The 135,376-nt window shown below is 53.1% G+C and overlaps 42 protein-coding genes across 42 annotated transcripts; 24 read left to right on the forward strand and 18 right to left on the reverse strand.

Annotated features, from left to right (window-relative positions):
* Positions 1-9,677: 9,677 nt before the first annotated feature.
* Positions 9,678-10,497, reverse strand: KRP23_11891 (Foldase protein PrsA; the record flags this gene model as incomplete). Its single annotated transcript, XM_067882470.1, has 4 exons — positions 9,678-9,791; positions 9,876-9,909; positions 9,995-10,086; positions 10,153-10,497. 4 exons carry the CDS (start codon positions 10,495-10,497, stop codon positions 9,678-9,680), a joined length of 585 nt encoding a protein of 194 aa, XP_067740062.1.
* A 186-nt stretch (positions 10,498-10,683) lies between these two features.
* Positions 10,684-11,528, forward strand: KRP23_11892 (uncharacterized protein; the record flags this gene model as incomplete). Its single annotated transcript, XM_067882471.1, has 2 exons — positions 10,684-11,435; positions 11,516-11,528. 2 exons carry the CDS (start codon positions 10,684-10,686, stop codon positions 11,526-11,528), a joined length of 765 nt encoding a protein of 254 aa, XP_067740063.1.
* A 3,542-nt stretch (positions 11,529-15,070) lies between these two features.
* Positions 15,071-15,700, reverse strand: KRP23_11893 (uncharacterized protein; the record flags this gene model as incomplete). Its single annotated transcript, XM_067882472.1, has 1 exon — positions 15,071-15,700. One exon carries the CDS (start codon positions 15,698-15,700, stop codon positions 15,071-15,073), a length of 630 nt encoding a protein of 209 aa, XP_067740064.1.
* Positions 15,701-17,166: 1,466 nt separating this feature from the next.
* KRP23_11894 (Expansin-YoaJ) lies at positions 17,167-17,523 on the reverse strand (the record flags this gene model as incomplete). Its single annotated transcript, XM_067882473.1, has 1 exon — positions 17,167-17,523. One exon carries the CDS (start codon positions 17,521-17,523, stop codon positions 17,167-17,169), a length of 357 nt encoding a protein of 118 aa, XP_067740065.1.
* Positions 17,524-18,669: 1,146 nt separating this feature from the next.
* KRP23_11895 (uncharacterized protein) lies at positions 18,670-19,662 on the reverse strand (the record flags this gene model as incomplete). The annotated part of the gene is made up of 2 exons (XM_067882474.1): positions 18,670-19,173; positions 19,387-19,662. 2 exons carry the CDS (start codon positions 19,660-19,662, stop codon positions 18,670-18,672), a joined length of 780 nt encoding a protein of 259 aa, XP_067740066.1.
* A 1,564-nt stretch (positions 19,663-21,226) lies between these two features.
* On the reverse strand, positions 21,227-22,489 carry KRP23_11896 (uncharacterized protein; the record flags this gene model as incomplete). Its single annotated transcript, XM_067882475.1, has 1 exon — positions 21,227-22,489. One exon carries the CDS (start codon positions 22,487-22,489, stop codon positions 21,227-21,229), a length of 1,263 nt encoding a protein of 420 aa, XP_067740067.1.
* A 5,526-nt stretch (positions 22,490-28,015) lies between these two features.
* Positions 28,016-29,595, forward strand: KRP23_11897 (uncharacterized protein; the record flags this gene model as incomplete). The annotated part of the gene is made up of 3 exons (XM_067882477.1): positions 28,016-28,183; positions 28,246-29,188; positions 29,273-29,595. 3 exons carry the CDS (start codon positions 28,016-28,018, stop codon positions 29,593-29,595), a joined length of 1,434 nt encoding a protein of 477 aa, XP_067740068.1.
* Positions 29,596-30,831: 1,236 nt separating this feature from the next.
* KRP23_11898 (uncharacterized protein) lies at positions 30,832-31,881 on the forward strand (the record flags this gene model as incomplete). The annotated part of the gene is made up of 1 exon (XM_067882478.1): positions 30,832-31,881. The coding sequence occupies one exon, from the start codon at positions 30,832-30,834 to the stop codon at positions 31,879-31,881; it is 1,050 nt and encodes a 349-aa protein (XP_067740069.1).
* Positions 31,882-32,399: 518 nt separating this feature from the next.
* On the forward strand, positions 32,400-33,648 carry KRP23_11899 (uncharacterized protein; the record flags this gene model as incomplete). Its single annotated transcript, XM_067882479.1, has 2 exons — positions 32,400-32,543; positions 32,614-33,648. 2 exons carry the CDS (start codon positions 32,400-32,402, stop codon positions 33,646-33,648), a joined length of 1,179 nt encoding a protein of 392 aa, XP_067740070.1.
* Positions 33,649-34,339: 691 nt separating this feature from the next.
* KRP23_11900 (uncharacterized protein) lies at positions 34,340-35,338 on the forward strand (the record flags this gene model as incomplete). The annotated part of the gene is made up of 2 exons (XM_067882480.1): positions 34,340-34,985; positions 35,055-35,338. The coding sequence occupies 2 exons, from the start codon at positions 34,340-34,342 to the stop codon at positions 35,336-35,338; spliced, it is 930 nt and encodes a 309-aa protein (XP_067740071.1).
* A 330-nt stretch (positions 35,339-35,668) lies between these two features.
* KRP23_11901 (uncharacterized protein) lies at positions 35,669-36,627 on the forward strand (the record flags this gene model as incomplete). Its single annotated transcript, XM_067882481.1, has 2 exons — positions 35,669-36,308; positions 36,380-36,627. The coding sequence occupies 2 exons, from the start codon at positions 35,669-35,671 to the stop codon at positions 36,625-36,627; spliced, it is 888 nt and encodes a 295-aa protein (XP_067740072.1).
* Positions 36,628-37,066: 439 nt separating this feature from the next.
* KRP23_11902 (uncharacterized protein) lies at positions 37,067-37,996 on the forward strand (the record flags this gene model as incomplete). Its single annotated transcript, XM_067882482.1, has 2 exons — positions 37,067-37,670; positions 37,740-37,996. 2 exons carry the CDS (start codon positions 37,067-37,069, stop codon positions 37,994-37,996), a joined length of 861 nt encoding a protein of 286 aa, XP_067740073.1.
* Positions 37,997-38,213: 217 nt separating this feature from the next.
* KRP23_11903 (uncharacterized protein) lies at positions 38,214-39,118 on the forward strand (the record flags this gene model as incomplete). The annotated part of the gene is made up of 2 exons (XM_067882483.1): positions 38,214-38,757; positions 38,829-39,118. 2 exons carry the CDS (start codon positions 38,214-38,216, stop codon positions 39,116-39,118), a joined length of 834 nt encoding a protein of 277 aa, XP_067740074.1.
* Positions 39,119-40,872: 1,754 nt separating this feature from the next.
* Positions 40,873-44,238, forward strand: KRP23_11904 (Serine/threonine-protein kinase TNNI3K; the record flags this gene model as incomplete). The annotated part of the gene is made up of 1 exon (XM_067882484.1): positions 40,873-44,238. One exon carries the CDS (start codon positions 40,873-40,875, stop codon positions 44,236-44,238), a length of 3,366 nt encoding a protein of 1,121 aa, XP_067740075.1.
* A 2,214-nt stretch (positions 44,239-46,452) lies between these two features.
* On the forward strand, positions 46,453-47,403 carry KRP23_11905 (uncharacterized protein; the record flags this gene model as incomplete). Its single annotated transcript, XM_067882485.1, has 2 exons — positions 46,453-46,662; positions 46,753-47,403. The coding sequence occupies 2 exons, from the start codon at positions 46,453-46,455 to the stop codon at positions 47,401-47,403; spliced, it is 861 nt and encodes a 286-aa protein (XP_067740076.1).
* A 145-nt stretch (positions 47,404-47,548) lies between these two features.
* KRP23_11906 (uncharacterized protein) lies at positions 47,549-48,571 on the reverse strand (the record flags this gene model as incomplete). Its single annotated transcript, XM_067882486.1, has 1 exon — positions 47,549-48,571. One exon carries the CDS (start codon positions 48,569-48,571, stop codon positions 47,549-47,551), a length of 1,023 nt encoding a protein of 340 aa, XP_067740077.1.
* A 774-nt stretch (positions 48,572-49,345) lies between these two features.
* On the forward strand, positions 49,346-50,611 carry KRP23_11907 (uncharacterized protein; the record flags this gene model as incomplete). The annotated part of the gene is made up of 1 exon (XM_067882488.1): positions 49,346-50,611. One exon carries the CDS (start codon positions 49,346-49,348, stop codon positions 50,609-50,611), a length of 1,266 nt encoding a protein of 421 aa, XP_067740078.1.
* Positions 50,612-50,774: 163 nt separating this feature from the next.
* Positions 50,775-52,770, reverse strand: KRP23_11908 (Cobalt/magnesium transport protein CorA; the record flags this gene model as incomplete). Its single annotated transcript, XM_067882489.1, has 2 exons — positions 50,775-52,114; positions 52,182-52,770. 2 exons carry the CDS (start codon positions 52,768-52,770, stop codon positions 50,775-50,777), a joined length of 1,929 nt encoding a protein of 642 aa, XP_067740079.1.
* A 1,235-nt stretch (positions 52,771-54,005) lies between these two features.
* Positions 54,006-55,370, forward strand: KRP23_11909 (uncharacterized protein; the record flags this gene model as incomplete). The annotated part of the gene is made up of 1 exon (XM_067882490.1): positions 54,006-55,370. One exon carries the CDS (start codon positions 54,006-54,008, stop codon positions 55,368-55,370), a length of 1,365 nt encoding a protein of 454 aa, XP_067740080.1.
* Positions 55,371-55,790: 420 nt separating this feature from the next.
* Positions 55,791-57,749, forward strand: KRP23_11910 (Folate-biopterin transporter 1, chloroplastic; the record flags this gene model as incomplete). The annotated part of the gene is made up of 1 exon (XM_067882491.1): positions 55,791-57,749. The coding sequence occupies one exon, from the start codon at positions 55,791-55,793 to the stop codon at positions 57,747-57,749; it is 1,959 nt and encodes a 652-aa protein (XP_067740081.1).
* Positions 57,750-57,836: 87 nt separating this feature from the next.
* KRP23_11911 (uncharacterized protein) lies at positions 57,837-59,849 on the reverse strand (the record flags this gene model as incomplete). The annotated part of the gene is made up of 1 exon (XM_067882492.1): positions 57,837-59,849. One exon carries the CDS (start codon positions 59,847-59,849, stop codon positions 57,837-57,839), a length of 2,013 nt encoding a protein of 670 aa, XP_067740082.1.
* A 971-nt stretch (positions 59,850-60,820) lies between these two features.
* KRP23_11912 (putative serine/threonine-protein kinase) lies at positions 60,821-62,314 on the reverse strand (the record flags this gene model as incomplete). Its single annotated transcript, XM_067882493.1, has 1 exon — positions 60,821-62,314. The coding sequence occupies one exon, from the start codon at positions 62,312-62,314 to the stop codon at positions 60,821-60,823; it is 1,494 nt and encodes a 497-aa protein (XP_067740083.1).
* A 1,950-nt stretch (positions 62,315-64,264) lies between these two features.
* Positions 64,265-66,226, forward strand: KRP23_11913 (Cobalt/magnesium transport protein CorA; the record flags this gene model as incomplete). Its single annotated transcript, XM_067882494.1, has 2 exons — positions 64,265-64,829; positions 64,890-66,226. 2 exons carry the CDS (start codon positions 64,265-64,267, stop codon positions 66,224-66,226), a joined length of 1,902 nt encoding a protein of 633 aa, XP_067740084.1.
* A 176-nt stretch (positions 66,227-66,402) lies between these two features.
* Positions 66,403-66,615, reverse strand: KRP23_11914 (Crinkler effector protein 8; the record flags this gene model as incomplete). The annotated part of the gene is made up of 1 exon (XM_067895800.1): positions 66,403-66,615. One exon carries the CDS (start codon positions 66,613-66,615, stop codon positions 66,403-66,405), a length of 213 nt encoding a protein of 70 aa, XP_067740085.1.
* Positions 66,616-67,159: 544 nt separating this feature from the next.
* On the reverse strand, positions 67,160-67,600 carry KRP23_11915 (uncharacterized protein; the record flags this gene model as incomplete). The annotated part of the gene is made up of 1 exon (XM_067882495.1): positions 67,160-67,600. One exon carries the CDS (start codon positions 67,598-67,600, stop codon positions 67,160-67,162), a length of 441 nt encoding a protein of 146 aa, XP_067740086.1.
* Positions 67,601-68,035: 435 nt separating this feature from the next.
* On the reverse strand, positions 68,036-68,638 carry KRP23_11916 (uncharacterized protein; the record flags this gene model as incomplete). Its single annotated transcript, XM_067882496.1, has 1 exon — positions 68,036-68,638. The coding sequence occupies one exon, from the start codon at positions 68,636-68,638 to the stop codon at positions 68,036-68,038; it is 603 nt and encodes a 200-aa protein (XP_067740087.1).
* Positions 68,639-73,943: 5,305 nt separating this feature from the next.
* KRP23_11917 (Secreted RxLR effector protein) lies at positions 73,944-75,230 on the forward strand (the record flags this gene model as incomplete). The annotated part of the gene is made up of 1 exon (XM_067882497.1): positions 73,944-75,230. One exon carries the CDS (start codon positions 73,944-73,946, stop codon positions 75,228-75,230), a length of 1,287 nt encoding a protein of 428 aa, XP_067740088.1.
* A 3,515-nt stretch (positions 75,231-78,745) lies between these two features.
* KRP23_11918 (uncharacterized protein) lies at positions 78,746-79,120 on the reverse strand (the record flags this gene model as incomplete). The annotated part of the gene is made up of 1 exon (XM_067882499.1): positions 78,746-79,120. One exon carries the CDS (start codon positions 79,118-79,120, stop codon positions 78,746-78,748), a length of 375 nt encoding a protein of 124 aa, XP_067740089.1.
* A 1,149-nt stretch (positions 79,121-80,269) lies between these two features.
* KRP23_11919 (uncharacterized protein) lies at positions 80,270-80,926 on the reverse strand (the record flags this gene model as incomplete). The annotated part of the gene is made up of 1 exon (XM_067895943.1): positions 80,270-80,926. The coding sequence occupies one exon, from the start codon at positions 80,924-80,926 to the stop codon at positions 80,270-80,272; it is 657 nt and encodes a 218-aa protein (XP_067740090.1).
* Positions 80,927-82,810: 1,884 nt separating this feature from the next.
* KRP23_11920 (uncharacterized protein) lies at positions 82,811-83,112 on the reverse strand (the record flags this gene model as incomplete). The annotated part of the gene is made up of 2 exons (XM_067882500.1): positions 82,811-82,977; positions 83,046-83,112. 2 exons carry the CDS (start codon positions 83,110-83,112, stop codon positions 82,811-82,813), a joined length of 234 nt encoding a protein of 77 aa, XP_067740091.1.
* Positions 83,113-88,746: 5,634 nt separating this feature from the next.
* Positions 88,747-89,112, reverse strand: KRP23_11921 (uncharacterized protein; the record flags this gene model as incomplete). The annotated part of the gene is made up of 1 exon (XM_067882501.1): positions 88,747-89,112. One exon carries the CDS (start codon positions 89,110-89,112, stop codon positions 88,747-88,749), a length of 366 nt encoding a protein of 121 aa, XP_067740092.1.
* Positions 89,113-101,349: 12,237 nt separating this feature from the next.
* KRP23_11922 (uncharacterized protein) lies at positions 101,350-101,792 on the forward strand (the record flags this gene model as incomplete). Its single annotated transcript, XM_067882502.1, has 2 exons — positions 101,350-101,475; positions 101,550-101,792. 2 exons carry the CDS (start codon positions 101,350-101,352, stop codon positions 101,790-101,792), a joined length of 369 nt encoding a protein of 122 aa, XP_067740093.1.
* A 2,006-nt stretch (positions 101,793-103,798) lies between these two features.
* Positions 103,799-104,838, forward strand: KRP23_11923 (uncharacterized protein; the record flags this gene model as incomplete). Its single annotated transcript, XM_067882503.1, has 2 exons — positions 103,799-104,485; positions 104,548-104,838. The coding sequence occupies 2 exons, from the start codon at positions 103,799-103,801 to the stop codon at positions 104,836-104,838; spliced, it is 978 nt and encodes a 325-aa protein (XP_067740094.1).
* A 98-nt stretch (positions 104,839-104,936) lies between these two features.
* Positions 104,937-106,722, forward strand: KRP23_11924 (uncharacterized protein; the record flags this gene model as incomplete). The annotated part of the gene is made up of 2 exons (XM_067882504.1): positions 104,937-106,312; positions 106,371-106,722. The coding sequence occupies 2 exons, from the start codon at positions 104,937-104,939 to the stop codon at positions 106,720-106,722; spliced, it is 1,728 nt and encodes a 575-aa protein (XP_067740095.1).
* A 711-nt stretch (positions 106,723-107,433) lies between these two features.
* KRP23_11925 (Retrovirus-related Pol polyprotein from transposon opus) lies at positions 107,434-110,412 on the reverse strand (the record flags this gene model as incomplete). The annotated part of the gene is made up of 1 exon (XM_067882505.1): positions 107,434-110,412. One exon carries the CDS (start codon positions 110,410-110,412, stop codon positions 107,434-107,436), a length of 2,979 nt encoding a protein of 992 aa, XP_067740096.1.
* A 428-nt stretch (positions 110,413-110,840) lies between these two features.
* KRP23_11926 (uncharacterized protein) lies at positions 110,841-112,484 on the reverse strand (the record flags this gene model as incomplete). The annotated part of the gene is made up of 1 exon (XM_067882506.1): positions 110,841-112,484. The coding sequence occupies one exon, from the start codon at positions 112,482-112,484 to the stop codon at positions 110,841-110,843; it is 1,644 nt and encodes a 547-aa protein (XP_067740097.1).
* An 11,566-nt stretch (positions 112,485-124,050) lies between these two features.
* KRP23_11927 (uncharacterized protein) lies at positions 124,051-124,323 on the forward strand (the record flags this gene model as incomplete). Its single annotated transcript, XM_067882507.1, has 1 exon — positions 124,051-124,323. The coding sequence occupies one exon, from the start codon at positions 124,051-124,053 to the stop codon at positions 124,321-124,323; it is 273 nt and encodes a 90-aa protein (XP_067740098.1).
* Positions 124,324-126,244: 1,921 nt separating this feature from the next.
* KRP23_11928 (uncharacterized protein) lies at positions 126,245-126,517 on the forward strand (the record flags this gene model as incomplete). Its single annotated transcript, XM_067882508.1, has 1 exon — positions 126,245-126,517. One exon carries the CDS (start codon positions 126,245-126,247, stop codon positions 126,515-126,517), a length of 273 nt encoding a protein of 90 aa, XP_067740099.1.
* Positions 126,518-128,439: 1,922 nt separating this feature from the next.
* KRP23_11929 (uncharacterized protein) lies at positions 128,440-128,712 on the forward strand (the record flags this gene model as incomplete). The annotated part of the gene is made up of 1 exon (XM_067882510.1): positions 128,440-128,712. The coding sequence occupies one exon, from the start codon at positions 128,440-128,442 to the stop codon at positions 128,710-128,712; it is 273 nt and encodes a 90-aa protein (XP_067740100.1).
* Positions 128,713-130,633: 1,921 nt separating this feature from the next.
* KRP23_11930 (uncharacterized protein) lies at positions 130,634-130,906 on the forward strand (the record flags this gene model as incomplete). Its single annotated transcript, XM_067882511.1, has 1 exon — positions 130,634-130,906. One exon carries the CDS (start codon positions 130,634-130,636, stop codon positions 130,904-130,906), a length of 273 nt encoding a protein of 90 aa, XP_067740101.1.
* A 1,921-nt stretch (positions 130,907-132,827) lies between these two features.
* Positions 132,828-133,100, forward strand: KRP23_11931 (uncharacterized protein; the record flags this gene model as incomplete). Its single annotated transcript, XM_067882512.1, has 1 exon — positions 132,828-133,100. One exon carries the CDS (start codon positions 132,828-132,830, stop codon positions 133,098-133,100), a length of 273 nt encoding a protein of 90 aa, XP_067740102.1.
* A 1,921-nt stretch (positions 133,101-135,021) lies between these two features.
* Positions 135,022-135,294, forward strand: KRP23_11932 (uncharacterized protein; the record flags this gene model as incomplete). Its single annotated transcript, XM_067882513.1, has 1 exon — positions 135,022-135,294. One exon carries the CDS (start codon positions 135,022-135,024, stop codon positions 135,292-135,294), a length of 273 nt encoding a protein of 90 aa, XP_067740103.1.
* Positions 135,295-135,376: the final 82 nt, after the last annotated feature.

The following is a 135,376-nucleotide window of genomic DNA, read 5'->3' on the forward strand; positions in this document are numbered from 1 at the left end:
AGGGTCTGGCCGCAAATCGATCTGAACGGAGGAATACACGGAGGGAGATACGACAGCCTCGAGCTGCCCGTCCCTGCGCGACGGGCTCCAAGAGCTGCTGGCATCGCCTCCGAGCATGAAAGGGGCAGACGCGTTTTTGGACTCGCTGCATCCGCTGTCTTCCCGCTCATTTTTAGTCACTCGGCGTCTAGGCTCGGCGGGGTTACAGCCGCCGATGAAGGGACTAGCCAAAGGCGCGACCCGTGCCGCACCTCCGCCGATGCAGACCTCCTTTGATGTAGGAGCTGTCGCCAAGAGCCACGATGAGATCGAGGCAACTAAATATCCAAAGCTGCAAAACTACTCGAATCGTCTCGGAGGCACCGACTTGGTAACCTTCCGCGACTCCAGCAGCGCCAAACGTGCGAGAGACGAAGACAAGGACCTGAAAGAGGCCAGCTTCGCCAAGGTCAAACTTGTTCGCGCAATGCAGACGACCACCGCGCTTAAGTCGAAGCTGGATGGACTTGACAACTCTGCGATCAGCAAGCAGAGACGTATTCTCGAAACCATCTTGCTGTTGCGTTAAGAAAATGAGCGTAAAGCTGAAGTGCGTCGTGATGAGGAAAGCCAATGTCGACGCAAAGAGGCTGCTACTCAAGAGGCTCGCCGCGTCGCCGATAAGGCCGAGGCCGAAGAATGTCGTCGCACCGAGAAGCTGGAAATGGAAGACCGCTTGCGACGTGAACTGAGAAGAAGCTCGTGCTCAAACCCAGAAGCTGGTCATGCTGATTGGCGCGCTCACCAAGAAGGCATAAGCGGGAAAGACGAAGGACGAGGGACAGACGTCGGATGCACACGAAAAAGTGGGTCGCTTTCGTATTACAGTAGTTGTAGTATCTCTATTGACATCAACACGGCTCCGAAAGTGTTCAATGGTTATTACCATCTATCGTATTCACCCCTTGTCGTACGCTGCAAAATATTCACTCAAAAACGCATGGTTTTGCCAACTAAGTGCTGTATGTGTATTAGGCAAGGAGTGTTCGTGTTGGCAAGAACTACTGCTACGAGATTGTCAAGGGTATCTCAATTTCGCCTCCAAACGTTGTACGGATTTGAGATATGCCTACCGTGCGTACAAGATAGTTAGTCATGCGAAAAATATTGTTGAGCCGTAGGCCGCGGAGCTCGGGGTTGTTCGGCAACGGAAGACTCAGTCTGCTATAGACCTGCTGCATGCTCCCCATGCCCCCACGCAGCCGTCTGCCGCACGGAGGTGATTGCGTTGTGGAGCGTGTGCACAGAACTACGGAGAGAGCGTAGGATTCGCTCCAAATCGCCGATCTTGAGCGGCGTGAGGATACGGCCAGCCATGGCAGCCAAACACGGGAATGCGGAATCCGAGACGACGTTGATCCGGGTATCTGGACAACACACATCGTCCAGCAACTTGTTGCGGAAGCCGAGCGAGGTGTCCGAGCCGTTCCACGACCCGGGGCAGTTGTGGCGGCACCAAATAAGTCGGCTGGAAAGCAGATCATTCATGTCACGAAGACGGTGTGAAGCCAGTCGTTGTACGTAGCGTTAGACAGCTGCTGCACCTACAATGCATTGCTGGATTAACACATACATCGTCAGCGTTGCACATCATATCATTAGCAGAGTCGCACATCGTTAGAGTTGCACAGCATATGATTCGGAAGGTACGGCTTACCCTCAGGTTCTTTCAGTCGATAAAGCCGAAGGTGTCCTTGAGCAGCGGCTCACGAGATTCAACCAACTTTGCCAAGCTGGCCTGCCGAGCAGGCGATGGCCACGAGATCCTCGCCGATGCGAAGCCCTTCAAGTCGTTGGACAGGGTCTCTTGCGCTTGGCGAAGATACCTCGACAGCGTGCTTGGAGGAAAGCCGAGCACCAAGCAGAGCGTGCTCTACTCCATCGAGCCGACGTAGAAGCACAGTACCAGGCTCAGGACCTGGTGGTGGTAGCGTAGTTTGGGCGGTCGACCACGTGCGTCGTGGCGCGGAATGTAGTAGTACCGGCTGAACCGGCGCAGAGGCTGGTGGAACGCAGGTCTGCATACATGTACAAGTTAGCGTACGTCAGCGACAGCGAATAGAAGGGTACATGATACAGTTAACGGACGCGCACCTAGTCAAACTAGTCGTGTTCAGAAAGCTCACGTCCTTGCCGAACTTGTAGAGCATCATCGAGGCCACGTTGCACGGCGTATCGAGGCACTCCGTGGTCAAGTAGTGTCGGCTATCTTCCACGAGTCTTCCACCAGGAGGTGATAGACATCCCGACGCACCTCCCTCAGCGCTTCGTCGCGATCTACCGCAGCCTCAGCCAGCACGAGCACTGCATCGAAGTCTTCTTCTCTCATCGCAGCGAGCGCTTGAGCCCAACGCGCGCGAAATCGAAAGTGAGGAAAATTCGAACGGGTGCTGTGCTGCAAGGCGCCAAACGGTGTCCGGGGTAAAGTGACGGGTACATTCGTAGTTAGTACCACAGTCTTGTTTGGACAACCTGATTCAGGGCAGTACCAGAAGAACACAGAGTGTAGATATAAGGTATTTGCGGCGTAGCTTCCGAGCGGTAAGTTGTCATACATCTTCTTAAAGGGTGACTTAGTTGCTGCAACTAACCTGGGGACGAGGCAGTGTTTGGCTCGCTGTAAAGCTCGGCGTTTGGCACTTCACCGAGCTTCTGACGTTGAAGTTGTACCGAGTGTACGTTCACTTCAGGATGCACTCTCAACGACAGAAAGGCAGAGTGTAGTCTGGATTTCACACCCAGAGTATCGAAAATCCAGGATGCACCTTTACCCAGGATGCACCCCAAATGTCAATAGCCAACAAATACAGAGTTATATACAATACAAATAGCCGCCACTTATTCTTATCGACCCTTGGACGGTGGGTCACTGGCTAGGCTCACTCGAGTCTTACAATTCAGACACCTAGTCAGTCTGAATACTCGTACAAACGTGCGTCACTATCAATTAAGAGAGAAATTATCAATTGATATACACACAGCAGTTAAACTATCAATTCGGGGGGACAACTGTTAATCAGGCACCCAGAATACCAGGGGAATATGAAATAGGCAAACACCAGCATACTAGCGACCCAACTGGAATATGAAATAGGTCTTCGCGTATCAAAATTTTCACCCGATGGCTGGGTCAACCCAGGACGCTGGAGCGTCTCTGGTCATCACTAACTGGACTTGCTGTTATGGAAATGCCACAGACGACCCGTCCTTAATGGTTCCAACGCCCTTTGTTGTGTCGCGGTCGTAGTCTCGTGTGGTGTAGGGAAAATCATATTTTGGATGGGCCACCTTGTCTGGCTCAGTTGGATACATCGCACCTAATCGGAGTGCGCACTTAAGCAAAGAATTCAGCGACTCAGCGAGCGCCAAGATTCAGCGAGCGGCAGAACTCAGCGAGCGTATATCATTTGCGAGTTATTCCAAGTGGGGGAGGATAAATCGGGGATCTGAGCGAAGGGTCGGCGGAGATCCACCACGGCCCAGATTAATTAGGGTGCTGAGCGAAACGTCGCAGGGAGATCTATAACGACTCCATTTCACTAGGTATTTATATAGGATCGACAGGAGACCAAAGGGGCTCCCCGAAGACACAGAAATAACAAAGCAGAGCAGAATCTTCTAAGTTCAAGAACAGCGTACACTTTTCCGGCAAGTCCCTGTGTGGGCTGGATTATATCTGCCGTCGTTCCCCGAGAGGCATAATTTGTAGAAGGATCTACTGGTAGCGCCAAGAGATCAACGTCGGCCCGGAGTGGGCACTTCTCGCTACCAGCGAAGACAAACCTTGTCGAATCGACGAGCCGGTGGGTCTGCACAACCCAGGACACCGCAAGCTTTTAGCTGAGCGTACTCTGCGCTCGGTGACCTGTAAAAGCGCTCGCGCGCCGACGTCCATCCATTAGTGGAGGTCACAGGGTTTGAGGAACGGAAGCTGCCCCGCTCAGGCGAGCTTCTGGGACTGTTTGGAGTTTGGTACTCAGTGGGAGCGGAGGCTCAACTGGACCCGGCTGGGCCGAACCGCAAAGGGAACCAACAGAACCCTGCGCAAGCTCAACAACGCCGATCTGGCTGGGCAAATTGTTGTGTCATTGCGTGTAAGCCGCATCAACGACGATTCCTGTGAATTACAACACTACAATGAGTCCTAATATGTTGTCCTTAATTTCTAGGTTGTTGGGGATAAGAGTACCTATTTCGACGTAGACCTCTTTCTCGATACTACAATGGGTACGGTACTTCGGCAATCGACGTGGATGAACAAAACCAGCTTTAAGAGTGTCCCGATGAGATTCAAAAACATTCTGTATTCTTCAACGAGTATCCCCTTGCTTAAACTCCTGTGTTGATGCGGCCCTAGATCGGTCAGGAAATTGCAGCACTGACGCAATTGCCAAATCACTCAAAGCCCCTGTGGGAGATTGGAAATGGGACGATGGATGCCTACACCGATCATGTCGTCATTGCGCTGGTGGGCCTGTCCTCTACATATGTTTGCTGGTCTATAATAGAAAAGAGAAGTCGTGCTTTTCGTCGGATGGAATCGATTGGAGTTCGAAGGTGCGTTGGCTATATTGGCGGCACCACCATTCTCGCTCTCAGAAGACAAGCGAGGTTGGAGAGTGTTATATTTTTTTATCGAAAGTAGTGGTACAGCCTTTAAGCTCAAGTGGTTTGCGATGATTCTCGACGAATTTATTCCTCATTTGAGGATGGGTGAAGTTGCTAGATTAGACGAGGCAAGTTCTACAGTGTAGGAAGGCATAACGTTTGCTCTCTACCAGAAGAGCGACTTTATGCGGTAGAGCTCAGAGCACATGCGCTCGAGCTTCTCCAGAATCGACATTTTTTCTGCAGCTCACGTTTCGTTAATCGAAGCCCAGCCTCACATTCGCTTGCTGTTAGTATTGACTTAAACTTATGCATATGGGTCACTCAACTTTGCTTCATTTGGTGCTCATTCAGGTCGCACGGAGCCTCGTTTTTTTGTTCTCTCTTGAGATGTTCCGACATCATTTCGAAGACAGTTTTCTTCCTTATCTTTTCTCCATCGATGATGTTACCAGATTCAACATGGACCACGTCAAAGTGTTCCTCCACTTCGATCCACCCAACCAGAATAGGGTAATCGTCCCAGAAAGGTTCATCTTCACGGGTGTTGCTTTTTTCTTGTGGTGGCCACCGTTGGTATCATATTTCTCCCCCTCTATGACAGAAACGAGAGCTCTAAAGTAGACAGTGATCAGCATAAGTTTCTGAGTGGTAAAGGAAGAGCTACTTCTTACAGGAAATGCATTGGGAATGCAAGGAATCAAATCTCGATGCAAGCATAGAGACCTGCGGCTACAGATTACGACGAATTGGTGTGACGCGTAAGGTTTGTTGCTTGTATGGCAAGCGCAAATGACTCAAAGATGTGACACTGACGATTAAACAGCCAATCGGAAGTCACAGCAAAATTGATTGGATAAAACTAGCAGAAGAGAGCTCTGTCATTAATCGTTATAGTGACTATCCACCTGTCTTCTCCCAAGCTCGGCTAATGCAATGGTCGCTGACACTCTCCCAGGCCTTCACGACTTTCACAACGATGATTTTGCGCTTCTCCGCAGCAGGAACCTTCATGAGAGCAAGCAAACGATCTCGGAGAGGCAAAAGACCATGGGCCTTGATGAAGGACAGTTCGTACGACAGCGCTAGCGCTCGCAAATGTTTCTTGAAGGGCCCCATGATGCCAACATCAAGAGGCTGCAACACGGCCGTAGTGTTATTAAGCAACGCAACCAGCTCTGTGCCCCAGCCTGCCATCGTCTCCGCTGAAGCACTGGAACCATGACACTTGAAGTTGTCTACGTACACGCAAGGGGCTCCGCTTGTGTCATAGACACATACTCTGCCCAGACTCCATCAATAAAATGGTCATGCCAAATGCGGATATCCATCCACGCATTTGAATGTACCGCATCGTATATATCATTAATACCCACGGCACTCTTGCTCAACTGTCCCACCAAGTTGTCCCTTGAAGATGATAATGTGTCGAAGCTTTTTCTCTGCCGCTGAGACGATCAGTAAAATGCTAGCACGTGATGAACGTGCTCGTCCGCGCACCTTCGCTGAATTCTTCGAGCCTCGTTCCGCAATAATATGGTCCTGGTTCCTCATCATAGTACACAGCCGTTTCATCGGCGTTAAACACGCACTCACGCGCAAATGCCCGGGCAACTGAAGCCCCAACCCCGCTAGAACATTTCTCTTGCGCTAGTTGTAGATCCTCTGACGATAGGACAGTTCTTGTAGGATGTCGAAAGGAGTAGCCGTGTCGATGAACGAAGCGTTGCAATAGCCGATACAGACTCATCAACCTGCTCGAAGCAAGATATTTTTGTACCCATTCATCGTACTCTTCTCTAACGAACGCAACAACATGGTTCATCTTTAGAGGAAAGTCGTCACGGCGTATAGATTGAATCCGTTGTACCAGCTCATCAGTATGCACAAACGCACACGGCCGACCCTGCCCCCCCACACCTTGGACGCCACCTTGTTGTAACACGCCGCGCAATGCCGTCTCTTTCTTCTCCCAGGCGTAGATCGCCCCCCTCCCCTTACTCTTGATGCTATACCGCTCGGCCGGTGCCGTGATCGTCCAGCCCTGCTTCAACTCAGTAAGGACTTGAGCTTTGAAAGCATTGCTGACCATCATCCGACAAGAGCCAGAGCATTAGCTTCTGTCGGACCTTTCAACAACACCACAGCCGCCACCCCCTGCGCCGATGCTGACCTCTTCCTCCTTGCTGCCGTCTTCATCATCCCCTCTCAGTATAGTTCGTGGAAGACCATCTTTTATAATGCCCCACGAGCGCAAGCGCGCTTCAGCGTCATCGGTTGTGGCCATGAATTCTGGACTGCTCGACGCGCGCAAACCTTCACCAGTCAAATCTGTCATTATGATTGGCCAAAATATTTGTATAGGAAATTAAACCTACCCGTAAAAAACAAAACGTAAGTGTTGTCACATAAATACGTCCGCCACATCAATTCGTCGTAAGCTGTACTACTCCGTTCCATTACAAGAGCACCAAGCTTGAAATATGATGCGTTTAACTTTATTTTGTAACAAAAGATGCTATAGTCTGAATCAAAACACGCGACTCGTTGCCGCCAGTAGTTTGGTATACTCAGTTGTCTGTAGAGCTCAGTATTTGTTACACAACGGTTGGTTGAGTAGCGCTGGCATGCCATCGCTGGCCGGAACATAGATTCTCAAATGTAATTTCGCCCGTCCTCGCCTAAAGATCACCAATTACCATGGAAAAGTCAGTCCCCGCTCGCAAGACCAACCTAACTGATGCCGAGCGCAACCAAGCCCTCGCCGATCTGTACAACAAGATGTTCGACACCGTCCCCGTAGACGAAAAACTATTTTACATCACTCAGCCGACCCGACGCTTCCTGCTCCTGCCTGACGAAGAGGCGCCTGTTCGACGACTTCGCAACAAGCGCTACATCACTAAGGTGATGTTCTTGGCTGCGGTTGGCCGCCCGCGCTTCGACCCCGTAACATAACAGGTCTTCGACAGAAAGCTGAGCATTTGGCCCTTCGTTGAGCGCGTGCCAGCCCAGCGATTCTCAGTGCGTCGTCCAGCGGGGACGATCATCACGAAGGACATGTTCGTGACCAAAAAGGGCTATGGGGCCATGCTGATCGCTAATTTGCTGCCTGTTTTGTGTGAGCGTTGGCCTGCAGACATTGATGATAAGCCAATTATCGTCCAGCAAGACAATGCGCCTGCTCACATTGCTTCAGGTGATCAAGCGTTTGTTGATGCAGGTGCTGCATGTGGTCGTCGTGTGGTGCTGCGCACCCAACCGCCGAACAGCCCAGATCTCAATTGCAATAATCTTGGGCTTTTTGCAGCAATTCAAGCGCGACAGCGGAAAAAGAACGCCCGCACGATCGATGAGTTGGTTACTGCAGTCACCGAGTCGTACTGGGAACTGCCAATACGATCAATCAATGCAACGTGTTTGAGTTTGCAGGGGTCAATGGACGATTGTATTAACCAGGGCGGTGATAACAACTACAAGCCGTGCCACATGAAGAAGGTGAAGCTAGAGCGGGAGAAACGATTCCCCCTATCAATCCGCTGTTGCTCCCGCGCCGAGGAGATACTGACGGAATCAACTGTTTTGTAGTCAGCAGTCCGATAGTTTAATCTAGTTTAATTTCCGTGTTCTTTTGATGAAACAACGATCAAGGTGGCTTCGTGCTCTTGTAATGGAACGGAGTGGTAGTTCAATTGACTATCGGTGCCCATAACCTGGCCATGTTTTCGATATGTAGTACTTAAACGGATCGATCAGGTATGTGATTGGTCAGAAAGTGACTTGAATTTGTAGAGATTTCGTCCAAGGAATTGACAATTTAAAATCCAGAGAACAAGACGTGGAGTGGAATGCTCTCAAGGATTTACTTGGAAATGACGGGAAGGTGTCGGGAAGGTGACGGCCAGCTATGAATGTGTTGATCGATTATTGAATACATGGATGGTGATATTGTAGCAAGAGCGATCATACAGTCTCTCCAGTACTGTAATGGATCGTCCACCAAGCACCCAGTGAGGCTTTGTCTGTTGCGATCGGAGCCAAGAGAATTTGTGCAGAAGCAGACGTGATTATTGTGCCCCCCCCCCCCCCCCCCATTCCCCGATGTCAGAGGGTAGGACAAGTCAAGTCCAGAGGCAATACGTCGGCATGTGATGAGCCTTCGTGTTTCACCAGGTGTACACCACTACATGCAGTGAGGGGAACTTTGCTCCTGAGGATTTCGAGCCGTCGTGTATTGATCAAAATCAAAAGCGAGAGCTGTTGCCCAGGTCAGAAATGGGAAGATATGTCCGTGCAGCTCTCAAGTCTAACCATTGCTGGCTGCACGCATTGTCCTGCTGCATGAACGCACTTCAACATTGTTCTCGAAGGTGTTGTTGTTGGGTACGCCCCGAGGCTTCGCTGACAGCGCTTCACTGCTCCAGCAAACTCTCACTTTTCATTTCAAGCGCACTCGTCCAGTCTCCAAGTTCCAGCGCGCAAGCGCCGTCCTCCGCGGGAGGCGAGGATGCGGAGGAGGAAGAGGAAGATCGCTGAAGGAATCCCGACAGCCCGTTGTTCGCTGCTGAGGAGCTACCCGCCACATCCAAAAATACTATTTTGGCGGACCTCCGAGCGCGGACGTATGGCTGGAGGAGAATGCTGCGTCAACTCGAGAGCTGCTCAACGGATATCACGTCACGCGACCTGCATGACGAGACTGAGCACCGTCCACGTTTGCTTCAAGACAAAACGTAAGCAGAAACGTTTACTAGTGTCGCCGTGTGCCTATCTGGAGGTGGGGAAGGTTGTATGGAGATAGCCGGCTCAGGTATTAGCCCTTTCGGACTCTGTTGGCTACGCACCTATAGGAAGCCCTTCGGGAAATAATGGGGTAGTGGAGATACTATACTCTCGCGAACGAATTGAAGGCGAATGTGTTGGGGGAAGCAGAAATTAATGCGCCGTGAAGCAAGCAGATGAATACAGGCAGCAGTTCGGCATCAACCACATTATTGTGGAGGCCAGTCTGGATAATGTCAAGTGTAGCGTCATCGAATGCGCCAAGAAGTCGTGGAAGTGCTACCAGTCTCGTCACTCAAGCGAGAAGGGCTGGCGACAACCAAAATGATCGATAACAACCCGCTCAAGCAGAGGTTCACGGTCTGTATTGCGGTGGATACACAGTTGATGCTTTACTTAAACGTGTCTTTTGTCATCCACCCTCAGAACAAACTACAGCAACAAACCGTTTTGATTTCCGTCCGAATCTCAATGTAGGCTCTGATCATCCCCGTCAAACCGTAGCAGCCTCCATTCTCAGTACCCGTTGAGCTGCACCAACAACGTCCGTTCCTTTTCGTCTCACAGATCGCGGTCCTGTTCGTCCTGTTCGTCCAAGTTGTTCAGCACGTCACCCATCCCCGATCGATCTGTAATCAGCACCAAGTGCCAGCCAAACTGCAACACAAATGTCATTCAGTCATCAACTCCAACGTTGCCCTCTAGCAGTATATCTCCCATTACCTGCGTCTGCACCTTGTGGACTTCCCCCACGGGGCTCTCAAAGGCAACCTTGTCGAACTCGGGCACCATTTGGCCGCGACCAAACGACCCCAGATCGCCCCCCTTTCTACTCGATGGGCACTTGCTGCGCTCCTTGGCGAGCCGAGCGAAATCCGCCTCGAGGTCGTCCGACTGCTCCAACTCCTTCAGGATCTCGTCGCACTCCTCCTCGGTCGGGACCAAGATGTGGCTCGCCCGAGCCATGGGCTTCTCCGCCGCCATCACAGCCTTCGGACCGACATCCAGGACGTTAATGACGGCAATCGCCAGGAACAAGGCCAACAGCGTCGTGAACACACGCTTCATGATCACCCCCAAAGTTACGATCTTTCGAAATGACCTTTTGCATTTTTTATTCTTCCCAAGATAATACTTAGTGTGCGCCACACTATGTCGTACTTACAACGGTCCTCCCTGTAGTCCATACAAACGCCAAGTGAAACGTTGTCATGCATTTTGAGGGCGGGCTACTAATCGGTTTTTTCTGCGCTAATGTTGATGAAGGCGCCGTCGGCAGAAGAGGTGCTGGCCCTAGTGAATGCAGCCACGGGACCCGATGGGAACTTGGATCCGGCCATGCACCAGCTTCTTTTGCAGCTCCAGGAACAGCATGTACTCAATCAAGCCCAGGCCCAAAGCGGTGCACATGCTGGTACAGGTCCCACGCTCAATAGTGGCCCCTCCGATAGTGGACTGGTAAGTGCAGCTGAAGTTGCCGGCCCCGAAGACGTGGGACCGGCAACCACGGCCATGAAGCGGAAAAGTATCCCCTTGAGCATGAAAAAAGAGGCAATTCAGTGGATAATGGGTCCTGGCCGAGGAGTCCCGTCTCGGGCTGAAAAGCACTTTGGTGCGTTGAATTGGGACGTGAGCGCGTCTTCGTTCCGCAAGTGGTGGAAAAATCGCGACAAGATTTTGGGCGACTCCGCAAGCAAGAAACGGATCAGTGGAGGGGGGAGGAAACCTTTCCTGGAAGACTCGGAGGAGAAGTTACTGGTGGTGGTGATCCAAGAACGAGCCAAGAAGGACCGCGTCACGAGGAAATGGATCGCCAAGACGGCACGGCACATGTTCCATAGGTCGGACTCAACGTTTAAGGCCTCGGAGAACTGGGTCACCAAGTTCATCCGACGCAACGGACTCACGCTCAAACGCAGCTACGTCACGTCCGATCCTCCTGCAAAATTAGAGCAGCGGCGACAACAGATCCTGGCTAGCGGGGCGGCAACCGAGCCAGGCAACAAGTACGTTGCAGACAACGTCAAGGTAGAATTTGTCGACCTGTAGGTATTGATGCCAGCCTTTTGCTGTTTTGATGTTACAGTGTGGTTGTGTAGCAGAGCGTGGAAGGTGTGCTCTTTTTTATGAACGGGTTGGCTTTTGAGGTCACGACTGTGAAGAGAAAATTAACGTGCGGGGCATCTATCCATGCCTAATACTTTAATCTATGTTGCTGAGTTTACTGTTTCTATTTTGTGCACTAGCGGCTTTCACAGCAGCGGTGACTTAATTAATTATTTGCGCTGCTATGGTAACGTTATTCCTATGGACTCTTGCCTGGTGGAAATTCCCGAGATGGAAATCCATCCAGTCAACTAATTGCGGTTGCGACGAATGCTACACTTTGACGACTTGGTGGTGAATTGACGATACGTATTGGTGCATTGCCCGGCCGTGAGCGAGTACGTGCCTTCGATGACCTCGGAGTTAACGGAGGTGAGCGTGACGCGTACTTCACTAAGATTTTCTCCATTCGGCTTGGAGCTGCTGACAACGTAATAGTACGCCCCATCCAGCATATTCGCAGCTTGGCCGTTGATACTGACGCTGCGGACCCCTACAAGCGTGTTCGTGGGCTGCACCGCAACCCAGAAGCCATTGCTGCCTTGCTTGAGGCAGATCTGGATGGTTTCTGGGTTGGGGCAGTCCACAAACTGCCAGCGAATTTTCAGACGACTTGGGTCAAATCCCGTGACGGCCTTGAAGACAGTCGGTGAGAGGTCCAAGTCTCCGTACTTGCATTCCGGACACCGATCCACGATCTGGACGATGGCAGATGCGGTCTGATCGGCACACTGAGAGTCGACGCAGGAGACTTGAGCGCAGCGCCCACAATTGCCCAAGTTGTTCCACTGCACCTCGTTCAGCGCGGCGTAGTTTGTGGGTGCAAGGCTGTTGTACGACATGAAGTTGCAATTGCCGCTGCTAACTTGCCCAAGCGTGTAGGCGGTGCCATCGCCTTGGAAGTACTCGGCTGAAGTGAATCCGGTGGCAGTGACACACAAGACAAGGAGGACACGGAAGAAGGACGTGTTGACCATGGTGCTTGGAGTGTTCAGGCTGGATGTTAAAGTCGAATTGAAGACTGGCTAATTGAAGCAGTCTCCGCTACCACGCGGAAGGTGCTGTTCACGGATGACAGCCACAACGAAGAGATCAGTTCGGGAACGTTGATTCCGCTAAACGGTGGCCGAGCGACACCTAAGATCAGAGCCGTACGCTTATAATACTTTATCTTGTCTGTATTATCCCATTTCTGTTTCCCTCGTTCATCGCAGGCGTACCAATAATCACTAGGAACGAGAGAGCACGCTACTCGACGCATTCCTGGAAACCATTTCGGGGTTGCAAAGTCTACATGTACAAGTATAGTTGTATCCATCTTGGTGGGCAAGCCGCGTGGGATGCTGGTGCAGAAGCTAATTCCAGAGAACTTTGGCTTGATTCTACCGAACATTCACGCGTCGATCTGCATTTGGTAAATGGGACGTTGCTTCCAAGCAGTCTTCGAATACTGCTGCTGAAGCTGGCAGAGTCCTTTCTGAAATGGTCATTGGAGATGAAGATTGTGCTGCGCTCCCTTCTCCTTCGTCTCACGTGAACACAGCGGACTAAAGAACTGAGAAAATAGTGCAACGATTTACTCATATAACGGTTCTACTACGTTGACAGACTTCCACTACGAGCAGCTCCGGTTTGAACTATCCTGTCGCTGTCGCTCGTGCATTCAAATACAATTAGTCGCGACGGCTTCTCACACGGCACTTGGGCGAACTCGTAGTAGGAGTCGCTGTCGTGGGAGTGGATGTGGGCGTGGCCGTAGTAGCAGTAGGCGTAGCAGTGGTGGACACTGGGGCCGAAGTGGCCACAGGGGCCGAAGTGGCCACAGGGGCCGAAGTGGACACTGGGGCCGAAGTTGTAGACGTAGGGGTGGCAGTAGTGCTAGTCGGGGCCGTGGTGGTCTCCTCCGTAAAAGAGCTATTGGCTTCCTCCGCGGCACTGCTTCCCTGTGTCTGAGTAGAGGAGGTTGACGTCGGTGTCGCCGTTGTAGACGCTGGTGTAGTAGAGGTGGATGTCGGGGTTGCCGTGGTTGATGTCGGGGTCGTCGTGGTTGATGTCGGGGTCGCCGTGGTAGACGTCGGTGTTGCAGTGGTAGACGTCGGAGCAGTCGTAGTGGTGGAGGTTGTAGTCGAGGTGCTACCGGTAGTCTGGCTGCTCGTCTGGCTGGTGCTGCTCGCTGTAAACTGCTTGTTCGTGTCCACGCACGCTCCGGCCGTCAGCGAGTAAGTTCCTTCGACCGTCTCGCCCTCAATGGACGTGATCGACACGCTCACCGCCGTCAGATCCACTTCGCTTGTGCTTTCGATCAGGTAGTAGTAGGCGCTGTCCACCATCGTGGTCGACTCACCGTTGATCGTCACGGTCTCGACGCCGACCAACGTGTTGGTGGGCTGCACGGCCACGTAGTATCCGTTGCTGCCGGTCTTGAGGCACACCTCGATGGTGCCCGGATTGGGGCAGTCGACGAACCGCCAGCGGATCGTCAGACGACTGGGGTCCGAGCCCGTGATGTTCGAGAACACGGTCGGGGACAGATCCAAGTCGCCAGAACTGCACTCCGGACACCGGTCCAAAATCTGCACGATAGCGGTAGTGGTCTGGTCCGCGCACTGGTCGTCGATGCACGACACCTCGGCGCAGCGGCCGCAGTTGGCCAATCCGTCCCATTGGTCGTTGTTCAGCGCCGCGTAGTTGGCGGAGGCGGTCGGGATGGCCGACATGAAGTTACAGTTGCCGCTGCTGACGTCGCCCAGCGTGTAGCTGGTGCCATCGCCTTCGTAGTACTCGGCCGAGACGACAGCGACAGCGGCGACGCCCAAAGCGGCAAGTGTGCGGAGGTGCAGAGTGCTGAGCATTGTCGGACGGACGGACAAATGGGAAATGAGAGACCGTCGTGGCCTCCAGGCTACAGAAGAGGAGATCACAGTGGACTGAGGCCAGGATAGCCAACGGCTGGCTAGGTGTCCTGCCACGCATTCGGCATGCTTGATCTTCATCTATCCGAGACCAAGGTGCCGAGCACCTCGCGCGCCCTGTTCTTGGATGCCAGCTGGAGGCGCTCGACGCTCGTCCACGAAACCTTCGTAACGACGTCGTGTTGAGCGATGATTCGGATGTCGAGTGTCGAGTGCAGCGAAACTGAAGGCGACGCATGAGATCGGTGCAAAGCTGGTCGAGTCTCGGTGCGTTTCCGCTTAGCTTGGTGTCGAGCTGATGCGCGCTGCATCGGATCAAAGGCGTACACGCCGCAGACGGAGATGCCAAGGGCACTGACGTCGCCCGCCAGCTGGGGTCGTCGCCAGTCTCCGCTGTCTGGTCAGTCAGGTGCGGTGGTATCAGATCTAGGCATGTGGCGAAGCGATCCGAAGACAGTTGGAACATTGGGGGAGGCCGGAGCAAGGCTGGACGTTTGAGTAGCAATAACGTGGACAAGAGTCTATTAGATAGAGCCCCTTCGAATATACGAGGACTACGAACACACGAAGACGCAACGCTCGACTTGAACGGATACTTTGGACGGACAGACGAATGGGGGCGGCTAGTTGCGGTGGCGACGGCCGCCACGCACGCGGCACTTGGATGTATCACCAGATTGAGTGGGCGCGTCCGTAGACGCCGTTGTGGCCTCGGGAGTGGCAGTTGTAGCCTCCGGGGTGGCCGTCGTGGCTTCAGGAGGAGCGGTTGCTGCGGTCGGAGCGATGGTTGCATCGGGTGAAGCCTCGTTCTGCGTGGTGTCGTCCGACTGCGAGCTTTGGTCGACCTGCGAGTTACTGTCCTCGGACTGAGAGCTCTGGTCCTTCTGCGAGCTGCCATTCTCCTGGCCGTACGAGCCCGCGTCGGAAGCGCTGCTGTCCGTTGGAGTCGGAGCTGTGGTCGAAGGCGTGCTTGTCGTAGCAGTAGGAGTAGCTGTAGTAGCCGTCGGTGCGGCAGTCGTAGCGGCCGGCGTAGCAGTAGTTGCCTTGGGAGTGGATGCCGGAGCCGAAGTCGTCTGCGAAGTCTGCGAGGAAGAGCCGCCACCGAACTGCTCGTTCGTGTCCGTGCACTTGCCCGCCGTGAGCGAGTACGTGCCCGAGATCTCATCGCCGTTGATCGACGTGATAGCCACCTTCACGGCTGACAAGTCGGCCCCCGACGCGGTCGAGACGTAGTAGTACGCTCCGTCCAGCATGGTCGTGGCCGCGCCGTTGACTGTGACGCTCTTGACGCCCACCGCGCCGTTCGTGGGCTGCACCGCGATCCAGTTGCTGTTGCTGCCTTCCTTCAGACACACCTGGACGGTGCCCGGGTCGGGGCAGTCCACGAAGCGCCAACGCACCGTGAGGCGGTTGGGGTCCAGGCCCGTGATTTCCTTGTACACGGTCGGCGACAGGTCCAGCGCGCCGTGCGCGCACTCCGGGCAGCGGTCGAGCACCTGCACGACGGCCGTCTTGTTCTGCGCGGTGCACTGCTCGTCGATGCAGGACACCTCGATGCAGCGTCCACAGCCGCCGAGGTTGTCCCACTGGGCTTGGTTCAGGGCCACGTAGTTGGTAGACGCCGACGGGATAGCAGACATGAAGTTGCAGTTCCCGCTGCTGACCTGGCCGAGCGTGTAGCTCGTGCCATCTCCTTCAAAGTACTCGTCGGCCGCGGATGCGAACGCCGCGGTGACGCCCAACAGAGTGACTGCGAAGCTGAAAGCCTGGACCATTATGCTAACTTGCTTGCTGGTGCTGTCGGACTTGCTCGGCGGAATGGAAAATGAGCTGCTCACCGAGCACTGCCAGTGCTCAGGACGCGAGGCAACACTGCCTCGCGTATGTTGCTGCCGTCCAGAGGGGTTTTGTGGCGGCTGGGGCACGATCTGCGTGATGTGCATCAGACGCCACACGGACAGCGAGCACCTGGTTTACGGGCAGCACAATCGATCGATCCGTCATCGTTTTTTTGGTTTCACGAGGCCAGCTCAACGTTGCTGGACTTGCGTGGGTCTCACCAACCTACCGCAGACGTTGACAGTCAACGCCTTTCCTGTGGCAAGCGGACGCACAGCCCCCTGCGCGTTTAACGCGCGCCATCTTCGTGGGAACCACCTGCCTCCAGCGTCTGCTCCGGTCGATCAGTACGACGGAGATCAAGTTGATGCGAGCGAAAGCTGCAGCTGATCGACCAACCACCTGGACGGACACGACGGACCGAGCCAATGCAGGCGAGATCGGCTCGAGGGAAGGCTTTGATCACGGGCACTCTGACTGTAACAATGGTGGCAAGTCCGGACACGCCCAGCCGGTTTCGCACAACGAGGCGACCGAGTCAAGCAGTGGGACGCCGACGCCCAAGTTCAGTTTGTCGAGCGTCTAGCGCCAACGTGCCCGGCCAGAGCAATGCGCCGATGGCAAACGACCGTCGACGAAGAGGATGGCAAGTCATGGCATCGTTTGCGGCAAAGACGCCTGCCGCAGCTGGCGGATGACGGTCTCACCATTTGCTGTCAAGTTGGTTCCCCGCTTCAGTGACTTCGAGCGTTGCACCAAGTTCCAGTCTGCGATGCCAATCAGTTCGCTTCAACTTGGTCATCGAACAGTAAAAACGAAACAGTGATATTCAGGTCTCTACGGGTCACTGCACTTCCGGCTAGCACGGCGCTCGCCCCATTTAGAACTGCTTCTTGGTGTCGACGCACTGGCCGATCGTCATCGAGTACGTTCCCGACACCACGGTGCCGTCGACCGAGGTGACGTCCACCGTGAGCTTGTCGAACGGCACCTTGTCTTTGCTCTGGATGTAGAAGTAGTAGCCGCTGTCCAGCATCGTGCCGGCCTTGCCGTTGATCGACACGCTCTTCACGGCGGTGCGCGCGTTCGTGGGCTGGATGGCGACCCACCACGGGTTGCTGCCCTGCTTGAGGCACACCTTGATGGTGCCCGGACTGGGGCAGTCCACGTACTTCCAGCCGATTTTGATGCGGCCCGGGTTGTGGCCCACGATCTTGGTCAGAGCGCTGGGCGACATGTCAAGGTCGCCGTACTTGCACTCGGGGCAGCGGTCCACGACCTGCAGGGTGACGGACGTGTCCTTGTTCTTGCACTTGCTGTCGATGCACGTGGCCTCGATGCACTGGCCGCAGTGGGTCTGGCTGTCCCATTGCGCCTGGTTCACGGCGACGTAATTCGTCGACGCTTGGCTCCACGACGACATGAAGGCGCAGTTCCCCATGCCGACGGCGCTCAGGTCGTACGGGGTGCCGTCTCCCTCGAAGTAGGTCTGGCCAGCGGAAGCGGTGACGCCCAGAGCCAAAAGCGCGGAGTACTGCAGAACGCCCACCATCGTTGTCCTTGTCGTTTGAAGTCGAGTTGGAAAGTGAGGATTGAGGACCTCGAGCTCAGCGAGACGAACGCGTGAAGCGGAAAGGAGAGGGGGGGGGGGGGGGTCGGCAAGCGGCACAGACCAGCTCAAGGAACGACCAGGGATGTGCCTCCGCGATGTTACGCTACACGGGCGAAGAAGGCACGACGTCAACTCCGACACCCTGGATGGTGAGTCAACAGCAGCTCCATCGAGCGTCGCGACTGCAATTGGCCCCAATTACCCTACAGTTTACCTGTGTTGCCTCTTTCGAGCGCGCTACAGGACAAATCGCGTGCTTGGTGGTCGAATTGCATTAGCGCTAGCAAAAGGCCAAGCGGGGGTGGGCTGTGCGGAAGCTGCAGATTGGGCTGGGCAGGCAGTGCAACCCACAACCTGCGAGCCACAGCACGACCTCCGTACAGCAACAAAGTTGCTACGTCGAGGTTGCTTCTCGACAAGGTTAATATACATCGATGCACTCGCAATCGTTTGATGTATGCCTAGATGCAACTTCCGTACGAGAACCGAGGACGACTACACAAAGGGTGAAGTTGCATGTTATTGAACCGTGGTGCAGCCTCCGCTGGGCTCTCGCTCCAGTACGAGAGGCTAGTCGTTAGGCAACGCTAGCAAGGCCCCATTGCTGTCCACTTCGTTCACTTGAACGCTCGGAGGGATCGGCACAATATGGTTTTGATTCTAGTTCTCCTATTACGACACAACACTAAAGAAATTTGCACAGGAATAACAAGCGGGTGGAAGTCATAGGTCCTTCGCACCACGCAAGGGGACGGACGTCGATCGATTGCTCTACAGGAGCCCAAAAGCCTGTCTCCGGTCGGGGGTGTTCTGCACGTCGAAAGACTGCACACTCATCATGGACGGCGCCTCCATGTCGCGAGCCTTTTCCTCCTGGATGCTCTTCTTCTTGGAAATCACCACCACGACGATGAGCGCAACCACACCCACGCCTCCCAGCGTCGTGAGGGCGATGAGCCAGCCGTCAGTTCCGGCTGAGCCCTCTTTAGACTTGGTGTTGGCCTTCTGGGCATCGTCGCCGGCAGCTTCGCTCGCCGCAGTCTGCTCAGCGTTGGTCGACGAAGTGGCCGTGATAGCCGCCGGTGACTCTTGCTGCGTCTGCTGTTCAGTTTGCTGCTGCTGAGTCGAGTCGTCGGTGGTCGTAGTGCTGCTGCTGCTGCTGCTAGAGGTTTCCTTGGACGGCTTCTTCGTGGTTGCAGGGATCAACGTGGCAGTCACGTTGAAAAGCTGCTGGGTCGTCTGGCTCGCATCATCTTCGCTACCGGATTGCGACTCCTGTGTGTATGAAGATTCAGGAGCAGTCGTCACAGGAGAGGTCGTCACAGGGGAGGTAGTTGACGGGGTAGTGGTTAACGGGGCAGTAGTTGAAGGCGCAGTCGTCGAAGGAGGCATCGTGGTCGGCGTCGCAGTCGTAGACACAGGAAGAGGGGTGGGTAAGCTCTCTTGTTCAGATGATGGGGCAGTAGTAGCAGGAGTAGCAGGACGCACCGTGGTGGGTGAAGGCGTCTGCGTAGTAGGAGCCGGGGTCTCAGTCGGCGTTGGTGAAGGCGTAGGAGACGGGGTCGGAGATGGTGTCGGGGCCTGGGTAGGCGGAGACGTCGTGGGAGCTGCCGTGGTCGGAGTCGGGCTGGTGTACGTGGGTGTCGTCTGCTGCGAAGTCTGCGATGATCCGCCGGCGTTCGGGAACTGGTTGGCGCCTTCCGTGCACGAGTCGGCCGTGAGCGAGACCGTGTCTTCGATCGAGTTGCCGTTCACGTCCGTCATGGAGATGGTCACGCTTGTCAGGTCCGTCTGGGTCTGACTGGCTCCGTCCAGGAGGTAGTAGTAGGCCGAGTCGAGCATGGTCGTGTCCTGGCCGTTGATCTGCAGACTCTTGACTCCGGTGGCCACGTTCGTGGGCTGCACCGCCGTCCAGAAGTTGTTGCTGCCGCCCTTGAGGCAGTAGTTGACGTTGCCCGACACGGGGCAGTCCACGAACTTCCACTTGATCGTGTACCGGGACGGCGTTGAACCCGTCAGGGCCGTGAAGACCGTCGGCGACAGGTCCAAATCACCGTGCGCGCACTCCGGACACCGGTCCAGGATCTGCACCACAATGGAAGTGGACTGGTCCGCACACCGGTCATCGGCACACGAGACCTCGGCACAGCGACCGCAGTTCTGGAGACCGTCCCACTGCTTGTCGTTCAGAGCGGCGTAGTCCGACGTAGCAATGTCCAGAGCCGACATCATGTTGCAATTGCCCGCACTCGACTGGCCCAAGGTGTAGGCGGTGCCGTCCCCCGTGAAATACTCGTCGGCATTGACCACCGCCAAAGTGGCCGTAGCGAGAACCGAGAACGTCTTCATCCTATGTACTGTAGTAAAGCACTGCCAGTGGGTGGACTGACAAGGTGTCGGACTGTCGCCGCGAATGGAAATCCCAAAGTGTCGATTGCGCGACGGACGGCAAAAGCGGGAATGAGAGGTGAAAGCCTCGACAGCGTGTAGAGGCAGAGGGTTCAGTTGTCTGAAGTGCGAGGAAGGTATCATAAGGATCGTTGGTCGCCGCCTGGACAGGCTGACCCCAGCTGGAGGCGCGGACCCATACTGTCGGAACAGAAAGCGGTCTTTCAGATGGCGCCGTTCCGTACCGAAAGCGATTGAACAGGACGTGGTGTCTGTCATGATTGGAGTTCGCTAGAAGGAGCCTGTCGAGCGCGAAACAGCGCTTTCATCCACTGGAAACCGACATTCAGGGAACGATCCCTGGAAATCACTTTCGGCGCACTACGAACATGGTTTGTCGGCGGAGCGATCGCTTCATGGTCCTGCGCCCGAGCTACAATTGAGGTTAACCCACGCGATGCCAAGTCCATACGCAGTCACGACTGTCCATGTGGTGTTCGCACCAAAGGCACATCCAAGCGGGCATTAGGCGCTGGCTTGGATACTCGACTCCCAGTTGGACTGACTTCTTGCTGAAAGCAGTGGCAAGATGTGGGGAAGAGACGATAACAAGACAAGTCCGCCCCACAGACGGACATCTGATGGTCACTATCCGTCACTGCGATTGCTACAGTGGGGAACGAGCAGATGGATAAGACGCACCAGGTGGACGGCCCAGAGCAGCCACACGAGTCACGCCGTCCTCCAGCAGCTGCTACTGCTGACACGCACCCCAGTGTACACCGCAAATCCAAGTCGCGGACGAGTCTGTGGTCGCCAGCTCGACACGTTGTCTGCTCGTTCGGACGCAAAGAAACTGAGGATGAACATTTGACAAGCATGTTGAAGACATTATCGGGTGCTACGCATGGCGTTTTCTACCTGCACGTTGCAGGTTTGCTTACATGGGGCAGTTGACAGTTCCGGCGCTGCCAGTGGTCTCAGTTTTCGCGGTCTTAGGGGTTGACGGCTCTTGCTGGGTAGTCTCGATGTCATCGCTCGACTGCTGCTGAAAAGGCTCCGTCTCGGCGTCGGCACCCACAGCGCTCGAGGTTTGCTCGGCCGTCTCGGTCTCACCGTCTTCAGTTGTGGGGCTCGAAGAAGACGTAGCAGGAGCCGACGTCTTGGACTCAGTGTTCTTGCCCACGTCTTGGTTCGTGTTGTCACTGCTGGAGAAGCTCGAGCCCTGCCCGTACGTCTCGTTCGCGTTGCCTTCACCCGCGGGGCTGGAAACTTCAGAAGCAGACGCACTCGCGCTACTTGACTGCGTAGACGTGCTAGGGGCAATCGTCGAAGGAGCATCCGTTTCCGTAGGCGACACCGTCGAGGCCGGAACCTCGCCTTCGTTGCTAGTCCAGCCCGACTGCTGCTGAACAGTCTGGGCGTCGTCGCTCTCACTCGTAGAGCTTGACTGTTGCGCGTCCGAGGAAGAAGTGTCCATTGTGGGGACAACCGTGGCAGGAGAATCCGGCGACATCGTTGAATTCTGAGTCTCTCCATCCTCACTCGCCGTGGTCGGCTGCTGTTGAACAGTCTGGGCGTCGTCGCTCTCACTCGTAGAGCCTGACTGTTGCGCCTCCGAGGAAGAAGTGTCCATTGTGGGGACAACCGTGGCAGGAGAATCCGGCGACATCGTTGAATTCTGAGTCTCTCCATCCTCACTCGCCGTGGTCGGCTGCTGTTGAACAGTCTGGGCGTCGTCGCTCTCACTCGTAGAGCCTGACTGTTGCGCCTCCGAGGAAGAAGTGTCCATTGTGGGGACAACCGTGGCAGGAGAATCCGGCGACATCGTTGAATTCTGAGTCTCTCCATCCTCACTCGCCGTGGTCGGCTGCTGTTGAGCAGTCTGGGTTTCTTCCGCCTCAGTAGAGGCACTCGCTTGCTGGGTGCTGGGAGTGGTGGTCGTCAAGGGGGCAGTCGTCTCGGTCTCTTCGTCGTCATTCTGCGAGCTTGAGTTCTGTTCGGCCGAGTTTTGCTCGGGATCGTGGGTCATATCGTCTCCACTTGCAGAGCGAGAGTGTGACTCAGTAGGCTGAGTCTGGCCAACGTAGCTCGCAGAACCAAAGTCCACCTGGGTAGTTTGAGAGGCGTCGTCGTCACTCGATGAGCCCGACTGCTTCTTGGTCAAAGTAGGGGAAGTGGTAGTCGGGGCATCCGTCGCCATGGTAGTTGACACAGGCGTCGGAGTGGTCGCCACAGGGGCAGAAGTCTGCTGCTGGGGTGCAGTAGTGACAGTCGGTGTCAAGGTGGCCACGGACGGAACATGGGTCTGTGCGATTGTAGGAGTCGCTGTCGTCGGCTTTGGTGTCTGTGTCGGGACGACAGTTGCAGGCGCCGACGTGTTGGTCACAGGCGTCGATGTCGCCGGACTCGACGTTGAGGGCGTCGGTGACAAGCCTCCAGAAGACGAAGGGAACTGGCTGCTACCCTGCGTGCACGATCCGGCAGACAGTGACACAGTGTCTTTCATGGACACACCGTTCAAGTCGGTCATCGACACCGTCACACTCGAAAGGTCCGCCACGACCGAGCCCGAACCGTCCAACAGATAGTAGTAGGCTCCGTCCAGCATCTTGGTAGCCTTGCCGTTGATCTGCAGACTGGTGATTCCCGTGGCCACGTTGGTGGGCTGCACCGCCGTCCAGTAGTTGTTACTTCCCCCCTTGAGGCAGTAGTTGACGTTGCCCGGCACGGGACAATCCACGAACTTCCACTTGACCGTGTATCTCGACGGGTCGGAGCCCGTGAGCGTCTTGAACACCGATGGCGACAGATCCAGGTCGCCGTGCTTGCACTCGGGACAACGGTCCAGCAGCTGCACCACGACGGACTTGCTCTGGTCGGAGCAGCGCGAGTCGGCACACGACACCTCGGCGCAGCGGCCGCAGTTCTGGAGTCCGTCCCACTGCTCGTTGTTGAGGGCGGCGTAGTCGGTGGTGGCGAAGCTGAGTGCCGACATCATGTTGCAGTTGCCGGAGCTGGTGTCGCCGAGGCTGTACGCGGTACCGTCACCAGTGAAGTACTCGTCGGCATTGGTGTGAGCCAGCGTGGATGCCGCGGCGAGTATAGCGATTATTGATGGTAGCTTCATGGTTTCGATCTGGTTGGTGGTTGGTTGAAGGTAAAACCCAGAATGAACGTGAAAGCGCCGTTGATAGGTTTGGTAGCAATTTCCTTCGTGTGCTGGACAAGGTAGGCACGAGGACTAACCTCAAGTTCTTGGTTGCCTTCTGGGGTCGAGAATGGTAACATCGCAATTGTCGATGCCGCGTTTGGGCGAGTCTCTGCTTTAATCCTCGAGCCGGTTACTTGCTTGCTTGGACAAAGTCGGCGGTGCATCTATTTCATTGGCGGTCAGACTGGTCTCTACCGATACCGGGAAACACTCCTTGCATACGTGATCGACTCACGCTTTGTGTGTGAGAATCGCCGTACGCGAGAGATTGCGAGCAGTACGGTAGTTGATGAGAACGCTGTCGCGTGGTCCCAAACGTTGCCGTCGTGCGATCCAATTGCGTATCATAAATCGTAATGGGCTCGTGGTTTTGGGGGAAGTTTACCTCGAGCTCAGCGCGAACACAAAGTGCTCAGGTATGTCATGTACTCTCGTCATGGTGAGTCGCCGTGGAATGCACTTGTACGATCCGACGACGTGCGGTTTCCTTCACGCAACCTGAGCAGCAACAAGCAATTCAAGAGAAAGCAATTGTGGCGTTGGTCTTGCGTCAAGACTCTTGCTCCGATGGCGTGGTATCGAGATCAGCCTCAAGAAAGAGACTCGGGTAGTCTTCCGAGCCGGGGCTCAATATCCCTAGACCTTGTGCCTGAGGTCGGATCGCAGCGCGAGGGGTACACGTAGACGGGGTTCGAGCGAGACGGAAACGTAGCAGGCAATCCCGGACGAGGTTTACCAACTTGCAACTAGTATCTACTGTCCCTGACGAATTTGTTGTACACAGTTGTGCGTGTATCGGATAGGGGCGTGTATGAACTATCCGCTACAGTTATTGATAATACTTGGCGTAAAAGTATTCTCGTCGATTGAGAAGTCTCTTTCGAGGCAAAGCGACACCCGTGGCGATGATCAATACCTGCTCGTTCGATGCAACGACGTAGAGTTGTGCAGCCACAAGCAACGCGAACAGCGGCAAAGCACTTCAAGTAAAATAACCATTGAATCAACTACAGTACATGTATTTAGTGTAGCTAGGGGAGTCTATCGCCGTGGTCAAAGCACGTGCCCGACGGCTTTACTTCGTAGATCCTTGGATCTGCTGATGAGGATATATCAAAAGAGTCGATGCCAGATACTAAGCCTCAGTTTCCACGAAGCTCCTTGCCCACCAGTTTGTAGGGCTCTTTTATAAAATACTTCAAGTAAGCCAGCGTATACATCATCATTGAGTTCCAATTGTCAATGCCGCGATTGAGCGAGTCCACGAGCCGGTGTACAGGTACAGACGTGAACTTGCTTGGATAAAGTCGGTGGATGCATTCATTTCGTTGATGGGTGGGCTGGTCTTGGGAAATCGTCACAGCACGAACCCATGTGTTGAACACATTGTGTTCTCTTTCCTGGGGTTAATCTCGATACCACGACATCGGAGCAAGAGTCTTGACGCAAGACCAACGCCACAATTGTTTTTTCTTGACTTGCTTGTTGCTGCTCAGGTTGCGTGAAGGAAACCGTGCGTTGTCGGATCGTACTATCGCTCATCATGACGACATGTAGCATAGCGTTGTTGTAGTTATGTCGCCTGGACCGAAGTCAACTCAAAGGTGTGCAGATTTTATCGGGCATGGGTCCGTGACGTATGCCGATGGTAGCTGAACTGAGTGAATAAGCACATTGGAAGACATCTATGGCACCAATCGGGAAGTGTGAAGATCTACAGCTAGACCTACAGTTCCTGTCGGAAGCTCGACACTAACGCACGGTTCTGGATGACAGTTCCATTGCTGTCTCGGAAGGTGAGTATTAATACTGATGAGCATTCTGTGTCGGATCGTCACCCTCCGGCTGCTGCCTGGTCGGAGCAGAGGTCACCTGTTGCTGCCCTGGCGTGGGGGTAGTGATAGAAGGCGCCTGCGTTTCAGGGATCGGCGGCTGCGTTGGAGACACCGTAGGAGTCGCTGTCGTCGGCTTTGGTGTCTGTGTCGGGACGACAGTTGCAGGCGCCGACGTGTTGGTCACAGGCGTCGATGTCGCCGGACTCGACGTTGAGGGCGTCGGTGACAAGCCTCCAGAAGACGAAGGGAACTGGCTGCTACCCTGCGTGCACGATCCGGCAGACAGTGACACAGTGTCTTTCATGGACACACCGTTCAAGTCGGTCATCGACACCGTCACACTCGAAAGGTCCGCCACGACCGAGCCCGAACCGTCCAACAGATAGTAGTAGGCTCCGTCCAGCATCTTGGTAGCCTTGCCGTTGATCTGCAGACTGGTGATTCCCGTGGCCACGTTGGTGGGCTGCACCGCCGTCCAGTAGTTGTTACTTCCCCCCTTGAGGCAGTAGTTGACGTTGCCCGGCACGGGACAATCCACGAACTTCCACTTGACCGTGTATCTCGACGGGTCGGAGCCCGTGAGCGTCTTGAACACCGATGGCGACAGATCCAGGTCGCCATGCTTGCACTCGGGACAACGGTCCAGCAGCTGCACCACGACGGACTTGCTCTGGTCGGAGCAGCGCGAGTCGGCACACGACACCTCGGCGCAGCGGCCGCAGTTCTGGAGTCCGTCCCACTGCTCGTTGTTGAGGGCGGCGTAGTCGGTGGTGGCGAAGCTGAGTGCCGACATCATGTTGCAGTTGCCGGAGCTGGTGTCGCCGAGGCTGTACGTGGTACCGTCACCAGTGAAGTACTCGTCGGCATTGGTGTGAGCCAGCGTGGATGCCGCGGCGAGTATAGCGATTATTGATGGTAGCTTCATGGTTTCGATCTGGTTGGTGGTTGGTTGAAGGTAAAACTCCAAATGGTCCTCTCGTCCTCAGTTGACTTTCGTTGCGGCAGCACGGACACAAGCACCTTGTGCCCCTCTATCTAGTATGCGTGGTGGTGCGATCGCAGTGCGAGAAGTCGATGGGGTTTTGAACGAGCCGGAGGCTTGTGCATGTAGCGGGCAATCCCAGCAAGATCAATAAATTTGCTTGACGAGTGGGTAAAGGCTATCCGCTGTCTCCCGATAAAGCCTCTTGTTATTGTCATGTCACTGCCGCTTATCTGCAGCGCGCCGTGGTCTCAATACGGTAGTAATCTGCTAGTTCATGTCAAACAGCTTGCTTTGTACGTACCGCTTTGTAGTATTGCACCTGTAGTACACAGTTTATCCGTATCGGGCGGGGGCGTGCACGAAGTTTTCTGATACATGTACAGCTACTGATAATACATGTACATGTAAGATAAGTGTCGTAGCTTATGACACTTATCATAAGTACCTCGTCGATTGAGCGATCTGCAACACCCGTGGTGATACTCGATACGTACTGTAGCTGCTCGTTCAATGCAACGACGTGGAGCTCTGCACGTTGTGTGCAGCCATAAACCACGCGAGCAGCAGCAGAGCACTTCAAATAACCGTTGAATCAGCAGTGTAGATCGTTCATAGCTAGGGGAGTCTACATGTACAAACGATCGCCGTGATCAAAGCACGTGCCTGACAGCCTCCTGGGATGCGCGAAATGTCAAAAGATACTCATCCTCAATTGCAACGAAGTTCCATGCCAACTTGTTCGTAGAGCTCGTATATAAAACGGGGTGCATATACCAGTGACGGCAATGTCTAATAGAATACCCACGGCGGCCCATACGTGAAATCCTCTGTCGTGTTTCCTTAGCTGGTGCGGTTGTACTTGAAACAGAATCGGCTGAGCAAGACTTGCTTTCCACGATCTTGCAACAGTGCAATGAAATCAAGGAAGTCCAACTTTGTATTATAACGATCGATTTTTCCCCAGGTAAAAGTCTCGTCCGACAAGCAAGTTCCTTACATTGTATAGAACGATGCACAGGAAAAGCGTTGTTCCGTGTCGCCGAACACCAAAGATTGATGAACGAGTTGTTCGAGGAATTCAGCATACCACAGCGATGAACTGTCCAGCAATAGAGTGGTGATCTGTTTAGCACCACGGTAGGGGATAACAAAGCTATTCACCGTGAAATTTAGGCCCCACACGCTCAAGTGGAGCTAGTAACACTCAGGCTCGAAGTGAAAGATTTTCATGGTTAAGTGGCCTTCTATTTGATGTTTATGTTATTTTAATACTACTAATGCTCAAAGTGAAAGATCAAAGCTCCTTCCAAAATATGAAATGAGCTTGAGCCGAAAACCCACCTAGATAATGAATGGCACCGGTACATGTATAGCGCGATTTGCGAGTGCGCGATACTCAGAACCGACGGGAGCTCTACTGCTTATCGGCTTGATCAAACCAATCGAAGCAATGCACATACCTGCCAACCTTAAGATTGATACTAGTACTCGCCGCCGCATGGAACCGGGCATCTCACGTTGCCCTCAACCCTCTCATTATTGGTATCCTCCATCATTTAAAATGCCATTAATCCATCTAGTATTACAGGTCACCATTATAAGAGTTAAACTGCGAATCACTCCATAGTGGTCAGAGAGCACCGGTCTTCGTGCCAACACCTTCGAGTCTCATTAATCGCCTGTTAACCCCGCTGAATGTCGCGCTCCTCCTCCTTATCAGGCTCCACAACGGCCGAAATAGGCGCCGGCAGCCTCGTGGCCGCCTCAGAATGCGCCTGGGAACAAGTGACCAACGGCAACAAGTGCTACGTCGAGCCGCGCTCGTGCTACGACTGCCTCAACACGGCGCTGAGTTCTGGAGAAGTATGTTTCTTATATTTTCTGAAGATGGCAATCTTTAATATAATAAATGGCGGTATTTGTAGGAATGCGTCTTGACGCCGTATGGACTGTGCGAGGACATCTCGGCCTATGACTACACGGAGGACTATCGCCGCGCACAGTCTGCATTTACGTACCCGATCCATTACAATTACTTTCCTGAGGTGAACACGACGTACTGCGAACCCGATGACTCGGTGTGCAATTCCTGCCAAGAAACCACTTTCACCGTAGGGAACAAGAACCCGTCGGTGTATTGTACGGGCACGGACGACTGTGTCTGCATTGCAATTTGCGAGTCCGAGTCGTGGTGGAATGACACGTTGGCGAGACTTGCAGCGCTGCTGAAAGAGGAAAACGAGACCACGACGTGTCCATTGGCGGCCAATTCGTCGTCAACCTCTGCTGAGGCGGATGCCTCGGCTTCCAGTAGTCTGACGATACCAGTTATCAAAGATGCGTACGCTGCGGATGACGAGTGCATGTGGTATCAGAACTCGACGTACTGCGAGACTCCACGGACGTGCTATGATTGTCTCAATACGGCGCTCTACAGCGGACAAAAGTGTACTATCACTCCGGGAGGATATTGCACGACGATGGATGAGTACAACTACACGCTGGATTATCGGAAGGTATATTCGGACAGCGCGGCGCACTATTTCCCATCGACGAATACGACGTACTGTGAATATGACGACGCTACCTGTACAAAGTGCCGCATCGAGAATTTTGTAGGCGCTTACCCTGGCAAAACGAATTTGTCCGAGTTCTGTGCGGGCGAGAACGACTGCGTTTGTGTGGCCTTTTGCGAGTCGCCGAGCTGGGAATCGATCGTGGTCGAGGAAGCGTGTGAAGCCACACCAACGACGCACGATAGTAACAGTTCAAGCATTCCAACTATTGGTATCGCATCCATCATTGTGGGCGGCGTGTTGCTCGCCCTGTCAGCACTTTTGCAGCTTTTTTACTTGTTCCGCGCTCGCCGTAAGGATTTCGTTCTGTTGTCGTTGCAAGTTGAGAATGCGCTTACTAACCCTGACTGTTTTTGTTGTTGTCGATTCACGTTAGGAAGAGACGCTCGCTGGCACAATTTGTTGGCACAAAGCATCGGAGTGCGTCGGCAGCCCACCGCAGGGCTCACTCTGGAACTGTCTGCGTGGAAGGATATGCGTGCTGGCATTATCGCCGACGAGCAAGACGTCGGGAACGGGGACTTTATTCGCCATCATTTTGCTGATGCCCCCGAAGACGCTCCGATGGTTACTATAGAGGAAGGAGACGGCTACCGCCCCATGTCTCCAAGTGTGCCGGTGCTTCCAGCACCGCCTCCTTCACCAGCTCGACCGTCGTCGGTGACAATACCACCGCGGACCGAGCGGGCATCAATTTAACTTGCTTGCTGTTGTGTCAACAAATGAACAAATTCTGCAGTCCATTCTTCACAACTGAGCATACCGCGCCACTTGAGTAGCAAGTGATTTCAAGGCGCAATTGCATGCTGCATGCAATGCACATTTGTATCCAGACCAAATGAGGTAAAGTGAAACACCAGTAAAATCCAGAATCATAGATAGCGAAACATGCAACTTTTAGCCATCAGCTCTGCTCCGCATCATTTCACGACGGCTCAGCGCTCACAATGGTTCAAGGCATTTGAACGCGTACAACTGAGCACAACGCGTGACACCAATATCAACGATGACTGGGATTGAGTATAATATCTTGTGCATCTACATTTGCTCCTGACCATTGGGGTTCCCACTACCACTATTTTCACTAAATCTGGAACAGTAATTTCAGCGTCCGACAAGGGCTGTAGCTGCATTGTTGGATTGCTGGAAGTACAGCACTGCGAGAAAAAGCGTGATCCACTCCAACCTTCTGAAGGGTTTGCACTGCAAGGATATTTTTCCTCCAGTTTCACCGCAGATTCTTTCTCGACAAATATTCTCAACGGCTCGATTGCATCTGCAGTTGAACAGGATCAAAATTCGTCACACATACTATTACCAGCTCCGCATATCGGTCATTTCGCCAGACTGAGAGGATTGTTCAACTTCAGGTCACCGTGTATCACGCTTTTCTTGTGAATGGCGGTCAAGTCCAAGAGCTGCTTGACAGCCCTTTCCATATATTCGCAAACAGTGAACGGTGGCGAGCTGTTGTGGGTGCCATCGATGACTCAGCTGATAACAAATGTTGCTCTCCTTCTCGACTTTTTGCTGTGTGCTCTCGACGAGAAAACACTGCACCTCACACACCACAACTTGCACCGACATGAAGGATCCACTGTGGTAGCGGTTGTTTGGTGGTCTTGGTGACGAGAAGTACATCATTGAGTTCACGCCTCGGGTTGTCTTCTCGTTGTGCATGCGATGCTCGTTGCTTTACGTACTTCAAAAACGGAGCGTCATCAGCGCTTTCTTCCTTTAGCACCAAAACTTTGCAGCTCCTGAAGAGCGACGGCATTTCTTTCGCCGTGGCTGTCAGCACTTCCTCCTGGTGTAACCACACCATCGAAAGGATGATGGGGCGGTTCAAGTGCACCTGCTAGACCGAAGCCTTCACCCAATCAGCTGTCGCTCTGAATCTGAGTCCATCAAAGTCTCCTTCATCATTTTTCCAACATGGCCTCGGCTTCCAGGAGCTCCTCAAGCAGTGGGGTGGATGTCGCCATCGAGACGCCGGCCCCCTCCCCCGCGGTGTACACCAAAGCCAGCGAGAACGTTTGCATGTGGTCGCAGCAGAGCTCGGACGCCTGCGACTCGCCGCGGTCCTGCTACGACTGCCTCAATTCGTCCCCGGGCGACGGCGTCCAGTGCGTCATCACTAGCGCGGGTCTGTGCTCTACCATGAGCGACTACGTGTGGCAAGAGGACTTCCGCCTCAACACCAGCGATTACGCGCCCCACTACTTCCCGTCTACCAACGCAACCTACTGCGAGAGCAGCGACCCCGTGTGCGTCGCGTGTGACGCGAGCCAGTTCACGAAATCGGCGTCGGGAGCCTCGCAGCCTTCGCAGTTCTGCGTCGGCTCGGACGGCTGCGTCTGTGTGGGCTTCTGCGAGTCACCCGTGTACTCGAACTTGGTGTCGAACAAGTACTGCGCGACGCTCAGCTCCACGACCACCGCGAACGTCATGGGCATCTCTGTCGGCGACATCGTCACCATCGTGATCCTGTGCTTCACGATTCCTGTGATCGTTTATTTGTGGTGGGTCAGGTGCCTGCACAAGCGCCGCTTTGCAAGGGAAGAAGCGTTTCGCCATCGTCCGTTGGCCCACGGACCGTTGCTGCCGCTTGTGGGCTGGAAGAAGTACTGCGCAGACACCTTGGCCAACCAGACGCCCATTATGGGGGCGGTGGGGGATGGGAGTGTGGCGGCGACCTCCACTGCTGCAGAGGTGCAGCCAGAGACTGATAGGAGGGAGGCTGCAGGGAACGCCCAGCTCACGAACCTGCAGGTTGCGGCGCTGACGATCGAGTTGGAGGACCCACAGCACCCGCTTACGGCCGTGACGAGCACAGGCCGGCGTCGCTCGAGTATTGACAATACCAACGTGGTAAGACCGCGGCCAAGCCAGCCGCTTACCAGCGGTAACGAGGACGATGGAGGGGACGACGAGATTGACGCGCGCGCGACGCCGTATGCCCAGTTAGAGGACCGCACAGCCTAGGTGCAGTAAAGTCAAGTCAATATGAGTGAGGAAATGTGCGGTCGAGAATGGCCGCCGGTCTGCTGGAAAGCTTTCGGATGCGAGTCAGCGGATGCCGCGTCTTTGACCTTGAAGTCCGCTTCAACGTGGTCCCTCGGTTTCCCGACGGCCACCTTCGGCCCTCAACCCCGACGTGATCCGACTTTGAGTCGAGGCGCCATTCTGCTTGTTGCTAGTGACTGCAAGGCGAACTAACCAAGTGACGTCATCGCGAGAGAGGGTCGTCGTCCCCACCTTCGCGGCAATGCAGTAATGAAGAGTCGAGTGGTTGAAGCAATGCGATCGCGGTTTACGGCTGTGGCGCCGGGCATCATCGTGGTCCGGTGTGCGGTTCAATGCGCTTGCAGCTGCAACGTTTAGTCAGAGAATCGCTGTGGTGATCTTCCGTCTGAGTGAGACCTTGACTGCCGCAACGAGTGGTGGCTACACTTTCATTGCTAGAAAGTCTCCGAAGGTGGCAGGTCTGAGCGCGAGCGAGCATGTCGGCCTCTGGATCGGCGGAAAGCGAGGAGACGATCAGCGCCTCGAGTTGCAGCTGGAAGACGACGACCCAAAGCGGCGAGTGCTTCCTGGAGCCTCGAACGTGCAGTGAGTGCCTGGACGAGACCCCCACCACCGGAGAGGTAGCACCCATGACAGGCCCGGACCCTCTGGACAGCGATGGGTTAATCGACTTGTGTTGCTGTTTGACAGACGTGTGTGCTCACGGACACCGGCATCTGCTTGAGTGTGGAGGAGTACCAAGAAACGCTGGCCAGTGACGGGGACACATTCTACTTGGCGGAGAACGCGACGTATTGTGCAGATAAGCTTAGCAATTCCTCATCAGAGTCGACCGAGGAGAGATGCGTGGTTGTGGAGAGCTGTGAATCCTCGACATGGTTGAGTTACGCGCGGCAGCGACTGCCACTGGTCGTCCTTGCGGTCGGAGGGAGCACACCGGAAGGCTGCAGTTTTGTGGCGGCTACAGCTAATGCTGGGTCTGAATCGACAACCGACGCGTCTTCTCCATCGTCTTCGTCAATGTGGGTATCCTCGAGCAGCAAGGACACTCTTGCCAGCCAAGACAAGTGCACATGGTACCAGAACACGACGCTCTGCAGCACGCCGCGGACTTGCTACGATTGCCTGAACACTCTGTCAGACAATGGCGACGCATGTACCATCACGCCTGGCGGATACTGCGCCACACTGTCGACGACCTACAAGTACACACTGGACTTCCGGAACCCAGGCAGCACCTCCGACGGATACTACTACCCGTCGACCAACGCAACTTACTGCGAAGTCGACGACCAAGCCTGCACTGACTGCAACATCGCTGGCTCGTCCAGCAACTCAGCATCCTATTGCATTGGAAGTGGTGGCTGTGTGTGTGTAGCGTTCTGCCAGTCCACCGAGTGGCAAGCGACTGTCGTGTCGGAGAAGTGCGAGGTCGCGTCGGCCTCGACGCTGAATCGCTACAGCACCGAGTTCCCGTGGAAAACCTTCTGCATCTTCCTCAGTCTGGCGGTGGCGGTGATTCTGGCTGTGCTGCTGGGTATTTGGCGAGTGCGGCAGGTGATCCGAGCCAGGAGACGAGAGTCAATACGGAGCCGACCGACGGAGACGCGGCGGTCGACGCTGTCGCTGGAGCTGCCAGCTTGGAAAGCTCTGCGCGAGGAGCTCATCGATAATAAGGTAGATCCGGTAGGCGAAGGACGAGGTCGTCTGCGGCCGATGCTGTAGCTGCAAATGCAAAAGGCAACTTGAAGCTACAGTTACATCAGGGGTACACTTTGGAGTTCAGCTCGAAAGGTCGTTTGCGTTTCTGTACTTTCAACTTGATTTGAGTATGTGTGGTGGCTCAAAATCTGAGCGTAATCTGGGGTACATTAGTCCGCGAGGGAAGGTACAGTCTTTTCTATGGCATGATCGTAATCACTTGGGATTCCCCTTCACGGTCCCCTCTCAATAAACGCACCTCGTTGTTTAGATACCCCCTATATATCTGATGACAGTCATAAAACAAATATGGGTTTCTCTGCTTCTATCCGTTTGCACTATATATAATACCCATGAAATCGATTCCACCACCCTCGATCGCTTATTGAGAGAGCGACGTCTGTACATCAGTCAAGGCTCAGGTCTGGGGTTGCCTGTAGTCCGCGAGGATGTCGACCAAAGAAAGCCCCGGCTCTGGCCGAATCTCTCCCAGTTTGTATGCCGCACCCATAGCCATCAGCTGATGGCCGCCTGGCCAGTTCGAGATCAAGTGACACATCAAAGCGATTCGGAGCACGCAAGGAAGGTCCTCGGCCAAGTGTAAGACACACGCCGCCAGCCATCGTCTCCATCGCTTTCATCGCAGTCGTCTCAGTTGTCAAAATCTCTCTCGACCGTTACGAAGCTCTTCTTATCCGTGTCGACTAGAGCAACAATGAGCAGCTCCGCCTCGTCCTCCAACGACACTGTCGACGTCATTCTCCACAGCTCGACCAGTGACGACGTCAACGCCGGAGACGCCAGCAAGTCCGTGAGCTCCAACGCCGGCGACTCGTGCACGTGGTACGACGCCGGCTCGTGCTCTCGCCCGCGCACCTGCTCCGACTGCTTGAACGTGCTGCTGAGCTCGGACTCGTGCGCCGTGGCTCCGAGCGGCGCGTGCGTGAGCATGAGCCAGTACGAGAGCTACCTGGCCAACCGCTACTACTACACGCCGCTGCAGCGGTACTTCCCGTCCAGCGAGTACTCGTACTGCGCCGCCAACGACTCGGTGTGCGCCGCGTGCAGCGAGCAGTGGACCGCCAATTTCGCCAGCACAGGCAGCGCCGGTCTGTCCACCTACTGCACGGGCGCGAGCGGCTGTCTGTGCATCGCGGACTGCGAGGTGCCCGACTGGCAGGACGCGGTGATCAACGACTTGTGCTCGGCCAGCGGCAACGGCTCGGGCGGCGACTCGGGCACGTCCATGGCCACGAGAGTCACTGTCTCCATCTTCGTGGGGGTGGCGGTGGCTGTACTCCTGGCTTTTGTGACGTGGGGAGTGCGGCGCTACGTCAGTCGCCGCAACTACGAGCCTTCAGGTAGGAGAGAATTGGTGGGTGGGTGGGTGGTGGATGCAAGGGAAACTCATTTTGTGTCTGATGCTGCAGGTACGCGGCGTGAACCGAGACCGAGACCGGAGCCGACAGGGCCGCAGCTCTCGTTGACTGGGTGGAAGTCGCTGCGGCAGAATCTCATTGATACAGAGCACGGCTTCGTGAACGGCAGCGATGAGGTGACGTTGCAGACGGCCGACGCGTCGTTCACCCCAGCGACGACGGAACACGCCCCGGAGATCAGAGTGGAGCAGGGCGACGGGTACCGACCTGCGTCGCCGGGAGAGCTCGAGCGACACACACAGGAACCTGCGCAAAATGATAGAACCGCTCTCTAGGACGACAGTCCCAAGGAAGGCAGCCCACGTCGGCCAGTGAGTATCGACGGCGGGCTGTTAGGAACAACTATTAGCGGAGAGGACCTGGCCTTCTCCGTCTTAACCGGTAATGTAATTATGATCACTTGTTGTGCTGTTGAGGATGTCTGCTATTAACCTCGCGATGGCACTCACTGAACCCTACAGACGCTGGGCATGTTGCGCAAAGGCGGCTGGGTTCTTGTCCAAAGTTTGATTGGCATCTGCTGGCTGGCTGCTGGTCTATCGAGGTATGGACGGCGTGGCGACTGCATCGACGCCAGTGGCAGAATCTCCCCACCATTCAGCGATATGAACGCGTCGTACTCTTCCTCCGGCTCGTCCCCATCCATTGGCGACGACGTGGGTGAAGACTCTACTGCCGTGAGCAAGACTGTTGGCACCAACACTGCAGACTCGTGCACTTGGTATGCCAATGCGAGCTGCAAGCGGCCGCGGACGTGCTACGACTGTCTGAACGTCCAGATCTCGAGCGAGTGTGCCATCATGCCCAACGGCATGTGCGTGAGCCTGGCCGAGTACTCGCACTTCTTGACCAAGCAGCAGGAGTTCGGCATCTACTACAAGTACTACCCGACCAACAAGTACACGTACTGCAGCGCCGACGACACTGCATGCACAGCCTGCACGTCGACGTGGCTGTCCGACTACAAGAGAACAGGATCCATCGACAAACCAGCGCTTTGCACAGGAACGGACGGCTGCATTTGTCTCGCCCGTTGCGCTCTGCCCGACTGGTCCGCGTCGATCTTGGCAGACCAGTGCAGCTCAAGTGGCAGCATCGACTCGAAAAGCGGGACGTCGACAGCGTCCCGGATCGGCTTTGCATTGGCAGTAGGCGTTGCATTCGGTGCCTTGCTTGGGCTTTGGTGCATCAAGTTGCTGGTCCGACAGCGAGGAGTTGGTCGTGGTCGCGGATCTTCCGTCCCTGGTACGCTGTGTTTGGGTCGTTTGATGCTGCTTGGTAGTAGGGATCTCACTGTTTTGTTGTTGCTATCGCAGCTGCTCGAGAGACTTGGACTGTGTCGCGCCGGCCTCGAACAGGACCCCAACTAGCGTTGACCGGCTGGAAGGAGCTTCGAGAGAAACTCATTGCGTTCGAGCAGGAGGCTTTCGGAGGAGGCGAATCGGCCGTGTTGGGGTCTCAAGAACACTCAGGAGCTACCACCGACGCGCAGGATGAAGCGCTGGAGGGAGGAGGCGACTACCAACCATTGTCGCCGAATAGCGACGTAGCTCCATTGCACTAAGAGCTTTAGAAATGGATCATCATGCTACAGTGATGAGGTGTACGAGTGCTCGCTCCTCGTAAAGTAGTTCATGCGTGTGCCGTTTTTGTAAAGTGTTGGCAGTGTTAGGGTGAACAGGTTGGTCTTCCTGCTCCGTGATGAGATGAACCGTTCGCGCGCCACTAGAAGATGAATGTGCCTGCCAAACTCTTGCGCTCAAGCTCAAAACGCAAACCCGAAGCTCGCATTGCGTGTTTTATGCAGTCTGAAGATGCGAGACAAGCGAGGCCCATCACAAGGTCATTCACTTGATTTACGTATGACTCGTATATCGGAGCCAGTGGATGCAGGCACCACAAAGCAAGCGCCACAACAAGCAGGACCTCGGTGCAATAGGCCACGCATTGGGATTCCGCTGGCAATGCCGCGCTCAGAGTAGAATTTGCAGCACGACCCGCAAATGGCGTCGCAATCCAACAGCTCGACGTCGGAGGACGCCGGCGACTCGACGGTGGCCAAGACGACGAGCTCCAATGCTGGCGATTCCTGCACGTGGTACGCCGGAGAGAACTGCTCGCAGCCCCGATCGGGCTTCGACTGTCTCAATGTGCTGCTGGAGACGGACGAGTGCGCCATCGACCCCAACGGCGCGTGCGTGAGCATGAGCGTCTACGCCCAGTACCTGTCCGACCGAGAGTACTACGAGCCCTTGTCCAAGTACTTCCCGGCGTCCGACTATTCCTACTGCAGCACCAACGACTCGGTGTGCGCCACTTGCATTTCGGAGTGGACGACCAACTACGAGGCGACGGGAACGGCAGGTTCCACGACGTACTGCACGGGCTCGAGCGGCTGCGTGTGCGTCGCGGCCGTGGAAGTGCCCGAGTGGCAGCAGACGGTGGTTGCGTACCAATGCGGCAGTGCGAGCGACAGCGAGAGCTCCAGCGAGTTCTCGTCGGGGACGCGGACCTGCATCATACTGGCCATGTGTGTGTGCGGCTGCTTGGTATTGGCGGTCTTTGTAGTGCGGAGGTACATGCGGGTAGCTGGGCCACGGAACTTCGGTGAGTTTTTGAGTGAGTGGACGAATGCTGCGAATGGAGAGCTCATTATCGTGTGTTCGATGATTGCAGGACCTGGTTCGATCCCGCACCCGCCACCGTCGGGACCGCAGCTCAGTTTGGCCGGCTGGAAGTCGCTGCGCGAGAAACTCATCGAGACGGAGCATGGGTTCGTCAGGGGCGACACGGCAAGACTCGATGCAACAGTCCGCAGCGCCGAGTCCATGACAGACGCGTCTACAGTCACCGTGCAGGTAGCACCCGCTCCCTCCCGGCAAACACCTTCGCCTGCATCATTCGAGCCTCGGTACATGATGGCCCCGATGTAGAAGCGACCGATAGGTCAGCCAAGCGGACGGCGCAAATATTATTGTATTGCTATGAACACCTCGGCGTAGCGTCTCTTTCCAAAGCACAACGTTGAAGTGCTCACACGTCACACATCGTCGTACAGTGCCGCCTCTCTAAGATGCGTATGTTGAAGCTCCTCATCGAAAGGCCAACTATGATGTGCGGTGCCGCAGTCTGGAAGAAGCTGGGCGACCCATGGCGTCGAATTCCAACGGCAGCGCCGGCCTCGACGCAGCGGTGGCGGCCCCCAGCAACGTGTCGGCCACCGGAGACTCGTGCACCTGGTACGCGGACAAGAGCTGCGAGAAATCGCGGACCTGCTTCGACTGCCTCAATGTCGGAATCGTCGGAGATACGTGTGTGGTTGGTGACATTGGCCAATGTTTGAGCTCGTCGAAGCGGGTGGGAGGCCAGACGTACTATGCGGCGAGCAGTTTGAGCTACTGTGAGGCTTCGGAGGCCGTTTGCAGTGCGTGTCGCTCTCGATGGCTGCAGGAATATGCTGCGAGTGGGGAGGTCAAGTCCGCTACTGTGTGTGTCGGGGAGACCGGCTGCATCTGCTTGGCGGTTTGCGAACGGGAGGCGAGAGATTCGCTCGTAATTCAGAAAGAGTGTCCGGCATATGAGACGGCGCAAGTGGGGAGTATCATGCTGGTGATCGCCATGGGGGTGGCCTCGTTCATCGTGTTCTCCATGCTCAGCTTCTGCTTCAAGAGGTGGTTGAGATGTGCCATGCCATGTACGTGCTACTAGGACGAATGAGCTTTTAGGTTGTGAGAGTTGCTGAACTGTAGAGGTTTGTTGTTGCAGGGTTGGGCAGTTCGCCGGACCAGGCGATGCGACGCCCGCCAAGGTCGCCTCGTGGTCCTCAATTGACTCTTTCGGGGTGGAAATCCATGCGTGAGAGGCTGATCGAGACGGAGCATGGAAATGGTACACCGAGCGCTGGACCGGCAGGCGTTATGCGAATTCAGCTGTCGACTGCGGAAGGGACGTCGGCAATTGTCGAGGAAGGCGCAGGATTTCGGCCTGCCTCGCCAAGTCAGCAGCATCGCACTCATCTGGAAGACTTGGCACCGGCGCTGGCCATGCTGCGCTAGTGTACGAGATGCAGCGAAGGGAAGTGTTTATTGAAATTGTCAATCAAAACTTTTGTGATGCTTGTTTACTAAAGTCTGTAAAAGACGATTTTTATGCTGTACGAAGAAACAATTCACAGACCCAACAGGTACTTCATCCTTCGACTACATGTAGCTAACTCACATGCCGACACTCGCTTTTCCTTGTTCTCGTTTTAATTTCTACAGCAAAAGCCGAATCATAGCCACGTTCTGTTGCTTCGCAGCAGTCGTTAACGTCGTGCAGCCATCCGTGTCGGCTCCATTATCCAAAAGCATTTTCGCAATATCCACTGCATTCTTCTCCGCAGCAATGTGTAACACCGTTCTCTGATCGAATCCACCCGCATCGATACTGGCACTACGTTGCAAAAGAGTCTCGACAATATCTTTGTTGCCTTTGCCTATTGCCACCACAAGAGGTGGGCGTCCTAGAGCATCTTTCACTTCGATTCGTGCTTCGCAGTCCGAAAGCGAATGCAACACACCCATAGTCTCAGTAAAATGGAGTGCAGTTCTTCCACCTGGCTCCTTGAAATCCACACCCGCATTGGTTCGGAGAAGAAAGTTTAAAACGTTTTGTTACCTAGCGGTGGTTGCTGCCATTAATCTCAAGCGCGGTCTTTCTTTCATTGGTTTACGAGAAGCATTAGCCACTTTCCGTACTCAGTGGTAACAGTCAAAGTCAGCGCAGTAAATTCGTTTGATAATCCTGCTTGAGTGTCTGCACCGTTGCTTACAAAAAGCTCAATAAAGGCCGCATATACCTAAACTTCGCAGCCAGTACTAAGGGCCTAAGTCCATTCGCATACTCCACGCTCACTTAGATATCAGGGGCGAATTTTAACAGAACGCATAGCACTTCCACTTGACCGTACGAGGCTACTACAAGCAGGCGATCGCTGGCGCACTGGGCCAAATGACATGTACCAAGTGTTGCATCTGTCGATTGGGTTTGAGTCAAGATGAGTTAAGCAGTTACAAGGCCGCCAGTTTTCGCTGCCAGCTCCACCGAGCTCCAGCCATGCGCGTTCTTGACAAAGGGATCCGCTCCGCTCTTTAGCGCCCTCTTCGTTTCTCAAACATTGCCCTTTTCCACGGCACTCAGCAGAGCAATGCTTGCTGACGCACTCATATCCATTATGACGTAAAGAGGAACTGTTTGAGTTGGCCGTCAGATTTATCTACCATATCGGCCGAGTTTTCCATTTTATTCAGCAGGAACGGTAGATAACACCAGAAGGAGTCGGAGTTTTAATGAGATACAAAAATGCACTTACCAAATGCAACTTCGTTTTGTTTGTTTTTCAGTGGTGTAGCGCTTAATGCTTCCAGAAATCGCTGCGGTGGGTCGCTGCTTCACTTGAAGGCGGAAATGGCCGGCATACTTTCTCACTTACACGATTTGAAGGCGGGTGTGAACCCAGGTGTACTCTCTGGCCTGGACGAGGCGATGGTTTCCACAGCACGAGATGAATCGAGAAGGCCACTCAGTTCCCGTTTCGACAGCTACAAAGTAGATGTGGGATCTATTCCGGACGAGCAAGAAGGAGCGTTATGGACACGTCTGGGTTGCTGCTACCGCCATTGGACTTCATTCCGAACCATGCAAGGCAGGTGCTAACGGTGGACGCACAGAACCGATGGGGGTAGCTGCTTTTGGACTTGGCCAAGGTCTTGCTCAAGCGAGCGCCACAAGTGTAGCCACCACTAACACCAGTGGAGACTCCCCGCTAATGGAGGCCGCTGCATTTGGGTTGGCTGAGCGTGTTCAATATCTCGCAAAAAGAGGTGCTTCGTACGTGAATGCCACGAACAAGGACGGAGATACGGCGCTGATGAGGGCCTCAAAACACGGTGAAATGACTATCATCAAGTATCTTGTTCAGCTTTGTGCCGTAGATGTGAATGCCAAGAACAGTAGGGGATACACCGCGCTGCTGGTGGCCGCCGAATTCGGCAAAATTGAGGTCGTCCGGTACCTCGCTGGCGAATGTGGCGCAGACGCCAATGCTCAGAATGCAATCGGGGACACAGCACTGATGATGGCCGTTGTACACGGAAACGTGAACCTCGTGCGATATCTGGCATGTGAATGTGGCGCGGACGTCAATCTCAAGAACAAACACGGAAACACAGCGGTTCGACTTGCAGCCGATCGTGGATACCAAGAAATTCGTCGGATCCTCACGCCATTTCTGCTACCAGCTTCTCAGTTGCAAACTAGCGATGCAACAGCAACAGCTGGGAGTGGTGTTGCGCCTTCCAAAGAGTTATCAAGCTGCTCCATTCCTCCTTCCGAAATTGAGCTAGCCGTCTTCTCTCAGACTGGAAACATTGGGGGCGACTACCGCGCCAAGTGGCTCGATGCCGACGTGGTTATAAAAGTATTCATCCCGGACGCATCCCACTCGACATTCGAGGACGAAGCGCATCTGTGGCAGAAATTGCGGCACCCCAACGTGATCAAGATGCACGGCGCGTGCGAAGCCGACCCGCTGGTCAAGCTCTTTGTCTGCGAGTACGCTAGCGACGGGTCGCTGATTGAACACGTCACGTCAGCTTCAAAGGAAAAGCTGATGATTTGGAAGTACCTGCACGAGGCAACGCTAGGTCTCGAGTACCTTCACGAGCGGGGGATTGTCCACGGTGACCTTCGTTGCAGTAACATTTTGATCAGCAGCAACGGCATGGCGAAGCTTTCAAACTTCGGGCTCACTAGATCAACGGAAAAGTCCGGCACAGGTTCCTCTGGTGCCACCGTGTCCATGCGTTGGCAGGCTCCCGAGATTTTGAAAGGGGAGAAAGCCTCATACGAATCCGATGTGTATTCTCTGGGAATGTGCATTTTGGAAGCTGTGACTGGCAAAAAACCATGGAGTGGCCAAGTTGAGTACGTAGTGCGAAAATTAAAGTCTGACTGGGCTCCGGAGACGAGTGCAGATGCCAAATACGCCTCCATTAGCCCTGACTGCCCCAGTGGCGATGCACACGAACTAGTGTGGCGCATGTGCTGTCAAGACCCGCACAAACGCGCCAGTCTATCTTCAGTCGCCTATGAGCTTGCGTGTTTGGTTATCAAGGAGAGCTCCGATCCCTGCCAGGAACTCACCTCGCTTGAAGAATATGACTACGGCACAATTCAAGGCGAATGGCTGAAGCTGCAACAGCACATGAAGAACTGTGACAATAGTCAGTATCGCCAAGGATTCGAAGACATCAAGAAAATACACGAGTGTCTGCAAGAATCGACGATTCATCCGACCTTGTTAGCACAATTCCACGCCCTCATCACCAATTTTCACCACACAGTTAAGATGTCGCCTGAACAAGCTCGAATCATGCGACTGGCTTCAACAAGTGGCACCACGAACAGCTTGTACGCGTTGCATTGGCGCATCGAGTCACTCAAGGCATCGTTGGGAAAAACCAGCGTGCATGGGGCGAAAGGAAGAGAACTTCGATGGCAACAGCAGCGCAGTGAACAAAGTGAGCTGTTCATCTCTGGGGTGGCAGACCCTAATCTTCTGCTCAAGGACTTGAAGACACCAGAAGAACGGTTGGCATTGTTGCAGACGCTGAGAGGAGAGATGGACAACTCCACCGGCAAGTACACGCCGAATCAACTTGGAACGATGGAGAAGACATTTGAGGAGATTGCAGGCAAAATTGAGACGGAAGATTTAACGGAGCCTACCCCAGAATGGTTCATCCCCTCGTACGAATTGATCGTTGACGAGTGGAACTGTCTGGGTGAGGGAGGGTTCGGGAGCGTAAACCGAGCCACGTGGTTGAATTCGAAAGTCGTGGTAAAACGACTGAAATTGGCTGGATCGGATGGCAATGAAGACAACTGCCATACTTTGTCAGCGTCAGTAGGGCCGTCAGCCACTCAAGCCCAAGCGATCACCACCAAGAGAGTAGAAGCTCTCGCGATGTTCCGTCGCGAAGTCGACATTTGGTTTGGCTTTAGTAATCCGCACATTATTCAGCTGTTTGGCGCTTGCCACGTCGGAGCACCATTCTTCGTCTGCGAGTACGCCACCAACGGGACCTTGGTCAGCTACTTGCGGAAGTATCCAGATCAAATATGGACAAAGCTACATGAGGCTGCGTTAGGAATTCAGTATCTCCACGCCCGCAACGTCGTCCACGGTGATTTGAAAGGGAACAACATTGTGATCGGGAGTGACATGAAAGCCAAGGTGACGGACTTCGGTCTGAGTTCGGTAGCGAGCAGTGAGAATAAACCTCTCGTTTCCGCTGCGTGGCATTGGGTGGCGCCGGAGTGCTTAGTTGATGCCAATACCCGACCGACATTTGCGTCCGATGTGTATTCTCTGGGAATGTGCATTGTGGAAGCACTGCGAGTTGTCGAGGCAGTGAAGGCTGGGACCAGCTTGCAATACTGTCTACCATGGAGCAATCCTGACAAGTTTGTGGTGAGACGTAACGCATCAAATGGCACTTTGCCATCTCGACCTGCGAGCTGCGAGGACAAGCAGTGGGAACTGGTTAAACGCATGTGTGTCTTGGTGCCAGACAAGAGAATCAAAGTTTCTACGGTCGTTGATGAGTTGGCGAGGCTGGCGGATGGACAAGACGACAATTTCGCCAACGCTTCGTCGACTGAGTCTGCCACACTGGAATCTGCTTTGAAAGCAATTGCAACAGCTCAACGATTGGTAACTCGGCTGCAAGACAACTTGAAAGGAGTCGAATTTTTGCCGGTGCTGTCCCTGTACAGATCCTTGTGGGATCACCTCAAGCAGATTCACGGCCAGATCGACGGCAATTCCAAGTGCCGTGTGGCGTTCTGCACTTTGGTTGCAGATGCTTATGCGTCCACTTCGAACTTGCAAGGAATGGAAGTAACGTACATTTCCTTAACCGAGACGGCAATTCGGTGTCACTCCTTGCGTCGGCGTTTGGATAAACTCAAGGATGCATATTTCCTATCAGTGCGGGCTTCGACCGCTGGAGGCTATTTCCCATCGGTCGTTAAGCATTTTGCTGATCGTTTGCTGCTCTCCCGTCTGGACGTCAGGCTTGCTCTAGTGCTGTGTGTGGTCGCATTCTTGTGTACGTTGAACTTCTGTTAGTGGGAAGGGAAAACGGGCGGTGTGAATCAAAATTTGCAAAAAACTGTTAGTGAAGGCTTAACATTCAATCGCTAGGTGTTTCAGTTCTATACCATTAACATCCAATCGCCAAAGGGATTATCGTTGCCGGATCTCAATTACACAGCTTCTACCCACACACTCGAATTTGCTCCTAAAGGAATACCAGCAAGGTTCTGCAATTTATGCAGACCAAGTCTTGCAAGGACGACAAATTGACTACATGTTCGCAACAACAACGAGCAGCATGTCTCCGGCTGAGAACAAAGTAGGCGTCGCACCGCTTATCCAATCGACAGTCCAAAGCATTGGCCCGCATTGTCGAAAATGAACTCAAGCTTACACTCGATTTGTCGTGGCCACATCAGCGTCGGCAACAAGTAACGCACTACCTTCACATGATCCTTTTCAGCCGCCCCCATCAGTGCAAGTTCCTTATCACAGCCAACGCCTTGCTGAGCTACCGTACGAGGCGTCACGCAGTTGCGCTCTGTGCCTTCGTTCGTGGTATCTGTATCCGAGCCACAAAGTTTAGCGAGAAACCGGACGAGTTTGATATTACCGTTGCTAGCAGCCCACATCAACGGTGAATATCCATTCTTGTTCTTGGCAAGTACGTCAACTCTCCGTTGCCCTGCGAAATACCGGGCTACCTTCATTTTGTTGTTTTTGCGGCTGATATCTGCGCCGTGTCTCCAGCATCATCCATTCCTCCGCGAGGTACTGGACGACTGGATAATTGCCTTTCTTAGCGGCTTGCATGAGCGCGGTGTATCCGTGTTTATCCGTGGAGCTTACATCGAAACGACTTTTTCAGCAAGATACCGCACCACTGCAAGATGGCCACCTATAGCGGCCATCAAGGTGGTGTTTCCGTTATGGTCCTTGGCGTTCACGTCTGCCCCGTACTGTTCAACGAAAAGCCGGACGAGTTCGAAGTTACCTTTTGAGCAGCCCTCATCAAGGCTGTCCTGCCGTCAAAGTCTTTGGCATTGATGTCAACGCTGCCTTGATGAAGTAGGTACTGGACAAGTGCTGAGTTTCCGTTCCCCGCGGCTTGCATGAGCGTTGTCTTTCCCCAGCGATCCGAGTTGGTTAAGCAAGGTGCGGATGACGTCGGCATTGCTCAATATGATGAAAACGGGAATGAATGATCCTGTGGGTAAGCACACACCTACCCAAGTCGTCGTAACGAGGAATGCGTACGAGGAGACTGCACGCAAGTTTGACTTGGATGGCGATTTGGCCCGAGTGGTTCCTTCCCTGGTACGAACTGATCGGACTGAGGTAGTTGCAGGTGGGTTTGAAAGCGTGCACCGAGCGAAATGGTTGGACTCGGATGTGGTCGTGAAAAGAGTGATCCTGGCTGGATCGAATGCCAAAATATACATGTTTGTGCTTATCCATTCCCAGTCCAAGCTGTCTGGATTGTCAGCGTCGGTATATTCATCAGTCACTCAATCGAAACTGAAAACTACAAAGATGAAGAGGGCAGAAGCTCTCACGATGTTCCGCCGTAAAGTAGACATTTGGTTTGGCTTTAGCCACCCTCACGTCGTTCAACTCTTTGGACGGGAGACCATTCTTCGTCTGTAAGTAGGCCACCAACGGGACCTTGGTCAGCTACTTGCGAAAGTATCCTGACCAAACATGGGCAAAGCTTCGTGAGGCTGCGTTGGGGATTCAGTATCTCCACGCCCGCACCATTGTCCACGGTGATTTAAAAGGCAGCAACATATCACTGGTATTCCAGCGCCTTCGGACAGGGACCAGAAAATGCCAAGTACCCCATAATACTTGTAAAACCCGACATTCGTACTGTAAAACTCGACATTCGTAGCAATAACCCATTTGGTCAGCCTGGTTCGAAACCCACTTGAAGATGTCGAAAAGTGGATCCGTTTGCGGGAATCCTGCATTTTCTCTACGCGCACATCCACCTCTCGTATTTCCAATTATTCCCTGTTTCGAACCACTACATATCACCATAACTAAGATGTATATACACTCCTTATACAACGATATACCCGCATAACCCAATCTCCTCATAATTGATTTATTTCAACAAAAATCCATTTCCCCCGAAGATTGAATAATCACCGCCCAGTTTACGTGGAATGTCTCGCCGAGCTGAGTCCACGATGGGCTTCTTCCTCTCGAGCGCCATAATCTCACTTTCCGCCCTGCCCGCTCGCCATGAGTAGCTCGAGCGCGAACGACGTCGTCGGAAGCAGCGCCAACTCGACGAGCTCCGAGTCGTCCGCCGACGCCGAAATCGTCTTCACGAGCGCCCCTAAGACGGAGGCCTCGAACGACGGGGACTCGTGCACTTGGTACTCGGGCGGCATCTGCTCGCGCCCTCGCTCGTGCTCGGACTGCCTCAACGTCGCGCTTTCCAGTCAAGACGTGAGTTTGTTGTGTTAACCAGTCGACTAAATTTGACGGGACCAATTCTCTAAATGATTTCGCTAACCTACTTTTTGTTTCTTATTGCAGTGTGCTGTGAGTCCGTATGGCGAGTGTATGAGCTCCTATATGTTGTCCAGTGTGGGCGGATACCCCATGTCCAACTTCTCGTACTGTTCCTCGGACGACGTCATTTGCACGGCGTGTCGGACCAATTGGACGCGGGACGCGGCGGCCGGACAGTACGTGGACCCGACCGCCATGTGCGTGGGCTCAACGGGTTGCATCTGTTTGGCGTCGTGTGCGCTGCCCGACCGGGACGACACCATCGTCAACAATTGGTGCGTGCCTGCGCTCGACGGGTCCCAGTTCCGGCTGGTGGCGGGGCTCATCGCTGGCACCATCGCGCTCTTCGTGGTCGCTACGGTCATCACCAAGCGCCAACTCGCTCGTCGACAGAGACAAGATGTCGAGCAGCGCGACGAGCGACGGGCTGCGCGTGCGGCTCTGCGGGAGACGCGTCGTCCAGCGGCGTCGGCTCACCTACCGCAGTTGAATTTGTCCGGGTGGGCGGGCATGCGCGAGAAGCTGGTTTCCACCGAGCAAGAAAGGTTGGGAGGCACGGCCACCAAGCCCACGTTGGCAAGGACGTCCACAGTGCCGCCTGCTGCAATCGTCGAAGAGGGCGATGGATATCGCCCCATGTCCCCCAGTGAGCACCCTCCGCGCCGCGAGTTGTAAGATATTGTCCAGCTTTGTATTATCGCGTTGGCATTTATCCATGGTTTTCGGACTGTGGCGGTCCCAAAGGACAAACGTTGTTAGTTTTTAAAACTCGGAACGAGAATGCTGTTGAATTTACTATTGTGCTAATACGGTAAGGCTGTCAGCAGTCTGTGAGCCTCGGAGCCGACGATTCTATGGGGGACATGACGGGTGCGGACGGCTCGGCGCCTACGAACTGAAGATAATTTGTCGACGGAGATCCTACTGGTAGACTGTTGCCACTAACTTGACATGCATGAGCACACAGTCGTTCCTGGATATCCTGGCGCTCCTTCTCAATGAGACCAGCGCGCATCGCCTCCCAACCAAACAAGTTGAGCAGTCGGCCTCCGGTTTTGCTCGACTTTGGGGTCATGGTGTGTTCAACGCTCGCGAGTGGGGCGCCAACCACAATAGTTCGTCGTCGCAGTTCGTCAAACCTCCTCTTGTTGTTGTGGTGGTGAATAGTGATCACCATGGTCAACGTAGCCACCAGCGTCAAAAGGATGGCGATCGCAACGCACCAAAACACCAAATAGCCCTGGTTTGTGTCATTTTTGCCGGCCCTCGAGCCTTTGTCATCAGGTCCATCCCAGTCCGCTGCAACGAGCCCCGTGCAGTCGCTCCCACCAACTGCGTACGCCCAACTCGGCACTTCACACACTGCAACAAACACGCATCCACCGGTACCGTACATGAATCCTCCGTCGGCTAGCTGGTCCTCGTTGAAAAGAACGTCGTCATCTTCGCAGTACGTCGTGTTCACTGCTGGAAATTGCAACTCGACAGCGTCTTGGTCTGTTAGTATGCGGTGCGGTGGTTGAGCCACCTCACTGCCATTTGCGATTGACCTGCTCCCATTAGTAGCTTGGCCACCCACTTGCGCAACTCGAAAGTCGAGCCACGGGTCGTAATTGTCTAGAACGGAGACGCAGCGTCCCACCTCGTCGATCATGCAGCCGTCCGGCTCCTGGTCGAGCTGTGTGTTGAGGCAGTCGTAGCAACTGCGAGGCGCGCGACAGCCGCCTGCATCCGGCGGGTAGAACGAGCAAGTCCCCTGCGTTTTGTCATTGAGTTGTGCCGCGTTTGGCGAGGCCTCCGCTCGGCGACGGAGACCATTGCGCGATCGAGAAGGTGCTGGCATCTCTGGCGAGCGGTTGGGTGCTGTGTCCTACGCCGTGGAGTGCGGCAATGAGCTATTCGCGCCCCACGCGAAGGGCGTCGGTGGTTTCGAGGCCGCATTGGGCCGCTAAAACCCTTCTGCCGTTTCGAGCGCACTTCAACGTCATGTTGCACACGACAAGTCGACAAGTCAGCGCGAAAAGTATCAAAAGTTCAGACTTGAACCTGGACTCGAATTGCTTTTTGCGGATCTGTTGCCCAGGCCGGACAGCAAAAGTGGGTTTTGTGACGAGTTGCACCTCGGTCTTTCCCTGCACGGCCAGCATGGCGTCTTCGAACAGCAGATCGCCGACCGCTTTCCACCCCCACCCCGCTTTTACGCTGCTGTGCATCCTCCGTCGGATCATAACCTCCGTCGGATCAAAATGCTCGACTGGTCACTTAGCACTGGTCACTTAGCGCTGCAAATGCCTGGAAGAAGGTGGCGGCAACCTGCTCAGTCTCCACCGCAGTGAAAAAGAGCTTATTGATACCGAGCCGGTAATACGTGCACCAGTAAAAAGGAATCAGGGCTAGGGTATTATCCGGCTCGAAAAAAAACGGTTCGAGTCAGATCCCGCCCCCGCTTTTGAGCACGAACGCCACTCGCCATTTGTCAGACTTTAGAAGCAGCAGTTCGCCCACGACCAATTGCGGCTGCGCCCACCGGCTGCCTTCGCAAGGGGGGCAGAGAGCTAGACCAAGGGCAAGCGCGACTGACAGCACTCTGTAACTACAGGCGCGGGAACCAAGCCAAATGTCTTCTAGCCAAAGTAGCGCCAGCGTCGAGGACATCACGTTCCCTCCGGCGACGCAAACCGCGTCCCCTTCAGTCAATTTAGCGGCCGCCGAGAGCGAGCAAGACAGTGACGACAGCGAAGACACCCCGCTGTCCTCCACCAACGGGGAGGACGGCGCCCAGCACGAGGAAGAGAAGAACTACCGCCGCACGCACGGCACCTGCCAGTACTACCCGACGGACGACCGCCACCCGTGCCAGATGCAGCGCTCGTGCTACGACTGCCTCAACTTTAACATCACGACGGAGCCCGAGGGCTGCTTCGTGAACCCCATGGGTCAGTGTCTCCCAGTGTCCAGGTACGACCCGGCAATGGACTTTTCGCTCGGAGAACCGTCCAACCAACTCGCGGCGGAATTTGTGACTGCCGGGTACAACGGCACGACCGGTAATGGCTCGGAGCCCAGCACCGCAAGCGATCAAGAGCAGGACCAGCAGTTCGATTTCCTGGCCAGTAACGCCACGTACTGCGAGAACGACGACGCGCAGTGTCTGCTATGCCGCGCCACTGCATTCGCCGAGATTATTTACCACAACTCGGACGATTCGAGGTCCAGATACTGCGTCGGATACAATGGCTGCGTCTGTGTAGCCATTTGCGAAGCCTTGCAGACGAACCACTTCAAACCGGACAAAAGCTGCATGGTCAACGCCATGGCCACACAGGACGCTAACGTGGCAGTGAGCCAAGTCGGCTCCATTGCCGCCATCTTAGGTGCCATGTGCTTCATCGTCGCGTCAGTGTTTGTCATCTACCGGATCCGGAAACGGGGAGAGAGCTCGTCGTCCGACGACCAAGTGCGGAACAACCGACGAGGGAGCAATGACGACGACCCTGTGATCACACCAGGCGACGGAGCGTCACCAATCGCAACAGCAACGCCCGTCATGAGAGCTGGATCGGGCTCCGGTCTTTTGCTCAACTTGTTCGGCTGGACGGCCATGAGGGAGGTACTGATTCAGAAGGAGCAGATGCAGGAAGCAGGCATTGAGGACGCGGCACTGGACCCCGTGAAGAACAACAACGTGCAGTTGATTGGAGCGGAGCCATCGGCTCCGGATGTGGACGCGGCGTTGCCCACGGCTCCACCTGAGATGATCCCGTATGCCACGCTGGCTATGGCCTCAGCTCCTGTGGCGTTCACTGTTCGAGCAATGGCGGCACCGTCCGCGCCCGACTTTGAGGACATGGACTCAATCGACGGCGACATGGCCCAGCTTTGAGGACTCGCCATGGAGACGGAGCCATTTTTGTTATTTAATGCGATGTGATAGAAGTTGGTGTGGTATTGTCCATAGGTTTAGCGTCAACAAGAACGTAAAAAACTCAAGCAAATGAACAAAGTAACTCGTACAAGAGATTGTCTGTTGTTTCCCAAAACTGTCGTTACAGCCACCGCTTGAACTTGAAAAACAGCACGATGAATGCAGCCACGACGATCATCACCACCCACCAGATGAAGTAGCCGTAGTGATACGTCGTCTCCGGGATATACGGAAAGTTCATGCCGTAGACTCCCGTCAGGAACTGCGCAGGCAGGAAAATCGCCGCGATGAGGGCTAGGATGTAGCTGACATCGTTCTGCTGCGAAGCTCGGGTATTGTTGAAGTCGTCCACGAGGCTACGGCAGCGATCCAGGTTGTGCTCGCACTCTTCTTCAATTGTTGCGAGGTCTTCCTGCACGTCGGCGAAGTACTGCAGAGTCTCGCCCTGGTAATCGTTCGACGCAATGACCTTGGCGATGATTTCACGCAGTGGCTTGCAGTGCGTCTGAAGCCCCTTGATCTGCTTCGAGCAGGCTGCGATGCGACTCATATCGAAATACCGCGGCTGCAGAGAGATTAGACGCTCGAGCATGATCAACTTGGCGCCGAAGGTCTGCGAGATTGGCGAGAGCTCGTTCACGCAGACGTCCATGATTGTGTACACTAGGAACGCGGTGCTGTGCTGGCGCACCTTTGAGTACGAGACGTGTAGGCGCTGCTTCAACGCCGGCCAGAGAGTATCCCCCGACGCCTGGACGCTGATGAGCACGCCCTCCATGACGTACAAACTGAGCTGCTCCGGCGGAGTCATGACGCGTCCGACATCAAGCTCCTTGAGTCTTGTTTCCAGATCGATCTGGCTCATGCTGTCAAAGGGAGAGTCGTCCTCTGGCAGCACGAACTGCGAGGCGCGGTACATGTGCTGGTAGGTTTTCACCAGAGACTTGTGGCACGGGTGCAGGATCTGGAGAATGAGGAACGAGTGCTCGTCGTACTTGACGTACTTGGGTCGCTTGAAATCCGGGCTGAGCGTGTCTTCGATCGCCAGCGGGTGCAGTCGGTAGCGAACAGACAATCGTCTCATTAACAGCGTGTTGATGCCTTTGACGTTGATCCAGCGCACAGTGGCCCAGCTCGGTTTGGTCGAGTAGATGAAGCTCTTCACCTGATGGATCGGACACACGCTGCGGATTCGGTCGGGTGAATACTCGATCGAGCCCAGCGTCACCGGCGACTTGAGGCTGGCGTGAAGAACCGGCATAGTGCCGACGAACGAGTCGTTGAAGAGCTGGGCGAGCTTGATCTCCTGGATGGCGCACAGGAACTCTTCGTACGAGATGTCTCCACTCCTGTCCTCGTCCACGACGTCCACGAAAGCTTGGAACTGCCGGTCGCTGTCGCACGCGATGCCCATCGCCTCCAACCCGCAACGAAAGCCGTCGTACGTTATCATCCCCATGTCTACAGTTCACAAGAACAACTCTCATTAGTACTCCACGAAGCAATCTACAGCATACACAACAAGTACCGTTGGGGTTGGACAGGGAAAACAGTTTGGTGATCTTGGCATTGGTCAGATCAAAGTGAGGGTCTCGGATCGAGTAGTCGTCTTCGGTGTCGACTGCCCCAAGGGTGTCGGACCACTCCACAGGGTGTGTGTCCTCCTGGTTCGTGCCAAAAGGGATAATGTGCAGGATATCCTTGCCGTATAACGTGAGCGGGTGCACCGTCGTGTCCGCTGGTGGCGTCGTTGGGGTCTCCGTCGACTTTCGAGATGAATTCGTGTCCTGTTTCGCTCCGGAATTGCTGCGAAAGCTGTTGCCACCTGCAGCACTTCCAGGCGGAGACGGATTGGACGCCGGTACTAAGTCTCCACTGTTGCTGGCTTGCCTCAGATTGACAGCGATGCGTCTTGCACTGCCGTCCACGCGCGCGCCATCATCGGAGCTCCAGTCCGTAGGCTGGTAGGTCGTTGGTACTTCTGATGCTCGCCACGAGTTGCGATTCTCGCGGGTATTCGACGCTGCAGACGACAACTCAGAGCTCGTGTCCTGAGCTACGATGGTGATCGTGTCGTCCTCTCCCGAGTCATTACGCGGCAGCAGCGCACTCTCCATGGTTCAGAACTCTTGTGCTTGGGTGAGAACTTCAGCAAATGTGCCGAGGAAGACTCCAAGTACTGGATACCATGCCGGATTCTCCTGCAGTGATTTTCATTTTGCTCCTTCGCTGTACGCGCGCTCAGGCTCAGGCTTACCACTCGTGAGATGAGATGTCAGACTGGAAGACGGCTCATTATGAAATGAAGATGAACGCTTTGGTGGTGATCAAATTCACAGACCGCCATTCAACGAGAAAGTCATTCCCTGGCGATCGGCATCCAGGAAACGTTTGCTGTGCGGTGCAGTACCGTACTGTATGTAGGTGCATCCAGACAACGGAGCCGTTGTTGACTTGGCGTTGAAACTGCGGGCAGAAGTTCCCTGATCCTTCGATGGCCTGTGCAAGCGCCTTTGGTTTTTATGTTCGACCGCAAGTCATCAAGTGGCGAGTCCTCGTGACGCCCTGGCGACCGTCGTTCGATCCACACTTTGAGGTTGCCACCACGGACAGGTGCACGGCGAGTCACGCTTGATACATTTGTCCTGTGTAGATCTAGAAGATCGCAACGAGGCTCGTAAAAGACACGATGTACTGAGCAGATTACTAGAAGGGCAGGTGAGGTTCAAGCGCTCACCTGCTGGCTGCACGGCCGACACTGCCGAGAGCTGCGCGTTGTGTGCACGTTGCAGGCATGTTGGTCAGAGGCGGGGGACCTCATGGGACATGAGGTGGCCCGCAGTGACCTGCTTGAAGTGGTCGCGCCAAACTCATCAGTCCTTGCAGCAGCCTGCAAGCTGCAGGTACCTGCACATGTAGTGAGTGACCGAAGACCCCAGACAGCTCGACCTCAGATCGCAGATCTTTATTGACATCGTTACGTTGAACGGAACTAGAAGCACAAAATTTTTCACGCGAGTTCGACTGCGTGCGAAGCGATCAAGACTACTGAAGCAGTTTTCACCTGGATACAGTAATGCCACCGTCCGCGTCAACAACGCGTGACTTGAGAGCGAGAATTGCCAACAACTTGTCGGCACAAACCCCATCAACATCGTGTACCTGTGTCGCGCACCGAACTAACGCAGCAAACCACGTTGCTGTCGCCAGCCCCCAGTTAGCCATCTTCACCCACGCATCTCTATCCCCCATACAAACGCTCTGTTACTTAATATTGTGTGCACGCACCATAGAAACTTTGGAAGGGCCATCATGTCACTGTGAAATTTGCCGCTGACCTCACAGTTAGAAAATGGGTGCCTGGGCGTCGTCTTCCTCGGGCGATAGCGCAGCTTCCAGGGCTTCCCCGACGTCACCACCGCCTGCATCGTCATCGTCTCGCTCCGCTGCGTCATCCGTTGTAGTCGGTTCTTCCTCCTCTTCCTCCACAGCCGACACTGTTGAGTTCGCAAATGGGTCAAACGATCCCAAACGCCAGTTCTCTTCGTTCTCGTCCTCAGGCTCCAGCTCTTCGCTCCTGCAACTGGCCAATGTGGGGGACGACAGTGACAGTGACTCAGACTCAGCCAGCTGCAGTGACGACCAAGTGGAGATCGAGGCCGTGACCCCCCAGCCAACGGACTGGACGTCGAGGGACCGCTGCCCCTACTACCCCCCAAGGTCCGACGGCTGCACGGAGCCGAGATCCTGCAGTGACTGCCTCAATATCGTCGTGGGGGACGAGTACAGCTGCATGGTGAACCAGTACGGCCGCTGCGTGCAGAAAACCCCGTCCACGTACCTGAAAGCGCTGGACTTCCAGAACCAAGAGCCGTCCAATGACGGAGAACAGTGTGAGGACCAACGAGTGCAGTTCCCAGCAGATAAAGTGGACTATTGCACGTACGGAGATAAAGAGTGCAAAGTCTGTAGGAAGACGGTGTTTGAAGACGTCATGGAAGGCAGGATCAATGGGTCGTTGACCAAGTTCTGCTACGGCGAAGGAGGATGCGTCTGCATTGCAGTGTGTGAAGCTCCGATTTGGAAGAGCACTGTAGGACAGACGGTCTGCAATGGTACGGTCGTGAATAAAGACTACGAGAGTCAACACGCTAACACGTACGGCGGATCGGGTGACGATGACGGACATGGACCCGGACTGGGCAACCTCATGATGGAGATCGTGGGTGGCGTGGCTGCTGCTGTCGTGCTCGTTGCGGCGGTCATGTATGTCCGAAAGCGACGCAGAGTCGCGAGTGAAGACGCGAGTGGATCGAGCAGTAGCTCGGGAAATGCACAGACGGAGGAAGGTGACGGCGGCGCGGACGGAGCTGTGCCCATGGCTGTGCCAGTGGCTGCTCCTCATCTGAGTCTCTTTGGCTGGCAGGCCATGAGGTCGGAGCTCATTGAGCGCGAGCAGTTGCTGCTTGCTGGTGTCGAGGACTTTTCGAACGTGCGGACGGGCTACTTGCAGCTGCTGGACGTGGACGCCTCGGCTCCTCCGCCAGAGGAGGACGAGAGCTCCGCTCCTGTTTTGCTGGTGCCATTGGCTGGCGCGTCGGCGCCGACTTTCTCACCACGAGGCGTCGCGGCGTTCGCTTCGGCTCCATCTGCGCCGCCGGAGTCTCCTTCAGCTCCACCGGCGTCCCCCACTTTCCTCGACGAAGAACTGTTGTAAAGTGTAAGTGCTGTGGATAGTATTTATTATAATGCCACTTACTTAACTTGTATGCGTGGCTGGGAACTCCGTAGCGGTCATCCGGAGTGGTGCCGCTGTTTGCTGTTCGCATTTTGGTGCGAGCTTCTGTCTTCCGACACTGTCAAGATTACGAGACGTGGAGTCGTATGGATCACGTACAGCTGGCTACTTAAGCTCTTCGGATGTGCATCACCTGGCAGAAATGGGCCAGCACATCAGCAGAGCTTTCCTGTTCTGCGCCATGGGCTCCGGCTGTAATGTCCGCTCTTCCCGACTCCGAGAACTGCGCTGCTTCCCAGTCAAATCGCCAAATGCAGTGAGCAGAACGGAAAACAACGGCGCCCCCACGCTCTCTCTGTCGCGTAAAGACGGCTTAGGGTGCAGCTCTGCGTGTGTGCGATGACTCGCCTCCATTTCTCAAGGTACAACGAGGACGTTGACAGCGTCCTGAGTGAGGACGACAACGCGGCCAGCCGAGGTTTCAACCAGAGTCGTGGGCTTCCAGCGCTCAACAGGAGCGGGTTCGAGCGCAGTCTCCGCATCGACAATGTCCAGGTCTCCCATATCCCCATCCTGGGGCGGGTGGACAACCCCTTGATGAGCTCCGTGGTGATCATGAACGGAGCGGACTCGGGCGCCAACAGCCCCGGATGGAGGAAAGCCGAGGCTGAGCTTGAAGGAGGAGGAGCGCTGCCGTTTCCAGCTTTGTCGAGACAATTCGAGGTGAACTTGTTGTCTCGCAAGCACGTGGGGCTGCTGGTGTCTACAGGGTTTGCTGGTATTCTGATGAAGTGTCTGAAGCGTGGCGTGCTCCCGCTGCTTGAAAATGAGCTCAAGATGAAGTCGTACCAAGTGGCTGCGGCCACCGTGTTGGTTTCGCTGCCGTGGTCCTACAGCTTCATCTGGGGCTTCGTCTCGGATGCAGTGCCGATCTTGGGCTCTCGACGTAAAGCCTACTTGATCCTCGCGTGGGTGACGACACTGTTGGCGTGCTTCTCCATGGCGTTAACGGACCAGCTGATTGGGTATCGCGCTGAGCTCAATGATGTGACCGCGGCCGACGTCTTGAAACATAACGACGCACTCATGGACTTATACATTTTCCTGCTCATGGCGGCCAACTTTGGCTGCATCGTGGCGCTGGTCATCGGAGAGACGTACGTGATTGCACAGACTCGACGGGAGCGTCTGACGGTCCGCGGAACAGCTCTCGGCACGCTGCTTATTACGCAGTTTACAGGTGAGTTTATCGGCCAGGTCGCCACAGACTTCGCCATCTTCCACGTCTCGGAGCTTGGGACCAAACCGATGGTGACAATCCGCCAGACGATGCTCTTCTTCGTGTTCTACACGCTCGTGCCGCTCATGTTCCTGTGCACGTGCTTCTTCGAGAAGGCCGATCCGCCACCGATCAATGCCGCGCGCGATCGCCACAACCGCGCCACGATCGAGAACTTGGAGACGTCAGCGTCAGAGCTACAAAGGGCCTACATGACGGCGTCTAATTTCTATCAGCGCCTGAAACTTGCTCTTCGTGGACACTGGGTTCGACTTCGCAAGGCTTTGGGCAGGGAGTCAACGTCTCGCGTCATGTGCTTCTTGGTCGGCTTCATCTTCATTTCCGAGTTCTCGCTCACCTACACGACGACTCGCCTCGAGGAATGGTGCGGGATGACGGCCAAGGCTGCTTCGACGAGCAACATTACGATGGAAGTGTTCTCGACGCTGTCTGCCGTGCTGTGGAAGTACTTCTGTCTCAATCGCGATTGGCGCTGGTGCGTCTTCTCGAGCTTCATCATCATCACCATGACGCCCCAGCTCGTGTACTACATGATGGCCACTCTCAATCCAGCAGCGCGAAACATCACTATCTACGCTGTAGTGTCGGCGCTCACTGGGTTCCTCCGCAGTTCGCTGGTGGTCTTAGAGCTGGCAATCACCGCAGAAATCGCTCCTGTTGGTGGGGAGGGAGCTTTCGTCGGCATTGTCGTCTCGATAGCGTCCAGTATGCGACTGATGTCCAACACCGTCTCCAACGCGATCGGCTTCATGTTCAAGGATGTGGAAAACGCTGTCCCCAGCATGGCAGACCCGGATCGAATGCAGGTGGCCTTTGCCTTGGTGTTATCGCACATCATCCAAGTCGTCGGACTCGTTGCGCTCGTCTTCCTGCCCAAGCAAAAGCGCCAACTGCAGCGCCTGCACCGCTTCGGAAACAAGAACGAAAAGTGGACTGCGTGGTGGATCCTCGCGTGTCTGACGGTCTCCTTCATCGTCAGCACGGTCTTCAACGCCTTGGCCATTTCGCCCACTACGTCGTGTCTACGAATTGTAGGAGGAAGCGGGTGTTTAGAGTAGGGATCTTTTTATTAGATAAATATGAAAGAAAAAAGCTGAAAACTTGATCGTGACAATAGGATAAGGGAACTATTTCTTACTTCGAGTCTACGTTAAGTTACAGCCACTGCCGCCGACAATTTGCAGGCAGGACGTACTGGGGATGATGGCTAGCAGGTTGAATATGGCACTGATCAAGAAGGCGCACCCCAGTGAGCCTAAGACCCACCAAGTCGTGCTCTTGTCGCCTTGACCCCCGAATCGATGCAGTCGCTGCAGTTCCTGCTTTTGCCGTGGCAGGAAGAGCAGCGCCACAACGCTGATGAGTCGGATGGAGTAGCAAACGCCGAGCCCGAACGCCACTTGGCCGTTTTGTTGGGCCGTGCCGTAGAAACTGGGATCCTCGAACATGTAGCCGAGCGCATTGGAGAAGGTCGTGGAGAGCAGTCTCATGATGGAGCTCATGGAGACGATGATGCCCACGAACGCTCCTTCGCCGCCGACAGGTGCGATTTCCGCGGAGACGGCGACCTCCAGGATGATGAACCCTGCTCGCATGAAGCCTTGCAGAGCCGTGATGAATGTGAACGCCTCTTGACTGCGCATGGAGATCGACAACGTGGCCATGAAGTAGAAAATGACCTGCGGCAGCATCATAACGACCAGCAAGCTGAACGAGGTACACCAGCGCCAGTTGCAATTGATCGCACAGTACTTCCACGCTGCGGCAGCCAGCACGTACATCGCCTCCCTAGTGATGTTGCTGGAGGACTGCGCCTTGTCCGTGAAGTTGCACCAAATTTCGAGCTGGGCGTGAGGGTACGTGAGCGTGAATTCCGACAGGAAGACGAAGATCATGAAAAACCGAATGACGTGTGTAGTCGACGCGTTTGCTAGTGCCCTGCGAAGTCGAGCCCAGTTGAGTTGAAATTGCCTGAAGCAGCTCGTGGATGAGCGCGCGGCGGCCCGAACGAAAACGCGAGACTCGTCGGCTCCGTAGTTTGGCTCTCCGTCGTCGATTTCCGGCGGGTCCGGGTCCTCGTGGAACAGGAACACTAGCGTGAACAACGGTACCAGCGAGTAGAACATGAAGAAGAGCGCTGTCTCCCGGAACGACACCAGAGGCGTAATTCCGAACTCGGTGATGTTGAAGATAGCTTTGTCCGAGGCTAGTTGGCCTGCAAACTCGCCCAAAAACTGCGTCAACAGCAGCGTTCCCAGTGCCGCGCCTCGTTCTTCCAGTGGTTCCCGACGAGTCTGTGCTACAACATACGTCTCTCCGATGATCAAAGCCAGAACGATCCCAAAGGTGGCCAGCATGAGCAGACCAATGTACCCGTTGATCAGCGCCTCGCGGTGCGTCAAGGCCTCCTCCGCTGCTGCCTGGTCCGACAACGCGTTGTACTCGAGCGTGTAGTTAAGAATGGCCATGGCGAAGCACGACAAGAGCGAGACGGCCCAGCCAGCAATCATGTACGACTTGCGTCTTGAGCCTAGCAACGGCATCGAGTCCGAAATGAAGCCCCAGACAAAAGTGTGCGACCACGGCAGCAGCATGAGCACCTGAGCGGCGTCCGCCTGGTACGTCTCGAGCTCCAGTTCTGCTTGAAGAAGAGGGAACAGGCCTCGTTTCAGACACGAGCTCAGTGCTCCAGCGAACAGCGTAGACACCAGCAGGCCAATGTGTCTAGAGGACAAGAAGTCCACGGACCCTTTCACGACAGCTCCGTCGTCCGACGGCTCCGAGCTCGCCGCGTTGACCGAAACTCCGTCTCCTCCGTGCCGCATCGCCTTCGCACTGATCAAACCTCCGTCGTAGTCCACCACTGCACACGTGCTGTCGAGTGCATTGTCTCTCCTTGTACTGATGATGGGGATGTCGAACACATTGTCTCTCCTGGTACTAACGGCCGGCGCCGTGGTCGCGTACGAGTCGTCCAAGTTCCTCACTTCGTAGTCGAATCGGTTCGGGTGGTGACGTGTCGGCTGCTGCTTCCGGCGTGGCGGTGGGACTCTCTGTGGCCTTGTGCTGTTCGGACCTCTTCGGTTGTTACTTCTTGCAGATTTGGCGCAGAAATCGTCGTGGTCGCTTCCGTCGCTGAGCATGATCCGACGAACCATTTTCTTAAACTTGTTGCAGGTCTGCCACGGCCGACTCGTCCGGTGTCCCCGGAGCGACCGACACGATTGCAGACTGCTGCAAGTCGGAATGTGTTCAACAGGAGCTGCGGTAGAAATGGGCTCGCCAACTGAGACCAATGCAGCTTGCAGATGGGCTGGCCAAGTGTTCGGTCCGTAATCCAACTGTAGGTCTCTGAAAGCGGTAAAATCCACATCCCACATCGCCATTTGCAACGGATGGAGTGGCGATTTGGTGTGTTAGGCATTTGGCGCCATATTTAGGCTCCGTATTTGCCTGGTTGCCATCTTTTGTGGACTCATTGTTTCTACGTTGTCGGCAACCGAGCGGGATTTGAAGGCCGATTCCACCAATGTACGGCCTCTTCGACTGCATCTGCTGGATACGGCGACCACACCAATCGAAACGGGAAGCTGCTGCGAAACCAGTTGCCGCAGCTACATGTACAACGCCTGGATGGCTGGGTTTGACACTGCAAGTTGCAGTCTGCAAAGGCTCACCGAAGAGGCCATACTGGATGCCTGATTCATTGGTTTGGTGTCCGCGCCAACCTGCCCGCGCGAGATTGCATCTAAGCTTATGCATGGATTTGGGCGTTAAGGTTTACTGTCCGATCCACGATCAAGGACTTACGTACTGCGGCTTTCCTGACTCCGGCTCGAGCTTTCGTCTTTCGTATGAGGGACATAAAGCCTAGATTCGGTTGACACCTATAGTCATCGCAGCTCGATTTCAACGCGACACAGGCGGTTGTCGATTGAGATCAAATGCGCTCTTTTGATGGTCGCTGCCACGCATGCACCAATAGAGGCTAGTTAAAGGGATCATGAGCTCGCCAGTGTATTACTATCATACTCTCATGCCGAGCTTCTCTTCTGCTTCTAGGATACTGCCACTTTGGTCAGTTGGTGCGCTGCGATGCAGACGCTTATAAGTTAGTTGCTGGGGACATCTACCGCTCCTCGAGCACGGCGTAGTTGAAAGCACGCTCGATGGACAAGCTGGAGCTGGCGATGCTGCTGCTGTAGACGCTTGCGACGTCGTCTCGGTTGCCCAGGAACGAGTTTTGGCCCGTGGAGCTCACGTCGTCGCCGATGTCGCTCACCCGACGCTCGCGATCCAGCAGCGCCCGGACTCTGTCTGCTGCCTGAGCGGCGGTGGGGCGCAGCGTCGGCTCGAGCGTCAAACACTCCATCATGAGCATGGCCACGCCACGCGGACACCGATCGGAGAGTGACGGGTGGATCGCTCCAGTCCGCAGCAGCTCCAGCACGGTGTTCTCGGGCAGCGGCTCGCCATTGGAGAGCGTGATCTCCGAGAACGGCAGCTCGTGGCTGTCCAGCTCCGACAGGATCACTCCGAACGAGTACATGTCCACTGCAGTCGAGTACTGCGCGTCACCTGACAGCACTTCAGGCGCGATCCAGCGGTTGGTACCGATGGACCGAGTCATGGCGAAGTGCTCCACCTGGTCGTCGTCGTCCTCGCCTTCCTGTGAGTGAGGGATGCCGTACCGACTGACTCCGAAGTCTGCCACTTTGGCGGTGTACGTCGAGTCCAGCAACACGTTCCTGGACTTGAGGTCTCGGTGAAGAATGGGCTTGGGCTGTCGTGAGTGCAAGTAGGCCAGCGCCTCTGCGATATCCAGCGCCATCGCGAGCTTCCGTGACCCCCAGGCACGAGCCCGGACGTCACTTCGAGTGCGAGCCAAGTACTGGCGCAGGTCGCCGCCACTCATGAACTCCAGCACCATCTGCAAGTCTCCGGCACTGGCCGACGGCTCGTTACTAGTGTCCAGCTTGGTGGTGGACGAGGTCCACGCCACGCCGTAGAACGCCACGATCTTGGGGTGACTCAGCGTTGCAAGGAAGCGGATCTCCGCTACGAACCTGCGCATCGCGCTCTCCGCTGGAGACCCGCGTGACTTGGTTCTTGTCCTGGAGTTGGAGCCCGAGGTGGCCCCCGTACCCCCCACGCTCTGCCGACTATGGTAACTGTTCCTCCTCCACGATTTCGTCCTCGGGAGGGCTGCGGGCATTGGCGGCGACAGCTTCTTCACCACGACCGTCTCGCCCAAGTACGTGGCGAGCCAGACGGTCCCGTAGGCGCCGGCGCCAAGCGGTCGGATGGGGGCGATGTTCTCAGCGTCGATCCTCCAGGCCCCCAGCGCTTCCTCGTCTTCCTGTGTCAATGTTGCAGCGGGTGGGTGGGGTCTACGTCGGCCTAATTGGTACACGGGAAAGGTGGGGGAGCCTCCCGTCTCGAGGTCAACCTCCGCCTGCGTGTGCTTCTGCCGCTTGCAGCAGAAATACATGACGACGATGAAGGCCAGGAGCAGCACCAAGGGGATGCTGATGCTCAGCCACAGCTCCAGTGTCCTGTCGTCTGCGCTAGTGTCCGTTGCAATAGAGTCGCTGCCTGAGCTGCCAGCGAGCCACCTCCGCATCGCTCGTGGATGCAGTAAAACCTCAATTGGGCGCGTCTTATTTGCCTGCTTGGTGGTCGCGTTTGGTCGTTGGCTTCCGTCGGCCAAAGCCCGAGTGGACGAACGTTACGTCCGGGCAATGCCCTGAGCAGAGACCGACTTGCCAAACCGGAGAAGCGACATGTGCACCGGAGGGATTCGCGGACGAGCATGAGATCGGCCGTTACATACGGACAATTAGGTCGCGGCGTTGGTTCCAAAACCGTGTAATAGCATAATAGAGAGAAACAGACTGCGTTCTACGGCTGTCATCATGGCAGATTGAAGTCGTGCGAGACCTGATACGGCATAATTCCTATGATATGGCATGCTCAGGTATCCGGACGACGGGGCCGATTTTTTCGTGCAGACAACCGAACGACTTGGCCTGGATGACGAAGTTTCGAGTCCAAGGCTCTTGGGCCTTTTTGCTGTTTCCAGGATGCTCGCCGATCGATCTCCTCCACGAAGCGCGGATTTGTCACATGATTGCATCGAGCTGTCTGGCTTCGACTTGTTAATTTTTGGTCAAGGTCACGTGGACTCCTGCTGCTTTCACGGCAAGTGCGAGTTGCAGATGGCTCGAGGACTGCAGACAACTTGGCTGGATTTCACCTGGCCCGCAAGAGTGGTCGTGGCAACTGTGGGTCGTCCATAGTTGATTGATTCCGGTCATTACTGATGCTGTATTGCGGACATCGGAGCCCGTGGGGTTATCCACGGCCAGTGGCTGCAACTGGAAGGGCGAGCCGCCTCACACAACCCGCTGGAAGATACCCATGGGTTTCTTGGCTACCCGAGCTCCAAGGTTGCTGCAAGCTCACATCGTGTCGAGATTCGCATCGTGATAGTCGGGCTTCGAAGGACGACGGCGTCCGTCGCTCTTGCCACGGACTCCAATTGCAGTACATTTCGAGTGTACATTTGTTGTCAACTCAAAGCGAAAAGGCCGCGGATCAGCTCACTTCGCAATTCGGGCTTGAACTGCCATAGGGTCTCGCCGCCATTCCCCGAGGCGTGGAGATGACGGGGTCGTCGCTTGCTGAAGCCGAGCACTATTCGCACACGGCTCTGCGTGGGGGGATTGGTGTGGAAAAACGGAGCGGGCAACAGCTCATAGTCTTTCGGTGCGAGGGACTTTGGCTGAGACTCAACAAGCCCATGGCACGAGAAGACACCAACTTTATGAAGCACAGCCGTCTCTACATGCACGCGCGCGCTCCCTTTGCAACGTTTCGGTGTGGATGTTTCGGGGAGTCAACCACTCGATGTCGACTCGTACATGTAGAACGAGAGGACGTCGGCTTTGGAGGGCAACCGCGCGGTGACTTCGCCGTCTCTACATGTACAAAGCTTTCCTTGCTTTACCGCAGCGCAGCACCACGTTACTGTGGACCAGTGAGACTTTGCCCATCGTGCACTAATCATAACAAATGCTGCACCAGCACAAGAAAGCAGCGAGATCTGTGACCTGTGAGAGCTCACCCCGTTGGCCTTGCTGACTGCTGTGACACCAATCAGCACGGCGAAGTGGGTCGGGGCAATACTGCGGAAGCGACCAGCAGTCGACGAGTGAAATGAAAGGCTGACTCACGGCCTCGTTTCGCTGGTGGGTCTCAAAGTTAACCCACGGCGTGCGATACGCCCGCAACGTTCCTGTCCTGATATCTCGCTCGTGGGCCGCGGTGGTCGATTGGTGTCCAAAGTGTAGACGGATGGTGGTGGGGACTCAAAGCGCCGCACAACGCAGGACTCGCTTGCGACACGAACAACGTGCACACGAAGAACCAGGTTGAAGCATGCCGCGATCCTCACCGCGGTGAAGAGTCTGAAAGCACCCAGTAAACTATCAGCAGAGCCGGGCTGTCTTCGTGCATTCCCCAACTTACCGCTCCAGGCCAGCACCAAGTCCCAAGTTTTCTCTCATTGTCCATGGACAGCGCGTTGCTGCCACATACCGACTCGGGTGACGAAGATACCATCTCCATCGTGGCCTACGGGGCGACACCTCCGTCGTCGGAAGCTCCCCGTCCGACAAACGACACGCGCAATTCGTGGAGAGGGTCTCCGTCAAATGTCCAGACGAGTTATCAGCCTCCCGATTGGGGCTCAGACGACGGAGCCGTTGGTGACAGCAGTGCGAGACGTGTCGCGGTCAACACAGGTACGGATACCAGCAGCACTGGGGACTCGGCTCCACCTTTGGCAGGCGGCAACAGCTTCCGAAGTGCTTCCAGCGCGAAACCGGATCCGACCAGGTCAACGGAGCTGCCTACGACGCCACCAGCAGACACGACGGTGCACCCACTCACGCTCTACGGCAACGACATCCTGCACATTATTCCGCTTGGCACGCCGTCGCAGGATGCAAACCCTGTCACGTGGTCGGACACGCTAGGTGCTGTCGACACGGAGGACGACTACTCGATCCGAGACCCTCACTTCGACCTCACGAACGGGAAAATCTCCAAGCTCTTCTCCCTCTCCAACCCTGACGGTGCGTGCTTTCAACTTCGTGATGTCCAGGCCCATCGACTGACCTTGCTCTGCTGTTAAGAGAGAGGAATGCTATCTTCCCAGGGGTTTCGGTGTGGACTGGAGGCGATGGGCATCGCGTGCGACAGCGACCGGCAGTTCCAAGCTTTCGTGGACGTCGTGGACGAGGACAAGAGCGGAGACATCTCGTACGAAGAGTTCCTGGGCGCCATCCAGGAGATCAAGCTCGCCCAGCTCTTCAACGACTCGTTCGTCGGCACTATGCCGGTTCTTCACGCCAGCCTCAAGTCGCCGGTGACGCTGGGCTCGATCGAGTATTCACCCGACCGAATCCGCAGCGTGTGTCCGATCCATCAGGTGAAGAGCTTCATCTACTCGACCAAACCAAGCTGGGCCACTGTGCGCTGGATCAACGTCAAAGGCATCAACACGCTGCTAATGAGACGATTGTCGGTTCGCTACCGACTGCACCCGCTGGCGATCGAAGACACTCTGGGACCGGATGTCAAACGCCCAAAGTACGTCAAGTTCGACGAGCACTCGTTCCTGATCCTGCAGACGCTGCATCCGCGCAATATGTCGACCGTCAAGAGCTACCAGCACATGTACCGCGCCTCGCAGTTCGTGCTGCCGGAAGACGACTCGCCGTTCGACAACATGAGCAAGTCCGAGCTCGAGTCGCGGCTCAATGAGCTCAGCGTGGGCCACGTCATGTCTCCACCGCAACAACTCAGTTTGTACGTCATGGAGGGCGTGCTCATCAGCGTGCAGGGCGAAAACACGCTCTGGTCGGCACTCAAGCAGCGGCTGCACGTGTCGTACTCGAAGGTGCGCCAGCACAGCACGGCGTTTCTCATGTACACGATCATGGACGTGTGCGTGAACGAGCTCTCGCCGATCTCACAGACGTTCGGCGCCAAACTCCTCATGCTCGAGCGTCTGATGGCCCTGGAGCCGCGCTACTTCGACTTACGCAGCATTGCGGCCTGCTCGAAGCAGATCAAGGGGCTGCAGATGCACTGCAGGCCCATGCGTGAAGTCATCTCGAAGCTGATAGCATCCGATGACTACCAGGGCGAGACATTGCAGTACTTCGCCGACGTGCAAGAGCATCTCACGACAATTGAGGAGGAGTGCGACCACCACTTGGACCGCTGCAACAGCCTCGTGGACGAGTTCAACAACGGCCGCGCCTCGCAGCAGAACGACGTGAGCTACATCTTGGCGCTCATTGCAGCCATTTTCCTGCCTGCGCAATTCCTCACCGGCGTGTATGGCATGAACTTCCCGTACATCCCCGAGCAGACGTACTACTACGGCTACTTCGTCTGGTGGGCGATGATGCTGGTTGTTGCAGGGCTCATCGTGCTGTTTTTCAAGTACAAGAGATGGTTGTAAGGCTTCGGGTGAGATGGTTTCGCTGCAGATAGTAACTTCACTGACCATCAAGCACTCGTTCAAGTGAAGCAGCACAGTATCCGAGTGGGGGCGAGGGTATGCGTGCAGTTACTGGTGAAGAAATGCTTATCCGAGCTAGCCGACCTAAATCTACCACGTGTGCATTCTCTTGGAGGTTAAATAGCTGTGAACGGATACGCCACTCTGTTTGTCACGTTTCTCTTTAATAATTGTGCGTCTTCGTACCAGAATTTTGAGCAGGACCCAATGATGAGTTTCTCCTCCTTGATCTCGTCCTCCAAGTGGCCCACCGACCGACCTGGGTTGATATCCACAGGGAACGCGCTACCCGCTACTCCAACGATCTCACAGAAGAGCTTTACAACCATCTCCCCTCAAGGCGGCAGATTCTGGAATGACTGAGGAGGAGAACCTTGCTATCCGAAGCGGCATCACTCAAAATATATCCAACAGAGTTTAGTCGGCCATTATTTGACACTTTGCCCAACGGTGCTGGGTGGTCATACATATATACAACCAGGTTTCCTCCGCCAGCTCTCAGCTTCATCCTGTCTTTTTCGTTCACAATCCGCATATCGGAAACCAAAAAGCATACCAGGAAGAAGCATGGTTGGTCCCCGGCGCTGTTGCCGTCGCTGTCGACGCCACTGCTTAGCCCATGTGCCGATGGGCTGCGAGTCTGTCTGGGGAACGATGACAACGTTGACTCTGTTGGCCAACGACTGGATCGGCTTCAGTGTGAAACTTTCTCAAGACAATTGATTGTTGAAACGATTAAAATGCACGAATGAGACTCAATCCATAGCCTTCAACCGGATACGTCATGGATCCCCCCAGTGTGCAAGTGTGAAAAGAAAACCACGAGACGGATAGACGACCTCATAGGTGTCAACGCAGTAGCTTGGTCGGCTCCTAAGACGGAGGCGCAGCAGCAAGAGGAACTGCCCCCGCAGCAGCCGGGAAACCGGCGGCAGGAGCGGCAGGAGCAGCGGGGGCCAACGCCGACACCGCCACCGGAAGTGCCGCACCCAGCAAACCCGTCGCATGACTAGCCAACGCACCCGTGTTGCCGCTAGTCGCCGCCGAGATGAGACCCGCAGCGTGGGTGAGCACCGCTGGGTTCGAGACGAGGCCCGACAGCAGACCGAAGAGGTCCTCGGTCGACATGGCGGCAACGGCCGGATCCACCTCCTTCGGGTTGCTAGACACCAGCTCCTTGATCTCCTTGGCAAGCTGCATACGCTCGTCGCTGGACATCGGGGTACTCGAGACGGCCGTCGGTTGGTCGGCCGCCGTGACGAACGACACGAAGTAGATCAGCGCAAGAGCGATCGCAGCAATGGACATCTTCATGGTGGTTGCAGTGAGAAGCTGGAAGTGGGGTAGTGGCGGTCGACTTGGGGGCTTGGAGTCCAAATGAACAATGGCAGCCTCTAGTGCTAGTCAACGACAACGGCCGCCAAGATAACGAGTCGAGGAAATCACGGAGAACTATCAGCGTGGAAAACTCGTAAAGTGTTCACAAGGATAAATCCTAACCGTCAAGTTCAAGTGCGCCAGACCCCCATGTCTCGTCGATTGGTTTGCCAGGAAAACTTTCTCCTCAAGCAAGATTCCTTTGCCATACTACTCAAGACGTTTTAAACGTTTTGAAGTAGGTGTAAGATATTTAAACGTTTAAACGAAAAGTTTTCGATTCAGATGAATAGGATAAACGCAGACATCGGCCTGGGGCTCAATCTCTGTGAAGAAGTGCACAGAGCGCCGATGACAACTGTCGAATCCAGCTTACGACGACGGAGATGTAGGGAAAAAGCGCGGAGTCGGACGAGGGATGACACCCCTCGCCGCAGGAGACATGGTAATCGTGATCGAAGGATTGTAGCGAGTCGCTACTGGACGGGGGGCAGGCGCCATCACCACCGGATATGCTGCACCGATAAGCCCAACCGTGTGACCAGCCGCCGCGGCGGGATTGCCGCTGATAGCCGACGCGAGGATATTCACCGCGTGGGAGACCACCGCCGGGTTCGTCGCGACATTCGCCACCGTACCGGTACCACCGCCGTCTTGCTCGAGTTGCTCGAGCATTAGGTTAGCGGCGGCCGGGTTCGCCTCCGGGTGGCTAGCCAGCATCTCCTTGATGACCTTGGCGAGCTGCACGCGGTCGCTCTTCGACAGGACGATGTTGCTCTTGGTCACGAGCACGTTGTTGTTCTTGGCGTCGATCGTGTTGGCGATGACTCCGGCGGGCATGAAGAGCGACGTACCGCGGAGTCCGGGGGTCATGGCCTGATCCGAGGTCGTGCCAACGTCCAGGGTGGTCGGTCCGTCGGCCGTCACGAACGACACGAGGTAGACAAGCGCAGCAGCAACCGCAGTGATCTTCATCGCAGCTTGGTAGTTTTGCAATGGCTGGTGGCCGACTTGAGTGGTTCGAGTCCAATCAAACAATGCCGGCGTCGTTGCCGTTAGACGCTTCCTAAAGCAGAAAAGTGCGCGAATCCAAGAAAACACGAAGAAGTACACACACGCGATTAACGTCGGAATGTCCAGCAAGATCACAACGTCTGGAAATTCTGGTGAAAAGTGACCTCTCCATTAACAAGAATACGGAAGCTCTAGAGACTCTGCAAGCTGTGGAGCTTGAGTTCGATTCCATCATCGTCAACGGTTGCTGTAAGCCGTGCAGAGCACTTATTCACTGCACCCTAGAAGCGCTAACCATCCAAGCACTCAACTTGTCTCGATCGTAAAGATGATATTCATGCTGGCCATGAAAATATGCTACGCCTATGACATCGATATTATTCCGTTCAGCGGCGAAGGTAAATAATTCGGCGGCTATGGGAGCATGACAATCTTCCAGCACTACATCAAGTTTCTTCATGCCCTGTTCTTTTAGCTGCAGCAGTCGAAAAGAAGGTCTTTTCGGTTTCCCAAAATGCCAAAGTTAAAAATCGTGGCGTTCGACCAAACGCAAAAATGGGCACTCACCATCGCAACGTGTGATTTCCAAGCCTCGTCCCCGCGTGACTTTCCCCTCGGCGATGAATTCGCTGCTCGAGTTGGTAGTTGCTGGAGTGGCCTGGTCGGTAAGGCCCTCTCTGTCACCGAGAAAGGATGCTTGGAAATGGAAGAATCTCTGCCAGCCTGTGAACGTATTCACAATCGACTCAAGAACCTGTTTAGTGAACTTCATACTGTGGAAAAAGCGAGAGGCATCTCCCGTCCGGTGATTTACTTGACCATTTTGTGAAAGTCGTCTCTAAATTCCTCCGGCATCTGCAACATTATTGCGGAAAAAAGGTCGTGTTTCGAATTGCAGAGCACCGGAAAATAACGAAAGAACTTTTCCAGATCAACGAGGAGGCCGCCAAGGTGCTTCAGTTGCTGGATGTCGCCACTCCAGTTAATTGGAGAGATTCTTGGATTGAGGACTGCCGTGTACAGGAAACAATGTTAAATGTCGTGATCAGTGAGAAATGTGTGGTACTTCCTGATCTTCAGACTTTAAGAGCCCAAATGGAGGTCTTAACGATGCTGAAGTTTGAGATGGAGCAGCGCAGAGGGTGGCATAATGGAAAGTCTGTGGACAGGATGAAGTCATTAGTGGAGATGATCGCTACAGTATCCAAAGCGGCGCGTAGGAGTTTGCCGCTGTGGTTTCTTCCGAGCTATGAAGTAGGAATGAGGCCAATTCATGTGCACGAGGGTCTTTTGGCTTGGTGCATCGTGGAATGTGGAGTGTGGGGTCCAGGTACAACTGTTGTCGTGAAATGTGTGTTTTCTTGATGGTATGACTGTAAACGAGCGTGCGATTCTGAGAGAGATTGATCAGCTGCATCGACTCGACCACCCAATCGTCATCAAGATCTTCGGCGCTCCTCACGTCAGCCCGCCGCCTTTTATCGTATGCGAGGATACGGTAAATGGTGATCTGGGGTCATTCCTATCTCGATCAGTAGAGAACAAGAGCCGCATATGGAGGTTATTGTATCAAGCTGTACTCAGGCTCATTTTATTCACCAGAACGGCGTGATTCACGGCAATCTGAAGCTGAACAACATCCTCGTCGGAGCCGATAAACAAGCAAAACTGTCCGACTTTGGTCTGAAATGCATGCAAACGTACGCTTCTCTCTTGCGTAGACCATCGACCAATTCAGCGTTGAGGTCTTTGCGATGGAGTGCGCCAGAGTACCTGAAACAACAGACAATTGTCGCTTCAGACTCTATTCGTTCGCGATGTGCATGCTTGAAGCTGTAGATGGCGAGCCTCCTTTTGGGTTCCTGAATGAGGATGACATCCGTGACAACGTCCGGAGAGGAGAGATCCCAGCTCAGCCCGAGGAAATGCATGACGTATGGCGTTTAGTCGTTTCTATGACGAGTCCAGATTCAAGCCGACGTGTTCAACTCCAACACGTAATTGACAAACTGAAAGTGCTCGCTCATGTCGAATCAGTGGAAAGCTCCGGCACTGGTGCCAGGGACTGCACTGTGGGCTTCTCGTCCATCTCAGTCGGCTCTCGCTTTTGTTCATAGTGTGGGGCTCAGGTAGAGTTGGATGTGGATCCCGTCGAACGCAAATTTCGGCCTCAGAGCCCACTTTCTCGATCCCAAAGTCCTGTTTCCCGGTTGCGCAGGTCTTCTATACAGAACAATATTCAGGAATTGACTGGGGACACCAGCATTTTGGATCTCGTACGAGCTGTTCGGGATGGCAGTGCAGACCAAACAAGAGGGAGCCCTCCAACACCTACCTCACGCTTGTCTCAATGACGAACGGCGCGAACAGATATACGAATCGAATGGACTTCCGGTCTTGCTTGACGTAGCGAAGCGTGGCCGTCCATGTATTGTTCAAGCCTTTTCTCTAGGCTGTTTGTCTTGGTATACGAAGCTGGATTCTAAGATGTTCGAGGCAGAGTTTCAAGCAAATCTGAAATGCGTCCGTGTTACTACTTTTCGCGAGTGCATGCCCCTCGTTAATAACGTACTTCAAAGCACGGATCAACACAAACTGAAGGCCGTCATGCATTGTGCGTGTATTACAGCACTGACACTCTGGGCTATGGGTACACTTGGCCACCAAGCATACGAGGGAAATTGCAAGCTTCAAATCAGGCTTCGTCAATCCAGGCTTTCATGCCTACTGCCTATATTAGTCTATTCGAGACACTCTCAAATCCTTAATTTAGGCTCAACATGTTATTGTATGCAATTTAACTTGAATGGGTCAAAGCTCATGGATCTATGCAATGATTTTGAAAGCTGCTGCTTTGAGCAATTCGAAGTGCTATGTCGAATCCATTCCCCCCTACAAAGAGACATCTGTCGTCGCGATCGATGCTTCCTCTTCATGCATCTAGAAATACGCTGAACTCGGTTTTGAGAAATTCACCCAGTCCGTGCCAAAAAAGGCAAGTTCCTATCCAGAAACAACTGAGCGATCACAAAGGCGTCTTACCCAAGCACCCAGGTCACCCTTGCGACTCGTTAACGTCGGCAAGTAGATAATATACTTTTGGGTGCAACTTGCAACAGTTGTAAATCCTTGCAGATTGAAGCTGTGGCACAGAGCCTGTGACCCAATTCCGTGTGAGCGCTGGTCAGGTAGTCCGTCGCAAGGAGTAACGAAGTGTTTGCTCCCGCAATTTCAGCATTGGGCTGAGAATACTGTGCCCGTCGCAGAGTCGACGACTGCTTTCCCGGCTGCTCAGGCTTCTAGTCCGGACAAGGCAGCGTGTAGTTCCGCTAACTTGAGCTTTACCATTCATGATCCTCTCGGGTGCTGAGTCATGCTTGCTCATCACGGTAGAGCACGCAAATTGCGAAGCGCCCTTGAACCGTCGTCACATACACCAGTTTCTTCTTCTTCCCCTTTTGGTTTGCTAAAGGTGCCACCTAGCAGCAACCTTAGCCGTATTGGACCTCGCAGGCATCGAACTTTGTCGAAAGAGCAGTCGCCGTTATAGGTGGCGGTGAAGCCAACCTTCGGTTCGATATCGCGCACATTTACACCAGGGATCGGTTTGTAGTCCTCAAGATAGCAAACTTAGTCTTCGTAGGGCCTTTCTGAAACTTTAAAGTAGGCAATACGCCCGGTCTACACGCATAATGCCTATTTTGACAAAGCCTGCAAAATTGCCGGGGGCATCTGTACAACCTTCTATCTATAGGATGATTTCGAGCTTCTATAGGAAAAAACACATATACATCAAATAGAAGACCACCTTACCACCATAGGATGATTTCGGAGAACTATGCCTCTCTTGCTACATATGGCAACTAGCCAGTGCTCGCACCACTTCCCCCGGTCGTGAATGATTGCCTGTAAGAGCAGATAAAGCATATGGCAAAGCCTGTTATTTCCTGTGTCCTCGCTTGACGTGCGCTGAATGGTGGAATCGACGCGGCTTGAGCCAAGCTTTATAACAGTCGTTTGAGCACCAAAAATGTTTGAAAATGATGAAGCTTTGATCAAAGCGTTATGAAGAACGACCGAGGCAAAAACTACTATTTATGTACCAAATTACCGCCAACGTCCCCACCGCCGACTAAATGACCCTGCTGAAGCCTGTGGAAAGGCCATCAAGGCAATCATTTCCGCCTGGAGGAAGTGCATACATACCGGTACCCTCAATGCACCTGATTTGAGATAAGATTAGCCGTATCTAGCACAACACATGTATTGGTACCTTATTCCTATAAATTACACTGAATATTGTCGACTTGTATTGAGATGTGACCATCAATACCTGCGACCATAGACGCTTAAATCATTGTTAGCAGCAATGAATCAAAGAGGACTCTCGCTTTTGATTTTGATTAATACACCACCGCAAGAAATCCACGGGAGCAACGACAGCTCCCCTCGCTAGTGGTTTCACTTTTCCTACACTTTGTTAGACACAAAAGTTCATCGCATGAGATCAATAGCCGGTGGTATCGGATTTTTGCCTTGTCGTACCCTGTGACATCGGGGAATGGGGATTTAAAAACGACTTAAGTTCGCTTAGGGCAAGACTTCGCTTAGCATGCATGTATTGTACAAATCGTTTACTCTACGTACCGTATACAAGGCGCCCATTTCGATACCGCACCGTATACCTTATGTGCAAATCGGGATAACGTCCGTTTTGCACTTTGATTAGATGTCAATGAAGTAGGCATACATTTTATGAGCATCAAACCAAATGTGTCTTTTTTGAGAATAATGGTAATGTTTGTAAATAACGGCCTCGAACTGGATTCCCCCAATTGTATAGTATACATGCAATGAGACGTACCCTTTGAGTAGAGACGCCCTTCTGCATTATGGAGGTCCACGTAGCAAAGCCTCATGATACGTTCGCTGAGGAACGTGCGCGAACGGTCATCTTTAGGCTTTGCATTATCTGTATCTTTTCCCTTGCGTCGTCACACGCTGAGAATTGGTTGGTACATGTAGTACCAACTTGGTACCCATGCAGCACGTGAGCACAGGAGCGCCTGCGGCCACCTCCCCAGTTTCACAAAATATGCGGCTGTACCGCATCTTATTCGTCTCAGCGGTATCTCTGCTCGTCCGTAGCGATGCCTTCTCGGTGGCAACTGAACCCGTGACTTTGGCTGTAACATCCACTTCTTCCGATTCAATCGTCCGTGGTACAAGCGAGAGAAGGTTTCTGAGGGTTGACAAATCGGCTAACATGGATGAGGTCTCCACTGGAGACTCCAGCTACTTCTTCAAAAAGATTGACAGCGACGACGACACCAATGCTGATTCTGGAGCGAAAGAGTCCATTTCAACCGATACGGAGGACAGAGCAGGTGGAGAAGGAGCTCTGAAGGCGCTCAAGTCTTCCAAAACGTTCAAGTCGTTGCAGAAGACTATGACAAAAACTGCCAATTCCTTCAGCGAGAAAGTATCGCCAGCATTACCGCTGAAGTCAAGGCTGCAAATTTGGTCCAATAATGAAAAACCGCTCGACTTCGTCAAGAAGAAGTTGGGATTGGATCAGGTGCTCGCCGCTGCGTTCACAGGAGCCAAGAATTACAAGCTCTACGACGACTACGTGACTTCCCAACTGCCGATTTGGGCGAAGAAGGAGCTTACTCCCGACGAAGTCATGGAGAAGTTGGGTATTGAAAAGCTGTCGGGAGAGGCGCTTACGAGCAACCCGAATTTCAAGTACTTCGACGAATTTGTGAGCGCCCAAACCTTGGTGTGGGGGAAGAAGGACCTCTCCACGGAAGATGTCTTGGTACGACTAGGACTGAACACGCTGTCTGGAACTGCGCGCACAGATGCTGTGAACCACAAGTACTACGATCAGTTTGTGGTCAACCAAGTGCGGTCGTGGTTGAAGACTGATCTATCGTTGAGCGATGCCATGGTAAAGCTGAAACTGGACAAGCTGTCCGGCGACGCGCTTCTGTCCCACCCGAACTACGGGTACTACAAAAGCTTTGTGATTAACAAGTTGAAGTCCTGGGCAACGGATGAGAGTACCTTTGATGATATACTGGCGAGGTTGGGCCTGACGAATCTGAAAGGAAGAGAACTGGAATCGCATCCGAATTACACATTCTTGGTGAAATTCATGAAGAACATGAGCGAATATCGACAGGAAGCCTGGCTGAAACAAAAGCTCTCCACGTTCGATATCTGGCAGAAGCTGAAAGTACATCGGGTGCGGTCGACGATACGCAGGAGTTCGTCCGTGTACGGGATCTACAAGAATTACGTTAACATGATGGATGACTACATCATTGATCTGATAACCAGTGGCTTTACCGCACCAAAGCTGATCAGCAAGGACGCCACTTTGGAGGAGCTACAGGCGAAGACGCTGATCTGGGTGGAGGCGAAAAGGCCGGAATGGTATGTGAAGTATTCACTGGGTCTGGATGACTTGGAAGGCGAGGCGCTGAAAGAAGCAGCCAACTTCCAGTTCTTGGAGCGCTATCTGGAGGGAATTAAGCACATGAAGTGAAGATCACGGCTTTGTGAAACGAGGCTGAAAGTACTTGTGTTATTCCTGCCCTGCGCTAACAAAGTTTAAGCAATCTCAATTTTAACTATCTAGAATGTGCAGCTTCAGCTGTGAGGTGGCCAACCAAGTCCGCTACCTATCTTCATCATACGTTTGCTGCGCATAATTGACGAGCTCACAGCGCTTTTCTTAACAATTGATTGCACAAAAGAGTTTTGCTCCAGCAACCCCTGTATTTCTGCTGCCGCTAGCATTTTGTTTCGATAGAGTGGCTGAAGAACGTCAAATCGGCCGATGAGTGTACCAGTATTGAGATCAAGAAATGGGACTACAGCGGTCAAACGACCCCCACAATTTCTTGCTCACTTCTCGCAACTTAGAATACGTGCTCACCACAATGTCATTCATAGCTTTGTTCTGAAGTATGTGCCTCTTGCACTACATTTTTGGGGATTCGCCTAATCGGGTCTGTCGCAGCAGCACTCGTACACACTTTACAAGAACCACTCGCAAGGCAACTATGACAAAAAATCAATAACAAACGTGAATGATTCGTGGTATCCAAACCACACAAGCTTTCGAACCGTGTTAATACAGCCACGAGTATGATCACTACCTCACAACCCACATCAACTCACAGAAGAGCAACTAATGCCTTGGTGTTCCCGGGTATATTCTCACCTCACACGATGATATTCCTTTGAATTTCGAACAACAAACAGTCGTGTCAGCGATCTATACGCCCCCACAGCCGTTGGTGGGATTTGCAGGGCTTCGTAAACTTACTCAAAAAGCTGATTGTTATCCCGCGTATACTGAGATGTCGCACTGCTTGTTCTCGTCATATAGTTTCGTATTCCCGATGGCGACGACGACGAAGATAATTACAGCTAGGAAAGTGCATCGACGACAATCACCACGAGATCGGTGACTGAGAACTTGGGCTACTTGTTGATTTCAGTGATTTCAGTTAATCAGTGAGGTACATTGATGTCACTTAGCTCCGCTAACGACTTCCTATGCCCGCCTTAAGAGACTGCAACCACCTTCACGTGAAATCCGTGCCCAATACTCACAGCAATATCCGTGAGGACCAGCATATCCTCACCCCCCTCGAGACGCGATTATTGTGTTCATCGTCGAGTTCGTCTTCAAACCATGTCCGCGAACGCCAAACACGCGAATCTAGTTCAGATCGGCCTCCATCTCTGGGCCAGCATATCCGTGAAACTCGACTCTCCCCTTGAACTCGAGAGTATCACAAAGTTGTGGTCGCTTTCCGTCGAGGGGTTCCCTAAAACGTCGATAACGATCTGCAAGGATAGAAACCAACCTTTTGAAGTGAACGTTTTCATTCGAGGTAGCTGGTCGAGTCGGTAACTTGTCTTGGGCAGATTTAATTACGACGCATTCGTTTCGTGGACACTCGGCTGAGTTTTCCTAACGCTGCCTCCGCACTGCGTTTTTGCACTTGATTACCGGTCTGGCGTAGCATGCCAAACAAAGCAACAGCGCCTAAATTTGCGATTTCCGAGATGAGGTTGCCCAGAGTACAAGATGCGTGTTCCATTTGTCCACCCGTTCCATCCGCCAGAGGTTTTATCGCTGTAAAACCAATGTCGCTGCGATATCCACGGCTACAAGCCAAATTCGATAACGCCTTTGCTGCATGCTGTTATTCCCGTTTTCACCAGAAGAGGGAGGCACCCTATCAGAACACTTACCGCTTGCGTCTTCAGTTTATCAGTTTTCGAGCGTGCAAAACGTTCACAAGAGATGTGACACCACCCACAGCACATTCTCCATGCGAAATTCCCTATCGACGGCTAAATTATCCAGAGCACACAAAGCTTGGTGCTTCTCCTGATCATTGCACTATTCAACACGCGCCATGAGAGGTGGAATGACCCATGCCCGTGTGACGCAAGCAATTTTGTACCTGTCGGGCTGTTAAATTTTCCAAAGCCCACGCGACGAACATACTTGCGTTTTGATCCACTTCGAAGATGCGCTACGAGAACCGATTGCTGCATTCTCCATCATGACGATGCGACCTTCTTCCCCCAAGGCCAAATTAGCCAAGCCACAAACCGATTCACTCATCTGGTCGTTGGTTCTGTCTCGAAGAATTGTATTGGCACGAACAATTTTAACTCGGTTCGCATTAAGCTTTGCCAACCTAGCCAGCGCCCGTGGTGCTTGAAACTTCTAGTGATCACTATCTCCTTGAAAAAGCGCAACAAATAGCAGGAGAGCTCCTTGTTGCAAATACAATGCTCGATTGCATTCGTCGACAGCTAAATTATCAACAACCCGTGATGCTTGCTTTTAGTGTGCATCAGTCCCATACTGAAGCAGTGCGATAAGAGGTGATACACTACAATCAGGCTGTGGCTAGCTGCGGTGCAAGCCACATTCGCCGAACTCGCACTATTAGCTCTTTTTGCCCATCAGTCCCACCTTGAACGAGCGAAATGCACGGTGGAATAGCTCCTGCACGTGTAACTGCGGCATGCATGCCCTTATTCGGGCCAGGGCTCGATTTGAATCGTACTTTTCGCCACGAAGTCGTGTTACGAGAAGTCTCTCTCTCTCTCCAGTTGCGTTTCGGCTATCCGCATCGAAAGCCAAATTCGCTACAGCTCGGATTGCGTTGATATTCTGTCTTTGACCCCACTTCTGATTAGCGTTACGGGAGGTGCCACAGCTTTCAAGCCGTAAATGCTACCAACGCGACGCTTGATCATTTTCCGTATCGCTTATTTGTCGACGAGTTATTTTGTTGGATAGTTTTCGAATTGGTTTTCTTCTTTTTGTGATCCATCAAGACATCAAGCCAAGCCGTTGGATTTCCAACCACTTTGCAATCTTTTGAAAGTAAACATTTTATGCTTTTAGTGGCAAGTAATAGAAGCGCTTCCGTGAAAATGAGCTAAATATTCATGTTCGGTGCTGTAATGAAGAGGATCTTCTTCTTCTCTGGTCCCACGTTCTCGATCGAATCGTCTTGGGGCGTAAATTTGGAGATGGCGACGCTCGATATCCCACGCCATGTGCTCGCACACTCTAGCTCTTGATACAGGATCCGATTTTCTAGGGCTGTGCACAACGGCTTCAAGAAACCATAGCTCCATCGCACGAAAAAAGTGTGCTTGATTAGGTACATTTCGTTTTCGTTTCCCTCGGCAAAATCTTCAAGTAGGCTAGCCACCTGCCCCGCGTGGTGTTGATACCTCTATTTCCGGAAAACAGTACAATACACGGAAAACTGTAACTTCAGCGCTAAGAGCAGTTGACAATTATGGACGACAGGAACAATCCACCAGTTTCATATTTGTCTTTCGAGAATCTCATTCGCATACTACGAGACTTGTACATGTAGTCACATGCGACTGTAACGGGATTCTTGGAGCACATGTAGTAAGTGAAAATTTGTAATCAGCCCTCAAACTATACAATATAGTTCTCCATTTGCTCAGACCTCCACAAATGCCCCCAATTTTGGGATGCATGATCTACGACGTCGCCTTGATCAATTTGGACAGCAGCAGGTATACGGCGGTGAACCCCAATCCTGCTCCGACAAGATACGCCATGAACTTCTTGACTGAAATCGAGGGCATCGTCATATCCAGCACTGCATGCGACGACACCCCCCCATTATGAGGATGAAGAAAACCTGGATGAATGATTACTCTCTCTTCGTCTCCTCCCGGAGATTGTTGGTGACTGCCTTTGATACGGTGAATCTTGGCAGCAGCGGTGATCGCCTCAGTATCCTCCAGTAGAGCTGTGTTGTTGACTTGGGCAGCACTTTCGGCAGTGATAGAGTCAATGTCGCTAGTGACGAAGATGACCACCAGCACAGTTAGAAAGAAGGGGAGATACATTGCCGTAGATGTCTAGGAACTTGGTGCGAATGAATCTCTTCGGCGGCGGCGTGCCGATGCGTTAGGCCAGAGTCTGCCGCTGCTCGACACAACAAGTAAGAGCGACTTTGGCAACCAGTAAACGTCTATCAGCTCGGTCTCAGCGTGACCCGTGTATAATACTGTGTGCAACAACAACATATCCATTTATGTCCGTTGATTAGTCACGTGGCAAGCGTATGGTTCCTCGCTGACATAAATCCATTATGTAGTGCGGATCTGACTTTCTTTTGCGAATACGCGTCTTCCCCATTTCGTTTGGTGCTTATATTTTTTCATATGCGGAGTTAGTGACGACAAAGAGTCAGTCCAGGCGTTTCCCTAAGTGATCAGTGCACGGAACAGCTCCTCGCAGTTCGTAGCTGTCGTTAGGATTCGACGCTGTTGGCAACCCCGAACCTCTGCAATTACAGTAGCCACCGTGTTGGATATCATCGCAATGGCGTTGGTCCTCCAGCGTCAATGTTGTGCGGGTCATACAAAAACCTTTGTGCGTAGGATAGAATATCACTGACAATCGAACAGAGCAAGTAATATCGGGGTGGGTGGCAAGACGCAAGTTAGCTAAATACGGGCCAAACTGCACGTACAGACAACGACTGAAAAAGCTGGCAACCCAAAACTCGGCAACCTACCGTGATATGACTTCAACGACTATACTAAACTCAATTGCCCATTTAGCCAATAGGTTACCAGGATTCCTCTATATAGACTAATCAGTGTGCTTAACCCCCCAAGCCCGAGCCGATCTGGCTGCGCCCATTTACCGAAACCGTACACACGATAATTTTTTTCTCAATGATGTGCATCCATAGTGAAATGAAGATATTTAGTAACGTGTCTTGCTCACAGTCGGGACACCACCCAAACCCTAGGTGTCTTCAATTCTGCTTATCGTGTATCGATAGCGTAACGCGTCCCCACAATACATGATAGAAGGCATTTCGTGTCGTAGATCAAGCAAATAGTGGTCAAAGACGGAGCAAACGATGAGAAAGCACCGTATGTATTTGTTGATTTTTAGAGTTTCAGGACAGATGGCGATGTGCAAGGACGACTCGCCCAGATTGCACACTTAGATCAAGTCAAAACGCAGCACAAAACACATGCCTAGTCCTCTACGCCGTCAACAGTGGTGTGTGTACGCTGGCGGCTACTCGGTGGGCTGCCAGTCTCCGATTCCTCGCTCGACTGCGCACCCGAGTCTTCCGCATCACCGTCGGCACTAGCGCGCGCCGGCTTCCGTGCTCGCAGCTTTCGCTTTCGCTTTCGCTGCGTCTGCGGGATTCTCGTCCCATCCCTCCAGTGCTTGTGCCATACCTCGAAGCACGATGTTGCAACGCCGTTGCTCGAATGCTTCACCTTGTTGCAGAGGAACACGCGCGACGCCAGCGCGTACATTGACGATGTTTTCAGCTTGCAAGCAGCACAATAGAAGGTCGTTTCACCACCGCGCGATTGGTCCTCACGCTTCAACACCGAGCATACCTTGCACGCTCTCTGTCGGCGCTTCTGCGTCTCGTTCCCGTTGCCTTTCCTCCACTCGTCCGTCTGCACTGGAACATGAGCAGTGACGGTGCGGTTGGATTTCGTTGGTGTCGGCTGCAGTCCCTGGTCGCGTATGAGCTGGTCCCAGTCGTCGTCTTGGAGCTGACATAGCCGCAAATGAAGCTCTTTGAGAAAGCGAACATGCGAAACCTTGCTCTTGCCGTCAGCAACTCGGCGGTAGTTGTAGATAATGAAGGCGTTGATGATAGCGATATCCATGAGCCCTAGAAATAGGGATTTGTAGTACTTCTTGTACCGACGTGCCAGTTGAAGCGAGTATCTGCGCAAACAAAGATGTAGAAGACACGTTAACGCTGAACCCGGAATGTGTATATACACGATACGAGAACTTTACGTTTGCAAACGAAGCTGGTCATGAACATCAACACCGCCCATGAACGACTGATAGTCCTTCACGAATCTTGGGCACATCACTTCCGCTTGTTCACCAGTTGCTTTGTCACGACGCACGGTTCGGTCTAAAATTGAGCTCCCTCCTGCCGCAAGCACGAAGACGCCTTGGTTGTCCCACCAGCGCGTAAACTTCAGACAAGGCACGTGTCTTGACTCAGAAATGTGGAACGTGCCTCGGGCAATCCAACGCGGGCGCTTGTTGGACTCTTTTCTGCCGTTGGGGAGCTTCTTTGGAAGAATTGCCTTGCAGAGACCCTGCCTGTCCGTCTGGACAGTCCCCACACTGTAAAACTTCATCATCAGCAACTGCATTGAAAGCACGACCGAAGTGTAGAAGCGATCCGTGACAATCAATCTGTAGTCTGCTGGTCCCGTAGGACCAAAGACATGCCTGAGGTTCCTGACCACAGCTGCGGGTCCGGACTTCGTATCGGGTGGGGTACTGCTATCTCTTGCTTGACGTTTGCCGCAGTAGACTTCAAAACTGTATCAGATACGATAGAAACAATAAGTTAGCGTGTACTGGACACGATAAGCGGACTCTAGAGCCAAAAAAAAGAGAGCGTGCCCCAAGGCACGCTCTCATTCTTACCGGATGCAGTACGCAGACTTAGAACAGCACAGCATGAACAGCTTAGCCCCCCCAGCGATGAGGCTTATCCTTCATGAAGATCCTCATTCGGTTGAATGGAGACGAGCACGAAAAGCATTGCCTCGTCAAACGCCATCACTGGTGGCGGAGCGAAGCTTCTTTGGAAGGTATCCTGCAGGACATCGATGACCGGACGAAGCTTCCAGGCTCGGTCGATGACCGCACGATCGTCACCATTGCTGCTGAAGTGAAGATTGCGCGAGATGTGGTCGAATCGATCTCGTTTCATGAAGTTGCCAAAGCCTCCGCGTGGGATAGCGCCTTCGTCCGTATTCTTCCAGTGGTGTGCGAACTTTTCTCGGTTGGGTGCAAAGGTCCTCGCAATCAGCAAACCAATGAAGCAGCATAACTCTCTGCCTGAGATTTTCAGGGTCTTTTGTAGCTTCGTCTTAATTTGCTCAGGGGCTTGTACCTGGAAGTCCGGTCGCTTGAGCTTGCGCGCTTGCTGCTTGGCGTGTTGGGCTTCCACACGAGCGTCCAGGTTTTCCGTAAAGTAGGTGTCACTCTCTCTCCCGATCTTTGCCAACAGTTGCGGCGTCACGAACCGCAGGAACGCACCGAGGGGAGTAGATGCGGCCTGCAGCGCACTAGCCGTGGGACCGTTAGGGCCGTCATAAATACCCGGATAGTCTTTGCCGAGCCATTCATCTGGTCGCACTTCATACGGTTCGTCCATGTACGGCCATGGTGTCTGAATTCGAGGCACTGTCCAGCCATTCACAGCCATGTCATCTAAGACTTGTTTGCGTATTGTGCCGCTGGCCACAGCATCTACACCTCCCACAGCTGTGAGCAGCTGCGGGTCAAAGTGCAGGTCTGGCGCAGCGTCGTCAGCATCCAGTGTAGCCCAGTCCAAGTCATCATCGTCGCTATAGATTGAATCTCCTTCGCCATCACCGTCCGAATCAAGCGCTGTGTAGTCTGCCAAATTGTCGCCTGGAGTGGTGATGTTGGGGTCGTTTGTGAGCGTGCCTGATACAACCAGTATATACTAGAGTTATAACATGTATCCATATCGTGTATGTATGCATGCCGCACTAACCTCCGACTTGACTGTCACCCTCTTTGGTTTCTTCTTCCTCGTTGTGTGAACTCCTTACGACACCAGTCTCGTCATCATTAGACCCACGTTCTGAGTCCTCGTAGTTGCTGTCCGAGTCTGCCAAGTCGAAGAGGTTGCTGAGATTACGCCGTGATGACATATCTACCAGGAAATCCAATCCATCGTTAGTCGTTACTGCTCAATACAAAGCTGCATCGCGTAATGCGTACCATTGGTGTCGTTGTTAGCGTTCAAATCCTCCTGACGTGTGCTTGTGCTGCTTGAATCCTCGTTCATCACGTGGGGCGAAGTGGCAATGAGTCTGTGGTTTGAGACCGGAGACGCGGGAGAGTCTGCAGCTAATTTCAAGAACGTTAGCATCGCACCAGGTGACATGAGTCTATACAGCAGCATACCTGCAGATGGCGTACGCTCCAGCGGTGCGCGGCTTTGGGTTTGATATAGATCTTTGGAATGATATGTACGATACACGTTAATGTCAAACAACTAGCGTGTATAATACCGGCAAGTCATCACATCCGTACCAGTCCGTTCTGGCGGGCTTTCAAGGCGGGCTGTAGCGACGTCCGGGCCCGCTGCGTCCCCTTCCTTTTGCTGACGATCTCGTTCCGCTAAAAGCGTACAGCTCGTCAGTCTCAGTGGTGGAAAGTACGCTTGAATCTCATCTTACCGATATCCACGCGATCCAAGTAGCCCATTAGCTCGTTCTCGCCCACAAACTAGTCCTCACCACGCGTTCCTTGCTTGATCTTGCCCGGCTTGATATAAAAGAAGTCGTTTGATAGTCCTGCGGGGCGCCTCGAAGTCCAGCCTACACGCTTGAGCTCTCTCCATCGAGCCTGGAACGCCATTGCTCCACAAAAAAGACGGCTTGAGCTGCGGCGGGGAGAAATCTCGAATGACCCCAAAACGGTTGGCGCGCAATGGTACCTCTGATCCCTTATTCGATTGTGTGTACCACACTGACAGCAGTGAGATCTTATATTTCGAAAAAACGAAAATCAAGCTGGCCGGAATTTTATGCACCCTCGTGCAGGAAGGATGGGGATAAACCAACCCCTACTTGACTTAACGTTTGTATGAGTCAATACAAAAAGGAAGAGTAAAAAAGTTTATTGTGTCTAATACAACATCAAGGATTTTAGTTAACGTGCCTGATACAGGCCTTCGGGTTTGGGGGGTTAAATTATTGACCGGTTCAGAGAGACCAGTCTTTTGTTGTTCACGTGGACGCTTTATTGGGATTTGTTTGTCCAGGAGGCTTCATTTAATCTAATCAAAATGCTTTATTTTTCATGTCGAGTTTATCAGTCGGATGCAGTACTTGGACTAAACTTATACTTCGAAGTAGTACGGCGAATGGCGTTCAGCGGCGCCGGCTTTTTTTAGTCGTTGTCTGTACACCCTTCACTCAAATTATTATAGTCCTGCTTCGGATATAGTCATGAAACTGTTTTATTTTTATTTTTTTATTATTGAGGTGTATTGTGTTACTTACCCTAGTGCTAGAGCTGAGCTCGAATAACCATTCCGGCCAAGTGTTTATAGCTTGTCCAGTTCTTGACCCCCTTGACGCCACCCTACTTCCTTCAGGCCTTCGTGCAGCTCGCCTCCCCTTCCCTCTCTTCGAGCCACTGCTGGATGTCTCCTCGCATCTTTTCTTCCAATCCACTGCACAGCGGATGCGCTGTGCCGTCCATTTCCAGCGCCGCCATCGTGCTACGCCTCGTGTCCATCGCGAAATTAGCCAGCCAATCTGCCATTGTGTTATGTCGTCTGTAATGGTGCCTCCACCCTTGCACTCTGCCGATGTCTGCTAACCTTGTGCAGATGTGGTACCAATGCCGCATCTTCGCTGATTTTGGTTGAGTTCGTAGTCTCATCATGCGTAAAATCAGCCCACTATCCCCCACAATCCACATTCCACTCCATCCTTTCTCAACCACTTGGTTTAACAGCCGATGCAGGCCAATAAACTCAGCTTCGTTATTTGTCGTGGTGACACGCCCGAGCGCTGTAGTCGCTGCCCAGACTGGCCGTGCCGTATCTGCCGTCTCTCCGACTTCGATAATTACGGATCCGCTTCCTCCTGGTCCCGGATTCCCCCGCGAGCGCCATCAAAGAAACCCACTTGCCTTATCTCCATTTGCGCCATGCGCTGTTCGTCCGGGCTGTCGCCTCCAGTCCCCTGTTTCCACCTTCCGATGATGACACCCGCCGCCCTTACCTTTGCTTCAGTTTTTGCTGTCAGCGGATAAAGGTTCAGCCTGTATCTCATGAACGCTTCCGTGACTGTAGCCTTGGTCCTGTCTAGCGTCTCCATCATCATCATTGTTCTCTGCTTCCGTCCTCCCGGACACAGCCTATCCACATTTCTTCTCCATATTGCTGGAGCATTACTGCAGTTGCAAGCTGCCATAAGTCCTGAGCCACCTCCCTCATTTGGTCCCAGGGTTCAAAACGCGTGCTCCGTCCCCATCCAGTCAACCGTCTCGGTAACCTCCGCATTCTAAACTCAAAGATGTCTGGGATCGCCTTTTCTCTCTCAATATGAGTGATAGAGCCTTCAGTTGCGCCAAAGCCCCATCCATTGAGTAGTAAGGTCCAGTATTGTGTTGCTTCCTTGCACCGCCATGCCAGGTGCAGCGTTCCCCCCTCATCATCTTTGCTGCACCCCCGCGCCGTACACTGGTAACCCTGTTCCGCACCATCCCACAACCGGAGTCTGTTGTGTTTTACCTTGAAAATGTTTTGGGAGTGGTAAGGCGATACCCCCTCCATTCGTTGAATACGCTGCCATGTCAGTTTCTGCAGCGCTGTCGCTATGTCTCCATGCGCCTTCTCTAGCTTAGCAGTTGTGGTCATTATCGCCCCGTCCGCCACTAGTTGCTGTCCTTGGGCCATCAGCCTTTTATATTTCCTTCGCGATTGTAACCATCTGCGTTTACCGGCCCAGAGCGGTAGGCACCTCATGATCCACGGGTGTGGCACGACCCATACTGTGGCTAGCCCTACTTTCAGGAAATTGGCCACCGCCTGCTCTACTGTCTCGTGCTCCCTTTTCCAGGGCACCCTCGTCGGAGTCGGTCCCCAACAGTGGTCTATTTGTATCCCATCTTATTGTGAGAGGAGGAAGACGTGGTCCGGGTCCTCCAACTTGTGTCGGACCTGCAGCACCGCCTGCTGGGTCCTGTTGAAGACTATCTCCGGAAAGTTGGCCACCAAATTTAGCCCCACTTCCTGGAAGATGAGTGCGACATCGCCTGCCATCGGAATCGAATGTGTCGTCGGCTTTAGTATCACCGCTCCGCTTTCTGCGTGGGAAATGCGTAGAACGTCTTTGACCCTTAGATTCTGTACAGCCGGCACTAACTTGCGATATACCTTCCATTCGCACTCATTTCCTTGGGAGGAGCCCACCCATAGTTGCTTGAGCGGGACTTCTTCGATTGCTTCCGTCCGGCATTCACCTCGTTCCGCCTGCCTTCTGTTGCACTTCTGCACTAGCAATAGTCGTGCCTCCCCGGAACACTGGATCATCAGTCCGTCACTTGTCCATCTTGTGCTAACACCCCTACTGCGTCTGAGCGCCCGTCTGATTTCGTTGAGGTCGTCCTTATCTCCTGGAAACGGATCCGTGTCCCTGTGTGATTGCAACTCTACCCACGACCGCCCAGTCGCCCATATCGAGCTCAGCGGTCCAGGTTCCGGGGTTCCTTTCATCGGCATCAGCTTGGTTGCACTTCCGGTGTTCCTCGTCTGCAGAATGTCACCAATCCGTTGCTGCTGCTCATTCTGCGTGATCGCCCAGTCCCCTACCACTGTAGCGCCAAGCGCCATTAGCTCCAGTCGAATGTTAGGCACTCCGAGTCCTCCGCTGTTTGGATTCTGCCTGGCAACTGCACCGTGTATCCACCCAGCGGGTGCTCTGTCTGGTACCGCAAATTTCGATTTCCATACATATTGACGAACGCTCATATCCACCAATTTTATAATCTCTTCCGTTGGCCAAGCATGTCTGGCAACGTACAGCATTTTGGGTATGATGATGGCACTGGCAATCGCTGCGCGTTGTTGCACCGAATTCGTTTTGACCTCCGCTAGCGCCAGTCGGATTCGTAAGGCAGCGAAGGCCTTCTCCCATGCTTCGGTGATTGTGCTGCCAACCCCAGCAATGTGGCCCAGGTATCTGACAGTGTCCGTCGGCTCAATTACCATGCCAGTTTCCTTATTTTTCTCTAAGGACCGCTGAGCCTTGTCTGTTGTCACCTCTTTTCCCTCTTCTTCTTCATCTTCATCACTGCCGCCGATGTTGTAGTTATGAAACTGCAATCGATGGGAACATTGCAGCTTCTGTCGTCGGCAGCCGTCCACATGTGAAGCAATCTCCGAGGACGGTAGTTTAGTTGGTCGTAGCCAGTAGTTCGGTAGTATTGTGCCTTTCTGCCAAAACTCCCTCCGTTTTAAGGTCCTACGTAGGAGGAGGGTCTTACGAAAGCTCTCCTAACTGACCTGGTGATAGCCACCAAAAATTGCAGGCAGGACTATTCATGTGGTGTAGGAAATATGACCAAAACCAAATTGAAATTTAAGAATTCAGACTGGGTTACTGGTTTGTACACGCCTGCTTAGCCCGACAGAAGCCAACTTATCGTCGACATTCCCTGTCGTCTTGAAAAGCAGGTACCAACGGCGAAGGTTTCGGTGAAAACTCCTAGTACCTCAGATACAACAGTTATTTCAATGTTGTATACGTACTGTAAAACGATGCCGCGCCAGCGGATAACGGTTGTGTAACCTATAGACGCTTTGATAATGCTAGTGGAGACCTCACCAAGGACGAAATGGCTGGTAGATTGTGGCCATTCGGTCTTTAATTTGTAAAAAAGGTACTCTTTAGCCCAAATCGGAAGCCTTTCGTAAGGCTTGATTTTCCTACATTCATTGGATGATACTCGCGAAACTACTGTGATTTGATTGGGTGAATACGTATTTTGTCTTGCCTCCAGTCATTAAATCTGCGCTGACAACTTGGCAAATTCTATGTATACACCTGACCCCTCTTGCTTAGGACCTACCTTTAAGGTCAGATTGGCCAAAAGTCGGGAAAGATACAATACTATACCACTCCGTTCCGGATCAATCGCACAATATGGGTTTAAAGTCTCTACGGCCAAATCGCAAAGGAAATATACTTGCCTTTATTATTGAATCCTCGTTACAAAGCCGATGGTTTTGAGACGTATTCTGCGGCTTCGTTGGAGCATCGGATCGAGAGGGGAAGTCGTCTCTCCCGCTTTAGCTGCGCTTTTTTTTTTTACGTGTCTTGGCTTGTTGTTGCCGTCACCACGCTGGAGAATGCACTGGTCCATTGATCAATGTATCCTAAGGAATGCTGCGTTGATAGTGTCGGGTGGCATCTCCCAGTAGGACTCTGTGACCGCGTCGGTCAACTCGTCCAGCGTTCGGGCGTTTTTCTGGCGTTGGCGAGCTTGGATGGCGCAGAATAGCCCTAGATCTAAAATGTTGAGGTCAGGGTTGTTTGGGGGCTGACTGCGAAGATCAACATTTCGTCCGCAACGAGAGACAGCCTCACAGAACTGGGGTCGTTGGCCTTGAAATGAGTGGGCGGATTGGCTTGCTGAACTATAATTCATCGCTAGTGTTCGGCCAGCGAGCGCAAATAGAAGGTAGAAGCCACGAAATCAGCACGTTACGGTAGGCTTCCTTGGTGACAGTGATTTCCTTTGTTTCTGTGTTCCTGCTGGACGTCGTTTGCTTGAGCGCTGAGCCGAGACCTTTTTGACAAAAGCCCATACACCAAGCTTTCCGTCGAAATACTGCTGGGTATTGACTTCGCCCCGAGGTCTCGCAACCGCAGCAAGAACCATCACTGGCGTGATAAACCTTCTACTTTTGACACATCATGTGGTCACTGGGAAGGAGAAAGATGCGGCGGGTACTGTCGGTGAAGGAGAATATCTCCTCGTCAACAAGCACAGTGTCCAGCATGCCGGCGAACAGATGCGTGTCCATGTTGATATGGCTCACGCAGAAGTACAATCGGGCGTGGCGGATTGCCTCCGTTAGCAGCAGCTTCACGACGCTCGTCACCTTGCGCAGATCGCTTCCTTTAATTCGTCGATGAAGGGTAGTCTGTGGTACTCCATAGGCAGCAGCAGCGGATCGCACCGTACTGTGTGCAGCGACATTTATCTTCCTCAGCTTTTCCAGGTCTTCACTTCGGTCCTCGGCGTGGCGGCCGCTAATATGCATGTGTGACAGGGCAACGTAGGAACCCGTGAGCTCCGCCTCTTTTTTCGCTCGCTGCCACAGTCGAGACGCAGTGCTTGGGTGGATGTCATAGCACACTGAAGGAGCCCCGCGATAGTTCGCCTTCGGGTCCCGCTATCCGGAAAGGGTCAATAACAATGCGCTGGCGGTCTATGGATGTAACGTTGCTTGTGCATCGGTGGCTGAAGTTAGTTGGAAAATGGGGTCATGACACTCGTGCGTTGTTGCTTGGGGTAGGTGAAATCTAGAATGAAACCGAGCTGAAGCCCCTCTCGCTCCGGTGGATGAAGGCCTTTGAAGGCGCTCAATGCGTTCACTCCTAGTATAGCGTCCACATGTAGGTGTTCGGCGACTAGTACCTGTAGCGCTATCTCCACCGATCCCAGACGGATGGGTAGTGAGGCGAGGCGGGTGAACGCCTTTATCGTCCAGGGTGTATAGCGCACGCGCGCCAGAAGACTCGGCCGATCAGGAAGCTTAAACTTCGCCTTTCGGAAAGCCCAATGGGGTCAGACTACCTCCAAAAGTACGGGACTTCCGGAAGTAGCTTGGCGTGTGACCTTGTGTAATCCCTATAGGTGTCGTTTGTCTTCGGAAGACCGGACTCCACCTGATGAGTTGTTCCTACACAATCAAAATGAATACAAGAATACAGAGTGCGTACGTTCACTTCTCGACGCAATTAGTACAGCTGGGGTTAGACCACTAGCAAAGCCTTCCCAGATGACCAAATAATACAGAGAGTTATACACAATATACAGCTGCTACTTATTCTTTTGGACCCTTGAGCAGTGGGTCCGTACACCAGTCTACTTGTGTTTCACCTGGAAGACTGGTCACTTCCAGATGCACCCTTGTTGCGCACCACTTCCAGTAAGGAGGATTTATAACTCCTTCCAGAAGATAACTTTCAGATATATCCAAAAGGAAAACCACTTCCGGATCACTCAATATACAGTCCTATCACACAGCAGTCTATTCGATCAAATTCCGGGGGGTGACTACTAACAACCTCCTGAAACGGCAATTACTATGAAATGGGGGGTCTAGAGGACACACTCCCAACTGAAATATGAAATAGGACAGATCACGTACGAATGCGCGTCACTCGGTCACCGGCTAATTTGGTCTTGAGCCTTTCGGAGAGTTCCACGGCGGTCTTCGCGATCACGACGCGTCCAAACGCAGGCTGGGTGAACCCGGGTCCCCGGAAATACACGGCGGCTTGTCCGGCGTTATCCCAGCGTGCTTCCAGGCCAACTGATAAGGGCCCTGAAAAACACTTGCGCCCTTGGTGGCAAAACGAACTCTCTGTTATTTTTAGTCTCTGCTAGAAGCCTTCTGTCAAGGTCTCTGCTGGAAGTCTTCCACATGCACATTTGTCTTGGTTTCACTATAGGGTTCTTTGGCGTAATCAGCATCCGGGAGGCTGACACATCCTGGTCGCAAGCCGGCTCTTCGTGCATAACATATCCGGCTGGTCGTCTTGGTCTGTCGCTAATATCTTGGGCTTTGTATACTGGAAAATTGGAAAGGTCTTGGTGGGTACAAATCAGGAGCGTCTGGTCAGCCTCCGCACCCACAACGTCTGGGTCATCTGCGAGTCACATCAGGAAGTAACTCGACATTGGGAGGACTTCTGGAAGTCACTTGGTCTCAGTATGCTGTGGGAACTTGTACCAGTTCTCCGTTCGTCCTCGTTCTTCCCTGTCGCGCGCACTTCTGGACCAATCATCACCGCGAGTGCTTCCATGGGAAATGGGAAACGACGCTCGGACATTTTACGTCCAGTCGCCACGTGTCAGTAGGCAGGCCCAACCACGGATGCGTAGACGATGGCCGGACGAACTTCGTACCCGACCTTTGTACGGTTTCAACGCCTGCACCGCACGACCCAACTGTTTCATCACCTACCAGTCGACAAGACTCAGCGTCGCTCCAGTATCGGGCAACATCTGAGAAGGTAGACAGTCGATGTAGCCACTAGAGAGTGCCTCAAAACTCCGCACGGAGCATACCACGCGCCGTTCCCCTTCCACTATTCGGGGTAAGTCAAAATCTTCGTCACCGTCGTCGTCACGGACGCCAAAACCGTTAGGCAGGTTAACAGTGACGGCTTCCACCAGTCCGGTCTCCAAAGACGATTCCGACCTAAGACTCTCCGGCCTGAGCACATTCACGTAATGGGAAGCGTCTTCTTCGCGCTCGGGGCGTGACTCCAACTTGCCCAGCGCCTCACAACAATCCTTGTGTAGCGCAGAACAGTTGAAACACATTGGTCTCCTAGCTTGCCGTCGGCGATGTCTTCTTGCTACGGGTGCGGCAAACCGCCCCGTGCGATCAAACAGCTTCCTCCAAATCCTTATAGCGTTTCCGGCGAAGTAGCCCTCCACCCAAGTTAACACCCTGTTCCAGTACGGACCAAGCATACCTCGTTCGCTCACTACACAGTGGGCGTGGTATTGTAGCCGTTCCCAATCCACCTCAAGACTCTTATCTTGTAACGGAGGGATTTCAACAGTCCCCCCGTCCGTGAGAAAGTGTTCACTATGTACTTCACTCGCGCGGGCTCGTCGTTCACTTCCTTCAGCATGCGATACACTGCTTGGCGACCAATAGTTCGTGCTTCCTTCGGGCGACTTGTCTTCCGAGCAAACACTTCCGCGACAGCGGTTATCTTCATCAGCGACGCGGTCATCTCTTCCGTCTCTAGAGAGAACGCGATATTTTCCTTCACAGTCACCTCAGCGTCTTCAGTGTCATTCCTGGCGACCATTGTTTCGACGTCGCTTTCGCCTTCCTCGCTTGAGCTGCCATCGACCACGTCTGACTTCAGAACTTTGGGAACCATACTCGCCCAACACCCTTAGCCACGGTTTCGGTTCTCTTATCCGTACTAGCGACGTGTCCAGGCGCGGATGTCGAAAAGTCGTGGTTCGCTGTCTTCGTTTCGGCCGAATTCTCCAACGTGACACGGAACCATTCCTACCAATACGCGGGTGACGCCATACCCTCTGGCGATGCAATTCTTGTCCGAGCCAGCACCTCCGTTTCCAAACCGAGGAATTGCGCCATGTCCTCCAGTGTTGGTTCCTTCTGGGCCTCAGCGTTTTGCATCACACGTCGCTTCAACTCTACCTCGTCCAACGGATACAATCGTTCTTCGTGTTCTTTGTCGTACTCTTCCTTTTCAACAGCGACATCTTCCTTAGCAATCACGCTTGCCTCTTGACCTGGGACCCATTCATCCAGAGCGTCCAGTTCAGCGTCCGTGAACAAGCGGTCGTAAAGCGACGGTTTCTCTTTCTTGGTGTGGTCCATAGCCACCGTACCGTCCTTGCCCTCCCCACTAACCTTATCTTTGTCCACATCCGCCACCAAGTTCACCAATTTCACACACGGCGGCTCGGGTGGTTCATCCGCCGGTTCCTCCCACCCTAGGAAGACTGTTTCTCCAAGGCCTAGATTGTCCAGACCGTCGTCGTCGACCCAGAGGGGTTCCTCTATTCTCTTGGAAGTGAGCAGGATAGTCGCAATCACTGCGGCCTTTTTCGGAGGTCCCTCCGTCTCGGTTACGTCCTCCTGTTGGGATACGACAACCGTGCACTCAACGACCCCGGGTCGTGTACTTCTTTCGCTTCGCGCAGCCCTTCGTCAAGATCGTTTTCGTCGACTTCAAAATCGCTCCTGCCCAATTCAAAGCCGTTTACCACGACCTCACGACCGTCCAGTTCTGCCACCATATCTTCTTCTTGTTCCTCCCACACAACGGGCTCTTCGATCGTGCCCCCGTACTTCACAAGTTCCATCTCACCGTTCCGATCCATATCAATGAATGCAGCCTGTTCTAATACGGCGATACAGTCATCCGAATTGTCGTATTCCTCGTTCGCTATCTCCATCACACCTTCCCGTTCCAAGTCCACGCTGCCGTCTGAGCCAACCCTCGCAACCTCACTCTCACTCCATACCTCGTCATACTTGATGATCGTCCGTCCAGTTCTATCGGCACGGTCACCCCTTGAATCATCCACTAGACCAGAGGAAGGAGTGACTCTCTCCTTTCCTTCCTCCTGTCTCCATCATTGACGAGGAGCTGGTGGCGACGGTGGGCTATCACCCGGCCGTGCCAAAGCTCGTAGCGAAGCTATTCCAGGGCAATTGGCTACACTGTGCCCAGGTTCCTCGCCGAAGTAGCAGCCACGAGACAGTCGTTGGTCTCCTTGACCACCGTTCTGCATCCCATTGCCACGGTACTGATCTTCACATCCCGCTACAATTTGTCCGAGCAGTCTACACCGGCGACAAGTCATCCTTTGTCGAGGGCAATAGACACGACTGCAGCCATTCCGATCGCAACGCCCACACACGCTTTTTCCTTCGCGAGTACGGTCGTCAGCCGCCATCTTGATTTCTCGAAATGATCTACTGTTCCCTTGGTTGCCACTAGCAGGCGACGGACGGTCTTGCACGGTCGCAATTGTCGGATCACGGTTACGCGGCGACCGTGGAGGCTGCCACCGGTCCTGTTCCATCTGTTCTTGCCATTGTTGCTGCCGTTTGATGAACATGAGTTAACTGTTCGGCCACAGATTGACCTTTGTCCTTCTTGCTTCGCGACGGCGCATCATCATCAAACTCATCCTCTTCCTCGATAGGACGGTGCATGTCCTTGAACATCAGCCATTCATAAGCACCAGGAATATCGCACGCAGGGCTCGAGTCCAGCGTTGCCAATAGATGCTTGTTTCTCAGGCCAAGATGTAACAGTTGATACCGCATCCGTGGATCCGGGTAGTCCAGGGCTTCGCACAAGTCCTATACACGACCCCCCCCCCCCCCCCCCCCCCCCATTCTTCTACGGACCCACCACGTTCGCGCTGCGTCGTGTGCAATCGTTCACACAGTTCATCAGCCGTCCGACTCAGGAAGTGGTTGTGGAACCGTCCCGCAGGTCTTAATGCTCGAGTTTCCCCACCACCGCTCGCCTTCCTTGTCCTTCAACTTTTGACGAAACACCAGCAACCGTGACCGATCCGGTAGTCCCTCTGTGTATGACTCGAAGGCCTCCCAAAAGTCACGAGATTTATCGACCGTAGCAGTATCCGAGTAAAACATCGACAGCACTTTCAAGGCATTCGAAACCAGGCTCGACACCGCAAACGACTCGGTAGCACCGATGGAGGTCACTGACCATATCTGGTCCGTGTTCGCGCAGGTGCGGTCCGTCCAGGCGATCTCTGAAGCGGTCGCGCATTCCGAGTTGCAGTTGGAGCGTTCGGCCGAGTCGTCGGCACACCCCTCGTCGGTTGAGCACTTCGTCTGACGGGCGGAATATCTCATCTCACAGGCGGAGGCATATTCCGAGTAGTTGGAACTCCTCCTGAAGGTTGTGCACTTCTCCTCACGGCTGGAGCACTTGTGGACGAGGCAGCGGTAGTCCTGGCCGCTCGCGTCGTACTTAGTGTCAGTGTATCTCTTTTATATGGTTGCTGAGCCCAACCAGACAACCATACGGGTTAGACCCAGCCAACCAAGGCGCATAATGTGCTGGAGGCGTTCTAACACTCCGTTCTGAGGACCTGAAGATCATCTTCATCTCCATCTTGACGTTCCAGCCCCAACCAATCGATGGACGATCAGCTCTGCGCGTTTCCGGTCCAGCATAGCGAGCAATGAACCCACTTGACGACTTCCTTGGCGCTTCCGTCTGCTCCTCCCGGTAGGCCGTCGCATAAGGGGGGGGGGGGGTGATTCCGTGTACGGAGACCCGTACGGTTCCGTATACGCATACGGTTCTCCATACTCGCCGTATTCATCGACGTCTTCGTCATAGTCAGCGGCGTACCCTCCAGTCACTGCCTCTTCGAACGAGCCACGGTGAGAGTGTTGATAGGCACGGTCCTTGGGAAGCGTCCGTTCTCGAACCGTGTTCTTCCATTTCCCCGGCGAGATCATTCGTTCCTTCGACTGGCTCACCTCTCTCAGTGGCCTTTGATTCGTCTTCATACTCGTCTCACAGATCTCTCATCATTTCTCCATGTAGCGTCTCACGGTCCTGGGCTGTGGCAGCCAATACTGACCGTCCACTTCCGCTTCCACGACGACTTCCAGTTCTCGAATTCGACAGAGCTTCTTCACCTTGGCCCGTAGGCCGTCGACTGGTCCGGCGACGCTCTTCGTACTTCAGTCGTTTCACTTCAGACCGTACCATCACCGTAGGTCTTCCACCATATCCCTCGTTACAGTTGCCACCGCGGCATTATCCACTTGTGCTAGCCGTTCCACGAGGCTCTACTGCACCCAATTTTCCAATTCGACGCACTGTCTCTCACGCATCCGTCGAAGCTTCCAGGTCCGTCCGCCGGACTCCCACAAATCCACTTGAAGGTCGCGCTGCTGTTCCTCAGTCGCCCACTTCCGTTCCACTTGACCGTTCCTAGACGGCGCTCCGCCGAGACCGTTCTCAATGGCCTTCCGGGACGGTTTCTTCTCCGGTTTCAACGGTGAGGCGGCCTCCAACGCGATTCCGTGCGCGGCCCACGACGTACGAGGCCCTTGCCACGCGTACGCTCACAGTAGATGACGAGGAGGCTAACCGCACTCCAGACTCTCCTAGGGTACACAGCTGCATGCCGAAGACTGTACCCTGCTTCTCCACCAAGCTGTCGCGAGCCGCTTTAGGACGACCCTCGAGGCGTATGGCAGGTAGCGGCACACGGGAGAGTAGTTCAGACGCTAAACAAATCAATATAAAAATATCAACTTGTTAGTTCCAAGGCTTTTTCACGACTGAGTTTTCCTACTTCGGAGGCGGGCTGTCCTGCCGCCCTCCTTTCCTGTCTGCTTACCATTCCGTCGCCATCCTGCCGTGCCTCCGTGGCACCCCTTTTCTATCCTTGTCCTTCCTCACTTCACTGCACCATAGCTCCACCGGCATGCCTCCCATCCTCGCGATGGCACGACATCCTCATACCTCACGTTCCGTGCCTTGACGTTTGCTTTGAAGTATGGGGCACCCCTTCCGCCAATGAGCGTCCCGCTGTCTTGACCCAAAACGCTAAAGTGGCGTCAGCGTAGGACTGGCCAGTCCCATCTGCGACATGGCCGCTAGTTCGTCTTCACGCAGTTGTTCCGCCAGCAACTCTTCCGTTAGAGCAGCAGGCCGGTTCGCCTCGGCCCCGAGACGGTTGCCTCCGTTACCACTCGGGACATCATCAAAGCCATGAGCTAAGGCCATTTGCATACCTATTTTCAGCTTTCCTGTCAAACTTTCGACTGCATCTGCCCCAATAGTAGTACCGAAGGTGTCACTGAGCGGGGTCATTGCAATTAAATAGTACTGACAGTTTCCGGTTTTCGGTATTGTTACTGGTCAAAGTCTACTCCTCGTAAGGATCGTTTGTCCAACATGCTTTGACAGGTCAAGCCTAGCGATATTAAGCTGTCGTAGGTGCTGCATTACTCCCCATTCAAGCGACGTTTTTTTCATTCAATCGCTTCCATAATAAGTCGTTGTTATCATGTCAGCGCTTTCGGTCCGATGATATACTATGGTTCCTTAGGTGTGGGGACGTTTGTCGCTTTCTTGGCTTCTTCAGGCTCCGGATCTGCATCGCTTCCAAGATCGATGGCTTCCCTTTTGTCGTTCTCCATGGTCTCGAACGTGAGTGTGCCACCTATAACTGTGCTAGCAGTAGTTTTCCTGGGATCCCCAGTCCTGCGTCGGCCACTCGATTTTGGCGAAAACCATTCCGACGTTTCTGCGTTGCCTACTATTGCACGACCTTCTTCCTGCTGCTTGTTTATCATTCGCGGGGTATTAACCTTGAGAATTGCTGGTGCATTTGTGCTACTCTTCGAGCTCAGTTACTCCCACATTTCTTCTGGCTCCTGAAAACTCGTCACCGTTGATTTTGCTTTCGTTTATGACTTGATGTCATTAGCTGTGACGGTCAGACAGCTGTCTTATCCTTTCCAGTGATCTGATGATGCACGGCACTGAACAACTGTGTGTCACGGTCTGCCACATTTATAGCAAGGAGACGCTAGCGTGAATCAGGTATGATGAACCAATATTTTCGCCCCTATCCAATCGATGAACCGGACCCCATCCAAAACCTCAGCGCATCCGGGAGATCTGAAGTAAATTTCCCACTCGTCCGTTTGACAGGTTCGACGTCCTCAACTGGGCTCCTGAAATGTGGTAAATTCACCATGGAACTTTGATCTAATTACGTATTCATACCCGCCTCGTCGATACGTTCAACAGTCTGATTTTATATCTGTGATGCTGACCTTCATTCGGGATTCCATCAAGACCTTCACTGACAACGTCAGTGGATTTCATTAGCAAGTATGGAAAATACCAGCGAATTAACGGAGTTGGAGTTTAAGAGACTATGGACCGAATATGGGGAGGATATAGCTTCATCTAGTTCAAAACGAACCTCTTTTTTGGGTAGTAGATTATGGGGATCAGTTTTAACTTTGGAACTAACTGCAAAGTTGCTGCAACGACCAACATTTGTGATGGTGGCTAAGAACGGAATCGAGAAATCAAGTTACCAAGTTTTCGAGCCGAAACTTCTTAAGAAAAAAGCTTTCACGATAGAAACTGCAAGCGATTACAACATCGCTGACAAAGATCCTAAACTGTGGCTACATCGACTGCAATAGGAATGTGAAACTCCAAGGGGCAAGGAGCACTTGCCAATCGTACTCCAGTACGAAGACCAACAATGCATGTGGCTACACTTGAGGTGGGGGGGGGGAATCAAAGCCATTGCATAATACAGAGGGTGAACTTGACCATGAAGGAAATCGTCCAACCGTGAAACAAGAATGCGCGAGCGAGACGAATATATTCGACCAGCGAGAAGAAACACAGGAGGCAAAATGGTCAATGATTTATACATCCATGGTCGTTACTATTAGATTCAACTCAGAAAATTTCAACCGGAGCGGGTAAAATTGCTTCAACTATGCAAGAATACCCAAACAGACTAGCTCGGCGGCATATGCCTATGCACCAGAACTAGCAACGTTTATCGACCACCCATTCATACGTGAGGCCACTGGACCGGCTTTAATCAATGACCTTTGTTACATCCTTGATCATGATGAAGAGTTGCAGAAAGCATCCTCTGCGCTCGATCTAACAGGATTGGAATCAAAGTTAGCTAAACAGTCGCTGAGTGCACAGGAGCAGCCAGTGGCAATGGAGGAAATGTATGTTAGAGTAAACAACAGATACAGATGCCGCGGTTTTCCCGGACTTGTATGCAGACCTACACAATATTGCAGGAACGTTCTACACACCGGGACGAGTAAAACGCAAAGGCATCACGAAACGAACTGATCTCCGGGTAATTACACAGAATTTGCAAGGATTTACGGAAAAGCGCCGAGAGAGATGATTTCGGGGTTGGAAACAGCACTCCGATGTACCTCCAGCAGATATTATATTCGTTCAAGATACACATTTGAAAACTATAAAAGACATTGCAAAAAACTGATGGCGCTGTGGAACCAAATCTGGGGGGTAACAAACCCACAAAATTCTCTCAGTTACTGGACAACTACAGCAACGGATTCTGGCGGGGTAGGAATCCTACTAGAACCACGTATTACAGTACGAATTCGTCCTTGGCAGTGGACTAGCTAGACGGGTCGACGTGTTGCTGTAGAATTTGGTGACTCGAGACTGGTGAACATATACGCGCCAATTGACAGATTTAAAAAGAAGGTATTTTTTTATGACCTCCCCGCGTGGGTTACTACAGAACAACCAACATTATGAGGTGGAGATTTCAATGCTGTCCTATGTCCTTGACAAGACAGGATTGTAAACGGAAACCCGAGCTTAGGGTCATGCGAAAGTAAGGAGCTACAACAACTTACTGAGGACTTTGACTTGTTGGATACCATTACGCACAACACAAAAAAAAGATATCGATGAAGATAGTATACCAGACCCGCTCACTCATTATTCTTTCTGGCGCAAACGGTCAGCGATTCGGCCTGACTGGTTCTACACTAGCAGTGACATTGCAGCAATAGCTCAAAGGGTTGAAGGTCGCGACCTAGCCTGCTACTCGGGTTATCAAAAAGTACGATTATGAATGACACTGCAAAACGACTCCACCCAAAAGAGCAAAAGAAGGACAAGTTATCCTTTCAGCAGCTCTGGGCCGGACTGGGTCCACAAACAGCTTCAAAAACGAATCAAGACATTGGCGGCCACTTATCAAGAACAGAGTTGTCGTGGGATACGTTTGCAAACTAACTTTCAGTCATGATCGGGCAAGTAGTACGAACAGACAGGAAGCACACAGAGCAATACGCAAGCAAATTTGCGTAAGTCAACCGCTAGTACCCGAACCAAAGTGCAAACAGAATCCCAGCAACAGCGAATTTGTCAAGGAAACAGAGCCTTCGGTAGAATGTCAAAACCTACGGCAGCGAACCTGAAACAATTCTAAAAAAAAAACGTGCAAATTGTCAAAGAGATCAGCATATATCGGCAATTGAACCATCCTCTGGACACGTTTACCCTGAAATCATGTCGACGGCTGATCTAATGGCAAGTGAATAGAATGATAGCCTAGGAGCATCTCATGCTACTGTTGAACCTGCATGCGTACCTGATGAGCTTCATAAATTTCATGAAGTTCAGATACAAAATAATTATTGCCGGAAGAGCAGCAAACACTAGTTGAATCGATAAAACATGGGGAGGTGTTGCAAGCGATCGATCAACTACCTCGTGATAAATCGGGCAGATCTTCAGGATTACCACACGATTTTTACAAAGATTTTAAAGATGAATTAGTAGATTGCCTTGTAGTCGTGTACCAAGCCATACAGAAAGGAGCGTCGGTGTCAGACCCATTTTTAGACGCTATTATCGTACTTCTTCGAAAGAAAGGAGATTCTACAATGATATGGACATGTGGGAAACCACGACAATCAGAGCAGTAGCGGTAGCAGCCGAATTGATCGAAATGTCAAGGACAGACAGAATATCGTTGGGCATCTTCAAATTCACCAGCCTACAGCCAAGACTCCAAGAATTGCTCAGAAGCAAATGCATTCGAAATACCAGTCCATCCTGGCCAACTGATAAAACCGCGATCAGGCACAGCCTTAAAAAAACTACAGGATTCTATAGTTATAACGTAACAAAATAGAGATTCTCTACCCCCCTCCACACACACACTCTCTCTCTTCCGAGTTGGATACATTGTGTATCCAACACCACGGATACGTAGATGGTGGCTCACTGGCTCACAACCACCCATGCATAAAATATATAGGGGAAACTATAGTTGACATAGGAGTTTTATTGCACGTATTGACGATTTCTAAGTAACTTACTAAAAAAATATCAGTCTACAATCTACACTGTTTAAGTCAACCGTTCCCCAAGACCGGGAACTGCCATTCACTTCGAGTTTGTACACTCCTATCACTTCCTTAAGCGCAAGGTGCTGTGTGACTCCCGTCACATGTGGTAGCACCAATCCACGCCTACACAGGTAGGATTAGACTACCTGAATCCTCTGTGGTCTCAAGCGTTGAGCCACCATGGACCGAAGTGAGTTTCCTCACTTGAACGACTCGCAGTTCGTGTAATGGGTCTGCTTAGAACCACTACTTAAGCTTACACGTGTGCGCACGTGCATGAGGAAGCGTAGGTGTAATTCACTTAAGTTCAGTATACTTGTATCCGAAAGTATACTTAAACTAAGACAAAGGAACCGAACGATAGCTTTGGTGCCAAATGAGAACTGTATTGATTATAAATGGGGTTTCCTCCTAAAACTGATATTTCTAATGAGAGGTTCTGCCATTGGATGGCTGGCAGAACCCCTATCTATTGAATGACTCTCATTGGTAGAAAGGTGTTACTTTCTACCAGTCATATGGCTTTTGCTATGAATGTGGACCACCCTGTGGAGTGGTCACCTGAATGTATTACTTAGTGCATGTTGCACTAAGGTAGGAGGTGAACCGAATGTGTAGCCCCGCTACATTAGCTGTGTGTCGTGAGGAAGCTGCTGCGACTACGGAAGGTGCAGGCAAGACCTTGAAGGCAGTGGTCGATATACAAGGTCTGTGCTGCATGCATTATTGGTGTCTGAGCGGTGACTCACATTGTGGTATGCGTTGACTGCGTCTGTGTAGCGATACAGACTAGAGACAGTGCTGGTGCTCATGGCCATGGCCGAGGTCGCGGAGGTGGACGCGGAGGTGGACGAGAAGGAGGGACTGCTGCGGTCCGTGGTAGTGGCGTCGGCGAGAGCTCGCTGGCGGGCGACGACGACGTGGTACTTGTGCAAGGTCTGTTGTACACGGTATGCCTCCCGTTTGAGTGGTGACTTACACTGACTTTCATTGTGGCTGCGTGGGTGTAGCTCCAGAAGCCACTCGATGCGGCATCCAGAAGCGTAGGTGGTGGAGCGACACCAGTGGCCCAAGATGCCGGTGATGCTGGTGCCCGTGGCCGTGGCCGAGGCCGTGGAGGAGCGGCGGTAGCTGCGGCACTAGCGTTAGCCGCACGTGATAGCGATGAGAGCTTGATCCTCGACAGTGCTGACGATGACGTGGTGCTGGTGGAAGGTCCGTACGTCATGGACTACCCGCCGTTTGATAGGTGACTCACAGTGTTTTGGATGTTCCCTGTATGTCTGTAGCACACCAACGTGAACACGATGTTACAGTTGGCGGGCGTGGTGGTGGCCATGAAAGTGGCGCTGCTTCTGGTAGGCGAGTGTGGCGAGGTCGATGAAACCTTTACCGCCCAGGGGGGTTCGTATAGCGCGCTCCAGAAATTCCTCCTCCAGGATTGAAGGGGGAAGACTTGTAGGAGTCAACAAGTATCCAAGATCTCACCGCGAAGCGAAACCTTGGTTTCTTGGTGGCGTGGGTACCTTGCGGAATCCCTGTCGGCTCGTTTGTCTTTGACGAAACGGCACTTCACGGAGCTTGTGGCCTTGAAGTTGTGCCGAGCGTACGTCCACTTCGGGATGCACTCTCAACGACAGAAAGGCAGAGTGTAGTCTGGATTTCACACCCAGAGTATCGGAAATTCAGGATGCACCTTTACCCAGGATGCACCCCAAACACCAATAGCCAACAAATACAGAGTTATATACAATACAAATAGCCGTCACTTATTCTTTTCGACCCTTGGACGGTGGGTCACTCGGTAGGCTCACTCGAGTCTTACAATTCAGACACCTAGTCAGTCTGAACACTCGTATAAAACGCGCACCACTCTCAATTAAGAGAGAAACTATCAAATACTATAGTCAGTCGATACACACAGCAGTTAAACTATCACTTCGGGGGACAACTGCTAGTCAGTCACCTCGAATAGCAAGGGAATATGAAATGGGCAAACACCAGCACGCTAGTGACCCAACTAGGATATGAAATAGGTAGGGTGCCGGAGCGCCTCTGGTCACCACCTAACTGGACTTGATGTTATGAGGTGGAGATGCCACAGACGACCCGTCCTTAATGGTCGCAGCGCCCCTTGTTGTATCGCGGTCGTAGTCTCGGGTCCTCCGGATTTCCGTCGGCAGGCTTGGCCGAATTCACTTGCGCAGTACGGGGTAAAACAAACTCTGTTGTTGGCTGTAAGCCTTAAACTACCAATTCTTTCTAGATCTCGCCACAGTGATTTATCTTGATTTCACTATGGTTTGGGTCAAATTGTCTTCGCTTCAGTATGGTCTGGGTACATTGTCTTCGTAGCTTCAAAAGTGTCGACTCGACAGTTCTGTTGGGTTCTTTGGCGGTAGTTCAATGGCGTTTCACTTGATGACGTACCACTGTCTTCGAAGTCAAATAGTCAGTGGTCAACCATCAAGATTCTGGTATTCTGGAGTCAGGATTTTGGAGTCAGGATTCAGGATTCAGGATGTACTTGACATCCAGACTCTTTGGGCTTCCAGCGCACGACTTGGGTGTTGGTAGTGGATGATCTTGGTTCAGTATCTTTAGTAGTCGCTCTGAACCACAGCAAGATGAGGTACAATCTGAGATACGTTCTCAACTGCACTTTCCGCCAGGCTTTAGGCACTCATCGTAAGGGAAAGTCCGGGGGCTGGACATAATGCGGGTTTGCAACCGTGGATTTGTACACATCCAGGATACACACTTCCAGCCAGTTGGGCCCATCTGTGGTTAGGCGTAAGATCTTTCCATAAATCAGTCGCACTCCATACGCCACCCGTGTCGCACGGGTACAGCCGAGTCACATTCTCCATTTCATCCATTAGTATCCATGCTCGAAATTTTAGACCAGAGTCGCGACGGCGGTGCGTCACAAAAAAACCCAGGAACACTTCGTGTCAACCGCCCCTCCTGGTCCAGATCCATCAGAGAGGAAATATCCCCGAGCTGGCGAATCATGGCCAGGACATTCAAACGGGAGCCAACCCAAGAAATCGAATCAAACGCTGCCGTTGCACTCTGCCGTCTGCCAGAATTCAGCGCATTGCCGTACCCTGTCTCTCCAACGGTCGGTCACGATCCATCTTCAATGTTCTCCTCCCGGATACCACAGCATTCACGTGCAATACGCGGTCATATCGCGATTTCCCAACTTGTAAACATGGCTGAGACCAGCAACACTCCGGTCCCAGCGCCTTCCTCGATGCCGGCGGCCAGCGGCGACAGCACACAGCCTCCTCCGGCTTCTGCTTCTTCTCCCAGCACTGGTGACGTCGAGACGCGCCCCCTAGAAGACCCGAGTCAGCTTTCCGGCACTGAATCGCAAGCGATCGTCCTGCGTCAGCCCGAGGGTGGCGACAGCGCCGAGAACGCCCCAGACGAGAGCAAAGACGCTGGTGGTGGTGGTGTCAGCCCCATTCCGATGGGCGAGGGTGTCGTGTTGCCTTCCTTCTCGCGACCACGCCACGTGCGGATGGAAGACGTCGACGCGCTATTCTTCAAGGGCGTCCTATCGCAACAAACAATTCGTCCCGAGACTTTTGCGCCTCCTGACGCTTCGGCGCGTTGGACCTTGCCTTCTCTGCCAGACACTGGCACCAAGACGTACTTGGTGGGAGTTCCAGCCACGGTGGACGACACGCGCGGCGGCGGCTTCACGATGAATGGATACGGGGGCACTACAGCATTGATTGGCTTCGAAGAGATGAACGCGGACGACAATTCTGAATTCGAGCGTCTGTTTGACATGGACGCCCGTCAGTACCTCCTGCAAGCGCGACAAGATCCGCTCCGGCTGGATGCCTTGACCTCCAGTCTGGACGACATTGGCACGCGACGTGAATTCGCCTCGATCCTGACTCACTTTCCTCCGGATCAACTCGCCTCGCGTGTCTTCCGCACTTCGATGTATTGCGTCTTGTTCTGGGTGAACATCGTCGACTTCGGGCGCAGATTGAGCGTGGTCAGGAAGCCGCGATTAAAGACGCTCTGGAGTTCAAGCGCATCAATGGTGACCTTCGTCGTGAATGGAAGTTCGTCTGCGCACACTGGCACCAAGAGGTGACTTCTGCACTTGCCAAGGCCAACGAAATCAAGGCCTCTGACCAAGACGAAGTCCAGGCGTTGAAGTCTCGATACCAAGACCAAATCGACGCGCTTGAGGCTGAGAAGTCCGAGTTGAAGGCCCGTGTCGACGACGCAGAGACTCAAGTTGGCATCCTGAAGAAGCGTCCTGGACGATAGTACCATGGATCCTTGGACGCTGTCCGCCTTCATGCAGAAGCACGCTGACGTCTCCGGCAACTGGGATCGGCTGCATGACTTGTTCGTGCACTGCGTGAATGGCTGCGTTCCTCCGTCTGCTTGGGACACCTGTCGTCAACATCACGGCTATGGATCAACGCAAGGCTCCAATTCCAACGTTTCCTGCGTTTCGTCTGGCTGTTCCAGTTCCCAAGCCTCCGGTTTCGAATCCTGTCATTCTGGACTTGACTAATCTGTCTGGCATTCAGGAGTCCAAGTCGCATTCTGGTGGCAAGTCTCCACAGAGGTCGCACACTCCGAAGTCACTCAAGAAGACCAAGTCTCCCAAAGTCCAGAGGCGACCATCGACTCATCACCCAGGCCGCGACTCAGTGCGCAAGGCCGGTGAGAAGACCACCATTTCCAAGGAGGCTGCATGCAAGATGCTTCCTGGGCGTGTCATCTGGAAAGAAGTGCGTCCTGACGTCCGGCAGATTATCCTGGCTGGAATCAAGTATGAAACGGCAATGAGGTGTCTTGACCAAGACAAGCCAGCACACGGGTTCTTTAGGCAACCGCAACTGGTCAAGATGTTGGTCAGCATGATGTACTGGCGTCGTCTGGATTTGACCCCATGGGCCAGGTATGTGCCAACGACGTATTACAAGATGGCAGATGAGCGCCTGGATCGCAAGCTGCGCCGCGGGGAAGTGCCTCCGTCTTGGGGTAACCTGGATGACCACACCATCGTGTATCGTGATTCCGAGACAGAGTCCGTGGTCGACGACAAGGAGCTTGATCCAGACTACGCGCCTCCGGCACAAGAAGTGGAGGATGATGACGATTCGGAGTCCAGTTCCAGCGAGGATGAAGAAGACTCGGAACCCAAGAAATCCAAGACGTCGGGTGTTGAATCTGGATCCAAGCGTCCACACATCAGTTCCAGTGATGACTCGGATGAAGCGCCGGTCACCTCCAGACGCAAGGACCACAAGCGTCTTCGTCTGGACTCACGTTCTGGACACAAGTCGAAGTCAAAGGCCAAGAAGTCGCTCAAGTCATCTGGTAACCGCCCTTCTCGTCACCGGTCTCGTTTGGCTCGCAGGGAGTACGACTCGTTGACAGCGGCAGAATTGATGACTATCGAAACACCTGACGATGATGAAACATCTTGGAGACACCTTGGCATCTTGGTCCAGTATGTCAGCACGTCCAGAAACTCGTCGGGTCAGGACCCAGGTTTTCCAGATTACGAGGTGCACAAGTACGCAAGCGACTTGGCCAAGAAGCGTTGGGATTCTGACGCATACGTCGAATTGGAAAAGTGGGAACCCTGGACCGTCATGTTCGAAGGTCGCTACCGAGTTCTGTTCTTTCATCGTCGCAGCACGCTGTCTCTAGGTACTCTCAAGATGTTAGGAGAGATCGTGAAATTCATGCACACAAACGCACGTGCATTCTGCATTCTGGGAGTGTGGGCACTGGGTGACAATTGACCAAGAAGCTGATGACTTGTCTCTCGCTATCCACAGTGGACGTGTCACTCGCCGTAACGCTCTGCGTCGCCGCTACCAGAGCCTCGTGAAGCGGGCACTTGCTACTCCTGGATTCGTGAAGACGTTGCTGTATGAGCCTGGATTATGGAAGCTACCAGACCGATGTTGCGCCTGGATTTGGCAAGACCCGCGAGTCGAGAAATTAGGCGGTCCTAAGTGTGATGACTTGGAAATCCAGCTTGCGGAGACTGACTTGCGAGAACCTGCTCGCACGCAGTGGAACACTGCATCCAGCAAGTCTGAATGGCTCCAGTATGTTCCCACGGAATTGAAGGCACGTATGCTGTCGGCTTCGGAGCGCAAGGAGAATCTCATTTGCACCAAGTGAGCGAGTGGCTCCAACATCCTGGATTTTAGTCTTTGTCTTTTGCATTCAGTAAGTGTTTCCACTTAATACAATCCAGGTCTTTTCCATTTACTTCAGCCCTCTCACAATCACACTCGTAATTCCATTCTGTTCACCTTGCTTTCGAAATCACTTGGTCAAGGTCGCAGTCCATAACATCATACACGATAAAATTCAATCAAAGTCACTTCCATCCCCAGACTTGTTCACTTTCGACGATCTGAATCCAAAATGCGTTCATTGCCAGACTTCAGCATTGAAGGTCCGGGTGTTGGCATCTTGGGCAATTTCTTGCATCCAGGACACTAGTTCCTTGGGTGATCATCTCCAGCTTGCATAGCCTGGAAACGGGCTCTTGCGCGCGCACCTTGGTTGAACTCGTATAGTAGAGCACCACAGTCAAGCCTCGACACAGGTAACCTTTCCGTTTCATCGTAGCCCTTCCATTTCACAAGATATCCGCGAGAGCGCCTTGATGTCCGAGTTCTCTTAGTCCAGCGTAAATCAAGGATTCGCTTGACTTCATACTCGTTATTCTCTACGTCAGGTTCCCAGCTGTCTTCTGGTAACAAGGCTGCGTCGAAATCGTCATCTTCCTCCACGTCTATTTCCACAGCGGGTCGCTTTGGGAACAGTGCTCTAGGCTTTAGTCGACTCACATGCACCCAGGGATTAACACGATATCCTGAGTTGTCAATCCTGAGTTTCACTCTGAAGTCGTCGTGCATTTCCTGGATACGGAATGGACCATGCCAGTTTCCGGCTGAGTCCGGGCTGCACCTTCGATATATATAACCAGAAAACATCGCCCACAGCGAAGCCAGCTCTCAAACGATCGGACAGTTCCTTCCATTTCCTGGTCTGCTCAGCAGAACGCATGCGTTTAGCCTTCTTTTGCAGGTCTTTGGCACAAGCCTGAGCGTAGCTGTAATCACGCTGCAACTTCCGACGCCAGTCATACGCAGTGCGTTCCTGGACGCTCGACGGCTTGGGTTCAAGCGTAGCAGACACCGTATCGTGTGCGTCCCAGCCGTGCACCAGGAAGAAGGGGGTATCCAGTCTCGTTGCATCAAATGACGAATTGAGAGCAAACATCAGTCGTTCTGCGTGGTCATCCCAGTCACTCTGGTCGGCTTCCGCAACGTACGCGCGAATGCTTCGCACCACAGTCTGCACAGATCTCTCCTGCTGGCCGTTGGCTTGAGTGTGGTACGCCTGAGTGGCTCGCTGCTTGCTACCCAGGAGTTCTCGGAATCGCGTGGAGACCTCACTCATGAATCTTGGGTCCTGGCCATGTCTTATCATAGAACTCGCTCCAAACCTCCTGAATACGCATTCTTCATAGACTTCAGCGACATCTTGGGCCGTCGTAGAACTCATGGGTTTACACATCGCGAACCCTGAAAACATGTCCTGGAATAGGAGCAAAAAGGTGTTTCCGCGGTCCGACTTAGGCATGTGCGTCACGAAATTCATGGACACAACCTCGAACGGTCGTCTGGGCTCAATGTTTCCAGGCGAAGGTCCAGGATTTGGAGGACGCCCCTTGCCGCTGGCGCAATCTACGCATTTTTTGACGAATTTCTCAACATCGGCATACATACCGGACCAGTAGAATTCAGAACGAAGCTTCTCATACGTCCACGTGATCCCTTGGTGTCCACCTTGGAAATCCTCATGTGCGTAGTGCAGCATATCTGAATGTTGACTCCTTGGCACGACTAGTCTGAGTTCGTCGACCATGTCACTTGGGCGATCTCTGGTAGACCGACTCAGGCGGTAGATGACTTCCCGAGAGTCAAGCACGAAATCATCGGCGACTTTGGCAAGCTTCCTGGTTTGGGCGTGTGACATCTCTGTTACATCACCCTTCAGGAAATTCTTGAGTTGCATCAGGAAAGCGTCCTTATCTTGATGCAGCTTAATACGTCGCCATCGTTCCGCTTGGTACTCGATCGGGCCCACAACATCGCCTTGGTCTGGTTCATCCTGAGCTTGTGCACGAGTTACGGCAACAAGCACCTTGGCGGCCAGTGGCAGAGGTGCGGACTCTGGTCCAGGGAGATTTGTAGAATCAGCATCCTGTCCATTGTCGTCCTGCACTCCTGCATCCAGGATTTGAGCGGGTTTCATCAGCTTCTCGTGGATCTTGGACACCAATTGCAAGTGTGTCAGCTCGTCCTCGTCCTCAACCTTCCAAGACTCGTCAAGCAGTAGCGTCTTAGATGTCAAGTAGTCTGCCGCCTGGTTGAATTCACGCTTAACGTGCACCAGTCTGACGGACTTGAATCTTGGTCTCAGAGCTTCATACTCGGCTAGTTTCCTTTGTAGGTTTGGTTGGTGACAATTGATCAAGCCTTGTGCTTGGTGGATGATGATCCTGGAATCACCGACCACAACGATCTCCTGGACGTCATGGTCTAACACCATGTTCAATCCCTTGAGCAGCCCACTGTATTCAGCATCATTCACGGTCACATCTTCCAAAGCAAATCCTTGTGCATCTAGGACCTTCCATACAGGGAGGCGCCACAGAATGCATCCGCAACTGCCACGGCGTGTAGACGTCTTGGCGGCACCGTCGAAACTCAGGATGTGGCCTTCAAAGTCAGCACCCAACATCTCCAGACTAATGGGAATTATTGGTGCGACTCGACCCTTAGCCGGGATCAAATTCTCCGCGACTTCGTCCAGGTGTTCTCTGGGTGTGATTCCTGCATCTAGGATGGCAGGTAGTCCGTCTTCATCACGTTGCACTCTGCGGATCTCCAGATTCCAGTGTGACAGGATTACGCCCCACTTGAAGTTCTTACCGTCTGCCGTCTTGGATGTCAGTAGCCACTTAAGCACAGAGTATCGGGTGTATACTATGATCTTTGGACTGTGTTCCACCAGATTCCTGAACACTTCTAGGACTCGCATGATTGAAATCACTTCCTTCTCGGCGAGCTGGTATCTCAGCTCAGCGTCGTTCAGGACGCGCCCCGTGAAGCGAACCGGATGAATGACTCCGTCGTACTCTTGGCCTAGTACCGCAGACGCTGCCCACTGATTAGCATGCGAGATGATCACAAATGGTCGTGTGCGGTCAGGATGCCGCAGTAGTGGAGTCGATACAATCTTGCGCTTCAGGATCTCAAACGCTTCCTTGGCTCGCGACAAGTCTCGTCCAGCGCGTATCTGTTCGTCCGTCAGCTCATATAGGACAGCGGCGATCACGGGGAGGTCTTCGATTAACTTATTATAGGAATTCAGACTTCCCATGAAAGACTGCACTCCCTTGAGTGTCTTCGGGAACGGCAAATCCTGGACTCCCTTCGCAATCTTTGGCTTCGCCCGGATACCTTCAGCACTAATTTCATGCGAGAGGTACGGGATGGACAACTTGCCAAATTCGCTCTTGGGTAGAGTCAAAGAGATATTCCAATAGCGTAACCGAAACAGTAAAGCGTTCAAGTCTTCACACAGGTGGTCCCATGTTGGTGCACCGTGAGCAATGTCGTCAATGTACGAGCTGCGCCCGAGCACAGGGCCCATCTGAGGTGGAGCTGGGATGTTACGCTGAAAGACTGTCATCTTATCCGTTAGAATCGAGAAATCCCCTTCAGTACTGTCAGGACTCCTGGCTCTCAGAGAATCCAGTTTCAGGAAATCAAGTACATCAGGATCCATCTTTGCTTCTTCCTCTGAATCCAGGCGAACGAATCCCCACAGACAGTTGTTGATGACTGCTTGATAAATGAGTGGGGCGTTCTTTAGACCGAACGGAATCCTGACTCATTCGAAATGCCCAAACGGACACACAAACGCAGAGATCAGCTTGGTTCGCTCGGTCATTAAGACTGCCCAGAATCCACTTGCCATATACAGACTCATAAACCACATGGCCGACTCAAAACCAATCAGCAAGTCGTCAATGAGTGGCAGAGGGTAGTGCAGTAACTTGATAAACTCATTCACCACACGATAGTCGATGCACATCCTGATGTCAATCCCATTCTTCTTCAGAACGATCACAATCGGTGATGCCCACTGCGATTCAGAATGCTCGATGAGTCCGGTTTCCAAGAGTTTCTTCAAGAGTTCGTACACCTTGAGCATCAAGTGAGGCGCGATGGATCTCGGTCGCTGAGCAACAGGTTTCGCATCGCCGACGTCCAAGTCACAGACCACTCCGCGAGCAGGTGCAGGAGCAGCTTACCGTCACCAAGGAAGATCTTACGATGCTGCTTCAGGATTCGTCTCAACTTGTCAACCATCTCAGGCGTGGACTTCACTGGATCACCAACATCTGCCTCCTCGATATTGCATTCTGGAGACAGATCTTGCAAGTCAGGAAGTAAGGCCAATTGGTCGCGTAACTGAGACAGGATTTCGCTGCCTTCGCGCATATAAACTGCTGGCTCTAAGTCAAGATCTTCAACAGTAACTCGCATACAGCGGTCATACTCCTTCTTGAGCTTGTCCATAGGCGTGCCAGTCATGACTGCCACCGGCAAATTCAGGGAATCGCTAGCATCTAGGTTGTTGATACCTTTTGAACCGTGATCCAAGTTTTCATCATCCGTTGCGACTTCTGATGTCGTGCATTCTGGGTCATTCTCACCACAGGGCACGGCCTCCATAATGCCGTCACTGGAACCATCAACTAGGTCACTGGCCTCCACTCCAACACTGCGCATGAGAACAATGTCCTCTTCAGGATCGTCTTCAGTCTGGGTAGCGGCGTCCCGGGTGAAACGCACTCGACGCGTACCTGATACAGGCTGTAACCTCACCATTTGCACTCTGTTCGAACCATCCTTTGGTCGCGTTAGCAACTTTGTTGGCCACTTGTACTTTGGAGTGTTGGTGCTGGTGTACGGCGAGTCAAACGCTTCCCGGATTTCAGCCATACGTTTAGCACGAATCTTGGCATCCCGCGACGAAACAATTTCCTGAATGAGACTTTGCCACTCACGATACGCTGGAGATCCAGGCCGCACAAATCGACCAGCTTGTGGAAAGGAACCGTACTCCACAATCCTGGCTAAAGGCATCTTGTCGTCGATCCAGAGTATTTTGGTCGAAACATTTACCACTCGCACAGCAATAGGCCAGGATTTCGCAGCGTAGATAATCTGCGTTACCCATTGCTCACCACGTCCAGCCCACACAACCGTAGATTGCGGGTTAGCCTGACCATACTGGATACGTACAACTGAATCTTCACCAGAGCGTAAGTACATGTAACGTTGAGCGTGTATTGGTAAATCCACACCCAATCGCCGTTGCGACGACCACCCACACATCACGATCGTTTCTTCGTCAGGAAGCGTGACTAGTCCTTCTCGAACACTGATCCGAATCCCAGCCCCATACATGAAGCCAACTCCAAGAAGCATATTAATCCCTTCACCGATATTCGCAATCCAGACATCCAAGATGTACATCACTCTCGGACCGAGAGTAATCTTCACCTGGGCACTAGCAGAAATGTACGTCGGCACTCCCCCCATTCCAGACACCTTCATTTGTTTGTGCTTCCGGAGCTTGAGTCCTAACTTACGCGCTAAGTCAAGACTCACAATGCTCACGGTCGCCCCGGTATCCAGGAGAATCTTCGTCCGATAGTCGTTCACTGCACCGTGCACCATCACTACATCACGCTTCTTTGACTCCAGACTGTGTTCTTCCCACCAACCATACCGTTGTCCAGGATAAAGCCTGTACTCCACGATTTCATCAGTGTTATCAGGATCCATGTAGTCTGGATTCGGTTGGCTAGGATGTAAAGTCGGATCTTGAGCCAAAGTTTTCATGTATTGTTGGTTATATTGGGATCTTCTTCTCAGCTCTGGGCCTACAAACACTAGGACATACAATTCTGGGGCCTTCCTCTGCCCGACGCGTACTGGATCCCCATCCAGCGGACTTAGAGGTTTAACGGCTTCCCAGTACTGGCCTCGCCATCCAGGAGTTTATCCAGGATGTGGCTTGGCAGGTCCTTGAGTGCGCCTTGGCGAGCGAGCTTCTTTAGGTCTTCCAACGCTTTCCAGTCTTCACACGGCTTTCCTTGATGCAGCTTGCCGCAGTTGTCGCATGGTTGCGCGCGGCACATGTGAGTCGGGTGTCCCAATTCTTGACAGCGGTCACACTTGATGTCCTTCCAGCAGCCCTCCTCAGGATGTCCCCACTTGTGGCACTTCTCGCAATACTTGTCCCAGTTCGGGTTCTCGCGACGTCCTGAGTTCGGCACGGGATTGCCATGAGGCATGTGTCCAGGTGGTCTCCAACCCATATTATCCATCACACGGTACACCTCGTTCGTGAGCGTCTGTGTCCACTCTGCACCAGAAGGACCAGCATTCAAGGCGCCTCCATCGTCTCTGGCGTCTTGACTTCCAGGATCCACTCTTTGGGCTGACACTCCGGATTCCTCCACAGCATCCTGCCTTCGGGGTAGCTCTTCTGGATACTCACTCATCTTCACACCAAAGTCGGCGTTCTGGGTGAGGTACGCACGCTCAAAGCGCTTGGGGCGAGGCCGTCCTGGATTCGGAAGATTTCCAGCGCGGAAGTCACGATTCCTGGACGTAGCAGCATCATGCTCGTTCTGGGTCCACACCTCTTCATCCTGCTCCAAAGCATACTCCAAGTCAGAAATATTCTTGAAACGTTGGCCTTGCAGGGACGTTTTCAGGCATGTCTCCTTCAGCTTAGTGATGAATCGGCGGATGTGCTTCTCCAGACGCTTGGTTGACTTCCTGAAATCAATGTCAGCCTTGCCTGCAGCAGCATTCAGGCGATAGAAGAAATCTAGGGCACTTTCAGAAGATCGCATCTCCATCTTGTAATACCGTTCAGAGTACGATGCGCGGGCCTTGCAATACTTCTTCCGGAATGCCGTCGCCAGCTCCTTCCAATCTCGCTGCATGTGTTTCGGCAGTTGGTTGAACCAATCACGCGCTGCTCCGGACAGCTTCAGCTTGAGTTCCTGAATTCGCATCTTGCTCGACCGGGCGCCTTGGGCAGCCAGGTTAGCAAACTGCTCCCACCAGTGGACACGCTCCCTGATCGCGGCCTTAGCATCGAACTCGCTCAACGTGTGCGAGTTGATATACTGCCGGAATGTCAGCAACGTAGTCCCTTCTGGTGTCTTCGCCGCGGTCAAGTTATTATCCGCATCTTGTCCGAAGTCGTAGTCGGACTCACTTGAGCTAGAATCCTCGCTGCTCGAGTCGCCACTTGGGTCCGGATCCGCTGGTGGGCTAGCGTCCTGGCGCTTCTCCTTCTTGGGCGGCTTCCTCTTGTCGTCGGAGCGCCTGGAGCCAGAATGCGGAGTTTGCTCTGCACTGGATGCACCTTGTGTCCTGGATGCGGACTGCGCCCTGGATACGGACGTCCTTGTTGTCGTCCCTTGCGCCGCCTGGACACTTTGCGCCGCCGCGGCGTCTTCAGCACCATTCTCCCTCTTCACATGCTTCTCTTGGTTCTCCGGGAATGGCCGCTGGACAGTCGCAAGCAATTGTGCGGCTGCGACTTCGGTCATGTTCTTTGAACCCAGATTTCCATCTCCCTGATTTGCGACATTTGTGACATGTCTGATGACGCCACTGGTTTCTGGATACACGGTTGCTGAATCAGGGGGAGGAGACTCTTCAATCTTGACTTGAGTTGCTGAATGAGGGGGATGAGTTGCACGAAACGCTTGAACTTGGGTCAATGTTGCACGAAGGTCGCGCAACTGCCCAGCTTAAAACTTCTGCATATTTTTGGAAGTCTCACGTTCTTGTCCCAGGGCAGCCTCTGCATCCTGAACTTTCTGCCTCAGGCTCTCCATTTCCGACATTTGCTCCCGCTGCACACCTTCATCCCAGCGCGCACGTTCCGCGTCAATTTCCGCTTGCATGCGCTCCGCGTAGGCAGCACCCAGACGTTCCTGCTCCAGGACATCAGCTCGCGCTGCATCCTGGGCGGATTCCTGAGCTCGTCGTTCATCCTGGGTCTGACGCGCTTCCAATTCCTGCGCACGGCGTTCAGCTTCGAGACGAGCAGTCTCAGCACGTACAAGTCGGTCCATGAGTTCTTGGACATGTCGGCGTGCATCCAGATCGCGTTGGTCTCTACGTCGCTCTCGTTCCATGGCTTCCAAGCGTTCTCTGGCGAGAAATTCCTTCTGCTCGTTCTCCATTCGGGCCTGCCACTCTTGCTGATGTCGCAAGACGTTCAACTCGATTTGGGCTGGCCCAGAGCTGACGGACGACGCTGATCTGGAATGCCGAGATGATTTCCTGGAGGAACGACTGGATACCGACGGTAACTTGGATCTCGACGAGTGTCCTGAACGCGTGTCGCCCTTCGAGCTCCGATGTCTGCTTCGCTGCTCACTGCCAGAGTCTTCTTCATCAGGATTCACTGCCGCCCCCCTGGATGTCACTGATGGTATCCTGGATTCGATGTGTGGCTTGGACATGGCAGGCTGGATAGCTTGCTCAGGCTCAGCCATCACGACGTCAGCCTGGTTAACAAGAGCGGGGCGAGGTGGAAGCACTGTTCTGGTTACGTAGAACCCCATCGAAGCGTCAGCAGCGGCAACGCCACCTCCACCTTGAGCTACGAGTGCTAAAGCACCACCTCCAGCGTACGGCATGTGTGACGACGCGCTCCGACCGGTCGACATCAATGATGAAGACGATGAACTTCCTCGTGAAGTCTGCGCCCCTGACGTTACACTCTCATCCGAAGATCTTGAGGTGCCAATGACGCTAGGTAGCGTGGCAGAGACTGTGTCCATGGCTTCAGCATCCTGACTCTCGGCGTCCTGGGTTACGACATCCTGGACACTCGAATCTTGACGCGATTGACTCGTCGAAGATTGATACACTGGCAATGAAGACAGCGACGGAGTGGACAGTGCAGACGGAGTCGAAGGTACCAGCGGTCGCGGTGGCCGATGCTGAGAGCGCTTCAACTGAGGTTCGCTGTCGCTTGATCCCCGAGGACTCCTGGTTACCCTGAGTCCGGTTGCCCTGAATCTCAAGACGAACTCTCGTCCAAGCACATCCGTGTCGTAGTCAGTCATCAATAGATCGCCTTGTGCATCTTGAGTGTGATACTCCAGTCTTGGCGATTGCTCTTGAATCCTGGATGCAGGTTTCTCCTCAAGAAAGGGAATCACCTTGAAGCGTACTCCAGCGATGACGTGCCTCCATTCCATGAGTTCAACAGCAAGGCACGCCTGAACTTCACTCGTCACACTGCGTACCAAGTCATCCGGAATCCTGGACACATTCGTCTTGGACCATTCAGGAATCAAGTTAGAGAACTCGAAACCAGCTTCAAAGAGCAGTGTCTGCAGGACGACGACACATTTGCGTGATGTCAACATCGTCGGCGGGATCTGGATCGCAGTGAGATCTTGGGCAGTGCCAACACCCCAGCGGACAGGATTCACTTCGGAGATCCAGGCGTCATCTTGACTTTCCATCGAAGAACGCCACTTGAAGTATTCTCCCGTTGCGAACGCCGCCTCGAAGTACGTGTTGACATCCGGCCTCGGTGTCGGCCGCGCAAAATCCACATTCGGAGGTGCAATTCGTCCAGAATGTAACTCCTCCCAACGCCGAACTTCCCGGCGAACGTACATCACTGCGCGCTCACCATCCAGCACCACATCTTTTGCCACAGCCGCCAGAGCTCCAGGACTCACACCTTGAGCATCAGTCCGCGACTCCAACTTGGGCAAGACGTCAGGATTTGGCGCAGGAACCTCCGATGCGAGTGGTGGCGAGTCAGGATACACAGCTGCATCCTGGGTCTTCTCCTCCTCCTTCACGCGTACGGACTCCCGCTTCACTTCCACGACATCATCCGAAGCTGACGACTCAGAAACCAAGTCAACCACCTCCGGGGGGTCAACCAATTCGACGCCTCCCTCAGACGCCTGAGCACCACCTTCGCGGGTGTGCTCCTCCGGGACGCCAGGTATCCCCAATCCTCGACTCACGTTTGTCGAACCTCGCATCCTGGACGAATCTTGGTCATCCTGGGTTTGCGGTTCAGCAACCGGTTGATCTTGAACTGGAAACACCATGGCGTCCCCACCTTGCGCTGCCTCGCTCTCGCGAGCAGCCTTCCGCGCAGCCCGAGCCTCTCTGGAAATGGTGTCCAGATCCTTGTGCTCCTCCGCCGGCAATCCTTGCAGACGACGCGACTGACGTGACGCCTCACCGCGTCCGCTACCTCCGCGTCCAGCCTTCTTCGGCCCTCGTCCTTCCGGCATTCTGAATGAATCCAGACGTTGACGGGCACTCAGCAGTTCTTCAACACTTGGGCTCGTTGAAATCCTCGATAATCAAATCCGGGCACGCGCACCAGCTGTGGCGAGGTCGATGAAACCTTTACCGCCCAGGGGGGTTCGTATAGCGCGCTCCAGAAATTCCTCCTCCAGGATTGAAGGGGGAAGACTTGTAGGAGTCAACAAGTATCCAAGATCTCACCGCGAAGCGAAACCTTGGTTTCTTGGTGGCGTGGGTACCTTGCGGAATCCCTGTCGGCTCGTTTGTCTTTGACGAAACGGCACTTCACGGAGCTTGTGGCCTTGAAGTTGTGCCGAGCGTACGTCCACTTCGGGATGCACTCTCAACGACAGAAAGGCAGAGTGTAGTCTGGATTTCACACCCAGAGTATCGGAAATTCAGGATGCACCTTTACCCAGGATGCACCCCAAACACCAATAGCCAACAAATACAGAGTTATATACAATACAAATAGCCGTCACTTATTCTTTTCGACCCTTGGACGGTGGGTCACTCGGTAGGCTCACTCGAGTCTTACAATTCAGACACCTAGTCAGTCTGAACACTCGTATAAAACGCGCACCACTCTCAATTAAGAGAGAAACTATCAAATACTATAGTCAGTCGATACACACAGCAGTTAAACTATCACTTCGGGGGACAACTGCTAGTCAGTCACCTCGAATAGCAAGGGAATATGAAATGGGCAAACACCAGCACGCTAGTGACCCAACTAGGATATGAAATAGGTAGGGTGCCGGAGCGCCTCTGGTCACCACCTAACTGGACTTGATGTTATGAGGTGGAGATGCCACAGACGACCCGTCCTTAATGGTCGCAGCGCCCCTTGTTGTATCGCGGTCGTAGTCTCGGGTCCTCCGGATTTCCGTCGGCAGGCTTGGCCGAATTCACTTGCGCAGTACGGGGTAAAACAAACTCTGTTGTTGGCTGTAAGCCTTAAACTACCAATTCTTTCTAGATCTCGCCACAGTGATTTATCTTGATTTCACTATGGTTTGGGTCAAATTGTCTTCGCTTCAGTATGGTCTGGGTACATTGTCTTCGTAGCTTCAAAAGTGTCGACTCGACAGTTCTGTTGGGTTCTTTGGCGGTAGTTCAATGGCGTTTCACTTGATGACGTACCACTGTCTTCGAAGTCAAATAGTCAGTGGTCAACCATCAAGATTCTGGTATTCTGGAGTCAGGATTTTGGAGTCAGGATTCAGGATTCAGGATGTACTTGACATCTAGACTCTTTGGGCTTCCAGCGCACGACTTGGGTGTTGGTAGTGGATGATCTTGGTTCAGTATCTTTAGTAGTCGCTCTGAACCACAGCAAGATGAGGTACAATCTGAGATACGTTCTCAACTGCACTTTCCGCCAGGCTTTAGGCACTCATCGTAAGGGAAAGTCCGGGGGCTGGACATAATGCGGGTTTGCAACCGTGGATTTGTACACATCCAGGATACACACTTCCAGCCAGTTGGGCCCATCTGTGGTTAGGCGTAAGATCTTTCCATAAATCAGTCGCACTCTATACGCCACCCGTGTCGCACGGGTACAGCCGAGTCACATTCTCCATTTCATCCATTAGTATCCATGCTCGAAATTTTAGACCAGAGTCGCGACGGCGGTGCGTCACAAAAAAAACAGGAACACTTCGTGTCACGAGGCCGTGACCAGGGCCGCGAACATGACGGTGCAACTGCAGCAGCTACACTTGAAGCAGACGACAATGTCGGCGGTGAGGACCTGGAAAATGCTGGTCGTCATGGTTTCTTCTTGGCGCGTTGACTTATTGACTTTGGTATTATGTTTGATACCCCAGTGTTTAGGGTTGGGATGCTCTCGCCAAAACCGAGTGGAAGAGCGGTGCAACGTCAAGTCTCAACACCAGCGACTCCACCAGTTCTTCTCCATGAAACGTTTATCGGCAAATTTGTATCCTACTATCCCGCGAAGGAGCCCTGGATGCAAAACAAAGTTTACCGCCTTGTTGGAACGGCGTACATCGTTGGTAGAGTGTGCCGCCGCGCCAAAAAATGCAAGGACAAACTCCAGATACCCAATTTCAAAGCAGCGTTGAGAACCTGAGCATGAGCACTGTCCAGATGGGTATCCACAATTACAGCGTTCTGACGAAGGAAACGAGCACACACGCCTGGCAGGATCTTCTGGAGTGCGATGAGTCTTAAGGTATCGAGCTTGATGACGCATCCGATCTTCTTGAAACCGAATCGTACGACGCCTACGATCCAATGGGCGTACTCCCGACGAACCTGTCCGAAGTTGAGGCTGTCAAAAATATGCGCATCGACCCATTAGCATCCACAGATGCCCCGCAAGATCTGTCCCGACATGGAGACGGCTCGTTGTCAACTTACCTCCGCCCTGAGTACAGATACATCTTTGAGCATTCAGCCAGCTCGAGTTTCTTCGCCTATATTCCGATGTACTTCTGGAAACAGGTGCTACATGAAACGAACTTGTACGCTGTCACGTACGACATCAAGGTCTCGAAACCCTTCACGATGAGCGAGTTGATTTCGTTTTTGGGCATCATGTTTTTCATGGCTCTAAACGTAAAGGGTGAGTACGCAAATTACTGGGGCCCACAACCCGAAGACACCATATTTGGTGGAAATTCGACTTCATTTGATGGCATTATGCCTCTAAACCGGTACAAACTATTCCGGCGGCGTCTAAGTTTCAACGCGTCTCCCACAAATCTGGCCAAGGATGCGGCAGCGAGGATTGGGGCCCTGCTGAACTTGCTGAAAGCGACTGGGGATAAGTACGTCGTGGTCGGGAGGAACGTTGCCGTCGACTAGGCGAGTATCGCTTGCCGATCACGCCACGGTCGACATATGATCGTGTTCAATCCGACCAAGCCAACCGGGAAGTATCACTCCAGGTTGTACATGGTGTGCTGCTCGTCTACATGGATTTCTCTCGATTATAGACTGCACTGCAACCGCAGTGATATTGAAGATCGCCTGAACGGCGTTGTGGAGACTGAAGAGGCTCAAGCACTAAGCGAGGAGCTGGCTTCGGTATCAAAGATCCGTCAACATGTACTTGAAGTTGTGCGGCCTCTCTTCTGGACGAAACGAGTGGTAAACGTGGATAATTACTACGGTTCAGTGCAAGTGCTTGTTGCGCTTCGTGTGAAAGCTCTGTATGGTCGAGGTATCATACGCAATAAGAGCAAGCACTTCCCCGGTCATACAATGCTGAGCAAGGACAACAAGTGCTCACGTAGTGACATGCGTCAGTCGGTGTCGATAGAGCACAACATAGTAGCTGCATCATGGTGCGATGGCATCATCGTAAACATGTAACCAACGCGGACGCATCAACAACGTCTGTGAGTCGGACAATCGGAAACGACTCACGAGATTTTCGAGCACCTACCTGTGTGAGGGAGTATAACCAAAACATCACGGGGTAGACCGGTTGGACCAGATCCGCTGACTATTCTCAATTGCGGATGGTCACAGCTACAAACGATGGCACAAGAAACTGGCGCTCGTCCTTATAGACATCGGGCGATCAAACGCCTATTTGACTCGGCGTCAAGCCACACCAGAGCCAACATCCCGGGACCCCCACCGAGTATATATGACTGAACTGGTCAGTGAGTTTATTAGTGAGCAGTGGGTGCATGCCCTGAGTGAGGGCCGCATGTTTTACGGCAGGAATGTACCGGACGGCACTGAAATTAGTGGAGTGGCCACGCCATCTGGATCTAGCTGTGATCAAATCGCCAGACCAGTATCAAGATGCTCATCCGTTTCGTCGAGTCAAATACACCCAGACATGAAATGAAAACGAGGAGGTGCATTATCTGCAGGTGAGAGGGGAGGTACCCAACGGAGGTTACCAACTACTGCCACACCTACCAGGTATGCATATGCCAAGTAGTGTCTCACGATGTCCCCAAACCGTGGTGCTGCCAGAACACCACTTTGACATGCTGACAAAACTTCCATGAATTCTATTTGCCAAACCTGTATTTAGCGACAAAGGCAACGTTCGACAGGGTTCGAGACTCGCCAAGATTCGACTCGCATCAATCAAAGTGGCAGGGCCGACAGCCGCACGTCAGATCGCGCTTGCTAGTGAGGAGACGGCCACGATGGAGATCATGGACATCGATGCTGCAGCAACTTCTCCTGCGGCTGGTAGCTCAAGCGAGCCCGTAGGCGCGTACGACGTACGTGCTGCATGCATTATTGGTGTCTGAGCGGTGACTCACATTATGGTATGCGTTGACTGCGCCTGTGTAGCGATACAGACTGGAGCTAGCGCTGGTACTCATGGCCGTGGCCGAGGACGCGGGGTTGGACGCGAAGGAGGGACTGCTGTGGTCCGTGGCAGTGGATTCGGCGAGAGCTCACTGGCGGACAACGACAACGTGGAGCTGAAATGCAGGTGTCAATTGAAGTACAACAATGGCCATGTATTGATAAGTGGAGACGTCGGTAAATGTATATGTGGTGCGCTGTCCATTTCCAGCTGCACGGTACGTCAAGCGTTTGTATGAATCTCCACGTAGCGCAGAAAGGTTGCACACATGTCGAGCGATGCCTCAAGCAAAATTGTCTACTCACGGCGGCAACTCGAGCTCTTGGCATGCTACTCAGCTCTCGTGATAGCACGAGGCTAGCAGGCTCCTCGAACAAGAGATTGTTACTGTATACAATCGTAGAATCACAAATCGGCGCCTTCGAAGATAGAGCTGTGTCTGCCACATCTCCAATTACCATTGTCACGTTTCGGAGGAGAGGATACTCGCTCGCATGACTTTGGATACGGGCTTTGCCAAGTTTCGACAAGTCCGCCCGCACCTCCAGTCCAATACACGATTTGATGTTGGAAGTCAGTGCAATTTGAACAAGCACGTTGCCAATACAAGCGCCGATATCGATAAAGGTGTCGTGACTGTTGAATGGTCCCATGGCTTCGATCATCGCTGCAAAGCCCGCCGGATGAACTTCCCCGGCATTGCCATGCATTTGCCCAGCATGTTGGCGCACATCTCCTGCGCTTACACCATCAAAAATAGCTGCAATCGCTCATGCAGCTTCGGGTTGCCCCAGTAGCTCATCTTTACGTACTGGCGGCGTCACTGGTACTGCAGAAGTCGCAGGGTTCGGTTCCACCCTTAGTCTTGGTGGCTGTAAGGAAGTGGAGGGCCGTGTTGATAGCGCCCGCGCTAGTGGCGTGGAGCTCGTACCGGTTGGGGTCGTCAGTGATCTCGCCGTTTGGCCAAAACTGGAGTGACTCCGTGTTGCCAGCCGTCGCGCTGGTAAAACAGGGCTCGGAATAGTTGGGGCCGCCGTTGATCTCGCAGGCGGCGCTGTAGTCGAGGGACTCCTTGTCGTTGCCCATAGAGACCTGGGCTTGATATCTCCAAAGAAGCAAGGCGGGAAGTTGCCTACTATTTTGCCATAAGTGCGCTTGAGGCTGATCAAACGTAGCTGGAGAGCACGTGCTGTGCGCTACGTCTTCACCATGCGGCGCGCGACGTAGTCCCATGTTATGCGTATTCCATCTTGTTCAAACTGCGGTGCTATCTACACCAGCAATTTGTCCTCCCAGTCTTGGAAGCTTGTCCTCATGATGGAGAGCAAATGTGCATTGCTCTTTGATTTTGTATGGGCTGGCGATCAAATAGGATGCATACATCTTAGCCTTTGTATGATAATGGGGGGCCACTTGTGACCCCCCCCCCCCCATTGCGGACAGCAGAGATCTGTTCTCCACATTTTATGCTCAGAATGATGAAAAAAGGATGAGGAAACTCGCGTTTTATGGCAGGCAAATCAATTGATGTGGGCGACGTGGCACGATATATTACGATATTTTTGTACCAGTGGAGAATATATCCCAATAATTAAGCCTAGCCCTGCTGAATCGTGCATTTTGATTAGTAGTAACAAAACTAGGTAGATGAAAACAGCTGTAACGCTCAAAGGGCGCATTTTGCGCCCTTTAAGAAGTCCATTTCTCACCCACTCTCAGGACTCTATAGTTTCTTAGCTAAACACAAATAGAGGACCTCTTAACCCCCCCCCCCCCCCCATTTCTCACCCACTCTTGGGATATGCCTTCCAGGGCGAAAAATGCGCCCTCGTATCGCGAAAGGGCTAACACCAGCTGGTACACATAAATGCTGATGTGCCTGATTATTTAATCTCCTGTGTCCCAAAAGTAACCCCTTTGTGTCCCAGAAAGGCTCGAGGCTCTGTTTGATTGCGGTGATATTATTGCACCGTAATCGAAAGTATTGATGATAGATGTACCAGGATAGATGTACCAGGATTGCAGCTCCTACACAGAACACTAATAATACCTGACTACTCAAGAGCACGAGTGCAACTCGGAGAAAGTCGCATTGGATGGGATCTGGCTTTGCTCTTCACACATTTGGAAAGGGTGACGAACAAGTAGGATTCCACACAAAACACTCAATACATGTACCCTGGTTTGAGGATAGCTCACCGCTGTGGTGACTGCAGGGCGTTCGATGCCGGACTACCAGCGACACCGGAACGCCGCGATACCGATAGCTCAATGGGGGCAAACTTATAGCAGTGATCCCCGACAGACCACCTTGTGTGTTTGCTACGTTTGTTCTGGTTGTTTACCTCGGTACAATTCCTGTACCAAAAAGCGGTTGGACCAGTTGGCCCTTTTGCCGACGGCGCCTCTCCGACAGACGATACTAGTATCGCTTTCTGAATTAATCACTGCGGCTCTTGATTTCGTTTGTTGTTTTTGGGATCTGCGTGGTTGAATCCGTGGTGTAGGGTTGCCCCGGATGTTTTGGGTGAGGGTGCTGGCAGAATAAGTATCGTCATCCTTGCCAAAGCATGGACAGCCCAGGGCCACTGGCCTGCTGGAGCTAGAGCACCGTGCGGACCTCATGTACGCTGCCAGCCAGAGCTGCTCCCTACTCATTCCAACATTTCTCCTCTCTTCCACACGCAAGCGACATCCCCAGCTCCCCACAGTCAAGCAACCATGGCTCTCTCCAATCTCCTCAAGGTTTTCGCTCTGCTCGCTCTCCTGACGCTCGACGTCAAGGCTGCTAGCTCGGAGCCCGCTCGACGTCTCCGTATTGAACCGTCCGACAACAACCTCGAGCTGCCAGCAGCTAGGGAACTGGCCGGGAAAAACTCCATCAAGTGGATGAAGATTATCAAGGATAATATCAAGAACCAACCACTCATCGACAAGGCCTACGAGAATGCCAAGAAAATCAAGTATTACGCAGAGAAGGCCAAGGGCAAGTAGCCGCGTCATGATACATAGCGATTCATTAGCGCTCCTGCGCCTCTTCGTCGTCGAGTCTTTTCACCTTATTCGAACTAATACACCTGCCGGAACCAATACCCGAACGTTTGAGCTTGTTGACTAAAACGTTCCTAAACTACGTGAGAGGTGGCGCTCATCGATACGCGGATCGGTGGTTACCCTAGACAGCTTTAGATGGCTCTAAAGTCATTAGTGTACCTCACTTTCACCCATAAGATGGTTATCAAGAGAGGGTGTTCTCCAAAAGAAGACGTCGTTGATCGTCTAGGGCCTGACCAGTTAGTTCACCAAAGCAGTCCCAGAAGCGTAGCAAGTGGCCTGCACTGCGGAGTATCTATCCGCGACGCTAATCTGGCACCTCCAGACGACCCCTTGTTACCAGCCAAAACTGTGCTACTCTTTTCTAGGTCGAAAGGGGTAGCAGGTGTGCCGTCGATGTCACAACCGAGAGCTCTGTATTATTGTTGGGAGGGTTTATCCTGGAAGGGGAGAGGCTGCACACCAATTGAGCGGGGGGTATGCAGGAAGTTATGGACCTGTGTACGAACACGACTCCGCATGCACGCCTACAAACGTCGTGTTCACTAAGATGGCAACATGTCGAAATGTGCACGCCAAGTGATGCCTGCAAGCACTTCATCTCTGTAGGAGCAGGTTTGGCCAGATATGGTATGAGTATCGCAGGTGTGGACAACGTCGCCACTGCAAGGCACATCTCGAACTCTATCAGAGGTTCTGGGGCGGCGCCATCTTCGCCTATCTATATGTCTTTGGTCCATGCGCAAACGCTCTAAAGGGTAAGTAAAATTCCCGAGGGCCTGATAAGTACGCCTATGAAGCGAGATATTCGAAACCCCAGCAACATCCTGCGACGTAGCAGCTCAACACGCAAGAACACCCGTCCTTGCATAATATGCAGGATCCTGCAGCACACTATCAAGAGCAATAGATTAACCAGCTATTAATAATGGCTCACGTTGTACACGTATGCAGCTATTTTGACGAGCACGCCGCTGCTGGGTATAAACACCAGCTGGTACACATAAATGCTGATGTGCCTGATTATTTAATCTCCTGTGTCCCAAAAGTAACCCCTTTGTGTCCCAGAAAGGCTCGAGGCTCTGTTTGATTGCGGTGATATTATTGCACCGTAATCGAAAGTATTGATGATAGATGTACCAGGATAGATGTACCAGGATTGCAGCTCCTACACAGAACACTAATAATACCTGACTACTCAAGAGCACGAGTGCAACTCGGAGAAAGTCGCATTGGATGGGATCTGGCTTTGCTCTTCACACATTTGGAAAGGGTGACGAACAAGTAGGATTCCACACAAAACACTCAATACATGTACCCTGGTTTGAGGATAGCTCACCGCTGTGGTGACTGCAGGGCGTTCGATGCCGGACTACCAGCGACACCGGAACGCCGCGATACCGATAGCTCAATGGGGGCAAACTTATAGCAGTGATCCCCGACAGACCACCTTGTGTGTTTGCTACGTTTGTTCTGGTTGTTTACCTCGGTACAATTCCTGTACCAAAAAGCGGTTGGACCAGTTGGCCCTTTTGCCGACGGCGCCTCTCCGACAGACGATACTAGTATCGCTTTCTGAATTAATCACTGCGGCTCTTGATTTCGTTTGTTGTTTTTGGGATCTGCGTGGTTGAATCCGTGGTGTAGGGTTGCCCCGGATGTTTTGGGTGAGGGTGCTGGCAGAATAAGTATCGTCATCCTTGCCAAAGCATGGACAGCCCAGGGCCACTGGCCTGCTGGAGCTAGAGCACCGTGCGGACCTCATGTACGCTGCCAGCCAGAGCTGCTCCCTACTCATTCCAACATTTCTCCTCTCTTCCACACGCAAGCGACATCCCCAGCTCCCCACAGTCAAGCAACCATGGCTCTCTCCAATCTCCTCAAGGTTTTCGCTCTGCTCGCTCTCCTGACGCTCGACGTCAAGGCTGCTAGCTCGGAGCCCGCTCGACGTCTCCGTATTGAACCGTCCGACAACAACCTCGAGCTGCCAGCAGCTAGGGAACTGGCCGGGAAAAACTCCATCAAGTGGATGAAGATTATCAAGGATAATATCAAGAACCAACCACTCATCGACAAGGCCTACGAGAATGCCAAGAAAATCAAGTATTACGCAGAGAAGGCCAAGGGCAAGTAGCCGCGTCATGATACATAGCGATTCATTAGCGCTCCTGCGCCTCTTCGTCGTCGAGTCTTTTCACCTTATTCGAACTAATACACCTGCCGGAACCAATACCCGAACGTTTGAGCTTGTTGACTAAAACGTTCCTAAACTACGTGAGAGGTGGCGCTCATCGATACGCGGATCGGTGGTTACCCTAGACAGCTTTAGATGGCTCTAAAGTCATTAGTGTACCTCACTTTCACCCATAAGATGGTTATCAAGAGAGGGTGTTCTCCAAAAGAAGACGTCGTTGATCGTCTAGGGCCTGACCAGTTAGTTCACCAAAGCAGTCCCAGAAGCGTAGCAAGTGGCCTGCACTGCGGAGTATCTATCCGCGACGCTAATCTGGCACCTCCAGACGACCCCTTGTTACCAGCCAAAACTGTGCTACTCTTTTCTAGGTCGAAAGGGGTAGCAGGTGTGCCGTCGATGTCACAACCGAGAGCTCTGTATTATTGTTGGGAGGGTTTATCCTGGAAGGGGAGAGGCTGCACACCAATTGAGCGGGGGGTATGCAGGAAGTTATGGACCTGTGTACGAACACGACTCCGCATGCACGCCTACAAACGTCGTGTTCACTAAGATGGCAACATGTCGAAATGTGCACGCCAAGTGATGCCTGCAAGCACTTCATCTCTGTAGGAGCAGGTTTGGCCAGATATGGTATGAGTATCGCAGGTGTGGACAACGTCGCCACTGCAAGGCACATCTCGAACTCTATCAGAGGTTCTGGGGCGGCGCCATCTTCGCCTATCTATATGTCTTTGGTCCATGCGCAAACGCTCTAAAGGGTAAGTAAAATTCCCGAGGGCCTGATAAGTACGCCTATGAAGCGAGATATTCGAAACCCCAGCAACATCCTGCGACAGTAGCAGCTCAACACGCAAGAACACCCGTCCTTGCATAATATGCAGGATCCTGCAGCACACTATCAAGAGCAATAGATTAACCAGCTATTAATAATGGCTCACGTTGTACACGTATGCAGCTATTTTGACGAGCACGCCGCTGCTGGGTATAAACACCAGCTGGTACACATAAATGCTGATGTGCCTGATTATTTAATCTCCTGTGTCCCAAAAGTAACCCCTTTGTGTCCCAGAAAGGCTCGAGGCTCTGTTTGATTGCGGTGATATTATTGCACCGTAATCGAAAGTATTGATGATAGATGTACCAGGATAGATGTACCAGGATTGCAGCTCCTACACAGAACACTAATAATACCTGACTACTCAAGAGCACGAGTGCAACTCGGAGAAAGTCGCATTGGATGGGATCTGGCTTTGCTCTTCACACATTTGGAAAGGGTGACGAACAAGTAGGATTCCACACAAAACACTCAATACATGTACCCTGGTTTGAGGATAGCTCACCGCTGTGGTGACTGCAGGGCGTTCGATGCCGGACTACCAGCGACACCGGAACGCCGCGATACCGATAGCTCAATGGGGGCAAACTTATAGCAGTGATCCCCGACAGACCACCTTGTGTGTTTGCTACGTTTGTTCTGGTTGTTTACCTCGGTACAATTCCTGTACCAAAAAGCGGTTGGACCAGTTGGCCCTTTTGCCGACGGCGCCTCTCCGACAGACGATACTAGTATCGCTTTCTGAATTAATCACTGCGGCTCTTGATTTCGTTTGTTGTTTTTGGGATCTGCGTGGTTGAATCCGTGGTGTAGGGTTGCCCCGGATGTTTTGGGTGAGGGTGCTGGCAGAATAAGTATCGTCATCCTTGCCAAAGCATGGACAGCCCAGGGCCACTGGCCTGCTGGAGCTAGAGCACCGTGCGGACCTCATGTACGCTGCCAGCCAGAGCTGCTCCCTACTCATTCCAACATTTCTCCTCTCTTCCACACGCAAGCGACATCCCCAGCTCCCCACAGTCAAGCAACCATGGCTCTCTCCAATCTCCTCAAGGTTTTCGCTCTGCTCGCTCTCCTGACGCTCGACGTCAAGGCTGCTAGCTCGGAGCCCGCTCGACGTCTCCGTATTGAACCGTCCGACAACAACCTCGAGCTGCCAGCAGCTAGGGAACTGGCCGGGAAAAACTCCATCAAGTGGATGAAGATTATCAAGGATAATATCAAGAACCAACCACTCATCGACAAGGCCTACGAGAATGCCAAGAAAATCAAGTATTACGCAGAGAAGGCCAAGGGCAAGTAGCCGCGTCATGATACATAGCGATTCATTAGCGCTCCTGCGCCTCTTCGTCGTCGAGTCTTTTCACCTTATTCGAACTAATACACCTGCCGGAACCAATACCCGAACGTTTGAGCTTGTTGACTAAAACGTTCCTAAACTACGTGAGAGGTGGCGCTCATCGATACGCGGATCGGTGGTTACCCTAGACAGCTTTAGATGGCTCTAAAGTCATTAGTGTACCTCACTTTCACCCATAAGATGGTTATCAAGAGAGGGTGTTCTCCAAAAGAAGACGTCGTTGATCGTCTAGGGCCTGACCAGTTAGTTCACCAAAGCAGTCCCAGAAGCGTAGCAAGTGGCCTGCACTGCGGAGTATCTATCCGCGACGCTAATCTGGCACCTCCAGACGACCCCTTGTTACCAGCCAAAACTGTGCTACTCTTTTCTAGGTCGAAAGGGGTAGCAGGTGTGCCGTCGATGTCACAACCGAGAGCTCTGTATTATTGTTGGGAGGGTTTATCCTGGAAGGGGAGAGGCTGCACACCAATTGAGCGGGGGGTATGCAGGAAGTTATGGACCTGTGTACGAACACGACTCCGCATGCACGCCTACAAACGTCGTGTTCACTAAGATGGCAACATGTCGAAATGTGCACGCCAAGTGATGCCTGCAAGCACTTCATCTCTGTAGGAGCAGGTTTGGCCAGATATGGTATGAGTATCGCAGGTGTGGACAACGTCGCCACTGCAAGGCACATCTCGAACTCTATCAGAGGTTCTGGGGCGGCGCCATCTTCGCCTATCTATATGTCTTTGGTCCATGCGCAAACGCTCTAAAGGGTAAGTAAAATTCCCGAGGGCCTGATAAGTACGCCTATGAAGCGAGATATTCGAAACCCCAGCAACATCCTGCGACATAGCAGCTCAACACGCAAGAACACCCGTCCTTGCATAATATGCAGGATCCTGCAGCACACTATCAAGAGCAATAGATTAACCAGCTATTAATAATGGCTCACGTTGTACACGTATGCAGCTATTTTGACGAGCACGCCGCTGCTGGGTATAAACACCAGCTGGTACACATAAATGCTGATGTGCCTGATTATTTAATCTCCTGTGTCCCAAAAGTAACCCCTTTGTGTCCCAGAAAGGCTCGAGGCTCTGTTTGATTGCGGTGATATTATTGCACCGTAATCGAAAGTATTGATGATAGATGTACCAGGATAGATGTACCAGGATTGCAGCTCCTACACAGAACACTAATAATACCTGACTACTCAAGAGCACGAGTGCAACTCGGAGAAAGTCGCATTGGATGGGATCTGGCTTTGCTCTTCACACATTTGGAAAGGGTGACGAACAAGTAGGATTCCACACAAAACACTCAATACATGTACCCTGGTTTGAGGATAGCTCACCGCTGTGGTGACTGCAGGGCGTTCGATGCCGGACTACCAGCGACACCGGAACGCCGCGATACCGATAGCTCAATGGGGGCAAACTTATAGCAGTGATCCCCGACAGACCACCTTGTGTGTTTGCTACGTTTGTTCTGGTTGTTTACCTCGGTACAATTCCTGTACCAAAAAGCGGTTGGACCAGTTGGCCCTTTTGCCGACGGCGCCTCTCCGACAGACGATACTAGTATCGCTTTCTGAATTAATCACTGCGGCTCTTGATTTCGTTTGTTGTTTTTGGGATCTGCGTGGTTGAATCCGTGGTGTAGGGTTGCCCCGGATGTTTTGGGTGAGGGTGCTGGCAGAATAAGTATCGTCATCCTTGCCAAAGCATGGACAGCCCAGGGCCACTGGCCTGCTGGAGCTAGAGCACCGTGCGGACCTCATGTACGCTGCCAGCCAGAGCTGCTCCCTACTCATTCCAACATTTCTCCTCTCTTCCACACGCAAGCGACATCCCCAGCTCCCCACAGTCAAGCAACCATGGCTCTCTCCAATCTCCTCAAGGTTTTCGCTCTGCTCGCTCTCCTGACGCTCGACGTCAAGGCTGCTAGCTCGGAGCCCGCTCGACGTCTCCGTATTGAACCGTCCGACAACAACCTCGAGCTGCCAGCAGCTAGGGAACTGGCCGGGAAAAACTCCATCAAGTGGATGAAGATTATCAAGGATAATATCAAGAACCAACCACTCATCGACAAGGCCTACGAGAATGCCAAGAAAATCAAGTATTACGCAGAGAAGGCCAAGGGCAAGTAGCCGCGTCATGATACATAGCGATTCATTAGCGCTCCTGCGCCTCTTCGTCGTCGAGTCTTTTCACCTTATTCGAACTAATACACCTGCCGGAACCAATACCCGAACGTTTGAGCTTGTTGACTAAAACGTTCCTAAACTACGTGAGAGGTGGCGCTCATCGATACGCGGATCGGTGGTTACCCTAGACAGCTTTAGATGGCTCTAAAGTCATTAGTGTACCTCACTTTCACCCATAAGATGGTTATCAAGAGAGGGTGTTCTCCAAAAGAAGACGTCGTTGATCGTCTAGGGCCTGACCAGTTAGTTCACCAAAGCAGTCCCAGAAGCGTAGCAAGTGGCCTGCACTGCGGAGTATCTATCCGCGACGCTAATCTGGCACCTCCAGACGACCCCTTGTTACCAGCCAAAACTGTGCTACTCTTTTCTAGGTCGAAAGGGGTAGCAGGTGTGCCGTCGATGTCACAACCGAGAGCTCTGTATTATTGTTGGGAGGGTTTATCCTGGAAGGGGAGAGGCTGCACACCAATTGAGCGGGGGGTATGCAGGAAGTTATGGACCTGTGTACGAACACGACTCCGCATGCACGCCTACAAACGTCGTGTTCACTAAGATGGCAACATGTCGAAATGTGCACGCCAAGTGATGCCTGCAAGCACTTCATCTCTGTAGGAGCAGGTTTGGCCAGATATGGTATGAGTATCGCAGGTGTGGACAACGTCGCCACTGCAAGGCACATCTCGAACTCTATCAGAGGTTCTGGGGCGGCGCCATCTTCGCCTATCTATATGTCTTTGGTCCATGCGCAAACGCTCTAAAGGGTAAGTAAAATTCCCGAGGGCCTGATAAGTACGCCTATGAAGCGAGATATTCGAAACCCCAGCAACATCCTGCGACGTAGCAGCTCAACACGCAAGAACACCCGTCCTTGCATAATATGCAGGATCCTGCAGCACACTATCAAGAGCAATAGATTAACCAGCTATTAATAATGGCTCACGTTGTACACGTATGCAGCTATTTTGACGAGCACGCCGCTGCTGGGTATAAACACCAGCTGGTACACATAAATGCTGATGTGCCTGATTATTTAATCTCCTGTGTCCCAAAAGTAACCCCTTTGTGTCCCAGAAAGGCTCGAGGCTCTGTTTGATTGCGGTGATATTATTGCACCGTAATCGAAAGTATTGATGATAGATGTACCAGGATAGATGTACCAGGATTGCAGCTCCTACACAGAACACTAATAATACCTGACTACTCAAGAGCACGAGTGCAACTCGGAGAAAGTCGCATTGGATGGGATCTGGCTTTGCTCTTCACACATTTGGAAAGGGTGACGAACAAGTAGGATTCCACACAAAACACTCAATACATGTACCCTGGTTTGAGGATAGCTCACCGCTGTGGTGACTGCAGGGCGTTCGATGCCGGACTACCAGCGACACCGGAACGCCGCGATACCGATAGCTCAATGGGGGCAAACTTATAGCAGTGATCCCCGACAGACCACCTTGTGTGTTTGCTACGTTTGTTCTGGTTGTTTACCTCGGTACAATTCCTGTACCAAAAAGCGGTTGGACCAGTTGGCCCTTTTGCCGACGGCGCCTCTCCGACAGACGATACTAGTATCGCTTTCTGAATTAATCACTGCGGCTCTTGATTTCGTTTGTTGTTTTTGGGATCTGCGTGGTTGAATCCGTGGTGTAGGGTTGCCCCGGATGTTTTGGGTGAGGGTGCTGGCAGAATAAGTATCGTCATCCTTGCCAAAGCATGGACAGCCCAGGGCCACTGGCCTGCTGGAGCTAGAGCACCGTGCGGACCTCATGTACGCTGCCAGCCAGAGCTGCTCCCTACTCATTCCAACATTTCTCCTCTCTTCCACACGCAAGCGACATCCCCAGCTCCCCACAGTCAAGCAACCATGGCTCTCTCCAATCTCCTCAAGGTTTTCGCTCTGCTCGCTCTCCTGACGCTCGACGTCAAGGCTGCTAGCTCGGAGCCCGCTCGACGTCTCCGTATTGAACCGTCCGACAACAACCTCGAGCTGCCAGCAGCTAGGGAACTGGCCGGGAAAAACTCCATCAAGTGGATGAAGATTATCAAGGATAATATCAAGAACCAACCACTCATCGACAAGGCCTACGAGAATGCCAAGAAAATCAAGTATTACGCAGAGAAGGCCAAGGGCAAGTAGCCGCGTCATGATACATAGCGATTCATTAGCGCTCCTGCGCCTCTTCGTCGTCGAGTCTTTTCACCTTATTCGAACTAATACACCTGCCGGAACCAATACCCGAACGTTTGAGCTTGTTGACTAAAACGTTCCTAAACTACGTGAGAGGTGGCGCTCATCGATACGCGGATCGGTGGTTACCCTAGACAGCTTTAGATGGCTCTAAAGTCATTAGTGTACCTCACTTTCACCCATAAGATGGTTATCAAGAGAGGGTGTTCTCCAAAAGAAGACGTCGTTGATCGTCTAGGGCCTGACCAGTTAGTTCACCAAAGCAGTCCCAGAAGCGTAGCAAGTGGCCTGCACTGCGGAGTATCTATCCGCGACGCTAATCTGGCACCTCCAGACGACCCCTTGTTACCAGCCAAAACTGTGCTACTCTTTTCTAGGTCGAAAGGGGTAGCAGGTGTGCCGTCGATGTCACAACCGAGAGCTCTGTATTATTGTTGGGAGGGTTTATCCTGGAAGGGGAGAGGCTGCACACCAATTGAGCGGGGGGTATGCAGGAAGTTATGGACCTGTGTACGAACACGACTCCGCATGCACGCCTACAAACGTCGTGTTCACTAAGATGGCAACATGTCGAAATGTGCACGCCAAGTGATGCCTGCAAGCACTTCATCTCTGTAGGAGCAGGTTTGGCCAGATATGGTATGAGTATCGCAGGTGTGGACAACGTCGCCACTGCAAGGCACATCTCGAACTCTATCAGAGGTTCTGGGGCGGCGCCATCTTCGCCTATCTATATGTCTTTGGTCCATGCGCAAACGCTCTAAAGGGTAAGTAAAATTCCCGAGGGCCTGATAAGTACGCCTATGAAGCGAGATATTCGAAACCCCAGCAACATCCTGCGACGTAGCAGCTCAACACGCAAGAACACCCGTCCTTGCATAATATGCAGGATCCTGCAGCACACTATCAAGAGCAATAGATTAACCAGCTATTAATAATGGCTCACGTTGTACACGTATGCAGCTATTTTGACGAGCACGCCGCTGCTGGGTATAAACACCAGCTGGTACACATAAATGCTGATGTGCCTGATTATTTAATCTCCTGTGTCCCAAAAGTAACCCCTTTGTGTCCCAGAAAGGCTCGAGGCTCTGTTTGATTGCGGTGATATTATTGCACCGTAATCGAAAGTATTGATGATAGATGTACCAGGATAGATGTACCAGGATTGCAGCTCCTACACAGAACACTAATAATACCTGACTACTCAAGAGCACGAGTGCAACTCGGAGAAAGTCGCATTGGATGGGATCTGGCTTTGCTCTTCACACATTTGGAAAGGGTGACGAACAAGTAGGATTCCACACAAAACACTCAATACATGTACCCTGGTTTGAGGATAGCTCACCGCTGTGGTGACTGCAGGGCGTTCGATGCCGGACTACCAGCGACACCGGAACGCCGCGATACCGATAGCTCAATGGGGGCAAACTTATAGCAGTGATCCCCGACAGACCACCTTGTGTGTTTGCTACGTTTGTTCTGGTTGTTTACCTCGGTACAATTCCTGTACCAAAAAGCGGTTGGACCAGTTGGCCCTTTTGCCGACGGCGCCTCTCCGACAGACGATACTAGTATCGCTTTCTGAATTAATCACTGCGGCTCTTGATTTCGTTTGTTGTTTTTGGGATCTGCGTGGTTGAATCCGTGGTGTAGGGTTGCCCCGGATGTTTTGGGTGAGGGTGCTGGCAGAATAAGTATCGTCATCCTTGCCAAAGCATGGACAGCCCAGGGCCACTGGCCTGCTGGAGCTAGAGCACCGTGCGGACCTCATGTACGCTGCCAGCCAGAGCTGCTCCCTACTCATTCCAACATTTCTCCTCTCTTCCACACGCAAGCGACATCCCCAGCTCCCCACAGTCAAGCAACCATGGCTCTCTCCAATCTCCTCAAGGTTTTCGCTCTGCTCGCTCTCCTGACGCTCGACGTCAAGGCTGCTAGCTCGGAGCCCGCTCGACGTCTCCGTATTGAACCGTCCGACAACAACCTCGAGCTGCCAGCAGCTAGGGAACTGGCCGGGAAAAACTCCATCAAGTGGATGAAGATTATCAAGGATAATATCAAGAACCAACCACTCATCGACAAGGCCTACGAGAATGCCAAGAAAATCAAGTATTACGCAGAGAAGGCCAAGGGCAAGTAGCCGCGTCATGATACATAGCGATTCATTAGCGCTCCTGCGCCTCTTCGTCGTCGAGTCTTTTCACCTTATTCGAACTAATACA

The sequence above is a fragment of the Phytophthora ramorum genome, assembly GCF_020800215.1.
Source record: "Phytophthora ramorum isolate Pr-102 chromosome Unknown Phyram_PR-102_s0013, whole genome shotgun sequence".
Classification (NCBI taxonomy): Eukaryota; Oomycota; class Peronosporomycetes; order Peronosporales; family Peronosporaceae; genus Phytophthora; species Phytophthora ramorum.